The sequence below is a fragment of the Aotus nancymaae genome, unplaced genomic scaffold (assembly GCF_030222135.1).
Source record: "Aotus nancymaae isolate 86718 unplaced genomic scaffold, 86718_ANA_hifiasm-v0.15.2.pri h1tg000003l, whole genome shotgun sequence".
Classification (NCBI taxonomy): domain Eukaryota; kingdom Metazoa; phylum Chordata; class Mammalia; order Primates; family Aotidae; genus Aotus; species Aotus nancymaae.
The window spans coordinates 9653314-9777980 of NW_026988414.1; the positions used below are offsets into that span (position 1 = coordinate 9653314).

Here is a 124667-nt window from a genome sequence, read left to right on the forward strand (position 1 = left end):
AGCACCAGAGGCTCCTCAGGCCCGATCCACCTTCAGCAGAGCCACTTGGGGAGGGGACAGCAAGGGAGGGAGGACAGCCCTGGATTCTCTTCCAGACAATAAATGCTTCCAGGTTCCGAGGGAGCATTCTGTGGGTCACAGCTGCATCTGATCTCAATTACCCCAGGGTGTAGGTTTCCCCGGCTGGGCAGGGGCAGGGGTGGAGGGGAGGCTGCTTCTCCGTAATCAGAATCTCCTGGCCCAGTGGGTGAAGACACCTCAGGACACTTTCCCAAAATTTCAGGACGCTGGAAGAGGGTTCTCCCCCAAAAGAGAGGTCTGGCTGTGTGTGGGTGGAGGCTGTGTTTCACAGCCATTTTGCTGTGTGACCTGGTGCCACTCACTTAACCTCTCTGGGCCCCTGTGGGAACTGTGAAGCTTCAACCTTTTCCTTTCCTACCTTTTCCCCCAAAAGAGGCAAGAGTACAATTCAGGCCAAGAGGGCAAAGCTCAATTCTATGGGCTGGGCTGGGCTACAATGGGTGGAGTTGCTAACTCCTTACTTTTTCCTGCCTTGGTTAGATCTTAACACTTATGCAAATATGTCCCCGCCCAAGATTACGGTGCCAGCACTGTCAGTAGTAACATCTCCCAAAACAGACCAGGGCCAAGCCCTCGTTCCTCAGCCAGCTCGGGCAAGACACTTAACCTGTCTGGGCCTCAGTTTACTCATGTCCACCTCCAAAAAGGGGGTGAGGATTCAGTATCAGGTGTGACGCCGGTTCACCCAGTAAGTGACCATTCCATCAGTTTTTCAATCAACAACCACCACGAACGTGGCTATGCCTCTACACAGGGGAGAAAGCCCCTGGGCTTGTACAAATTTCGCACAATAGGGTTTTGTTCTTGATGGCCTTGAGCAAGTTTTTCCTCTTTCAGGCCTGTTTCCCATCCATAAAGGTGCCTGCAGACAGCGTTCCGCTCAGAAGAGGGTGTTTTAGGCCAGAGTTGTGGGGCGTGGCTCACGCTACAGTGGTAGGTTTCTGAGCTGGTGAAACATTCCCCCGAAATCCTGGGTTTGTTGAGGGACCGTAGCACAGGGTTGGGTTTTTAGCGGCGCAGGAAACTGGACGCGAGGAGTAGAGGGGGCGAGCACGGGGGTCTTCCCCGAGATAGGCTTCCAGCAGCCAACGTACCTTTCCCAGGCTCAGGGAGGCGGCGAGCGGGGATTGGAACCCGCGCCTGGAGGCCGAGGGGCGGAGCCGGCAGTGGACGCCGGGGTCAGCGGAGCGCGGAGCCGCGCTTCCCCCGGCCGCCCGGCCGGACCGCGGGCGCTCTTTCTCCTTTTAAGTCCGCGCGGGGCCGGGAACTCCCCGCCGGGCCGCGGCCCGCGAACAATGCGCACTTCCTGCCCGCCCGGCCGGGCCGCGGCCCACTCGCTCCCCGCCCTGCGGCCGCCGGGAAATGACCGCAGCCCGGGGCCGCCGCGCGGGTACACGGGGTCGCGCCCCGGGACACTGCCAGGGCCGCCCACCGGGGGGCCGCCGGGCGAGGGTGCGAGGTGATCCAGCGATGGCCAGGCGGCAGAGGGTCCCTTGTGACATACGGGTCTGTGCCACGCACCTAAGTCTCCACTGCACGCGGCGCGTGCCCCACACAGCCCACTGCCTGCGCCGACATCCACGTGTTGCTTCCACACGTGGTGGCTGGGTGGGTGGGCATCTGCCAGGGGCCAGGCCCTGTGCCAGGCACTGGGGGTCCAGCTTGAACAAACAGAAAAGCTGGCAGGCTGTGGTGGCACGGGCCTGTAGTCCTAGCTACTGGGAAGGTGAGGAGGAAGGATCGCTTGAGCCCATGAGTTCCACGAGCAGAGCAGTGAGCTGTGACGATGAGCTGTGATCAATGGGGGCCAATCCAATAAAATTGAGAAAAGCTTTGGACTTCTAAAGTTTATGCTCTAGTGAGGGAGGAGACAACAGAACATCCTAAATTACTGCATTAGATGGAATGTTGAAAATCCATACTTTCATAGACACAAGTAAAGAAGGGACTGTGGTGGGAAATTGGGGCTGTTTCAGGGTGGCTATGGATCTTTTAACTTAAGAAGGTGACACTGGAGCAAAGATGCACAAAATATGTATCACAAATATATACATCTCAAAAGTATATACGATGTATACACCCAAGTATATGTATTACACAAGCATACTCTGCTTACATCCACATGGCTATAAATACCCCATGCATAAGCACCTCACATACATCTGCACATGCTAGACCATATAAACGCATGGTATACAGTATGTACACAGTCCAGTATGCTACATGCATACTATATCTGCTACACGCATACCTGTATTTTTTTTTTTTTTTTTTTGAGGCAGGGTTTCACTCCAGTCACCCAGGCTAAAGTGTGGTGACATGATATTGGCTCACTGCAACCTCCACCTCCTGGGCTCAAGTGATTCTCTTGCCTTAGCCTCCTGAGTAGCTGGGACTACAAGTGCACACCACCACATCTGGCTAATTTTTCTATTTTTTGTAGAGACCGGTTTCGCCATGTTGCCCGGGCTGGTCTTGAACTCCTGAGCTCAAGTGATCCACCCGCCTCAGCCTTCTAAAGTACTGGGATTACAGACGTGAGCCACCACCTAGCCTACATCTGATCTGTATCTATGGCATCTGCATCTGTAATATGTATCGATTCTATGCACACAGGGGTCCTGCTGTGTGCCATGTGCACATTTATGCCCGTGCCTGCACCTTAGATGTATACATATGCAGACCCCAGGTAGGCCATATATGTATTACACCCCTCAAGGATGTCTTGTCTAATTTCATAAGCCACATGTCGATACAGTACATCCAAAGACATCGTAATACATAGATTTACATGGCTTGTGTTCATCATGTAAAATATATCATATATGCATATTCCCAAATACATGTGTCATAAACCTTGTGTAAATGCACGTCTACCTGCACCACACAAACACCTACATATCTCTTTCTCTCCCAAATATACGACACGCACATTTCCCACACATTCTTGTTGCTGTTTTAAATGTCCTATATGTATGTGCAAATAATAGCAATAACATTTACTGGGTGATTACTATGTGCCATATGCAGTGCTGGGAGAATGAACTCATTCAATCCTTCCGACAGGCCTATGCAGCAGGTTCTATTCATTTAGCCTGGCAGCTAAAAGTTCACGCCACAGTCAGATCACCTGAGTTTGAATCCTGGCTTCGCCAGTATCTAACCTGTGGCGAGCTTCTGTTTCCCCATCTGTAAAATGGGGCTGATAGTAGTACCTCCTTTTCTGGATTGTTGGGAGGTCAGTGCGATCATCATGCATGAGAAGCGTATAGCACAAATGCCACCATAGACTGTGTGCTCAGGAAATGCTAGCTGTGATTATTAGTATCCATGTTCTGGATGAGCAGTCAGGCTCAGAGGGGTTAAGTGATTTCCCTAAGGTCAGACAACCTGTAAGTGGAGGAGGCAGTTCAGCATTCCACAGTACTCTCTCTGGAGCTCGTGCCCCCAAATCACACAATGGGGACAAATACACACACACACACACACACACATACACACACACACCAGGCACATTCCACGTAGACTCCAGATGCTCATATCTTTAACACATGCATCACATAGTTCCCCTGTACCTATCACACAGACATAAATTCATGGAGCATCTATAGTTATATTAATTTGTTTATTTATTTATTTGACTTCCAACTTTTTTTTTTTTTTTTAGATGAAGTTTCACTCTTGTTGCCCAGGCTGGAGTGCAATGGCGAGATCTTGGCTCACTGCAACCTCCGCTTCCCAGGTTCAAGCAAATCTCTTGCCTCAGCTTTCCGAGTAGCTGGGATTACAGGCACCTGCCACCACACCTGGCTATTTTTTTGTATTTTTAGTAGAGACGAGGTTTCGCCATGTTGGCTAGGCAGGTCTCAAACTCCTGACCTCAGGTGATCCACCTGCCTCGGCCTCCCAAAGTGCTAGGATTACAGGTGTGAGCCATGTGCCCAGCCTGACTTCCAACTAATTTTAAATTCAGAGGTATATGTGCAGGATGTGCCGGTCTGTTACACAGGTAAGCGTGCCATGGCGGTTTGCTGCACAGATCATCCTGTCACCTAAGTATTAAGCCCAGCAGCCATTTGCTATTCTTCCTGCTGCTCTCCCTCCTCCCACCCCCACCCTCTGACATGCCCTAGTGTATATATGTTGTTCCTCCCCATCTGTCCACGTGTTCTCATCATGCAGCTCCCACTGTAAGTGAGAACATGCAGTATTTAGTTTTCTGTTCCTGCATTTGTTTGCTAAGGATAACAGCTTCTAGTCCTTGAGCATCTATGTAATCAACAGCTACTCACCATGTGCCAGGCTAGGTGCTGGGGTACAGCAGTCAGCAAAACAGACTTGCTCCTTGCTTTCATGGCACTTACCAGCACACACCACTGTGGACACATACCACATGTAACCTGCACACATGTGGCCCTGCTGTGTGCACATTCCCCATAGGTAGCGTCATGAACATACAGCCCATCTGCATGAACCATTCACTTGCCCCTTGATGGATCAGCCCAGCCTGGACAACATAGGAAGACATCATCTTTACAAAAATAAAAAGAATTAGCTGGGCACAGTGGTGCCCACCTGTAGTCCCAGCTACTCAGGAGGCTGAGAAGGGAGGATCACCTGAGCCCTGGAGGTTGAGGCTGCAATGAGTCATGATTGCACCACTGCACTTCAGCCTGAGCGACACAGTAAGACCCTGTCTCAGGAAAAAAAAAAAAAAAAAAAAAGGTGGATTACCTGCACATAACCCATGTAGACACATCTCCTATCATTTACACACACCCAGTATATTCATGCCACTTGTACCTGCCCCCCGCATATACACTTTAAAATAGTGTGGGCTTGGCCAAAGTTCTGCAGCAGAAGGGTAGCAGGCCAGATGCAGTGGCTCACATCTGTAGTCCCAGCACTTTGGGAGGCTAAGGTGGGTGGATCACAAGGTCAGGAGTTCAAGACCAGCCTGGCCAACATGGTGAAAACCCATCTCTACTAAAAATACAAAAATTAGCTGGGCGTGGTGGTGCGTGCCTGTAAGCCCAGCTACTCGGGAGGCTGAGGCAGGAGAATCACATGAATCTGGGAGGTAGAGGTTGCAAGTGAGCTGAGTTCGTGCCATTGCACTCCAGCCTGGGCAATGGAGTGAGACTCTGTCTCTAAATAAATAAATAAATAAATAGGCTGTGTGCAGTGGCTCACGCCTGTAATCCCAGCACTTTGGAAGGCCGTGGTGAGCAGATCACCTGAGGTCAGGAGTTCAAGACCAGCCTGACCAACATGGAGAAACCGCATCTCTACTAAAAATACAAAATTTGCTGGGTGTGGTGGCATGCGCCTGTAATCCCAGCTACTCTGGAGGCTGAAGGCAGGAGAATCGCTTGAACCCAGGAGGCAGAGGTTGTGGTGAGCCAAGATCACGCCATTGTACTCCAGCCTGGGCAACAAGAGCGAGAGTCCATATCAAGAAAATAATATTAAAAATAGAGTGTGCACACAACAAATGTACATGTATCATACATACCTGCTGTGCATGCGTCATTCGTGCTCTGCCAGCTCACACACTTTCCTTTAGCTACAACCTGTGTGCACGTATTACACATAGCCAGTATGTGCAACTAGTGTACCTGTTCCCCTGTCTACCCCACACAGGCAGCTTGGGAGGCCCAGGCGGGCTCCTCTGGGTGGGTCTGATGTGAGGGTGGGGGGTCAAAGAGGCAGAACCTGGACCCCAGTCACAGGGGAGGGAAGGTGGCCCTTGGCTTCACGGCTGGCGGCCAGGAAATTACAGTCGACACCAAACCAAAGCGGCCTCTTCGAGGGCCAGGTAATCAGGCCTCTCCCGGATTTGGTGTGACAGCTTAAATGTTCTAATTCCGCTGCCGGGGCCCCCACTCCCCAACTCCGGCCGCGGCCCAGGCCTCGGCCCTCTGTGGTAATTAGACCCACGTTTTCATTACCCTGAGATTAGACAGGTCCCCTCCGGCTGGGGGACGCCCACAGCTGCACGGGAACCATCCCCCGCACGAATGCATTTACCTGATTATGGAGTTTATTTTATATCAATTGCTCCAGAGTGTTGGAGGCCTGCTTCACCCTACCCCCTGCTCCCCAGGCCTCTGAGGCCTCTACCAACCCCAGACAAGTGGTTTCTGCCTAATGTACTGACTACCTCCTCCAGGCCCTGCAATTCTGGAGGCCCCACTGGCCCCCTGCAAGGACTGGGTCCCCGGTTTTAAAATCACTTAAGGAATCTGAAGGGGATGAGAGTTTGAAAGGGTAGGAGGAAAGCATTCCAGGAATTTTCCCCCCGGGGTGCACGTGGAGGTAGGGATGGAAGATTCCTTTAGGGATCTTTCTCCCAAAGCTGTGTTTCATTTCATCCAAAGAATGCTATTCAGTCCCTGAGCTAAACGCAACACCACTGATGGGTGAGGATGTTCATTCATTCAGCACCCACTGTGTGCCACAGAAGAATATGCCCATGGCCCTGCCTTCCTGGAGACCACAGTCTAGACGGGGAGGTAGGCAATAGTCATTGCAGGTGACTTTTGCTTAGATGAGGGAGGTGAGATATGCAGGATGACAGAGTGGAGAAAGGAAGTTTCCAGAAGGCGGGGGCATTTCAGGCAGAAAATACAGCAAGTGCAACAGCCTGCAGAGAAAGAGGGTCTGATGTGACTGAGGAATTGACAAAAGAATGAATCTAAAGTTTAGTGTGTGAGGGGCAGTGGCTACCTGAGAATCAAGCTTAGCAGGACACCAAGCATAAAGGGCCTCGAATGCCATGCTAAATTGTTGTTTGCCAGGAATGGTGGCTCATGGCTATAATCCCAGCCCTTTGGGAGGCTGAGGCGGGCAGATCACCTGAGATCGGGAGTTCAAGACCAGCCTAACCAACATGGAGAAACCCTGTCTCTACTAACAATACAAAAAATTAGCCGGTTGTAGTGGTGCATGCCTGAAGTCCCAGCTACTAGGGAGGCTGAGGCAGGAGAATCACTTGAACCTGGGAGGTGGAGGTTGCAGTGAGCCAAGATCGCACCATTGTACTCCAGCCTGGGCAACAAGAGCGAAACTCCGTCTAAAAAAAAAGCTTCAAAATTGTTTGCACTGTATCCTCAGGGCATGGAGCTGTGAGAAGGCTTTGAGCAAGGGAGGAACCCACTGTCTACCATTCATGTCTCAGGTACTCGCTGTGTGCCAGGTGTGGTTCTGAATGCCTTATGTACAGGAACTCATCTTAACCTCTCATCAGCCCCATGAACAACTACTCCAGGCTCATAATCCCTTAACCACAAGACTGAAATTCAAAAAGCTTCAGTGAGCCGGGCGCGGTGGCTCACGCCTGTAATCCCAGCACTTTGGGAGGCTGAGGCGGGTGGATCACGAGGTCAAGAGATCGAGATCATCCTGGTCAACATGGTGAAGCCCCGTCTCTACTAAAAAATACAAAAAATTAGCTGGGCAGGGTGGTGCGTGCCTGTAATCCCAGCTACTCGGGAGGCTGAGGCAAGAGAATTGCCTGAACCCAGGAGGCAGAGATTGCAGTGAGCTGAGATCGCGCCATTGCACTCCAGCCTGGGTAACAAGAGCGAAACTCCATCTAAAAAAAAAAAAAAAAGAAAAAAAGAAAGCTTAAAAAATAAAGCTTCAGTGACCAAAAAGGCTTTCCATAGGTCTGGTGCCACATCTGACCTGGACTAAGGAAGGGCTGTTTTGGGTCTTGATTTCACTACCTGATATGAATATTTATATGTTTTGGGGGGAAAATATGAGTAAGTGTAATTATAAGAAATGTCCTAGACCCCACTGGGAGGTCACAGCACACGGGATATGTTCTGCATTAGACTTTAGAATAAGAAAAACTCTGAAACTCGTCAAACTTTCCAGGTTTTAGAGAAGGGACTCTGGACTTACCATCTTTATGTTACAGATGAGGAAACTGCCATAGAGCTGGGTGACGTACCCTACTCCAGACCACACAACAATATACACCCAGGCAATACGGGTCTGGACTGCATTGGCTTCGGAGTCTGATCTCTGCAGCTAGCAGGCACCCTCTCTGTTGGCCTTTGATGCACTGGAATGGGGTCCAGGCCTGGCCCAGGGTTAAAGGGGCTCCTGGGGATAGAAGGAGCCAGCACTGCTCAGCACTGGCTCTGAATCTGGCCGTGTGTGGACGCTGCTGGCCTTTGACTGTTGGCTGCACCCAGCTGTGGGTATTTCTAGCCCCGTTTTGGAGGTGGGGAAAGTAAGCATAAGAAAAAGGCATCAGCTTGGCCAAAGTTCTGCAGGAAGAGGGTAGCAGGCCGGGCATGGTGGCTCACACCTATAATCCCAGCACTTTGAGAGGCTGAGGCAGGCAAATCACTTGAGGTCAGGAGTTCGAGACTAGCCTGGCCAACATGGTAAAACCCCCTCTCTACTAAAAATACAAAAATTAGCCAGGCATGGTGGCACATGACTGCAATCTCAGCTACTCTAGAGGCTGAGGCAGGAAAATCACTTGAACCCAGGAGGCGGAGGTTGCAGTGAGCCAAGAGCATGCCTCTGCACTCCAGCCTGGGTAGCAGAGCAAGACTCTGTCTCAAAAAAAAAAAAAAAAAGGTAGCGTAGCCTAACTGGGAATGGGGCCCAGGTCTGGAGTCACTAGAGCCCTGCTCTTCTTGCTTTTCTGGGGACCAGCAGACGAGGCACACGCTGGGCCTGGTGGGGCTAAGGAAGTAGACCCCAGTCAAAAGCAGATCTTGGTCAAGAGTCCACCTGAGGCAGCCCCAGGATGCAGGAAGCACAGCTACTGTACTCTCGGCCCTGGGTGGCAGACCCGACCCCACCTCTGCCCCCACCAGGGCTGCGTCAGCCTCACTCCTGGGCTGTCCCTCTGCATCTGTGCCTAGCTCCCTCCAGAAAGCCTGCCCTGGTTCCTCCAAGCCAAGCTTCTGTCTTCCTTATATTCGGGCGCTCTGATTATGCCTTCTGTATTCTCCTTCACTAACTCAAAGTGTTTTTAAGCTATTTCACTCAGATGACCTCACCTGCCCAGCGATGTGGGGGTCCTCCCTTTGGAACTCCAAGCGGTTCCAAAGGACTAAGCACCAGCTCTGGAGCCAGAACAGACCAGGGTTCAAATCCTGGCTGGGATCATTATTAGCTGCATGATTTGGGAAAATCACTTTACTTCTCTAGATCTCAATTTCCTGAACTGTAAAGTGAAAACAATAGTAATAGCATCTCCCTCACTGGGCTGTTGTAGAGATTAAATGAGGCAACGCTTGTCAGATGCCCCAACACGAGGCTTCTACTCGCAGCAGCTGCTGCCATAATCACTCTTAGGTGCCTGGTTCGTTGTTACTTTTCAGTAAGTTCTGATCATTCCTTTCCCTGCTACAAGGGATGCTCATGAAAGAGAAAGAAAGAAAGAGAGAAAGTGAGAGAGAAAGAGAGAGAGAAGGAAGGAAGGAGAAAGAAGAAATAGAAAAGAAAGAAGAAAGAAAAAAGAAAGAAAGAAAGAAAGAAAAAGAGCCCCTGAGCCTGGCCCGCCGCACTGCCAGCATGTGGCCCTTGCCATTTCTGCCTCATGTCCTGAGACTTTCTTTTGCGACCCCTGACTCCACATTTGTAGTTCGAATGTTGATGGTTCCCTGTTCCCTCTCCAGGCTTTCTTATCTCCTGCCTCTACCTGTACCATTTTTGACACCGGGCACTCCTTCTCCATGCCCCATTTATGCACGTCTCAATTCTATGATTCACTCATTATTTACTCATTCATTTATTCATAACAAATGCTTTACTGAATGTCTACTTTGCACCCAGCTGTGCACTAGCTACTTTCACGTAAGCTAATCTTTATGACAGCCTTGAAAGGGAAGGAGTATTGTCTGCATTTTATAGAGGAAGAAACTGGGTTCAGAGAGGTTCAGTCACTTGCCTGAGATGACACAGCCAGCAAGTGGTAGAGCTGGGATTCGGCATGGTTCTATCAGCCTCAAGAGCCAGCTGCTTCCTCTCCACCCTGCGTGTGCTAATGCACATGCTGGAAGGCAGGTAGCGGAAGGCAGCCCTCTGCGCCTGGAGGGGAGAGAGGCGAATAGGGAAAGGAGAGGTGAGGTAGGTTCATTCTGCCAGGAGAACCTGGAGGGAGGGAAGGCAGGAGGGGAGCTTCTTTGCGGGGAGTCCGCCACAGACAGCAGCGAGTTTGTCTAGGATGGACCCAGTCTGCTTGAACAGTCAATGGGAGTCCTCTTGAACCCTCCCCACCCCAACTCCAGCCCCCTCTTCCAGCCGGAGTGAGAATAGGTCTGTGATGAAAGAGAGCTGGCTGCTTCCATGCCGTCCTTTCCTCGTCCTGGGAGGAAGGACAGATGACCCAGTGCAGGTCACAGTAGGAAGGCTCCAAAGAGTTCAGAAATGAGTCCCTCCCAACCTCCTCCTTCTGGGGACACAGCTCTAAGAGGAGCAGCCTTGGGGATCTCATCTCTGCCAATCCCAGATAGAGGCCAGCTCTGGGCAACATGTGATCTGAGAGCAAAGGAGCAGACAAGGCTTGGCAACGGGAATAGACAGCCAGACCCAGGGAGATGGGGAGATGGACAGGGAGGCAAGGGAAGGAACGGGAGAGAAAGGGACAAGGAGACACACAGAGACGGAGACAGGGAGAGACAGGAGAGACATGCACACAGAGACGTAAACAGAAAGAGCCTAGGGAGGCTGAGTGGAAGCAGAAACGGAGGCAGAGGTGTGGGCAGTGAGCGGGTGAGAGGGGCATCCATTCAGCCAGGAACGAAGACACCTTCCTGACTGTACACAGAAGGACAGAATAATGAGGGAATGGTCCCTAGGGGCAGCCAGAGGAACAAGAAAGTGGCCCCCAGGCTGCATCAGGAGACTCTGGCTTCGATGCTATGTGACTCTTTGCCCAGCCCTCCCCTCTCCAGACTTCAGTAGTCCCACCAGCCACACAGGTGCTCTCTGCTTCAATTCAGATTCCTGCGTCTCTACAACCCCAAGCTAGGGAGCTGAGGGCAGCGACAGGAAAGAACCTGAGCCTGGAGCAGTGACTGCACAGGTGTGCCTCGCTCCTGCCCGTGGTTGGCTACGGCCCTAGTCACTTCCAGGTTTCATAGCATCCGTGATGGCAGTAGCTTCGGTGGCTGATTCTTTGTGCATCCACACGTCACTCTCTGGGTCCCATCAGGTCTGTGTTTATGTTTGGAGGTTTTATGAAGAAGCTGCCCAAAGGAAGTGAGGTTTGCAATGTGCAGACCCCTCTTAGCTCTAATGCTTAGCGCGTGGGACACACAGCTGTTAGCCCTGGGTCCTCTTCCTCCCCACACCTCCCTCCAGCCTTGTGCCTGGTGTTGAGTCCAGGCCTGGACTATGAATCGTGACAGACACCAGAAGCATTTGGAGAACAGACCAGGGTAGGAGGCTGGAGGCTGCCTTCTGGGAGTGGAACCTGCAGGAATTGAGAAGACCAGCCCTAGGAAGGTGACTCAGGAGAGCACAGTCACCAGCTGCTGACCTCAGGGGCTACGACGGGGTGAAGGAGCAGACGTGAGCTGTGGGGCCCAGAGCGCATGGTCAGGGCTGGGGAGGGTGGCTTCAGGAGTCACAGAAAGCCCCTTCTCACCATGGAACTGTGTGAGAAGTGTCGTAGAGGATTCAAGCATCAGATAAGGAATGGATTAGGAGCCTGCTGAGGCCCGATTCTGAGACTATCCTGGCCCTCCATCCAACAAAGCAATAGAAAAATCCAGAAAATGATGCCGGAGACAACTGCTTCAGGCTCCAAAATTTCCCACCTGCCTTGGGCTGGCTTTTGACTCTTACTGGTTGCCCGCATGGCCACAGCTCATGCCCTCCAGAGGGAGTAATGACGGTGATTATTATCATAACAACAGCAGCAAATACACAGCAGGAATGCAGTTATAGCCCCACCAGTTGTTAAAACATTGAAACATGTCCACACCAGTTGTTAAATAGCCACTGCTCCAAGCATCTTGAGCACCACCCACCCCCTCCCCGCCAGCCCAGCTGCCAGGGCCTTAGCTCCACATTCCAGTCTCTGCCCAGAGAGAAAGCCTGTCCCACTCGGAGCGTCCCTGTGCCTCAGTTCACCTGGAGGAACACCATCCTGAATGGGGTGCCCAGCCTTGGCCACAGAGGCTGCCCATTGCGGGGTGCCCCCTCCTCCAAGGCCCCTCTCCCAAAGCCTGAGCAATCAAGGCTGCTGCCTCCCTGGGCTGGTGCAAGTGCCCGCCTCCTCCCGGCCCCTCTCCTCCGCTGCAAACCCAGCTCATTTGCATGTGGATCGCGCCTGCCACCATGGGTGCTGGGGTCAATTGAAACTCAAGAAAAGAGAAGAAATTTATGCAAAACTGTTGATTGCATTTGTATGTAATGAAATCATCCAATATTCATCTGACTATAGAATCTAATCTGAGAAGAGAACTGAAGGACATGAGTGTCACTGCAAAACCGTAATGAGCCACTGTAGTGATTAAAAAAGCTCTTGAGCCTTCTGAAAATCCAGGCAGAAATAGCGTCTAATCAACTCTGAATATAGGAGGCGAGATTGGGCTGGCGCGTTGCGCACGGCCCGCCGCGGTGCTGGGGGTACGTGGTAAACCCTGGCGGCCGCGGTCTGTGGGTGCCAATCGCCCGGCACCCACCACAATCAGCCAAGTCCTCGGCGCACAAAGCAATCGCTGCCTCTCGCCATGTAGAAACAGCCCAATCACTGCTGTTGTGAGGAGCAGCTTGAAGCTTCTGCACCAGCCTCAAAAGCCTCACCTAAGGCCTCTTCTGGGTTCCTTGCTCCAACCGAGAGGCAGGAAGATTTTGGGGACCTGGGCCTGCCATACCTAGACATACCTGGACATACCTGTGGCCCAGCCAGCCCCAGGCAGTGGAGGGTCTGTGTCTCTTAGAAGCCCTGGCTCATCACTGAAATGTCACCTCCTCTGTGGGGCATTCCCTGACTGCCCCATCTAAAGTGACAACCGCCCCCTACCACCACCATCCTTCCAATTCTTTAACTCCTTGTTTTCCTTCACAGCACTCAGCTATGCCTGTCACTGTGTTATTTGTCTATGTATTTAATGCCTGCCTCTCCCAAGTAGACCATGAACTCCACAAAGGCAAGGACTTTGTTCACCTTGTGAAGTGTGAAGAACCATGCCTGGCACTTAGTAGGTGCTCAATAAGCATCTACCAAGATGCTTAAATATTTGTTGAATGGTTAAATCAGTTTCACTAGGCAGCCATATGTATTTATTTGTGCATTCACCAAAGACTTGTTGAGTGTACGGTGTTTGTCAGGCTTCATCCTGGGCACTGAGCACGCAGTGTGAATGAGACAGTCCCTGCCTTCTCAGAGCTCACAGTCAGGGCAGGAGACATGAAAGACGTTACATATAATCAGATGGGATAGTGCCATGCTGGGAGAGGACCAGAGGCTCTCAGAGCTGCTAAACCCAATCTGGGGAAGTCAGGGGAGGCTGCCCAGAGGCAGTGACGTTTGCTTGAGAGCTAAAGGATGTATAGTGACAGTCACGGGTGGGGGGTGGGGTGGGAGGTGGGGGGAGCCCAGAGAAGCCAGAGCAAGGAGAGGCTGGAGTGAGATGGGGTCAGAGAGATGATCAAACCTTGCCGTTAAGACCTTGGGTTAAGACTTTTGGATTTTTTCCTGGGGGCAAGAGAGAGCATCTGAAGGTTAGTGGCCTGATTTGCATTTGAAAAGTTTACCCTCTGGAGAAAATGGATCCAAGGGCCAGGAAGGAGGAACAGACTGGTTAGGAGGCTGTTCAGTCATCCAGGCAAGGGGAAGCACTGAAGGTTTTTGAGCAGGACAACGTCATGGCAAAGGCTGTATTTTAAGATGATTAATCTTATGGCAAGAGATAGAGGGGAGGAAGGGAAGTGAAGTAGGAGCCAGAAATCAGCTTGGCAGTTCATTCATTCATTTGTGTATTCCTCATTCAGCAGCCATCTCTGTGTGGAAGCTGCCCTTCTTCACATTCTAATTGATAGTTTCCAATCTGCCCTGGGTTTTGATACCAAGCTACCTATTATTAACACAGGTTCTAAAGCTGGAGTCGGTAGTTTCTGAGACTCCAGCGGACTCTGGATCATGAGGCTGCTAATTTTGGCACGGACTTTCTGACATCGAAGTGTTCTTGTGAGTCATTTGCCTTGTTAAGGCCTTAAATTCCTCATCACTACCAAGAGGGCGCCAAACTAGGTTATCTCTAAGACCCTTCTCTGTTCCCACAAACTCTGCAATTTTTTGCCCCATGAAGGGTTAAAGACATCTCAAAGCTCAGCAGCTTAAAAACCCAAAGTGTGGTCTGACCTGCAGTCTGTTAGACTCCACTGGGCAGCCACAGGAGCAGGAGGAATCAGGAAATCTGGGTTCAAGTCCCAGCTCTGCTGTTCACTGGCTGTGTCACCAATGGATGAGTTCTTCCCCTCTCTGTGCTTCAGTATCTCACTTGTACAACAGGGAGCTGTCTAGAAGCGAGGAGGGCTATAGCAGATCCGAGACACATCCGCGTCCTAACAGGTCAGACAGGAGTCCCAGTTCCAACACTCCCTGCCACCTGGGACTCGAGCAAGGCACTTAGCCTTTCTGAGCCCATTTTCTCATCTGTAAAAAAATCTAAGCCCAAAGGGCTGTTGTGGAAATTAAGTTAGATAATGTGGCTTAGGGGTCGAGCGCCGAGTAAATGCACCGTAAGTAGTGGCTGCCTGAATGGGTGGGCTGGGACTGAGGTCCTTTCTCCTTCCTTCGCTACCATGGCTCCATTTTAACCAGCAACTGGGATTCACTGGGGGCTGTGGAATTAGTTTTTTGTTTGTTTTGTTTGGAGATGGAGTCTCACTCTGTTGCCCAGGCTGAAGTGCATTGGTGTGATTCTGGCTCACTGCAACCTCCACCTCCTAGGTTCAAGCGATTCTCCTGCCTCAGCCTCCCAAGTAGCTGGGATTACAGACACCCGCCACCAAGCCTGGCTAACTTTTGTATTTTTAGTAGAGACAGGTTTTTGCCATGTTGGCCAGGCTGGTCTCAAACTCTTGACCTCAGGTGATCTGCCCACTCCGCCTCCCAAAGTGCTGGGATTACAGGTGTGAGTCACCATGCCTGGCCAACAATGGCTCCATTTTAACTAACGACTGGGATTCGCTGGGGGCTGGTGGAATTTGAGTGTATTTTTAAATCTGTAGCTTTGGGTGGCATGAGGTTAAATGCATCTCTAGCCCACTAGGATGTGTTGAGGACACTGCTGGCTAGAGGCCTTGTTAGCAATGTGGACACAAACCACCAGCTAACGAGCAACAAAGCGATTCCTTGGCCACAGCAAAAAAGACATCCTCCTCCCTGAACATCTTTGAATAGCAGCTCCCTACTAGAGGTACTTATTCTAGAAGCCATGCTTTGAACTTCAGGAGCCCCTCTCCCACCTCCCCACCCCCTAGTGGATTGTGGGTGTTGGATCTGAGAAATGGTCAGCACCTTCCTGGTTTGCCTCCTGCAGTGATAGGGTGGAAGATGGAGACTGAGTCTCAGACGCCTCTGTCCCATTCAACAGGGAAGACAGCCCATGAACACCACAAGGGGAAACACAAGGGGGAAGGAAAGTGTTCAGAGCCCTGAGAGTTTGGTACAAGGGAAAAAGGGAGACCATGTCTGATCTGAGGATGCATTCCTGGAGGACTTCCTATAGTCAGAGGTATTTGGGCTGGGTGTGGAGGATAGCTAGAATCTCTCTCACTCTTTTTCTTGAAAAAAAAAATCAAAAGCACAGGGGAAATAAAAAGAGAAAATGAAGTTAACAACCACACCTATTTTCACAGCTCGAGATTCACATTATGTCAAGTTTTCATGTACATACCTATACACACACACACACACACACACACACACACACGATGACTTTAGGGTACGCTTTAAGTCTTCCCCACACTCCCCAGTGTCAATCGCCACTATGAATTTAGCAAGTATCCCTCACAATTCCCCTGCCCTTTTAAACATTTTATAATGCAAAGTAGGCATCGTTTTTTTAAAGGAATTGCTTTGTGTCTATGTAATTCCAGTTCGCATAAATAGCATCCTGCTGTAATAGGACTCTGCTTGCTTCTTCCACTGCCATCATGCATTGAGGGCCCTATTCTTGTGAAACATGTGACCCCGGCTGACCACTGCACCATATGGATACACCACGTTTACTTACCCGCTGAAGGGTGGGGTTTCCATGGATGGAGTAAATCGGGGGAGGACATTCCAGGTAGAGGATGTGGCAGAAGCAAAGGCACAGGGATAGAAAAGCAGGGGTCCAGGGCGGAGGGAGCACTGGGCATATTTGGAGGAGCAGAGGAGGTGCAGCTGGCACACCGGACGTCTGGGGTTGTTGGGGGAAAGGCCCCCCCGACTCAGAGCCACCGCAAGCCCTCAATAATTCCACTTATCCACTTTCCAAGTCCTCCCCAGAGAGGCCTATGTTACTCTTTCCATTAATTGTCTCATTAATGACCCACTGAAGTCAAGTACCCATTGTTCTCTGGGCCTGGGGTGGCCTCCCTGGCTTTGCCCCTAGGGGGATTTTTAAACGTCTTTCCTTCCCCTGCTTTCCTTTGGCAGGCATCCTTATCTAGTCCCTGCAGCCCGGCCTGGGCTGATGCGACACTTCCTCCACCCACACCCTGCGCCAGAACCTGGGGCTGCCCTAAGCCACCAGGCCTGGCTCGCCCTCCCTCTCCCCTGCATCTCCAGCTGCTGCACTCAGCCTCCACCTATATCCTATAGGTGTGTCTCTCTTCTCCTCTCTGCTCCCCCCCTTTTTTTTGTTTTAAGGTTGAAAAATTTAATAGGCAAGGAAGAAGGAAAAAAGAAGAAAACAGCTCCCCCGCTTAGAGACAGAGGGAGGGGGAATTCGAACAAAGAGAAAAGCTTTTCCCCTCCATTCTTTCTAAACTGTTTCTCTTCCTGGTTTCTGTTGCCTTCTCTGTGTATACTTCTCTGTTCCCCTCTGTGTCCGTCTCTATCTCAGTCTCTGTCCTTGTGGGCGTCTCTTCCAGAGCATCTCTACAGATGATACTGTCTCTCTGTGCCTCTCATTGTCCCTGTCTGTTTTCTGTCTCTGGGACTGTCTCCATCTCTCTTCCTGGGTGTCTCTGTGTCTTTCTGCTGATCTCTGCGCTTGTACGTGTGCATGCGTGTGTGTTCCTATTTTTGTCTCTAATTCTGCCTTTGTCTCCCTCCCTCCGTCTCTGTGTATCTCTGTCTGTCTCTCTCTCCTCTCTCTGACTCACCTCTCCCCACTTGTCCCTCCTCCCTTGTGGGTCTCTGAACCCTTCTGATTGACTATTGTCCTGTTTCCAACCCCTGCTTCATTGCCACTGCTCACTCACCCACGGGTCCCCAACACCCACACAGGTCGAACCACCTCCCTCTCTTGCTTCTCTCCCTAGTTACAGCTCCAGCTTCCCCTGATGACAGCCTCGGGGACATCAGAACTAGGAGTAGGCGTGAGGTCCCACAGCTCCCAGACTTTAGGATTCATACATCTGTGAAGCTGAAAAACAGAATGAAAGGAACCCACAGAATGGGACCAATTATTTTTCCAAATAAGGATTTCTAAAGAATCATCAACTTATCATTTTATAATAGAAAGAATAGTTTAATGCCAAAAACAAAAGAGAAACCTCTAAGAATAGATAATAGTCCATTAATTTAAATAAAGACTTCAATAAAAACATTTGCTCCATTACCTTTATGCCACTTATTTTGCCTCAGATGGGTGAAGATGGCAGGATCGGCACAGGTTCCCTGGTCTCGTTGGAAACCAGAGATCTTGCCCAAGCCTTTCCCTGGTTACTAGTGAAATGGAGAGACCATTTTTTGAGGGAAGAAAGGGCAAAACTGGGACAGGACCTAGAAGCTCTCACTGGTTACTCAGCACCTCACAAGTCCCTTTCCAGCCTCACTGGTCTCTCAGTGAAAACATGTGAGGCTGCCTAGTTGGGGTCAGACACCAGGCTCCCTGATGCCAAGTGTTCCTCTGTTCCATGTGTCTTTTTTTTTTTTTGAGACAGAGTCTTGCTCTGTTGCCCAGGCTGGAGTACAGTGGTGCAATCTCAGCTTACCACAACCTCCACCTCCTGGGTAAAGTGATTCTCCTGCCTCAGCTTCCCAAGTAGCTGGGATTACAGGCACCCACCACCACACCTGGCTAAATTTTGTAATTTTATTAGAGACGGGGTTTCACCATGTTGGCCAGGCTGGTCTCAAACTCCTGACCTCAAGTGACCTGCCCACCTCAGTCTCCCAAAGTGCTGGGATTCCAGGCGTGAGCTGGCACGCCCGGCCTGCTGTGTGTCTCTGGACACGTGACTTAACCACTGTCTCTGCTTCCTTCCTCACTTGTAGAATGAGCAAAATACCAGCTAGATCCGTGGAGTTGCTATCTTGGGAGATTTCGGGGCTCTGGAGTCCAGCAAGGCTGCTTTGGAACTCAGGGATGCATGGCAGGTGTGGGATGAGGGCAGAGACCTTCTCCCTTCCTCTTCAGGGCTTCCACCCAGCATGTTCAGGTGCCCCCCACCAGGAACCAGCACTTTTGTCACAGACACTGACACTCCCAGGAGTGGAGGTAAAGCCCCCTAAGTGGCATTTGTGGCTGCAGATGCCAGCAAAGAGAAGTGCCAGTGGGAGAGGAGTACAGTAGATGCCAGTGGCCTTGATGCCATGTGGTGCCCTGAGATGTCTAGAAATGCCTGAGGTTGACATAGCAGATGAGGTTGAAGGTCCTGGGCAGGGAGGTGAGGGTAATTGGACAAACATTTCCTCAACACCTGCTCTGTGCCAAGCACTGTGATCATCAGAGAATGCACAGACTAAGAGAGCAGAGGACCTTCTTGCCAGGAACTCACACAAGGCTTATCTAGGGTTAGTCATGTTCCACCTCTGAGCCAAGTGTCCAGAGACCCGGGTGAGGCCAGCCTGGAACATTTGCCACATCTGTTCCCTGGTGAGCACCACTCAAGGGTGTGCCCAGAAAGAAAAGGAAAGGTATGTTGAAGGTAGAATCGACAGGACTTGGTGACTTATTGGATGAGGGCTGAGAGACAGGGAAGCAAAAGTGGCTCCCAGTGTCCTGGCTTGGCACCTGGGTGGATGGTGAGACTTTTCCCTGAGAGAGAGGAAACACAGGTGGGTGGCTGAACGTAAGATGCTTGAGGCAAATCCAAGTGGGGATGCTTAATAGGCATATCCAGGTCTAGGGATCAGGAGAAGCATCGGGATGGATAATGAATGAGTGAGTTAGCGAAGGAAGAACATGGGACCAAGAAGGGCTTATAAGACTAGGTAAGTTTTTCCTGCTGGTGGGAGAGGGTTAAGGGAGCACATACTAGGCAAAGAAAAGAGCCTAAGAAAAGGCTTAAAGGTGAGAGAAAGCAGCACAAAATTATTAGCTTTCAGAAAAGCTAATAATTCCATTTAGCTTAAGTACCGGTTGTATCAGGGTAGTTGTAAGAGATGCATCAGAATGAAAGGAATCCATCAGGCCCAGATTGCAGAAGTTACTGAATGCCAGGGTGAAGAGTTTACATCATTCAGCAGGCAACAGAACCGCTGAAAGTTTCTGAGAGAAGAGTGACATGATAAAAGCTATGTTTCAGGTTGTTCTAACTTAACAGTGTAGGATGGATTGAAACACAGACCAGAAGAAAGGAATGTAAGAGAAAGGGATTATCAGGCACAGCAGTGCATATCTGCAGTCTCAGGATCACCTGAGCCCAGGAGTTCAAGTCCAGCCTGCCCAACCTAGGGAGATCCCTCATCTCTAAAAAAAAGAGAGAGAGAGAGAGAGAGAGATCATCACTTCAAACGTGTAGTGCTTCTATGTGAATCAACCCTTTTCCTCATTCTAATCTCTAATCCTTAATCTGCTGAGGACTAAAACACCAAGTTACCTACATTAATACTGAATATAAAGAAAAAGTAAATGGGTTCTACTAAACATATCACTACTATCAATAACTGTAAATGAAGTGTCTGTTAAAAGGAGTTTTATATATACTTACACATATATACAATAGATTACTCAGAAAGAAAGGAAATTCTGATACATGCCACAATATGGATATACTTTAAGGACATCATGCTTGAGTGAAATAAACTAGTCACAAAAAGACAAATACCGTATGATTCCACTTACTTGATGTTCCCAGTCGAATTTATAAATTCATAAATGGTGGTTGCTGAGGGCTGAGAAGGGGGAACCAGGGTTGTTTAATGGGTAGAGAGCTTCAGTTCTGCATGGTGAAAAGTGTTCTGGAGAACTGGTTATACAACAATGTAAATGTACTAAATGCTACTGTATGGTACACTTAAAATGGTTAAGGCTGGGCACAGAAGCTCAAGCCTTTAATCCCAGCACTTTGGGAGGCCAAGGGAGGAAGATTACCCGAGCCCAGGAGTTCGAGACCAGCCTGGTCAACACAGCAAGACCTTGTCTCTATAAATAATTTTAAAAATTAGGGCTGGGCGCGGTGGCTCACGCCTATAATCCCAGCACTTTGGGAGGCCGAGGCAGATGGATCACAAGGTCAAGAGATCGAGACCATCCTGGTCAACATGGTGAAACCCCGTCTCTACTAAAAATACAAAAATTAGCTGGGCATGGTGGCACGCGCCTGTAGTCCCAGCTACTCGGGAGGCTGAGGCAGGAGAATTGCTTGAACCTGGGAGGTGGAGGTTGCGGTGAGCCAAGATCGCGCCATTGCCCTCTAGCCTGGGTAACAAGAGCGAAACTCCGTCTCAAAAAAAAAAAAAAAAAAAAATTAGCCAGGTGTGGTGATGTGCTCACCTGTAGTCCCAGCTACTTGGGAGGCTGAGGCGGGAGGATTGCTTCAGCTCAGGAGGTCAAAGCTCCAGTGAGCCGAGATCATGCCACTGAACTCCAGCCTGAGTGACAGAGCAAGACCCCATCTAAAAAAAATTGGCTAAGAGAGTAAATTTTATGTTATGTATATTTTACAATTAAAAATAAAAATAAGAAAAAAGGAGTTTCAGAATGGTTTATCGAACAAAACCCAGTTCCAACAAAAGACCTAAACAGTGATTCTGAAAGCCTAAAAATCAAGAAATGGGGAAGGCAAATGTCAACAAAAAGCAAGCAAGAGCTGTAACCCTGATAGACAACAAGACAAAATTCAGATGAAGAGCACTGAATGAAATGAAGATGTAAGTGTCTGGAGCACTATGTATAAAACAACACAGCAGTACTTTCACAAAGCAGAATTCATTTTCATAAAGCAGAAAATACAAGAAGAAGTAGGAATGTTAATAACAGGGGTTTGAAACACATCACTTTCAGTCCAAGATTCATCAAAGGGTCAAAAATAACGGAAAACCTACCAACATAATCTATAAGCTGCATTTCCTGCACACATATCAAAATTGGTACCCCAAAATAGGGAACATACCATTTCAAACACACATCATGAAAAATGACCATCTATTAGGGCAAAAGAAAGCCTCACAGTGGCTTTTGAGGGTACGAGCTTTTATGATCACTCTCTTTCTAACCGCAACGTTTCACTGAGTGGTTTCAGTGCAACAAGGGGAAGAATGTAGGAACAGTTTGAAAACTAAAAAGCACCAAGCGAGTATTAGCTACTGTCAACACTGTTATTGTTATTATCATTATTCACTGTTTGGTGAACATTTTACTTGCTCTCTGATTCTAACGTATTCTAGAGAAGTTGGCCAAACAGGTGGGGGATTAATTATGTAATCTTTACTGTCTTCATAAGAGCTACTATTTCTTTGGTGTTTACAATGTGCCAGTTACTATGCTGTTTTACACGCAGTCATTTATTAGTAACAGCTTGCTATTTGTTTTATGAAAGCAAGACTTCTGTGCCTCTCACATCACCGCCCAGGTCCAGGACAGCGCGAGGCCCCTTTTGAGTAAGTGTTCAGTGAAGACTCGGGAACATGAGCACACTGATTAAGGACCTACTTCAAAGTCAGATGTGGGTCTGAAATTTCATTCTAGTACAGGCAGTAACCCGTGTGACCTTGGGCATGTTAAATATCCTTTCTGAACCTCAATTTTTTTCACAGAAAAACACAGATAATCATTAACACCTCCATTAACAAGGATTGTTCAGAAGTTTCAATGTAGTAACACGTGTAGAGGGTCTATCATGGAACCTGGTCCACCGTAGGCATTTAATAAATGTTAGTCTGAGGTTGAGGGAGAAAGAGCAGACCTTATTAGATAATCTTAGAACAGGGGCCTTTTTTCTTAAAAAAAAAAAATCATCTTTAAATACAAACATCCTCCACTATATGTGAAATAATTTTTAAATAGTGTCATGGGGTAATAGCAAAATAAGTTATGATAGATCCATATTACGGAATATTGCATCACAATGAAAGAATAAATTGATATACACACATGGACAGATGACCATGACTGTTTTAGGGGGAAGAAAAAAGCAAATATCAGAATATGAATAGTTCTCCTCTCTCCTTTTAAAAAATTATATGGCCGGGCACAGTGGCTCATGCCATAATCCCAACACTTTGGGAGGCTGAGGCAGGCAGATCACCTGAGGTCAGGAGTTCAAGACCAGCCTGGCCAACAGGGTGAAACCATGTCTCTAGTTAAAAAAATACAAAAATTAGCCAGGCATGGTGGCAGGTGCCTGTAATCCCAGCTACTCGGGAGGCTGAAGCAGGGAAAGTTGCTTGAACCCAGGAGGCAGAGGTTGCAGTGAGCCGAGATCGCACCATTGCACTCCAGCCTCAGCAACAGAGCAAGACTCTGTGTCCAAAAAATAATAATAATAAAGTTGTAGATGGCCAGGCACAGTGGTTCACACTTGTAATCCCAGCACTTTGGGAGGCTGAGGCAGAAGGATCGCTTGAGGCCAGGTGTTTGAGACCAGCCTAGGCAACAAAGCAAAAAAAAAAAAAAAAAAAAAAAAAAGCCAGGAGTCGTGGTGCATATGGTGCATACCTGCAGTCCCAGCTGCTCAGGAGGCTGAGGTGGGAGAATTGCTTGAGCCAAGGAGTTCAAGGCTGCAGTGAGCTATGATTGTGCCGCTGCACGATGGTGAGAGTGAGACACTGTCTCAAAAGCCAAATAAAACAAAACAACACACACACACACACACAGAGAGAAAGTTCTGGAAGGATATATATATCTAATTTTAAAGGTGAGTAGGATTGGGGGACTGGTGAGAAGTTTTTTTTTTTAACTTTTTACATTCTAATTTATTTTGTAATTTCCAACACACACACGAAAAAATAAACAAGAAAAAAATTCTCCAATTTTCTTTGGCCTGAATATTTCATGGTGCTTTGAAAGCTGTTAAACTGAATAGAAAAGGTGGTTAACTCTTCTGGCAAGTGTGAGAATTTCCATACCCAGCGTTTCTTTTTGAGAGGGACTGTAGGAGAGAAGAAATGGAGAATGAATCGCTCCAGCATTACTCATTACTCAGTACATCCAAACAGGTAGTCTCATTCTTGTCCCTGTCACCACTGCAGCCCTGACACACAAAGTAACAGAGAAACTCTTTGATAAATGTCAAATGAAATTGAGTAATCAGCTGAAAGCCATTTGCTGAGCTGTCTGACTGCCCTGGGCTCGAGGTTTTCCTTTATTCATTTATCATGATACAGCTTTGGCCAACATACACACAGGAGAGAAATTGTTGACATGTGGAACCCAAGTACAGAAAATCTTTCATTTTCCTCCCTGTCTGTTCACCAAATAAGTTTTTGTTTATTTAAAGACTACAGAGGATTTGGCTGTTAAGAACCAAATGCCTTTGGAGTGGAGTTACAACATAATTTATCATTTCCTCTGTTTATTAAAAAATCCTGCATCTTTGAGAAGCACATTTGCAGTGAGTGGGGGATTTCGGCCACTCATGAAAGACTGTTGCAAAGCCCCTGTCATGTGGCTTACCCCAAAAGAGGCTCCTTAATTGCTATATCTAGCCCTGCTCTCCCCATAGCTGACTTCTGATCGTGTGATGACCACTTAGGGCTGGTGAATGGGTTTGGAGGACACCTAAGTGGTGAAGGAGACTGAGCTAGTTTAACTTTGACCCAATTCTGACCTTGAATCCTCACTGCATGTTTCACCAGTATAAGTAAAGGGGGAAGTGCAATCCTTAACTCCCTCCAAGACAGGAGAGAATCTGGAAGAAGTCAAAGAGCAAAGAGAAGTTGGATGCTGCTTTGAAAGAACTCAGCCAGGCCTTGCCACCACACAAGTAGGCTCCATTCTGAAAGCAGATCCCTTGCAGAACTGGAATGAACTTCCTTCTTTTCCACCCAAGAGATAATTATAGATAGATAGCAATTTAGTTCAGTGCACTATGTACCCTTCAAAAACAGGGGTCATATCTTACCCATTTTTGCATTGCCAGTACATAGTGCAGTACCTGACAAACAGTTGGTGCTCACTAAATGTTAATAAGGCAGCAGGATACAGTGGTTCCTTCCAGGTTGGTGAGGTGCTGGGAGTGTGAGCCCAGAGAGGGCATGGAAGCTCCACACCCTCTCCTTAAACCTTGCCCTATGTACCTCCTTCATTGGGCTGTTCATCTATATCTTTTATAATAAGCCAGTAAACGGGTTTCCCTGAGTTCTGTGAGCTGTCCTAGGAAATTAATTGAACCCAAGGAAGTCAAGGACTCTAGTTTGTAGTTGCTCAGTCAGGTGTATGGGTGGCCCAGACTCGTGACCGGCATGGAAAGTGCTGGCAGTCTTGGGAGGTGGAGCCCTGAACCTGTGGGATCTGACACTATTTCCAGGTAATCTCAGAACTGAATTGAATTACAGGATACCCAGTTGGTGTCTGCTGGAGAATTGCTTGGTGTTTGGGGAAACAACCTCACGCCCCTGGTCAGAGAAGTGTTTCATGTTGAGTGTGAGAGTAAAAAGGAAAAAAAGTTGGATTTCAAGACCAGCCTGGCCAACATAGTGAAACTCCATTTCTACTAAAAATACAAAAATTACCTGGGCATGGTAGCACATGCCTGTAATCCTAGCCACTCAGGAGGCTGAGGCAGGACAATCACTTGAACCCAGGACGGGGAGGTTGTGGTGAGCTGAGATCACGCCACTGCACTCTAGCCTGGGCAACAGAGCGAGACTCTGTCTCAAAACAAAAAACAAAACACAAAAAAACAACACTATACCTAACTCATAATGGCTACATTAGGAATGAATGAATGAATGAATAAAAAAATAATTGGAGGAAAAAAACCTCTAACAACCCAGTATCCAAAGATAAGCCACTTGTCTGTCAACAATGGGCAGGCACTGGGGGAAAGGTGTCTCACAACCAAGTAAATGTTGAGGACAATCACAAGATTGGAAAATGAAAGACAGTGTTAAGACCAGAAAGAAAAGAAGTCAGCATTTGCTGGATAGCTACTATGTGCAATTTATTCACAATTCAACATATGACTGCCTACTATGCTCCAGGCATTAAACAAAGTTCTGAGGATATGCAGGCTAATTAGCAAAAAGAATACTTAGAGTTCATATAAAGCAGTAGCTGTGCTATGAGAGCCAGTAATGAGGGTCCTAGGTTAGAGGGGAAAGCAAGACTTCCAGAGGATGTGCTATCTAAGACAAGGCCTGAAGATAAACAGGACTGGCCAGGTAAGGAGGGGAAGAGGGATGCAGGCAGAGAAAAGAGCATGTATGAAGATGACTCATAGGCAAAACTACTCTTCTGGGTGCTTCACATACAGATTCTTAGTGATCATCAATCCAGACCAACTCTATTCTTTCCTTTGTGGCTGTTATTCTTTCCAATTTATTTAGATTTTATTGTTTGGTGAAAATGGGCCTCTAGTAAGTGCCCAGTCACAGGTGACAGCCAACATCAGCCCAAACAGAGTTTTAAAATGGGAACAGAGCCTGTTTGAAAAGGAGGCTCCTAAGATGAGGAGCAGGTGGGACGAAGCCTGCCAATGGCCTCAGTCCCTTGGCGACATCAAGTCAAAGCAAATGCCTGAGTAAAGGCCCTTTGCCAGCAGCAAATATTTTCTGAGAGCCACCCATGCCAGAAGGCCCAGAGCAGAAGGAGGAAGAGAATGAACAAGTCTGAGTGTTCCACTGGAAGACTGAGCCTCACAAGGACAGCCTTCTGTCAGCATGGTCACAGCCTTCTGTGTGGATAGGGGAGGGAGACAGGTGCCAATGTGCCACCCATGGGATTCACCAGAAACTGGGCTCTGGAGTATTGCTGGCCCCCAGCAGACTTTCATCCAAGGAGTTCTTTGGTCTTCACTGCCAGATGCCTCTCCAGCTCTGCCACTGTGTCATCGGCCATTTGGCTGATCTGTAAATACACAAAATGAGACAGCCTGATTAATTGGGAAAAGGGTAGGGGGATGAATATTCCAGAAACATGAAAAGGTTACATGAGAAATAATAATAGTGACAAAGTTCACATTAAGTACTAGCCAGGCACTGTACTAAGAACTTTATTATGCATTATTTTTAACCCAAACAGCAAACCCACGAGATAGATACTATTATTATCCCCATTTTGCATATAAGAAAACTGAGGCATTTAAATCACTTATTCAGGACACATAGCTAGAAAGTGGGAATGTCAAAATTTAATCCACAAAATTTAAGTTTCAGATTCCACAGCCCAAAATTCTTAACTATTATTCTACGATATAGAGAAGCTAGTCTTATCTGTTCCTTAATGAGCCTCTAGAATTTCCTACACCTCCAACATTTTATATATAAAGCCCTCATACAAATTGATAAGAATATTAAAATCCCAATAGTCAAGCAAAAAAAAAAAAAAAAGCCTTGAACAAAAATGAGGTACATCTGGTTAACAAACATGGAAAATAGACATCAAAGAAATGCAAATTAAAACAAGATACAATTCAGCTATCATAGCAAAATTTGATGTTGTGGTTTTTAATTACAATATTCAATGCCAGTAAGCTATGATGAAATGGATAAGCTCATATATCACTGATAGAAATTCAAATTGATGCAAATGTTCTACCATTTAACCCCAAAATCTCTCAACTGGGAAATTATCACATGAACATGATCTGAAAAAATTTTCTGAAGTTCTACACACAAAGATATTTATCCCAGCCTTATATTTAATAATATAAAAATTAGAAAATCTAAAGTTACAGAATGGGGAAGTAGTTGAATATATACAGTCATTAAAAATGGTTAGATTTTCTACTTCTCAAGGATAGGGTGTTAATATGAATAACATTCCAGTACATATCATGGAAACATGTTCACATTATCCTTGAATTGAAGAAAAGCAGGACACAAAATTGTGTGTATACATAGTAGAAATGAACTCTAAAATATGTAAAGAAAAAATTGTGTATTTTTAAAAATGGAAGGAAACCTGTCAAAATATTAATAGTGGTTATATTTTAGTGATGGGAAGACAGGTAATGTATCGTTCATGTTCATCTCTGTCACATCCAGCCTGGTACCTAACACATACCAAGTTTTCAGGAAAAACGTACTAAGCGAATAATTATTAAAGTTTTCTGTGCTTTCCTATAATTTTTGCAATAAACATGTACTCCCTCTAAGAATGAAAAACAAAAAATACAGTTTAGTGGCTGCTGCAGCCTCCTCCCTATGTCTAAAAGAGACTGAAAGCAGGAAGCCTGAGGCAGAAGGCTTTGAGGGCTGCAGCGTGGTGCCAAGGATCTGCACGCTCAGCAGCATAGCGGCTGCTGGACATCTTTATTTGCAGACCACAGGCCTTGGCTAGGAATTGAGAACTAAATGCACTAAAAAGGGTAGAAACTAAAAAGGATTTAGAGCAATTGGTCCCAGGCAGGGAGGTGGCCAAGCTCTCGCCATAGCAACAGCTGTGCATTTTTTCAGCTGGAAAAGCAAAGTACCTGGGGGCTGCCAGACACTCTGGAAAAGTGGCTGGACTCAGAATGGCAGCTTGGTCCCTCCTCACTCAGCCAGCTGCAAAGTCTTGAGATGCTTTTGCCCCCTGTGGCTGCCTTGCATGGGGTGTGGCGTGGTGCCCAGCAGCACTCCAACACCTGGAGGCTGGCAGCCTGGGACAGCCAGGAATGATGGCTACCAACATCCTTTGGAAAAATGGCTTTGAGGGTAGTATGGGAACAGGGATGGAGACTCAGAAGAGGGAGAGTACTTAGGGTAACAATTTGATAACATGGGTTCTGGATGAAATTAATGGGGTGAAAATGTGTAGGTCATTTTCCCACTTTGATTCTCAGTTTCCTCATCTAGCAAATGAATATACAAGCACATTTTAAACTGGTTATTGCTATGCAAATATTGGCTGTGTTACCATAACTTTGAGTATCACTTCCTGATTTCTTTCCAGTTAATCAATTAATGAAAATAGGGAAGATGTGGTGGCTCACACCTGTAATCCCAGCACTCTGGGAGGCCGAGGTGGGAGGATCACTTGAGCCCAGGAGTTTGAGACCAGCCTGGGCAACATGGGGAAACCCCATCTCTACAAAAAACACAAAAAATTAGCCAGGCATGGTGGTGCATGCCTGTAGTTCTGGCTACTCAGGAAGCTGAGATGGGAGGACAGTTTGAGCCCAGGAAGTGGAGGATGCAGTGAGCTGAGATGGTGCCACTGCACTCCCACCTGGGCAACAGAGAATCTCTCTCAAAAAAAAAAAAATTAATGAAAATATTTACTGACATTTTACCATAGTACAAGCACAAGGTGCCCTTGGGGACAGTCAGCCTGTAAGTTCATCTTTTCCATCTTTATCAGGCATCTTAAAATAATGATTAATACCAACAAGGTCAACAACAGCTTCCACTCACCGAGCACTTACACGTCAGACCCTTGGCTAAAACTTTACATGCATTATTGCACATAAACCCTACAACATAGGAAATACTGTTATCTCTCTTTACCGTTTAATGAACATTATTTTACTTGACAGATGCATAGTAGGAATGCAAAGGTGTTTTATCTTCTGTTACTTCATTCAAATCCAACAACCTCACATAACCTCTATAAAGCAAGCAGAATAGGTATTATCCCCATTTTACAGAGGAGTAAATCAAGGCACAGAATGTTAACTGATCTGTTCAAGATCACATAAAAAGTTAGTGGTGTGGCTGAGCCAAGAACTCACCCACCTTAATGGCCAGTCTGAGGTTTTTATTCCCTTTTGGAGGGGTCCATAGCACCTGGCCTAGTCCTTCCTCATTCCAGACAAGCTGTGTTAGGAACATTAAGAGTCAATCCAAGTTCTACATTTAAAGTCACAAGACTGGGGAAAAGAGAAGGATAAAGAAATAGGGCGAACAATTACTGAGGACCAGCAACCACACTAGCCACTTTTAAGTATGTAGCATCATTTGGTGCTCATATCAATCCTGTGCTCCCACTTTGTAGATGAAGAAACAGAAGCTCAGAGAGATGACACCATTTGCTGGCGTTAACAGCTAAGACGTAAAAGAGCTAGGATTTTAATCTAGGCCTGTCTGACTCCAAAGCAAGAACCCTTTCTAATATAATATACAGCCTCATAGAGATTATAACATCATCATCATTGTTGTTATCATCATCATATTTGCTACTTACAAGTACAGGAAAATGAAAGGCAGGGACAGAGGAGGGGAATGGCAGGAGCACAGAGTACACTCCTGGGGCAGGCCTGCCTACCAGCCATCCTTCCTGAGGCTTGGCTCAAAACACCCGCTGCCTTGCCTGGACCAGCCTCCCTGCCTGCCACCCATCTGCCAGGAGCCTTCCCCTCCTTTAGCTCTGCTAGCACCCAGCTTTGCTCATTTCAGAGCAGCTCTGTTTCTCAGAGAAAGGCAGCAGTGAAAGGATCTTGGCCAGAGTTACTGGTGGTTTCTGCCAAGTGCTTTAATGTTCAGCAGGCCCATTTATAGCAAACCAAAGCAAAGGTGAAACAGCAGGCTGGCAGATGTCAGAGTCCTGAACGGGAAGACCTCGGTCCTTCTTCAGCGGGGCTTGCCTGGAATAGGGATTGGGAGGTATGTGGGGGGCAGGCAGTTGAGGAAATTTAGAAGTCAAACATGACTACATGGATAGAACCTACAAATGAATCATTTCATTCTTATAGGCCAAAAATTAAAAGAACATTTCTATAATAAAGCTTTAGAAAATCTGACCTCAAAAGATTTTTGAAAAATTAAAAAAGATAATCTCACACAAAATAAAATTTGTTTATAATCCTATCACCTGAAATGACCCCCTTTAATATTTTGACATGTATAAACTGCCAACCCCATGTACATAAGACGTTTCTTTATAAAAATAAAATCACACTGCTATATAATCTACCTTTTAGAAACAAATTCCAAAAAAATTTACCATGTCTATAAAATCATTTTATAATTCTTTTTATATAGATTCTAATGAATGTAAACAACTTACTTCCCACAGTCAGAAATTTAGACAGTTTCCAGTTTTCTACTACTATATATATCAATGAACATTCCTATAGATAAGGTTCTTGATTATTTATTTTGGGCAAATTCCTAAGTCACTAAATCAGAAATGTATAGATTTTGGTATATATTATTCTCTAGAAAGGTTGTATGGATTTATACAAAGAATAACAATCTTTCCTGTAGAATGGGAAAGTAAAAGCAACACTTCCCAGATAAGCAATATTTTAGCTCAGATAAAAAATTCTAGGTTCAAGTGTTAGGGGTTACAAAAGGCAAATTAAAAAAAAAATATATATATATATATATATACACAAACACGCACACATATATTCATATATTCTAGAAACACTGTAGTCTGTACCAAGAATCTTTTTTTTTTTTTTTTTTTTTTTGAGGCGGAGTTTCGCTCGTTACCCAGGCTGGAGTGCAATGGCGCGATCTCGGCTCACCGCAACCTCCGCCTCCTGGGTTCAGGCAATTCTCCTGCCTCAGCCTCCTGAGTAGCTGGGATTACAGGCACGCGCCACCATGCCCAGCTAATTTTTTGTATTAGTAGAGACGGGGTTTCACCATGTTGACCAGGACGGTCTCGATCTCTTGACCTCGTGATCCACCCGTCTCGGCCTCCCAAAGTGCTGGGATTACAGGCTTGAGCCACCGCGCCCGGCCTTGTACCAAGAATCTTATAAAAAAATATGCATTTCCTTTGTACAGTAATTCCACAAGGAAATCATCTCAACATAGATTTATACATAAAGATATTCACTGCAACCCATGATGACACTCACAGGGAGCCACTGTTCACTGCCACTTGGAAGAGGTCATTGCTAACATCACGGGTGTAACACTTTGAACAACAGAGAGATGCACAAACAGTTGAACTTAGAAGTAGCAGTATTGGCTTTATGTAATAAAGGAAGCGTTTTTGACTTAAAAAAAAAAAAAAAAAAACTAACTAAAATGTCCCAAAAGAGAGCTTATGAAAGTGAATACCACAACACCAACTATTTAGAAGCCATTAGTTTTACAGAGTTTTTCAAGACACAAAAAATGCTAACGCCTTTGAGGACAAACAGAAAATAAAAAGCTGAATACAAAATTGTATATATACTATATGTTCTCAATCATGCAGATTTTTTTTTTTTAAAAAAGGAAAAAAAGAAATATTCCAAAATATTAAGAATGGTTGCCTCGGGGGGAGAGAAGAGAAAAAAAAAGAATGGTTGCCTCTCCAATGTGGAATGGTAGGATGGTTTTTTCCCCATTGTTTTAAACAGTCTTCTGTACTCTACATTTTCTGCAATGAACATATATTACTTCGATAATAAGGAACAAAAGTAAACAAAATTTTAAAACGGATGAAGCAACCATCAGCCACAGCCTTCTTTTATATCTTTAAAACATACACACACCCCCCAAATATTCCAGTTTGGTGCCTTCTGACAGCAGAAAGAACACCATGAAGTGTATATAAGGCTCTCTCCTATTCCAAACTTTTAACTGTATGACAGTAAACAAAGTTATTTTTTTTTTTTTTTTTTTTTTTTTTGAGACGGAGTTTCGCTCGTTACCCAGACTGGAGTGCAATGGCGCGATCTCGGCTCACTGCAACCTCTGCCTCCTGGGTTCAGGCAATTCTCCTGCCTCAGCCTCCTGAGTAGCTGGGATTACAGGCACGCGCCACCATGCCCAGCTAATTTTTTGTATTAGTAGAGACGGGGTTTCACCATGTTGACCAGGATGGTCTCGATCTCTTTACCTCATGATCCACCCGCCTTGGCCTCCCAAAGTGCTGGGATTACAGGCTTGAGCCACCGCGCCTGGCCCAGTAAACAAAGTTATTAACAATCCTGGTTAGGAATAAACATTTAGCCGGGTGCAGTGGCTCATGCCTGTAATCCTAGAACTTTGGGAGGCTGAGGTGAGCAGCTAATCTAAGGTCAGGAATTCGAGACCAGCCTGGCCAACATGGTGAAACCCCATCTCTATTAAAAATACAAAAATTAGCTGGGCATGGTGGCACACGCCTGTAATCCCAACAGGAGAATCACTTGAACCCAGGAGGTGGAGGTTGCAGTGAGCTGAGATCACACCACTACACTCCAGCCTGGGTGACAAAAAAAAAAAAAGAATAAACATTTAAATAGTATTATCTTTAGAAATATATCTATGATATAGTGTGTCATATAAATAGTATGACACTTTTTCTTGTTTTGAGAGATAACTTGAAGTTCTACACTAAAATGTTAATAGTCATCTCTGAGTGATGAGATTTCAATTACTTATTTTTTTTTTGACAGCAAAATGAATAAGGGTATTTGTACTTAAAAAAAAAAAAACAACCAACAGTAAGAAGCACTAAAGGAAAAAAACCTAATCTGGCTGGACGCAGAGGCTCACACCTGTAATCCCAGCACTTTGGGAGGCTGAGGTGGGCAGGTCACCTGAGGTCAGGAGTTCAAGGAGAAACCCCACCTCTACTAAAAATACAAAAAATTAGCTGGCTGTGGTGGTGCATGCCTATAATCTCAGCTACTCAGGAGGCTGAGGCAAGAGAATCACTTGAACCTGGGAGGCAGAGGTTGTGGTGAGCTGAGATCACAGCATTGCACTCTAGCCCCGGCAACAAGAAGGAAACGAACGAACGAACGAACGAATGAACAAAAGAGAGAGAGAGAAAGAAAGAGAGAGAGAGAAAGGAAGGAAGGAAAGAAGGGAAAGAAGGAGGGAGGGAGGAAGGAAGGAAGGGAGGGAGGGAGGAAGGAAGGGAGGGAGGAAGGAAGATTAGAAGAAAGAAAAAGAAAGAAAGAAAATGAAAGAAAGAAAGAGAAAGAAAGAAAGAAAGAAAGAAAGAAAGAAAGAAAGAAAGAAAGAAAGAAAGAAAGAAAGAAAGAATATCTAATCTGAAGAAGATGGAGACAAGCCAGTGCTAATGAGTGAAGGCTTCCAGCAAGGTCTTTGTCAAGAGGGTTTTATGAAGAATGTTTGCTATCTGATCATTCTTCCTCTTTCAAGTAGCTATGGACTCTGGTCCCTGAGGCAGATGTCCTGGCTTGCTGAGTGAGGAGTGCCTGGCAGGCCCTGGAGGTCCATAGGCTTACCACCAAGAAGCAATGACAAGGCAAAGCAGCGAAGAAATCCCCTGGGACAAAGACAAGGAGCTGGCCCAGCTGGAGCCAGGTCCCAGACCATTAATGAGGCCTGGTAAGTGCTCAGGAAAGGCCTCCCTAATCTCTGAACCTCCTCTTTTAGCTGACATAGGGAAAGAAGAGAGCAGAGAGATGGCAAGAGGGGAGCTTTGAGGGTTTGGGTGTCAGGTACACTAATGGTGCTTTCTAGCATACCAAGGAAACCATTCAAGGTAGAAATTACCAATCTTTTTACAGAAAACAGACTCCAAAGAGTCAAGCAACTTTCCCAAGGTCACACGACATCAAGTGCAGAACAATCTTTTTCTAACTCTAGTGTCATTACACAGGTACACTATAAGGCTTCTAGGTCATTATCTTCTACATGTGCTTTTGCAGAATTACCTGAGAGCTTTTAAAAACTATATATGCCAACTGGGTGCACTTGGGAGGCTGAGACAGGAGGATTGCTTGAGCCCAGAAGTTCAAGACCCGCCTAAGCAACATAGTGAGACCCCATCTCAAGAAAAATAAATTAATTAAATAAAATAAAGTAAAATAAAAATATATGTTCCCAGGCAGAGCTACTGTATCAGAAAATGCAGAAGCAGGGACCAGGAACCCACCTAAAATTCTCCCCCAGGTGATTGTTGTGGCTGTCCTACAACTAACATTTTCACTGCTGGCGGTGGAGGAGAAGGGGAGAAGCTAGTCAATTTATGGACTTCTCCAGGGGTCCCCCTAAGGTTTCTTCTTGCTTCTCGCTTCCCTCTTCACTCCCTATCCAGCCCACATGCCTGTTCCATCTCCCTAAAATAATGCTTTATTGTGGATGAGGAGGCTTTAAGGCCTATAAAACCCTTTATATTACATTGAACATTACTAATTCTGTCTCCTACATACTGGTAAATTCTTCTTTCCACAGGTGCCACTCAGGTTCAGGCCACCATCACTTCCTGGTTGGATTTCTGCAACAGCATCCCTGGTCTCCCGGCCTCCAGTCTTGCCCCCTACAATCTGTGGCCTACTGGGCCACCACAGTCATCTTTCATAAACATAGATGTGCTCTCTGACCGTCTAAAAAAAAATCTTTTAAGCATGTCACTGTATGAGAATCACCTGAGAAGCATTTAAAATGCAGATTCCTAGATTCTATCCCAGATTCATCAACTCAATCTCTCGAAATGGGGCCCCAGATACCTGGATTTTTATGCCACCTAAGTGATTTTTCTAAGTTACCTAAGCTACCTACTGTGGTAGGTTAGATGTTGTTCAGCAAATATTCACTTCTTTCCCCAGACCTTCATAAATACATATATTTCCCTGTACCAAAGATATTGGGCTCGGCCCATGTGACTGGCTTTGGCCAATCAAATGTGATAAGAGCAGGTGTTTAAAATGTACTTGAGTGGTTGGGCTTATGATCTTGGCATCTGCTGTTACCATGAAAAGAGGCCCTAGGAAACCTGTTGGCTCCGGAAGATTGAGAGATATATAAAGCAGATTTGAACCCAATCCAAGATCTGGAGCCAAACCCACTGAGCCCAGCCTAGAATAGCTACGCCCCAGCTGGCCCATGGAAATGAGAACAAGAAATAAAGCTTTGATATTGCCAGTCACTGAGTTTTGGGGTAGTTATGTACCATTATTGTGGTCATAAATGACTAATATAGAGGCACAGCCAATGTGGGAAGGTCTGTACATGTTAACATTCAAACTCCTAAACCTGGTGTACAAGACCTTCCTTTTATGATCTAGCCACTCTGTATTCTTTATTCATTCCCTAGTCTTATCCTACATTCAAGCCCCAGTGATCTAACTGAATATTGATTTTATATTACCATACCTTTGTACATATGGTTATACCTTTCCCCCTTGTCTCTTACTATTTCACTCCAGTAGCTTAAGACTTACTCAAGTGCCACTACTCAGCACACTGAGAACATTAAGTGCTCACTTCTCAGCAACCAGAAAACCAGACAGGAGAGCACTAGTGTAGAGGCTCTGAAATCAGTCTGCCTGAATATGGCTCCTATTTCTAGCACTTACCAGCAGTGTGACTTTGGGCAAGTTATTTAACTTATATCAACCTCAGTTTCCTCACTACCTACCTCATAGTTCTGTAGTGATGAGGATAAATGAAGTAACAAAGTGTTCAGCACAGCACAGAACCTGGCACACTATACAAAGTCAAGAGTGTCTTCTCCTCCTCTATGGATCCCTCTGAATCTGGCATTAGGCTAGGCCCAGGACACTCAGTCAATGTTGACAATGTGAGTGAAAGACCAGAGGTATTCTGTTTTAATTGCCCTCACTTCAAACATGAACAAATGATTCCTTGCGTTGAATACACAGACACTACTATATCTGATGGCAATAGTACCTGTTTCTCTATTAGCCTAATGGTGTCCTCCGAGACTGTATCCTTTGACTTCTTCAGCTTGTTCACTGCATTGGTGCGAACCTTCCGTAAAGAGTCTTTGGCCTTGTTGGTGTTCTGTTTGGCCAGTTTCACCAGCATTTCTCTGTGCTCTCTGGTTACTCTGATAAAAGACAAAAGACATTCAACGAAATCATTCTATACATTAACTGCTGGCCAAGGATTTCACATCACTCTGTCAACCAGTTCAACAGTTTGTAACTTTCCTCTCTGTGGGCTAAATTCCTGGAATTTCCAGAAAGAGGAAAGGGCATGAATAAAGGCTTTAAGCTGCCCAAACATGGGCAAACTGGGTTTGACTTTGTATAAGGTATCAAACTTCCCAGTGAGAGAACTGGGATTCAAATCCCAATCTTTCTGGCCTGTATTCTTGCCGCTACTCTTTTAATCTATTTTGAGTAAATCATGCACTGCTGCCATTACTTCTGCTTCCAGGCAGAAAGCTCTTCAAAGACGGTAACATGACGCTTGGGACTGAAAAGGACAAAACCACCAAAAGCCCATGTTTGATTTAAGGAATTGGCTGAAGCACTGATAACAAAGAAAGGAGTGACAAGAAAAGAGGCTGGGAAGCCATATCACAGAGTCTTGTAAGATCACAAATCATGTTTTACAGATGAAGGAAATGAGGCCCAAAGAAGTTTGGTATCTTATACAAAGTCGAATCCAGTTATACTCAGGCAGGCCTGTCACAAAAGCCAATGGTCGTAGTATGACAACACTGCTCTGATGCCGTGGGTACTGAAGTAGACGTGCTTATGCTTCCACAGTTCTTGCTGAGGAAGGACAATCCTAAATTCTGGTACATGTTCAGTGTGGAAGAGTGCTAAGCAGCTGTTAAAGATTTAGTAGCATCGGCAGGGCATGGTGGCTCACACCTGTAATCCCGGCACTTTGGGAGGCTGAGGTGGGTGGAGCACCTGAGGTCAGGAGTTTGATACCAGCCTGACCAACATGAAGAAACCCTGTCTCTACTAAAAATACAAAATTAGCTGGGCGTGGTGGCACATGCCTGTAATCCCAGCTCCTCAGGAGGCTGAGGCAGGAGAATCACTTGAACCTTGGAGGCAGAGGTTGCAGTGAGCCAAGATGGCGCCATTGCACTCCAACCTGGGCAACAAGAGTGAAACTGTCTCAAAAAAAGATTTAGTAGCGTCTACCTGATATTTTCTCTGCTGAGAAAAAAGAATTTTGAGAAAGAATAAGCTCTTAAGTGAACAGTTATATTTATGTAAATCCTTTTGGATTCAGCTATTTGAAGGTATTCTCAAAATAACAATGAGTCTAATTACACTATTATTAAACCCCTCTATGCCACGTGAGTACTTTAAGTGTGTTACTTCATTGATCCACACAACTCGTCAAATGAGGCAACAGGCTCACAGACGTTAAGTGACTTGTCCATGAGCTTGAGTGAGAGAACTGGGATCCAAATCCCGATCTTTCTGGCCTGTATTCTTGCCGCTACTCTTGTAATCTATTTCAAGTAAATCATGCACTGCTGCCATTACTTCTGCTTCCAGGCAGAAAGCTCTTCAAAGTAAGTAATATGAAGCTTGGGACTGAAAAGGACAAAACCACCATGTCAGGAGTTTAGGGATTTGAATCAGATCTTGTTACTTTTACGGTTTTTAATTCATTGAACAAAAATCATGCTGACATGTTTAGGTCTCTTTTTTGTTCTGCCAAAGCATATGTCAGTATAAGGAAGGAACAGGAAAATTAAAACTTGATCCACTGATTCAAAAAACTTAATCCTGCTGAAATACTAAGAGAGGCAGAAAATAAATGAATCTAAGTCTTTAAGAAACCTCATAAACTTATCCAGAAAAAATGTACTGAAGTATTTCAATCTTGTATTTTCATTTTAAATTTTAAATAGGTATCCCACTGTTTAGAAAATGATTTATAAAAGAAAGAAAAAATTTATCTGATCAACTTTTCACTATACTGTTATATTTTAAATGGAGGAAAAGCATACATTTAAAAAATATAAAATGAGACAAAAAATCTTAAGAATTGATGGTTATATAAAGAAAACAAAATCATAATACGTGTAATTTCGCCTTAATAAAATGTATTATTTTATATTTATTAATGCAAATGTGACATTACCACACTATTAACAACAGACAGTGTCCAATCATTGACACTGTCAAACATATTTCCATTTCAGGATGCAAAGAGGCAATAATCAAAGATACTAGAAGGACATGGAGGAGTGCCGTGAGGAGAGGGGAAGGGAGGGAGGAAGACAAACCATGCTGGGCACAGGGAGGGCTGAGAGGAAGAAGGGCATGTGTGTGCCAGTTCTGGGTAATGAGCTGAAAAGCATCTAAAATATAAGATCAGAAGCAGTGAGGGTGATGGCAAGGCATTGGTTTTGAAGTCTGACAGACTAGGTTCATACCCATCTCAGAAACTGCTCAGAAATTGACTATCCTTAGCCAAATTACTTAATCTCTGTGAGGCTCAGTTTCCTTATCTCTAAAATGAAGATTTAAAAAGACACCTTACAGGAGGATTAAGAGAAGCAGACACAACAGATATAAAGTACCAATAAAGAGAGCAGCATATATAGTAGCCTTGAATAAATGATAGTGTTTATGAATGTTTTAATCAAACATGTTTAATTACTTCCTCATGAAACAATGAGAGCACATCTGTTTTAGAAAAGAAACATATTTTATTATGGAAATATTTTCATTCTTTTCCAAACCAGCGATTAGTACATCTGATCATCTCTACCTTGCATTCCTGGGGTCCTGTGAGTATACAGCAGAGTTTGCACTCCAGGCTTCAGGCTTCTGACTGAACTCAGCTGGTCAGTTCTGAGCACCCAGTTTAAGTAGGTGCAATTTCACTCATCAAGCACTGGCTGAACCTCCTATGCTCTGTGCCAGATCTTGGGCCAGGCCGAGGAGCTCCAGAAGAGGCAGGCCTGGCTCAACTTTTTCAGAGGCTCAGACTAGTGGTGGAGACAAACTCATCAGCCACTATTTAGAAAGAGGATGACTGCTGCTAGGTCGGAAGGATGGATCTGTTGTGGGAGGAGCATGCAGAAAACATAACACTTCTATCTTGAGATTTGGAAACTGCCTTAGGGATGCACAGTAACTTGTTAGCTGCAGAAGAAAGCAAAGTGCATTTTGGGAAGCACAGTGGGAGATGTAGTGGAGGGAGAGCATGAAGCTGAAAAGGGTACATCCCAGTCAAATATATTCTACAGGCCTGGAGTTTTCAAATTCTTCTTCAGCCACAAACCCCTGGCTTCAAAGAAAACTGAGGCAGAGGCCCCATTTGTAAAACAGATAAAAAGCAGCTACTTCAATTGATGAAGAAGAGAGGGTGGGCTCTATCCCCGGCTACAAAACTCAGCTCTGTCCCCACTTCTGGGCCTGCCACTTACAGGCTGACTGACCTTAAATAAGTTGTTTAAACTCTCTGAGCCTTGCTCTTCTCTGGAAATAGAAATCAAAAACAAACAAGTGAAACAGAACCTCCCTTTCAGAGTTATTATTGTGAGACTTAGATGAGGTAATACATGGAAAGCATCCAGTACACAGCCTGATAGAGAATAAACACTCAGGAAATGTAAGCTGTCTCTGCTGTTGTTGTTGGTTACATTTTTGGAAGCCCTGAAGCATCTTCAAATAAGGAAGACTCTATTCATGAAAGTTTTTAATTAACAAAGAAATGACAGAGCAAAGATCTATGCTCTGGCAAGATGACTGTTTGAGATCTCACTAGTAATTTAACATCTCACAGACATTTTAAAATCCAAATGCTCTCAGCATGTAGCCCTGAAATTTTCTCTTTTCAGTATTTATTCATTCATTCAATCTATACCTTAATTCAACAACTATTTACTAAGCACCTACTATAAGTTAGACATTATGACAGAAAAAAGGGAGATAGTATTAAATACAGTTTACCATCTGGCAAGGAAGGAAGTCATTATATAAACACATGCAAATTAATGAATAAATTACAGTTGTAATATGCACCATAAAGATATATAGAGTTCCGTAAAAATAATTAATGGAGCAAAGGAGTTTGACCAACCTTTCTTTGTGGGACCCCAGGAACTAAATGTGGAGATATTGAGGCTAAGTGATATTAAGTTGCTTAAGAGTTGAGGGGATAGTGGAAGATCATTCTCACCAGAGGGAATGGCATGTGTAAAGAATATAGCTCTTATAGGATGAAAAATGGTGACAGTATAGAAAGAAGAGGGCAAAGACTATCCCAAAAGAGAAGGCTGGAGAGGCTGGCAGGAGCAAAGCTTTGCAAGCCCTTCAATGTCATAGTGAGTCTTAGTAGATCCACTGACAGCTGAATAAACAAATATGGTATATACGTATAATATTATTCAGCCTTAAAAAGAAATGAGAATGTGGTATGTGCTATCACATGGATGAACCTTAGCATAAAAAACATTATGCTAAGTGAAATATGCCAGACACATGGAGACATATATTGTATGATTCCACTTACATGAAGGTCTTACGAGCTGTCAAATTCCTAGAGACAGAAAGTAGAATAGTGGTTACCAGGGGCTGGGGGAAAAGGGAAGTGGGGAGTTGTTTAATAGATATAGAGCTTTGCAGGATGAAGAGCATTCTAGAGATTGCTCATACAACAATGTGAATATACTTAATGCCACTGAACTGTACACTTAAAAAATGACTAAAACACAAGCCTGGACAACTTACCTCATCTCTACAACACACAATAAAATTAGCCAGGCCTCATGGTATGTGCCTGTAGTCTCAGCTACTTGGGAGGCTGAGGTGAAAGGATCACTTGAGCCCAGGAATCTAGAGGCTGCAGTTAGCCATGATTATGCCACTGCACTTTAGCCTGGGGGAGACAGCATGACCCCATCTTTTTTTCTTTTTTTTGAGATGAAGTCTTGCTCTGTCACCCAGGCTTGAATGCAGTGGTGCCATCTCGGCTCACTGCAATCTTCACCACCTGGGTTCAAGCGAGTCTACTGCCTCAGCCTCCTGCGTAGCTGGGATTACAGTCACAAGCCACCATGCCTGGCTAATTTTTGTATCTTCAGTAGTGATGGAATTTCGCTACTGGTCACGAACTCCTGATCTCAAGTGATCCGCCTGCCTTGGCCTCCCAAAATGCTGGGATTACAGGTGTGAGCCATCATGCCTGGCCTGACCCCCCCCAAAAAAAGACTAAAAGAGTATATTTAAAAAATGTGTATTTTACATTAAAATAAGAAAAAACTTGAACAGATTTGTAGTTTGTGTAGACAGCAATATACGAACCAGATCTATACACATGGCCTAAGTCTGACTAGGAGCCTCTAGGTAGGCACACAGGGAGCTCAGGATCCACCCTGTTGCAGTTTCTTGGCTGGATGAGGAAGCCTTTTCCACTAGGGTCAGAGAGCCTGTAGCATAAGGCAGTGGTTTTGGCTGAGCTGGCAGGGTCATACTTTGTTTGTACAAGCTCCGTCAGGCAGACCTTCCAGTAACATCCTGGATGGGGGCCTTCCTGAGAAATTCCTTAAGCATGTTTCTATGAACAATAAGCAGAGGACATGCCCCACTGCTAACTCACACAACAGAGAATCCTACTGACTGAAATAATACTTCCTATTGTTTCAATGAGAATGTGACACATGTACAAAGCTATACACCAGGTGTGTATCAGAGGAAGCAATGCTCAGCTCAGGTAATGACAGCAAAAAAGTTGTAATGCGACAGACACTCAACTTCAGAAGGCTCTTTAGACACTTAAAGGGAGCATTAAAATGTAGAAAGGACATGGTTTAGGGCCAAGCTGAAATCCCAGCTCTGCCACTTTTTAGCTTCAGAACTTTGAGCATGCTATTGAACCTCCCCAAACTCAGTTTTCTCCTATATAAAATGGGAGTAAGAATATTACAAAGAGGGTGGAAGCGAGTATTAAAAGAAATAATGGGAGGCAAGTACCTGGCATGCTATCAGTATGTATTCACTGTAAGAACTCAACAAAGGATGGCTGAGTTATTACTCTTACTACAGAATCTCCAGGACTTGGGGAGAATACGATTTGAGTGGTGAGAGAGAAAATGGTCACAAAGGATTTCGCCACTTGGAGCTTAGGTAACTGAGCAGATAGGGAGCAGAGAGAAACAGAACGGGAACAGAGAAGAGCAGTAGGCAATGGGGAAAGTGAGGAACATGAATTCTGCTCTAGCAGCTGTGGGGAGCAGGTAAAGGGAGAAGGAGGCTGCACTTTCAAGGAATGGCATATCAAAATACATTCCTGCCACTGCCACTGACAGAAACCTTGCCACCTCCTCCCTGGGCTTCCGGGACTCCCCCCTTACAGCAGCATGGGCCTGCAATCAGCAGCACCACGTGCCCTACTTCACCGTTTGCTGGTGGGAGCTGCCCCATTCCTTGGGGCTGCCAGTCCTAAAGGAAATGTTTTTGTTTGTGTAGTCCAGCCATATTTCCTACGCTTCTAGGGACACCACCCTTGCCTCATCCTACTGGCCTGTCTTACATGCATTAATGCCTCATAAAGACATTAGATCTTCTGTGGGTGTCCCAAGGAAATCAGACATTTTGGAAGGACTTCTAACACCAGTAGTAATTTTAGTTCTCTCTGGGGACACAACTGGCCACTTGCTTCAAAGGACTATTCTGTGACTGATGCCTGGTTAAACCAAACATACCATCCTTAAATACAGCTCAGCCTGACGGAATGAGAAAGGAGGTTGAAGTCAGTGGTCACAGCTCCACATTCCCAGCTGAGTGGTCTTAAGTTACTTGTCTTCTCCTTCCCTATAGCCGACAGAAGGATGGAAACCCAAGTTTTGGGGTAAGTAGACATAACTCTTTCCTTAGCTCCATCATACATGTGAAAAAGCACATGTTTGGTGGTCCAAGCCAACCTGATTTTCAATTTCAGCTCTGCCACTTACAAGTTGAGTACCTGTGGAACTTAATTTTTCCTCTCTGAATGCAAGGTTGTCAGGTGAAGCACTTAAAAGAATAATCTTGAAGCCAGACTGTTGGGGCTTGAGGTCCAGATCTATCATATTTTAGCTTTGTGGTCCTGGGGAAGTTATTTTACGTCTGTCTCAGTTTCCTCATCCGTCAAATGTGTACAATACAATTTACTTAATTGTTCTCCTCTGTTCCCATTCAGTCCCTCTTACAACAACTTAATTACTGTGAGGATTAAACAAGTTAATAAGTGTGCTGGGGTACATGGGATGCACTCAATAAGCATTACCTGTTATTTCCTCGACTGTCAAGTGCAGGGGGGTAGGGGAGGCCATGAGCAAATGAGAGAAGATGGCTAAAGAACTTTGCATATATAGGCAATAAACTATTTTAAGCTATCAGTAATATCATTAATAAAATTAATTATGATGTTTCCTACCAGGGGAGAACACAGCATAGGGGCTACAAGCCCAGGCTCTGGAGAAAGATTGCCGGTTGTTTCACTTATTAGCTGTGTGACAATGGGCACAAAAAATCCCACTCCTCTGTGACTTAGTTACTTCATTTGTAAGATAGAGATAACATACTGACCTCAAAAGGTTTTTATGAATATATTAGCTAATACATAAATGGCACCTGAAACAGCAGTTGGCACAATGTTCCAGAAACACTGATTACATTATTGCATGTTTAATACATGCTAGGCCCTGTTTGAGGGCCTAGAAATACAGCAATGAACAAAATTGACAAAGCTCTTCCTCTTTCCTCTCAAAGTACTCACATTCTAGTGAAAGAGAGACACAGTAAACAAGTAGATAAAACGACACATAGCGTATGAAGAAAATAAAGCAAGAGAAAGAGATAAGAGACCATGTAAGTAAGGCCCACTTATATTTGCCCAGTCATCTGACCCCAGTGTCATCTGCTCCCCTTCAATACTAATAATAATGGTAATTAACTGTTGCAGAGCCATTGCCATGTGTCAAGCTCTGAGCTGATGCACTCTCCATGCATTATTAGCTCAGTAAATCTTCATAACATTCCTACGGCATTAGTGGTTTTATTACCTAAATTTTACAGATTAGAAAGTGGACAGCCTGGGTAACATGACGAGATCCTATCTCTACAAAAATTTTGGATTCTTTTTGTTTTTTTGAGATGGAGTCTCACTTTGTCTCCCAGGCTGGAGTGCAGTGGCATGATCTCAGCTCACTGCAACCTCTGCCTCCCAGGTTCAAGTGATTCTCCTGCCTCAGCCTCCTGAGTAGCTGAGACAACAGGCACATGCCATCACACCAGGCTAATTTTTGTATTTTTAATAGAGATGAGGTTTCGCCGTGTTGGCCAGACTACTCTTGAACTCCTGACCTCTGGTGATCCATCTGCCTCAGCATCCCAAAGTGCTGGGATTACAGGCGTGAGTCACAGTGCCCAGCTATGAAAAATTTTTTAAAAAATTAGCTGGGCATGGTGGGACATGCCTGTATCCCCAGCTACATGTAAGGCTGAGGCCAGAAGATCCTTGAGCCCAGGAATTCAAGGTGGCAGTGAGCTATGATAATACCACCACACCCCAGCCTGGGTAACAAAACAAGATCTTGTCTGGAAAAAAAAAAAAAAACTGGGGAAGTTAGGGTTTAGATGGATCAAGTAACCTGCCCAAGGTCACACAAGTTCCTGGCAGACATGGGATTTAAGCCCAGTATAGCCTGACTCCTGAATTCCAGGCCTTCTGCTATATTTCCTCCCTTGTTGGCACTAGACAAATCTAGCAACTATTCTTACCAGTGGTGGTAATAATAGTACTACTCTTACATTAATACTGGCTTAGATATATAATTCATGTTACTCCCCTACACATCCAAGAGCAGTAGGGAGAAAGAAGAGAGGGAATTTATGGAGGAATGCAAGTGATCTGATCTATGATAGTCAACCGCTAGGTATCATAAACAGGTGCATGATACAAGGCATAGAGAAGAGAGGAGGGGCAGGGACAAGAAGATCCTGTCCTTTTGTGTGCAATTTTTGCATAAGTGTTGGTGGCAACTGTCTCTTCAGCCCATCCTCCAGTCTCAATTCTTGACTGAACGTCCTTGTGTGTTTCAATCGGTACATCAGCACTGGGAAGGAGCCCCACTCCACACACTTGGGACCTGCAATAGCAAGACGCACTCCTAAAAAGCCACAGGCCAGGTGGGAAGCAACATTGAACAAAAGATGGGTGTCCAAAAACTGCACGAAGGCTTACTCAGGCCTGGAAAGTAGAAGAAAACAATGTACTGGAACAAACCAGGGAAAATGCAGCAATGGCAAGCAGGCAGGGGGAATAAAAGGGCTAAAAAAGCAGCTGCAGTTGCTCAAATGCAGTTTGTGGCTGCCCCAGCTCAAGTCAGGTCATCAGGCATTTACCTTTGAGGGTTTTTTCCAAGATCCCTAAAGGCGGTGTCTGTGTGTGTGAGTGAAAAGGGTCTTTTGTGTTTTTTTTTTTTTTTTTTTTGTGTGTGTGTGTGTGTGTGTGTGTGTGAAAAATCCCTAAAGGAAGGGGGTGTGTGTGTGTGTGTGTGAAAATCCCTAGGGTTTTTTCCAAGATCCCTAAAGGGTGTGTGTGTGGGAGTGAAAAGGGTCTTACCAGTTTTCCTGGAGTGTGCAAACTACAGACACTACTCTGTAACAAGATAGCTAGCACACGCAGGCCACAGAACTGAAAGGAAGTAGGTTTCATGTCGGCAGCCCAAGAAACAAATGTGATAACATGGCAAGAGCCCCAGCTTTGGAAACAGACAGATTCAAGTTTGAATAACGGCTCCTTTGCTTACTAATCTGTGACCATGAGTAAGTTGCTTAAACTTTCTGATCCCCAGTTTCCTGATCTGTATTAAATCCATCTCAAAAGGGCACTTCTAGGCAGCCAAAAGGATAATGTGATCACCACGAAAATATGTTCACAACTTTCAGAGGCCGAGGTGAGGACTGCTTGAGCCCAGGAGCTCAAGAACAGCCTGCGCAACACTGTGGGACCTCATTTCTACAAAATATTTAAAAGTCAGCCAGACTTGGTGGCTTGTGCCTGTATTCCTAGCTACTCAGGAGGCTGAGTGGGAGGGTCGCTTGAGCCCAGGAGGTCAGGGGTGCAGTGATTGTGCCACTGTACTTTAGTCTGAGTGACAAAGTCTCAAAACAATAAAATTAAAAAGTACAAAAGATATTAAGTCAAAGGGGTAAAAAAAGCAAGTTGTGGTACTGTAGACATTTCATCCACTTACGTAAACTAAATATATACATATATATAATATATTTATTTAGGTTTGCATATTTATCTTTTGAAATCTGGAAGGATATACTAAAAATGGTTACTTCTGGGAAGAACAATTGGGGAACAGTAAATGAACTTTTCTTTATATTTCTATAGGATTTGAATTTTTGTGATAAACGTATGTTATTTTTGCAATAACAAAAAAAGAAAGCCATATAGCTGATAAAAGTCTAAATCCAGAATATATAAGGAAATCTTATAACACAAGAACAAACAACCCAATTAAAAAATGGGCAAAGGACTTGAATAGACATTTTTCTAAAGAAGATGTACAAATGGCCAATAAGCATATGAAAAGATGCTCAGCACCATCGGTCATCAGGAAAATGCAAATCAAAACCATAAGATACCATTCCACACCCTCTATGATGATAATCATAAGTGTTGGCAAAGGAATGGAGAAACTGAAACTGTCATATACTGCTGGTGGGAATGTAAAATGTGCAGTCCTTGTGGAAAAGTCTGGAAGTTCCTCAAAAAGTTAAACATAGAGTTACCATATGACCCAGCAATTAATTGGCAATAAACCACTCCTAGGTTTATATCCAAGAGAATTAAAAGTATGTTCACATAAAAAACTTGTACAACAACGCTGATGGCAGCGGTATTCATTTAACAGCCCCAAAGTAGAAAAAAACCCAAATGTCCATCAACTGAGGAATTGATATATAAAATGTAGTATAGCCATATAATAGAATATTATTTGGCAAATGAAATACTGACACAGGCTACAGCATGGAAGAACTTTGAAAACATTATGTAAACAGAAAGAAGCCAGTCACAAAAGACCATATATTGTGTGACTCCATTTACAGAAAATGCTCAGAACTGGAAAACCCACAGAGATAGAAAAGTGAATTAGGAGTAGCTTAGAGCAATCCCTAGGAGAAGGTTCTGGGGGGAAAGAAAGGGGTGACTGCTAGTGGGCAGTGTCTTTTTGGGATGATGATGAAAATTTCCTAAAATTGATTGAGGTTATAACTGGTTGCATACCTCTATAAATAAATAGTACTAAAAACCACTGAGCTGTACACTTTCAATGGGTGAATTATATTTCAATGAAGGTGGCAAAAACGCCATATGCCCATCTAGTTCTCAACATTGAATAATACTTGTATCCTAGGTAGAAAGCTTGATGACAAGCAGCATGCCTCATGGCAGTAGAGACAGACAATACTCCTCCGTAAGAGTTAATAATCTCCATGTAGGTCGGGCGTGATCTCATGCCTGTAATCCCAGCACTTTGGGAGGCTGAGGTGGGTGGATCACATGAGACCAGGAGTTCAAGAGCAGCCTGAGCAACATGGCGAAACTCCATCTCTAAAAATCAGCCAGTTGTGGTGATGTATGTCTGTAGTATCAGCTACTCGGGAGGCTAAGGCAAGAGAATCGCTTGAACTTGGGAGGTGGAGTTTGCAGTGAGCCAAGATCATGCCACTGCACTCCAGCCTGGGCAACAGAGAGAGACTGTGTCTCAAAAAAAAAAAAAAAAAAAAAATTACCATGCAGGAAGGTCATAGGAATACTCAGTAACAATGGCTAACCTGATATCAACAATTTAAAAAGTAATACTATCGCTTCTCGGCCTTTTGGCTAAGATCAAGTGTAGTATCTGTTCTTACCAGTTTAATATCTGATACGTCCTCTATCCAAGGACAATATATTAAGTGGATTTCTGGAGCAGGGAGATGGAATAGTAGCTTGCTCCGTCCACTCCGCGCATCGACCTGGTATTGCAGTACTTCCAGGAACGGTGCACCCCCTCCGGTAAAAATATAAAAAACAAAAAAAATAAATAAAAAGTAATATTAACTCTCATTTACTGAATTTCTTTCCTTTCTTCACTGGTGTCAGACTTACAGTGCTGTCTAAAGGTTATCCCTGTCGACTCCTGTTCCCTTCTCCCCTCTATCCTTCACAGGAGTTTCTCCCAACACATCTTCACAAAAGTAATATTCTATGATCCCATTTTTAGGTGAGGAAACCAAGAGTCAGAGAGTTGAAATAAGTAGCCTAAGGGCACAAAGCTCTTTTCCCTGGTTTTCTTTTTAGAGTTAGAATTTCTGACTGTCACCTTGGCTCCTGTCAAATGCAGCTCTCCCTAGCTACACAGCTACCCCTCTGCATTTACCTCAGCCTGGGGACCATCCTCCTGCCCTGACTTACCCAGCTTGTTCTCTCTGGAGAAACCTGGGAGAAACTGCACATCAGCATATGGGGGGAATAAACACCTGAGAAAGACAGAATCTAGGCTGAGGAACTCAGGGCTTTTTTACTGTTATTCAGGACACTCCCTGGTTTCAGTGGCATTCTCCTTCCTATCACCCTGGAACAAAGTCATCTAGGGGCAAGAGCCTAGTCTAGGCATAAGGTCTATCATCTCCAACAATGCCCAGAGGAAAATGACGATGGTGACTATCTAATGATCTTGAAGCCTCAGGAAGCAGTTCAGTGGGCTGAGAGTGCCGAAGAGAGCCAAGGCTTCTTGCCTTTATCAAGAACATAAAGAAATTCTCATGCCAGAGGAAGGACTGGTCACTAGATTTTCTTATTTGGGATGTATCTTACTTAACTCGTATTCAAAGAACAAACCATGTGCTTATTAACAAGCAAACTACAGTATGCCCGAGCAAACTAAATTCCAAGATACTTCCAACATAATGACTCAACTCTTCCCATCTGTAAAAATGGAGGAAAAGATGGGGAAAAAAAAGAACACGGGGCTTCAGGAAAGGGGTTAGTGAGGAAGAGAAGGAAGAAGGGCATTAAGGACTAAAAGAGAAATCAGCAAACAGAAATAAAATATTATTTACTGGTCTTACTCCCAAATAATCAGGAAAAAGACATTTCCAAGAACTCCTTAACCAGGAAGATTAGACAATAATAAATACTTGAAGAGATAAAGGAATTAAAAGTACCTTTGATATGCCAGGCCTCACACTATGAGCCTCACATGTCATACCCTATTACTCCTCAAAACCGTAGATACAATTTCCATTTTACAGATAAGGAGGCTGAAGCTTCAAAAAATTAGGCAACTTGTCCAAGTTCACCGTAGTAGGCATGAAGGTATGCTGCTCAGATCACCCTCCAGGAAGAACCTGCTTTGAGGGACACCAGAGGCCTGACAGCTTCCAGCCCCTACACCTTCGGATCCACTGTGACATTCATCCTAAGATCACATCAGGGCCACATCCACTGCGCTTCTCCCAATGACCATGCACGGCAGAGGTAACTTCGCTCAGGAATGCCCCATCAGCCTGGCTGCACTGCAGTGTGAGTCTCCTTCCCCACAGCCCTCTTCCTTCCCTTTTTCCACCAGTATCACATCTACACTCTGCCTACCCCTGCTCCCTCTTCCCTTTATCTTTCACAGAGATCTTCTGCACATCTAATTCCATCCTGGCATCTGCTTCTCAGAGGACCCAAGCTGACATAACCACAGTGACAGAACAGGGATTTTAACCCCAAAGCCCATCAATCTCTGTCTAGCCACAGAGACAGATTAATTGATCAATAAATTATGTGGCTAAGTCCAGTAATCTCAGATCTTACCTTCTTTGACCCCATCACTCCCTCCCCGCTTTGAGAAACTTTCTTAACTTGGTTTCCAGGACCCTACACTTTCCTAGTTCTCCTCCTACCTAACTGGCCACTTGTTCTCAGTCTCCTTTGCCGGTTCCTCTTCATCTCTCTAACCCCTAAACCTTGAAGTGAAGTGTCTAAGGCTTAGTCGCCAAACCTCTTCTCTTCATTATCTACATTTACTCTCTAAAGTAATCTCATCTAATTTCATGACCTCCTTTACAAGTTCTTCATAGCCCACATCTGACCTCTGAACTTCAGGTCCATATATCCAACAGTCTACTTTACCTCTCCACTTAGATGTCCAGTAGCACCTGAAAATAAATATGGACAAAATCTTCTCTTCTGTCGGGCACAGTAGTTCATGCCTGTAATCCCAGCACTTTGGGAGGCTGAGGTGGGTAGATCACTTGAGGTCAGGAGTTCAAGACCAGCCTGGCCAACATGGTGAAACCCTGTCTCTACTAAAAATACAAAAAAATTTAGCAAGGTGTGGTGGTAGGAGCCTGTAATCCCAGTTACTCGGGAAGCTGAGGCACAAGAATCGCTTGAACCCGGGAGGCGGAGGTTGCACTGAACTGAGATTGCACCACTGCACCCCAGCCTGGGCGACAGAGAGAGAATACATCTACAAAAAAACAAAACAAAAAACTCTTCCCTCATACCTACCCATAGTCTGCCCTATCTTAGTAATGGCGACTCTACCTTCTTAGTTGCTTAGGCCAAAAACCTTGGACTCATCCTTGAGTCCTTTCTTTCTAAATCCATATCCAATCCATCAGCAAATCTAGGCAGCTTTTCCTTTAAAATTCATCTGGAATCTAATCACTTCTCACCAACTCCACCATTACAACAGTATACAATTACAACAGTTATCCATGTCTCTTGTCTGGATTATCACAATAGCTCCCAACTGGTCCGTGGCTTTCAACCTTGCCTTTCTACAGTATAATTCTCAAAATAGCAGCCAGAATGATCCTTTCAAAACCTAAGTTATATTCCTCCCCTGCTCAAAACCTTCCAATAGCTTCTCATTGCATTTCAAGTAGAAGCCAAATTCCCTACAATGGTCTGAGTCCTTAAATGATTTGGCTTCCCCATTCCACTCTGACCTCATCTTCTATTTATTTTCTTTCTTTCTTTTTTTTTTTTTTGAGACTCGTTATGTTACCCAGGCTGGAGTACAGTGTTGCAATCTCAGCTCACTGCAACCTCCGCCTCCCGGGTTCGAGAGATTCTCCTGCCTCAGCCTTCCCAGTAGCTAGGATTACAGATGCATGCCACCACATCCGTCTAATTTTTTGTATTTTTAGTAGAGATGGGGTTTCACCATGTTGGCCAGGCTGGTCTCAAACTCCTGACCTCAAGTGATCTGCCCACCTCAGCATCCTAAAGTGCTGGGATTACAGACGTGAGCCACCATGCCTGGCACTCATCTTCTGTTTTTCTTTCCTCACTCACTCTGCTACAGCTACATGAGCCCTCTTGCTGTTCCTTAAACATCCCAGGTAGACTCCCACCTCAGGGCCTTTGCACTTTCTGCTTCCTCTGCCTCAGTGCTGGATACAGGCATGGTTTGTTCTTGCACACCCTCCAATTATCTGCTCAAGTATCACCTTCCTCTGAACACTTCATGAACATCTACTTAATACTGAATCATCCCCACCCCCAACCTCACAACATCCTTTATTTCCTTTTATTGCCTTATTTTTCTCTGTAGAGAGAAAAATATGACCATCTGACACGCTCAAACTATATGTGTGTGTTGTTAACCATCTCCCCTGTAGATGTTCCGTTAAGGGCAAAGGCTTTGTCTGGCTTATTCACTACTTTATCATCAGTGTCTAACACTATGCTTGGCATATAATAGGTACTCAATAAATGTCTGTTGAGTAAATTTATGAATGTCCTAAAACTTTTAAATTTCAGTATAAAAACTCTATATCCTCATAAAAGCAGATAAGTGGTTGTCTGCGACCAGAGAAAGAGGACTAAAGACTGACATGCAAAGGGGCAGAGGATAACTTTTTAGGGTGACTGACTGCTCTACATCTTGATTGGGGTAGTAGTTACAGGGACATATACATTTGTCAAAACCTGTCATCACATATACTTGAAATGGATTCATTTTATTTATTCAAGTTATATCTTAATAAAATTGAATAAGAATAAATAAATACCCTATATCTCAGACTGCCTCTTGAACCAAAAAGTGGCAGATAAATTCACTGTCAGATTAGGCATCCCGACTTGAGCTTTGTAAATTATGTTCCACATAGTCATTATAGAATTAAATTTAAAAATGCCAATTGCTGTCCTTTGCTACAAACACAAAGAAACAAACACAAAACAAAAGCAGAGAGTACTCTCAGAAGTCCACGGATGCAGGAACACAGACTTAAAAGTAAAACAGACCCAGGTTTGAATCCTGCTCAACTCTACCTTTACTAGCTGAATGAACCCAAGCAAGTTATCTAACAACTCAGGCTTACTTTGCTCACGTACAAAAAATAAAGAACACAGCCAGGCACGGTGGCTCATTCCTGTAATCCCAGCACTTTGGCGGGCTGGATCATGAGGTCAGGAGATCAAGACCATCCTGGCTAACAGAGTGAAACCCCGTCTGTACTATTTTTAGTAAAAAATTACCCAGGTGTGGTGGCACGTGACTGTAGTCCCAGCTACTTGAGAGTCTGAGGCAGGAGAATTGCTTGAACCTGGGAAATGGAAGTTGCAGTGAGCCAAGATTGTGCCACTACACTTCAGCCTAGGCAAAAGAGTGAGACATTTGCCTCAAAAAAAAAAAAAAAAAAAAAAAAGGGAACAGAATGAGTTCATTAAGAGTACAGAGCCTAGAATACAGTATGTACTTGGTAAACATTGTCACTTTCCTTAATATTATTATTGCCATACAGTGAGCCAGGAGAGGCATGAAAATACCAATAGGGTTTCCGAAAAGAGCCACATCAAGTTTGGGTCTAAGTATCAATGGAGGGGTCAGTTGGGTGTGTTGCAGATGGTTTTCTGGCCCTGAAATGTCCATGTCTCTAAGAAGCATAGTACTATGCAGTGATGTTGCAAACAAGCACTCAATCAAGGGCAGCAGCCATAGTATCCCCCACATTCTGCATTCACTTCTTTCCCAATTACAGTCCCCAGCCCACCACTTCCTACTCCCAGCAGAAGAAGAAGTAGGCCTTAGAAAATCATTGAGGCATGGTTAGTGAAAGACCAAAAATTTAAACTGAGATACTTGACATTTAGGAACTGGTTAATGCTAAGTATAAAATGCCAACAGTACACAACATTTAGGAAAAGAGTAAGGAAGAATTCTCACAATAGAGAGCAATGGCACACTGTTCAAGTTTTTGTTTTCTGTTCTGATGAAGTACAGAACATCATGTATATAATAATCCCATGTCATTACAAGAAAAATGAAGGAGACACCAGACATACACTTGACTTTGCACTGGAAAAAATCTAGAAAATCAAGGTACTAAAAGTTGATCCCTAAGGAACAAAGGATGGAGGTGTTTTCTCTTCTTTTGTTTTTTGAGACAGTGTCTCATTCTGTTGCCCAGACTGTAGTGCAGTGGCATGATCACTGCTCACTGCAACCTCCACCCCTCTGGCTTGAGAGATTCTCCCACCTCAGCCTCTGAGTAGCTGGGACTACTGGCACATGCCACCACATCTGGCTAATTTAAAAAAAAATTTTTTTTTTTCTTGTAGAGACAAGATCTCACTATATTGCCCAGGCTGGTCTCAAACTCCTGGGCTCAAGTGATCCTCCTGCCTTAGCCTCACAAAATGCTGGGATTACAGGTGTGAGCCACCATGTTTGGCCTCATTTAAATATTTTATGTAATTTTATTTAAAATAAAACCACAGAGACACTGATGAAAGAAGAGGAAGACAATTAAGGAAAGATACAACCTTTGTGAGTAGTGAGTCAATCATATGTACTTTTGCCTCCTCGGAGAAGTCATAGTTTCCTTATAGCATTTATTTAAAGCCAGGCATGAACTTAGAAATCTCAAACCAAAGCACCACTATTCTACTTAGTGTGGTTTTCCAATACATGTTTGGTAAAACAATGAGTAAGAGAGTGTATTTTTATTTATGGGCATAACGATGACGTGAATAAGGTGGAGGCAGAAACCTGGCCTGAACAAAATGAACCCCTGACCAAAACTTTTCAGGGCCTCTGATTAAGGAGTGAAGGACTGATATTTCAGACAGATCTTCTATCAGGAGACAGGAACAGGAAGAAAGGCAGTGACAAAGATCCCAATTCTAATCGTGCTTCTGCCACTTACTAGCTATCTGATATTGGGCATTGACTTCTGTGAGCTTCAGGACTCTCATCGGTCAAATGAACCTAAAATAGTTTCTTCACCCCACAGTTCTGTAAGAATTTGGGGAGAAATTGTCAAGTGCTCAGCTCAGCAATTCCAGGCATTATACCTCTAGTTTAGGTAGTTGATAAATGGCACCCAAAATGTAATTACATAAACTGGAAAAATAGAAAAAACTATTTCAGTGTATCTCCATTAACAGGAATGTTCCAAAATAACCCATCCAGTTGACTGACTTATCTAAATAAAAATCACTGCCAAAGAAGAAAACAAAAGCTATCCACATTGTCAGTGAGAAAAGATATAATCCAGAGTCCCTGAGACTCAATGGTTATTTACCTGAGGAGACAGTCATGATAAGAAAACTTGCACACAGCCTCAGGGGCTGTGAAAAGAGGACTTGGTGATAAGGACCACTCAGGCTCCCAGCCTGATCTGTTATTGATTTAGGATTTATCTTCTACCTTCTTCCCCAAAAGATCAGAGGCAGATTATAGTTAAGAGTCACATACTCAGGAGACTCATTTAAATAAGAAGGTAAGAATCATGTAATGTACGTAAGGACTGTAATGAAGGTGAAGTAATAGGTGAGATCTGCTTCAACTGAAAATAAAATTTAGTGCTGGGTATCTAGAGTTAAGGCAAAAAAGCAAAACTACAGACTATCACTAGGCAGTGGAAGAATCAGGGTCAATCAGAGAAGACAAATTTTCCTAGAACTAAACTCGAATTTTTAAAATCAGAAACTGATCTTAGGGGCTGGGCATGGTGGCTCACACCTGTAATCCCAGCACTTTGGGTGCCTGACTCACTTGAGGTCAGGAGTTCAAGACCAGTCTGGATAACATGGTGAAGCCCCATCTCTACTAAAAATACACAAATTAGCCGGGTGTGGTGGCAGGCACCTGTAATCCCAGCTACTAGGGAGGCTGAGGCAGGAGAATTGCTTGAACCTGGGAGGTGAAGGTTGCGGTGAGCCAGGATCACACTACTGTACTCCAGCCTGGGTGACCAAGTAAGACTCCGTCTCAAAAAAAAAGAAAAAAGAAACTGATCCTAGGAACTTATGCTTCCTATTCCCCCTACCCCTCAAAGTTCCAACCTAAGCTCTGATGTGTTATTTTCCTCCTCACAGCTTTGTCAATTACCAGCTATGTGATCTAGAACCAATGCCTCACCACTCTGAATCTCATTTTCTTCATCCCTGAAAAGAAATGGTACTCCTATTTGTGAAAGGGAATGATGGAACAGCATATTTGCTAGCATTAATTGTGTGCCTACTAAGCATCAAAAGCTTCATGTATATTATCTCACTGAAATCTCCCAATAACCATATAACCACATATGGCAAGTCCTGTAAATTATCACTCGACAGTTGAGCTATCTGAGATTGAGAAAGGCAGAGACAGGTGCCACTGTCACACAGCTAAAAATCAGGAAGCGCTGGAACTCAACTTCATGCTTATGTTACACCAAGGTAAAACTTAACCATTGTACTTTTCTGCTTTCCTGAATATGTAAGGCACCTAGCATTCCTGGCACATAGCAGATGCTCAACCAAATATTAGTTCCCTTCCTCCCTCCTTCCTTTTCTCCTAAAAGTATGTAATATGTAGAAAATTAAAAGTTTACTAAAGTAATATTATATCTTATGTTTATACAGTTTCTTTAAGGAAATCATACCACTTAATTTATTTTCTCTATTAATTTCATCACATCTCTGCTTATCATTATGCGCTATTTCACCTATTTTACAAATAAGGAACTAAAAGGCAGCAAGCAGCTAGGGCAATGTGCCCAGAGTCATATGGAAGTCACTGCTAAAACCAAATAAAAACCTTGATCCTCTTACTTATAAATCAACCTTTATCCTCTCACGTGACACAGCCTCCATAATAAAGAACAGATCATTCATTTTTTTATCTGGAAAACTACCAAACGTTATAATTCAGTAAGGGGCCTCATGACCCCACCACCTTGTCAAAGGGAAGAAAGTATATAAAAAATGAGGTTTGCAGGAGCAGATGGTTTTGGTCCATCAACTTTCTCTTGGATTACGCCCCTTAGCCAAAGTAAAATAATGTAAAAAATAATGTAACAGATCACCATTATCTTTGGAAATTTGAGTTAAACTCACTGATCTTTCAAACCTACATACAATGCACCAACAGTGATCATTTACTACTGTGGGGCTGCAGAAATGAATGTTATGTCAACCAGATCTTTGAAAGAAAAACGTGATATACGACTGGGTCACCCTAAGAAGAATCCAAATCAGCAATGAGCATTTGGTAGCACAAATTCATAGCCTCACAGAATTTTGGAGCTTCAGAAAGGACCTGGCAGGCCACTAAGAACAACCCCTTCGTCGAGTATATCAGAAAACCAAGGCTTAGGGAGGTTAAGTGGCTGTCCAAGGTTTCACAAACAGGACAGCAAAAACTAGAAAATAAACCTGCTGACTACTATTACCTTTGTAAATCTTGCTTCTAATGTCCATGCATACATTTAGCACTTTCCAGAATTATGCATCTACTACACAGAAAATGCAGGTGAAAGGTAACAGAAAAACTCAGACTTCAAATCCTGACTGCTATTTACCGGTCGTATGATCTGGGCAAGTCCCTTAATTTCTCTGAACTTCGCATTTTTCATCTATAAATGTGGGTCCTAGCAACTTGCACAAGTAAGCTGGAGGCAATACAAACAAGAAGCCTGGCATACAGCCTGTGAGCTCCATGAGGTATACATCAGACTTATACATCCCCAGCACATACACATTCTCGGAAAACTCACCGAGCAAATCAATGAACTTGCCAAACAAACAGATACTAGACTTGAACCCAGGTCTATCTGCTTCTTAAACATTAGGTTATATTCCTCCCAATTTACATGATTTCAAAGCAGAGTGTTAATTCAGCCTCACAGAGTACCGAGAACACAATGGAACAAGACAGCCATTTTCTGGCCATGAGGCAGGAAAAAGTTCAGTGTGGAAAGTTTCTGGACTCCCCATGTTGAGACTGATTCTTGTTGTCTGCATGGGTATGGGTATATCATGAGGCTTTGGAACCAACTAAACCTGGGTTTGAGCCTCAGCTTCAGCACAAGCTGTGTGGCTTCCGCACAAGCTATGTGGCCTCAAAGATAATACTTTACCTCTTTGAGCCTAAATTTCCATACCTAGGAAAAAACTTACTTTACAGGGATTAAAGACAAATGAGGCAATATATGTAAAGGAATACAGGATAATGTGTGGCCCAAAAAGACACTCAACTAGTGTTCAATTCCATTTCCCTTTTAGTTATCTGGAAGCTTCATTCATTTGGTCTTTGTTCAAATGTCACTTTCTTCCTGACCTTCCCTACCTATAATAAAAGCCTTACCCTATCCCCTTACTTTGCTTGTTTTTCTTCATTGTCCTTACCATCACTTGACACTCCGTTATGTATTTATTTTCTATTTACTGTGCCTATGCAACTCTCAGGGAGCCCTGAGGAAGACAGAGACTTTTTGTTGTTTGTTTCGTTTACTGCTATATTCCAACAACTAAAAAAGTAACTGGCATGTCATTAGTGCTTAATAAATATTTGCTGAAAGACTGAATGAGTTAATTCAACACTTATTTGGGCCCTGCTATATATGAGGCACTGTGGAGGAACAGGAATTTCAATCCTTTGGTATGGAATCTGAGAAGATGTGTCTCACCTGGACTGCTGCAGGTGCCTCCTGACTGTCCTCCTTGTGTCCACTTTGTCCCCCTACAGTCCATTTGTTAAACCAGCAGCCAGAGAGACGCTCACATTGTCAGCATCACATCAGGTCATTCCGCTTCCTAAATCCCTCCTCTGACTTCCCATCGCAATGAGAATAAAGCCCAAATGCTCACCATGACTTATAAAGCCTAAACCATCAGCCTCGACTGACTAGTCCAACCTCCTCTCCTACCACCCTCTCCCTGCATTTCACATACACTGGCTTTTTTCTTTCTCAAAAAGGCCAAGGTCTTGTATTTTCTCTCCTTTTTTAAATTTAAAAATGAACATTTTATTTTTATTCACTTAAAACTTTAAGTTCTATATATTTATATAATTAATAATATTCTGTTCTCAAGCCCAAAATTCTTCAATTATTGTCCAAATAATTCTTTCACATTAGCCTTTACATAGCAGGGGCTAAAGTAAAAAATAGCTCTTTAAAGATTCTAAGTTAGACACTACCAGTGTCAAGTTCTTTTCAGACTTGGGGCCTTTGTGCTTGCTGTTCACTCTGCCCAAAATGCTGTCCCCTAGGCTGGTTCCTCATCATTTAGCTCTCACTAAAAATGTTACCTGCATAAAGAGTCTTCCCAGGCTAAAGGTGCCCCTGCCACCATGATCCTCACCGAGTCAGTCTCTATTGGATCCCACTGCCTTTTCTTTTCTCATAGCATTTCATTATCTGGAATGACTTTATTTATTTGTCCTACCTTCCCAACAAGAATGTAAACTATGTAAGGACAACAAATTCTCAAGCTTACTGTTGCAAATCTCACATCCAGTACATAACAGGAACTCAATAAGTATTTCTGAATCAGTAAAGTGATCTCAAAAGATGTTTGCCAGGCTGAAAGGTACAGGTAAGGTATGTTAATGGCCTAACAGTATAATAGGGTGTTTGTTGGTTTCCTTCCAAGGACAACCACCCCATTTCATCAAAGTATGTGAATTTCAGCCAAACTTACTGGGGAATGGGTACCCGAATTAGTGTCCCTTCCACTTCTGGGTTCAGATTCATTCCACTTTCTCTTATAGCCTTGATAGCTGCAGCTGTACACTGAAAACCAGATCAAAAGGTAAACAGAATTAGTAAATAATTATTACCAGATGCAAGCCCTCTGTCGATAACTGGCAACCCATCTTGGCAGAACATGGAAACATTTAGTTCTGTTACCAGTAAGATCAGGAAGTTACATTGGTGTAGAGTGCTTTGATCAAGCTGAATAGCAAACTATGTCCACTCCTGGTACCAGTGTACTGCAGGAGGAAAAAAAGAAAGAAGAAAAAATAAAAAGAAAACAGCTCTGCTTCTTTGAAAAGATTTCAATGGTTTGAGGCAACCCAGATCAAAACCACAATAAATCCTCAAGGGAGGGGGGCTGGTCTCTGCTAAGATTGGTGTAAAGACAGATGAAAGATTTCATACGTAAAAAAAATCCAGTTGACATTTTACACTCAAAATATACCAGTGCCGATTTGGAATGAGTAAGTAAATTTAACTCATTCACATCTGCACTCACACCAAACTCACTCATATTTTGGAATGAGCCATGAATCTCTGCTGTTACATGCTCCCGCAAAGGTGGCGTGGTATACTAGTTTAAAGCATGGGCTTGGGGTCAGAAAGATCTCAGTTCAAATCCCAACTCTGGTAACTATGTGACCCTGGGCACATGCCTGACCTCTCTGAGCCTATACTTCATCATCTGAGACCATGTGGCACCTAAACCTCAGAGAGGTAGTGAAGTAACATGAGTGACACATCTTGCTTTGTTCCCTGCACATAGTAATACTCAGGCAAGGGCAGTCATATAAGCATTATATACATTTATTATATACATTACATACATTTATTATATAAAGGTAAGAATGCATAAAACCCCAAACAAGGTAGAGTTGATGTCCTCATGTAGCTTGATGTACTGCTATCCCGCCCAACATCCTTCAGGGGCTTCTTGGACAGTTTGGTTACTAACGTTCCAGCTGGCAAACTGGTACACTCATTTCCCAAAGTGCCTCACCTCACACTCAAGCAACATTATAGCTACACCTGGTATGCAATCCTAAAGAATAACAAGAAAGCAGTGTGGAAGAGAGATCCTTTCATTGGCATGACAATGTGGAATTCACAAAAACAAAGCCTGACATTTTCAAAAGAATTTTAGATTTGACTAGAGCCAATCCACAGCACTTGGATTCACAGGCCAATTCCTACACTTGAGCTCCTCCTAGACTTTCTAATTCAAATGAATGGGGGTTGATCCACACTATTTTACTTTTCTAGGTTCTCTGCCTATAAAACTCATTTATTTCATTTTTAAATAACCTTACTGGTACAGCTACATGAGGTGTTACTATAAGGTCACAAAGACAAAGCAGAACTTCCACATACAGATGATGAATCCTTTTGGGAGGCTGTACACAGAATCTAACACTGTGGTCACTTCCTAAAATAGTACATTCTTAAAATAGTACCTCTGGCCACAGATTATCAGACCTGGAAGGGATTTCTGACATAACCAAGTCTCTTCATTACGTGAACAGGAACTTGTAGAATAGGGTCACATCCCCAAGAGTAAGCTGGTCTTCCCTAACAGCCCAAGAGAGATGGTTTGAGGACCCCCACCCACCATACTTCCAGTTACTGGCAGAGTTAAGAGGAGACTGAATGGAGATTCAATCCAATGATGCTGCTCTGCCTTTATTTTTTTTCCCCAGATCCCCAGCTCAACATATTAAGTAATGATAACATTAAGGATTTGATTTCTCTCTCTTTTTTTTTTTTGAGACAGGGTCTCACTCTGTCACTCAGGTTGGAGTACAGTGGCATAATCATGGCTCACTGCAGCTTTGACCTCCTGGGCTCAGGTGATCCTCCCACCTCAGCCTCCCAAGTAGCCACAGGAGGAAAACTATACTGCAGGAGGAAAAACAGAAGAGCTGCGACTATAGGCGTGCACCACCACACCTGGCTAATTTTTGTATTTAAAAAGAGATGGGATCTCACCATGTTGCCCAAGCTGGTCTCAAACTTCTGGGCTCAAGCAATCCAACCACCTCAGCCTCCCAGAGTGCTGGGATTATAGGCATAAGCAACCACGCCTGGCCTGATATTTTTCTTAAATAGCCAAAAATAATTTGGAATTACGTTTGCTGTATAAAGGTTATGATCAAGGTAATAAAAGAGCTGAATAAAACAATGAAATTAATTTTTCTTTGCAAAAGAAATGCCATCTTCCTTAATAAAACACAGATTATAAAGTTAACAATAAAGAGAGAATCTTTACTATGAAGGAGTAGTCCAATCTCAAGTCTTTCAACCCCCTTCTACAGCTTCTCACGAATGACTGATAATCACTACTCTAACACCCCATCACTACTACCTCCCTTTCACAAGCTGACCAAAGTGTCTCCATAAAACTTCCCCTATTGGCACTAGAGCACCGATTACTGACACCAAGCTGGGCAGGAACTATGTCTCAATATTTACATCTTCCCAGCACAAGTTGTGTCAGGTACCTGGTAAGTGCTCAGTAAAAGCTTGCTGATTGAATATACCAGTGACCTGGTTCAGATCTATTAGAAAAACTCATCTCCTTTACCTCATGTATATAGTGGCTCAAAATCTTTAACTTTTCTGCATCTTTTCATATGCAGAAAAATCATGAATCAAGTTTCATTTTGCAAAGAAACCTACTGAAAGAGGCAGCTCTTCTAGGATATTCTAGATATATTTTCCTTTGACATGGTAGGACTCAGAACCTCAGGGAATTAGTCATTTTCCCACATGACACCTGAAAAACTACTCATGGTTCAGACTAAAGAGGTATATAATCCTATAGACTTTCCATCTCTTATGCTTCATCCCTTTGCAGAGAGGATGCTCAACAGTATCCCAGGGCAAACAGGTTGCTCTCAAATGATGACATAACTAACTGGCTGTGGCTGCTTGGAGCAGCGTGTTAAGGAAGATCACAAATCCCATCTGGGGTCAGGCAGAGAAGAGTGATGTGATCAATTAGTAGTGTCTGCTTTTGTTATTCTAAGCTAATCTGTGCTAAATAAAAAAAATGATAAGACTTTTGTAGACAGGTGAACAAGTCCTTGAGAATTTGGATTGAAGTCAACTCTGCTAGTTCCATATCAATTATTGGCCTTCCATTTTCTTCATATCCCAGAAAGTCCCTGGAATGTAAGGTCTATGAAAGTAGACACATAGTCTGTCTTAATAATCAGTGAATTCCCAGCACCTCAAAAAGAAATTAATCACTTGTAAGGACTCAAAAAATATGTGCTGAATTAATGAATGAATGATGAAATGAGCACAGGCCTTTTCATGTCAAACAGAGATATGTTCAAATCCTGGCTCTGTCACAACAGTGTGAACCTAGTGGAGATATTTTACTTCTTTGAGCTTCAGTTTCCTCATCTACAAAATGAAATAAATAATGCCTAATTTTACCGAGTACTTGTGTTGGTCATATGAAACAAAACATGAGAAAGAGACTGGCGACGAAGGAGACAATCAATACACATTCATTTTCTTCCTTCCACAAGAGCAATAATGGTGCCTGCAGAGTTGTGGTTTTGTTCGTTGTTGTTGTTTTTTTCATTTGCCTTGTTTTGTTCAAATCATGCTGTGGTTTTTATTCCCTTCCTTTCTTTCCCATCATTAACTCTAGCTGCAGGCAAGTTTATGGAAGGCAGCAACTATGTGTATCATTTATCAAGCAGGACACATGTTAAACAAATGCAACACAGTTTTCTGTCTTCAATGCATTCAAAAAGATTACGCATGTAAATCTGCATCGTGTCACTACAGCATGCCATGGAAATGCTCAGGTTTGGAAAGAAAGCCAACTGTATGTGAAACAGAAAGAAGTTATGTAAACACAGAGAGGATTAGCTCAGCATTTGAAGCTATAAACCTAGGTACTCTATGGTCAGCTTCTAAGCTGGAGGAAGGAAATATTTAGTTAGAGCTATTTGTTTAATATATACAACAGATGAGATAAAGGAATTCAAAAGACAGTGTAACTCACACTTCCTCATTCTGTCCCTATAAATGAACCTCTCTATCGAGATACTTGCAAGGATTTTTTCAAAACCCATGGAATTTCAACTTGAACAAATGGCAAAGATGTCTGGGTTGAAAAATGAAGATATACTCCAACTTCCTAAGAAAAAATTAAGCTGTTAATATCTCCTCCTGCTTCATAAGATGCTCCGGTGGCCAATCAGGTGCTTCTACTGTGAATGCCATTTGCTATTTAATAACAGAAGTGGCTGGCTCTGAAAAGCAATCTGCCTGATGAGGTCTTCAAGCTGTGTAATTAGGAGGCTATTCCCTAAATTGGCCCGCAGTGCCTATGGGATTAGATGAACAAGGCGGAGAGGCCTCAGTGGTTCAGAGGGGGCCAGAAAGAGTTGACAGTTCCCTTTTCATCCATTTCTCTGTTCCTCAGTAACACCAGGAATGAGTGCCTCCCTTTTATTAACCTAATAACCAGTATTCACCCATTCAAGGAAAATTTACTGAATGCTTCCATGTGCCAGGCACTGTGTTTGGTGCTGGACACAACGAGCAAATTAGACATTCCTACATTCCAAGCTTACACTCTAGTAAAAATGAGATGAAAAATAAATTCATAAACCAATGTATATTAGTAATAAGTGCAAGAAAGATAGAGAATTGTGCTGTATAGGAGAACTTAGTGTGGAGGAATAATTTAGATTGGAGAGATCAGGAAAGCCTTCCCTACAAAAGTGACATTTAAGCTATGATTCAAAATGTAAGTAGGAATTAGCCATGCAAGAGTGTTCCAGGCAACGGGAACAGGATATGCAAAGGCTCTAAGGATGCAAAGGGTTTGGCGTGTTTGAGGAAATGGAAGACCAGTGTGGCTAAAGCATTGTACAAGGATGACAGTGGCACAAGACTGGCAAAACTGAAAAGACAGACAGAGGCCAGATCAAGCAAAGCCATACAGGCCACAGTGAGGAGGATTTTGGACTGTTTCTTAAAGATTGCTGGAAGCCACCAATAATGTAAATCATGGGAATGAAAAATGACATAATCTTTTATATATATATATCTTATTTATTTAAGATACAAGGTCTTGCTCTATCACCCAGGCTGCAGTGCAGTGGCGTGATCATTGCTCACTGCAGCCTCAAACTCCTGGACTCAAGCCATCCCCCCACCGCAGCCTCCTGAGTAGCTAGGACTACAGGCGTGTGCCATCACACCTCGCTAATTTTTTATTTTTGAAATTTTGTAGAGTCAGGGTCTCACTATGTTGCCCAGGTTGGTCCTGAACTCCTGGCTTCAAGGCATCCTCTAACCTTAGCCTCCCAAAGTGTTTGGATTACAGGCATGAGCCACCACACCTGGCACAACATATTTTTCAAAAACTCATTCTGGTTGTAGTATGGAGAATGGGGTAAGGGAGTGGTAACATCACCCCACAGGAGTGTGCCTGGCCCATTAGCTATCAGAGCCCTTTGAATTGAAACAGTGTGTTCACAGCAAGGTCTTTTTCCTTTTCTCCTATCTCTAGCCTAGTTTGTCAAATCCAACAGGTCCAATGTTGGTCTATGACTTTGGAATACAACTACTGAAATAAACAGTAAGAACAGGAGGATTCCTTCACCTCATGTTAGCAGATGAGGAAATGGAGGCCCAGAGAGTGAAGCAACTTGCCCAAGGTCAAATAGCCAGTTGGTGGCAGAGATGGGACCCGATTCCAGGTACTCTAGGACTCCTAATCCAGGCCAATTCCTAGTGGACCAGTAACAAAAAGCCTAATTACCTTCCTCGACTACACTTAAAATTATAAAGCTTCAATGATGCAATGACCTGATACAAAAAAGCACCGTGCTCCATGCAATATTCTGCAATGGCCAGTCTAGTATGAAAGGACTTCCTGGAGGGTCTGCTCCAAATATGAATGCGGAGGTAACAAAGTGGTGGCCCTCAGGCCATATCTGGCTCATTAAAATATGGTTTTATTTGTCTCATAGTCTTTAAAAAAGTAAATTAGTCATCAACATTTAAAGAATAAATATCTCACATAAATATCTGTGTTACTAGCTTCTGGAAATAAAAATTATAATACCAGGTAACACTGATTACCAAGCCTACATTCTGCCTGGGATGATCAGCAGGAGCTGGGCAGAGGCAACCCCCTTAGACAATGTACAGGCTCCCCAGGTCACCAGAGCCTTTCCAAACTGGCCAAGCACCAATCACTGCATCTTCAGTATTGTTTTTCTTAGATGGGGCCTGTTTGGGTATTTAAACGACTTACCTAGCCTCTATAGCATTTGAGTTTAACAGAAAAGGAATTTGGAAACGGGAAGAGAGATTTTCCTTATTCTTAAATTCTCTTTATTATGTCTTCTCTCTTGTTTCACTCTAGGCTGAAGAGAACAGTTCCTCCTGTTTCTTACATCCCAAAAAAGACCATGGAGAGGGATTTTAGCAAGGCCACCTTACCTCTGGAAAGCTGGCCATATTCACCAAAATCAACTGTGGCGACTTCATGGAGATCTGGCTAATCTGGTTTAAAGCAAGCTTCCCATCAGCAGTTACCACAGCAATCTGGTCAAGGGATCCTAAAAGAAAAATCATAGAATTTTAGAATTCCAAAGAATCTTAGTAGCCCCACATCTAAGTACCTGTCTAATTCAGATTCAGGTTGGATACAGTGGCTCATGCCTGTTATCCCAGAGCTTTGGAAGACTAAAGTGGAAGGAATACTTGAGGCCAGTAGTTTGAGACCAACCTGGGCAAAATAGCAAGACCACATCTCTACAAAAACATTTTTTTAATTAGCAGGCATGGTGGCATGTGCCTGGAAACCTAGCTACTTAGCAATGAGGCTGAGGTGGGAGGATTGCTTGAACCCAGGAGGTGGAGCTGTATTGCACCACTGCACTCCATCCTGGGCAACAGAGTGAGATCCTATCTCAAAATAATAGTAATAATTCAGATTCAACAAACATTTAGGGATTCTTATCAATGTGACAAGAGTGTACAAGGGGCTTTCACAAGAACAGCAGTATCATGTGATAGAAAAAGCTTGAAATGGTGACAGAACTGGGTTGAAATTCCTCACTAGCAACTAGGGTGGCCAACCTGGTTTGCCTGGAGCTGAAGAATTTTCTGTGACAGGACTTTTAGAACTAAAACTGGAAACAGCTGATCAGCCTCACAAGCAACTCTGACATTTACTTGCTATGAAATCTGGGGTTACTTATCTTCTCTGTGCCTTGGTTTCTAACTCAGTCAAAAAATAACTACCTTCGAGGATTAGAGTGAGGACTGTAGCTAAAGGAGTCTAACTAAATATAAACGAGTATACAATAAACACCAAAAAATATGCATCAAAGTGACACCTCTTATTATCCCTTTTAGTCCTTACAACTACCCTGTAACAACTGCATTATTACCTCCATTTTACAGATGAGAAAATAAGAGTTGAGAAGAATAAACATGCCAAGGTCATAGGGGTAATAAAAGGCAAAACAAGAGTCAAGATCCAAACTCAGGTGTGCTTAATTCTGATTTCTATCAAGGTTCTTTCCCTTACAAATGGAACTCAAATCTGGGTGTGCATCAGAATCACCAGGGAGCTTTTAAAATTAGATTCCTGGGCCCCACCTCAGAGAGATCCTGATTCTGTAGAGGCTTCATAGCCTGTGATTTGGGGGAGCCTGTAATTTTTTAGGTTCAGCACATGAGTCTGACACAGCCAGATTTGGAACCATTTGCTTATATGACCCTTCATTTTGGTACTTAGATCCCCTTTAGAAACAACCCCATTAAACAAAACATAACAACAACAAAAAACTATTAACATTTTCCTATTATCCTGGATATAATCTTTATCCGCATCTAGATTCTGGAAAACCCTGGGAAAAATTTTCAAAAATTCAAGAAAGCAAGCAATAAAGCTACTGTTACAGATGGAAAAGAGGCATTATTCAAACTCCCTTATTTCCTATGCAAATGAGAACTAGAAGAAAAACCTTACCATTCACAGTAGGAACCACTCAAGGATGGCTCATTCTGAGACACAAAGAGCAAGGGGGGAAATGGAGTCTTTTAAACAAACTGGAGTTGTCCTGGCAGTATGTTGTTAGAATAATGCAGTACCCTACCATGGCCCAAAGATCTGATTTGAGGTACTCAACCAGATTCAATGCCATCATAAGACAGAAGGTTGCTGACACTAGTGGCTTCAACCTGGAAACATCCAGGAGGTATAATGGTAAAAGTCTTTGTTATTCTGAAGACCTGCATTCAAATACCAACTCTGCCACTTTCTGATTGTGTGACCGTGGGTCGATCCCTTCAGCCTTCTTGGCCTCTGTTTACTGATTTCTAAATGGGACACAAAAATTGTACTTTTATCTCATAGGGTTTTTATGAAGATTAAATGACAGTGTAGGAAAAGCACTTAAACTGTATCCCAATAAATGTTGGGTATTAGTATTTCTAGACATTCTGTGTTTTAATTTCTCTAATATACTCTGTTCTGTCTTGCTTCAGGACCCTTGTATATAATTTTCCTTCTACTGAGAACACTCTTCTCTGTTCAGCTAAATCCTGCTCATTCCTTAATAGTCAGATACAGTGGCATCTAATCTCGGTAATCTTGTCTGACCTCCTAGGCTGGATTACAAATCCCTTTTATAAGCCCCCAGCATCTGAGCATATTTCCATAATAATGATGATTGCCTATATTTACTGAACACTTCTTATGAGCAAGATATCATGATAAATGCTTTCTATAATGTATTTGCTGTCAATATCACAATAACTCTATGAGATAGTTATTATTATTTCCACCTTACAGACAAGGAAACTGAGGGATACAGAGTAACTTGCCCAAGATCACGACGGCTCTTAATGGAGTCTGAATTCAAACCCAAGTCTGACCAACTCCAAAGTCATTTGGTCTTCACCACTCAGCTTTGTTGTATGGCTTTACACATATTCGTTTACTTGTTTGACCCTTCACATTAGGCTCTAGGCTACTGGAAGGTGGGGACAATATCTTTTCTCTCTGTATCCACAGCACATATTAAAGTAATCAGCACAGAAAAAGTGCTCAATAATGCTTTGATAGTAAATGAATGTAAGCATGGATGATGAAAGGGAAGAGGACAACAATGAATAAACAAATAAACCTGTATCTAAACAACTGTTGAAAGGTGTCAGTGATCTGGGAGATAGAAATTGCTGTGAGAGAGAGCAAAATATAAGGGGAAAAGCACCTGTTGGTTCAGATAGTAATGAAAGATAAAATGGAAGCATCTGGCAAAAGAGACTAGCTAAGTTTAGTCTGTTTCAACCAGTCTCTTCATGGCCCTGAGTTCTACATAGAATGTTATACAAACATAATCCTGAAGAGAAAGGAAAGAGGAAATACCAACAGGAGGCCTTTTGAAAATGGATCTTAATTCAGTCTTCCTGATTTGCCACAAGATCCTTTGCCACAGAAGTCCCAGCACAGGCATTTCAGAATACAGTTGTGGTGGTTACCATTCCTAAATCCATATCGACATAATGCATCAAATCCTTTTCCCTCAATCTGTCCCCAGCGAGAATCTCCCTCAGCCTCATTCCTGCCCCTCATTTTCTCAGAGGTTAACATTTAACAAATTACACTCCCAACCTCTTTCCAGGCCCATCATCTTTTTAAGTTCAACAAGAGTGGAGCTTGCTGGCTAATTTTAAGTATCACATTTCTCCCTGAGCTCCTCTCAAACTGCTCTCTGGTTTCGGCTGCAGAATGTTAACAGGCCAGAAAGCACAAGGGAGACAGAGCACTTTATCAGTTTCATACCTAAAATAATAAGCAAGTTTAAAATAAACAGTTGAGAGAGATTGAATGGCACGCTCTACTGTCAGCAAAGGCAGAAATGCCCCAGTCCAAAGGTTGACAAATGACGGGAACAGACTTCTAGTTTCACACTGGATCTCATCTCTGAACTTGGTATGTTTCTGATAGTGTTTGTAAGGAGCTGTGTATTTTTCACTTGGTTTTCTTAAGAGCAAGTTCATGAAATATTTCTAGTTTTCTTACGAACTACCCTAATCAAGATGTGAGTAGGAGCAGCCCAAGCTCCCACAGATACCTTCAGAGGGGGGTCTCAGGTTTAACTTTAGGATGATGACAATTTGCAAAAGGCTAATTTAACAGCAATTGGATTTTTCCTGCCTGCTTACACCATCAGCTGACAACTCACTTCTCCATCACATCTGCAAACAGTTCGCCTAGACAGTTCTGACATTTCCCACTTAGAAAAGTCACTTTCAGGAAGTTATTAACCCAAACGGAATCTTCCTGGTCAAGCTCAGGGGTACAGAAATATCTCACTTGGGCAGGTCTGTATCCCTTTGGTTCCCAGTAAGGGATAAGAACTGCCAGATAGGACAAATTGGAAAAATCGGACCAAAGATGTCAGTTACTATGAGATTAAATACCTAGATGTGTTTATAGTATATTCATAATAAAAGCCTCATTTTTTTGAGAGTATAATTCCATGATAGCAAAGACAAAACCTATTTTTGTTCACTACTATGTACTAGTACAACGCCTAGTTCCATAGTAGACAAAAATTTGCTACATAGATAAATATAGTGCTAACTATACACCAGGCACTGTGCTAGAACCATAATATATGTTACCTCATTTATTTTAATTCCCATCCCAAAGCTGTGAGGTAAGAATCAAACAAGAAAACGGAGGACGAGGGAAGTAAAGTATCTGCCTACCACCAGTCAGTAAGTGGCAAAGCTGGGACTAAAACTCAACTCTGCCAAAGCCATGCTCTTTCCATTACATCCCTTCCCAGAACATTGGTTCAGTTACTCACCTGGTGAGGTCCTTATATTGAGAGTCTTATTGAAATTATCCTTGAGTGCTTCTATCACAGACTTCATGTCTTCATTCACCTCTTCCAAGTTAATTATATCCTCAACCAAGGCAGTGTTAATATTCACTCTGGTTTGGGATTGTCCTTTCCCTTTGGCTAAAAAGTGAACATTCAGTGAATAAAAGAACAGCAGCATAAACAGAGCCAATAAGCAAATGGTGAAGAAGTACCTACTATGCACAAGGAAAAATGTAAAGTGTTAGAAAATTATAAAACATTATCACTGCACTAAAAAAGAGCCTATATTAACTGATTGTCAACTGGATTTCCAGTACTGTGCTAAACACCTTCTCAGGTATTAGTGAAGGGACAGGCTTTATAATCAGACACCCCAGGTTAAAAGTCTAGCTATAATGCATAATAGCTTTATGACCTTAGGCAAGTTATCTGAGTATCAAGTTCCCTACTTGTAAAAGAATAATAACATCTATGTTGCAAGGTTGTTACAAGGATACAAATTAAGTCATTCAAACACCTAAAAGAATACTACCCACATGGCAGGGAATCCATAACTAAATTAATTCCTTACTTTTCAGAAAAGTAAACAGAAGATGAGAAAGGTAAAGCTACTTGCCTAATGTCACAGGTCAGGAAATGGAAAAGTCAAGATCTGGTTCCAGATCTGCCTAATTTTAAACCCATGAACTTTCCACTAGCCCATCTCCACAAAATCTAATTAGAGAGACAGAAAATACATTAATTCATTAAAAAATGAATACCAAGACAAGGATATGCACGCAATATCTGATGGCTGGTACAGACAAAAGGAACAACAGTAGTTTACAGACATTAAACACTACCAATGGTAGAGACAGTGGCGTATATTTTAGAAAATCCATAGCATTGGGAGCTGAATAATACAATTTGATTTTATGTCTAAATCATCCTAGTGATTTTTCATATACATTCTATAATATGTGTATATATAATTTCTGTGAGTGATGCAAATATTCTTGCATTTCTTTTATGGGGGGGGAAGAGAAAAAGAATGAAACTTTAATACTTACACTGTTTATTCATTAAACAGTCAACAAACATTTAGTGAGATTCATTCAATAAATTTTGCTGAACATCTACAGTGAGCTCAATCCTGTACTATTCATGTAACATATTATAATTTGCAGTGCAATATTAAGTACATTCTCCTCTTTGCTATCCAAGATAACTCTCCAAGGTAGGAAGAATAGCTATCAGTATCGTCCCTATTGTACAGATGAGAAATCTAAAGCACAAGCCATTTAAATGTTTCGTCCAAAGTAACCAACCGGTAAGCAACAGAGTGATTTTTTTTAAACATTTATTTGCCCAAGTTACCACTACGCTTTGAAACCAATGGCTTAGGTTTTCTTCATAACTGATAAAGATGTGGATCTTCAGACTGAAAAACACAAGTTTCAAATAGGACAATAAAAGTAAATCCATACCTACACACCTTGTGAACACAGAAAACAAAGGACAAAGAGATCTTTATAAAAGCCCAAGAGAAAAGACAAATTATCCATGAAGGATTAAAACTTACAATACTTTCCAAGAGCAACAACAGAAGCCAGAAACAATGGAAATAATATCCTCAACTTTAAACTTTTAAAACCAAATATGCACATTAAAAATGTAAAGATAAGCCTATCAATATTAGAATGAATAGTAGTATTTATGAATGAAATACTATGCAACCATGAGAAAGAATGAACTACACACAAAAATTTGAGTCTCACAAACATGATGTTCAACACAGAGGCCAGACACAAGAATACAAAACTGTACAGTACAAAGGCCAGATATGAAAATATAAACTGAATAGTAAAAAACCAGACAAAACTAATCCATGCTACTAGAAGTCAGAATAATAGTTAATTTTAAAGGGCTGAGGTAGTACTTACTATAAAGAAGCACAAAGGGGACTTTTGATATGCTAGGAATGTTGTTTTTTGATCTGGGTTCTGGTACATAAGTGATTTCAGCTTGTGAAATTCATGATAGCTTCACTTTCCTACAGTACTTTTTTATTTCTATAAAAAGGTTAAAAAGGCCAGGTGCGGTGGCTGATGCCTATAATCCCAGCACTTAGGGAGGCTGAGGCGGGTGGATCATGAGGTCAAGAGATCGAGACCATCCTGGTCAACATGGTGAAACCCCATCTCCACTAAAAATACAAAAATTAGCTGGGCATGGTGGCGCGCGCCTGTAGTCCCAGCTACTTGGGAGGCTGAGGCAGGAGAATTGCTTGAACCCAGGAGGCGGAGGTTGTGGTGAGCCGAGATTGCGCCATTGCACTCCAGCCTGGGTAACAAGAGCGAAACTCCGTCTCAAAAAAAAAAAAAGGTTAAAAAAATTGGTTAAGGGTAACTATCAAAACAATAAGAAATTAGATGTATATCTTCTAAATCAGCAGAATTTAAAAAAGAGAGAGGGATAAAGAAACTTAATCTAACAGAAAAAGAAGAAAAGAAAAGGTATTTTCAAAATAGCTAAAAGAGAGAACTTCAAATGTTCCCAACACAAAAAAATGATAAAAACTTCAGGTGCTAGATAACCCATATTCCCTAACTCAATCATTTCTGCATGTAACAAAATATCACATATACCCCATAAGTATATACAAACATATATCAATAAAAAATTTAAAAATAAAAATATGGACTTGAAAACAAAAGAAAAAGGAAAAAACATAATTAAGAAAGTACAAAATAAGGCTGGGCGTGGTGGCTCATGCCTGTAATCCTAGCACTTTGTGAGGCTGAGGCAGGTGGATCACCTGAGGCTAGAAGTTGGAGACCAGCCTGGCCAACAAGGTGAAATAACATCTCTACTAAAAGTACAAAAAAGAAGCTGGGCATGGTGGCGTATGCCTGTAGTCCCAGCTACTTGGGAGGCTGAGGCACAGGAATCACTTGAACCTGGGAGGTGGAGGTTGTGGTGAGCCAAGACTGTGCCGCTACACTCCAGCTTGGGCAAGAGTGAGACTCTGTCCCAAAAAAAAAGAAAAAAAAAAAAAAAGGGAAGTATAATAACACAAATACTTAGTGAGTACAATAAATATAAATGAATCAAAATGACCAGTTAAAAGTTAGAGATTCTCAGTAAGATTTTTAAAAATCTAGTCGAATATAACATGAGAGTTTTAAAAAATTATATAAGATCACAGAAAGTTTGATGTATAGAGATGGAAAAATTATAACCCTGGCAAACATTAATCAAAAGAAGGCTGGTTTAGCTACATTATCATCAAACAAAAAGATTTTAAGACAAAATTCACTATTAGAAATCATGAAGACAACTTCAAAATGATAATAGAAACAATTTACCAGAAAGATATATAACAATTCTAAGCTTAAATATATCAATAAGATAGTCTCAAAATTAAGAGAATTAAAGGAAGAAACTGGCTGGGTGCAGTGGCTCATGCTTGTAATCCCAGCACTTTGTGGGGGCTGAGGTGGGTGGACTGCTTGAACCCAGCAGTTCAAGACCAGTCTGGGAAACATTACAAAACCCACTCCCTACAAAAAATACAAAAATACCCAGCCATGGCAGCTTGTGCCTGTAGTCCCAGCTCTTCAAGAGGCTGAGGTGGGAGAATCAACTGAGCCCAGAAGATCGAGGTTGCAGTGGGTTGTGACCGCACTACTGCACTCCAGCCTGGGAAAAACCTTGTCTCAAAAAAAAAAAGAGAGAGAGAAACTGATCAATCTACAAGCATACTAGTAGAGTTTAATATACCTTCCTTGAAAACTGATAAGTGAGCAAATTAAAAAGTAAAACAGAAAAGTTGATCAACAAAATTACCCAATTTGATCAAATAGAATACACCCAGCAATAAGAGAATACATATTATTCTCAAGCACATTTGGACTTTCTGTGAAACAATCATGTTTCACACACAAATCAAATCTCAACAAACATCAAAGAATCTGTATCATTTAGAACATGTTCTCTGAACAGAGTAGAATTAAGCTAACCTCAAAACAACCATGTTTGAAAAACTTTAAACACTTCTTAATAATACAGGGCTTATGAACTACAGAGAAATGCATAATGAAAATTTTTAAATATTGAGAAATGACCGTAATAAAAATACTGAATATCAAAAACTCAAGTCAGGCACGGTGGCTCACACCTGTGATCCCAGCACTCTGGGAGGCCAAGGTGAGAGGATTACTTCAGCCCAGGAGTTCCAGTGAGCTATGAATGTGCCACTGCACTCCAGCCTATGCAACAAAGCAAGACCTTGTCTCTAAAATAAATAAATAAATAAATAACCTTATGGTAAGCATTTAAAGTTGTGGGGTTTTTTCTTTTTGTTTGTTTGTTTGTTTTGAGATGGAGTTTCACTCTGTCACCCAGGCTAGAGCACAGTGGTGCAATCTCAGCTCACTGAAACCTCCCCCTCCCAGGTTCAAGAGATTCTCCTGCCTCAGCCTCCTAAGTAGCTGGTATTGCAGGCAGGCACCACCACACCCAGCGAATCTTTGTATTTTTAATAGATCAATCCTGGGCTCAAGTGATCCACCCACCTCAGCCTCCTAAAGTGCTGTAATTACAAGCGTGAGCCACCATGTCTAACCTTTAACATGTAGAATCTACAAAAAAGTTGAATACACACAGAGAATAAAATAATACATAGCAGGGGTCAGCAGAGGTGGGTGGTGGTGGTGGTGAGGAAATGGAGAGATGTTAAGTCAAAGGATACAAAGTAGTAGATATATAGGATGAACAAATCTGGAGATCAAATGTTCAATATGAGGACTATAGTTAGTAATATTGTATTATACTCCGGATTTTTTGCTAAGACAGATTTTAAGTGCTTTTGCGAAAAAAAAAAAAAAGGGAGGAAGTAACTATGTAAGATAATAGATATGCCAATTTGCATGTAAGTAACCATTTCACTGTATGCATATCAAAGCATCATGTTTATAATGAAAAGTTTTAAAAAAAACAGCAAAGTCCAAAAATTAATGAACTAATTGTCCAACTCAGAGGATAGAGAGTAAGTACACAGGAGAAAGTAAACAATAAAGAACAGAAATCATAAAATCACAAAAAAGAGAGATAAAAAAAAAGACTCTTTTAAAAGGTTTATAAAATTGACAAATTTCTGTCAAGAACAATTAGGAAGGAAGTAGATGCAAATAAATAATATTAAGAAAGAAAAAATGGACATGATTATAAAAACAGTAGAAATCTTAATAATCTTAAGAGACTATTATGGACAACTTTATGCCAACAACTTTGAAAAGTCAGAAAAAATGAAAAATTTCCTAAAATATACAACTTACTAAAATCAAGAAGAGAAAAATCTAACCAGTCTCATAATCATTAGAGAAACCAATTCTATTATTCAAAGTCTACCTGCACACACACACCCCAGATCCATGTTACTTTACAGGCAAGTTCTATCAAACACACAAGGAACTGATAATCCTGATTTTTTACAGACCATCCCATTAAGAAAAAGAGATGCATTCCCCAACTCACACTATGAGGCTAAGCTAGTCTTAATACAAAAGCCAGAGAAGAATAACACAAGAAAACTATACTTATGAATACTAGAAAGTTACATTAAGGCTAATGTCACATACAAATATAGACTCAAAAATCTCATTAATACTAGCAAACCAAATCCAACAATGTATACACAGATTATGTATCAAAAGCAAGTAGGCTCATACCAAGAATGCAAAAGTGGTTTAACATCATAAAAAACTATTGATGTTGAGTCAATTAATAGATTACAAGAGGAAAAAAAAGATCTCAATAAATGCAGTAAGAGCATTTGATTAAAATTTAATATCCATCTGAAACAAACTGCTAGCAAAATAGGAATAAATGATACTTGCTTAAAAGAGAATATCAATAGCAAAGCAAACATATTTTTTTTTGTTTAAAAACTTAAAAAAAAATTTTGTGGGTACATAGTATATATATTTATGGGTTATATGAGTTACTTTGATATATGCATGCAATAATAATAACTACATCATGGAAAAGAGAATATTCATCCCCTCAAGCATTTATCCTTGTGTAACAGACATTTCAATTTATACTTTTAGTTAATTTTAAATGTACAATTAAATTATCACTGACTTTATTCACCCTGTTTTGCTATTAATTACTAGGTGTTATGCATTCTTTCCAACTGTATATATTTTTTGTATCCATTAACAATCCCCAACTTCTTCCCACCCCTCCACTACCGTTCCCCAGCCTCTGGTAACAATCCTTCTACTCTCTAACTCCAAGAGTTCAAATGTTTTGATTTTTAGATCCACAAAATTATTTTGATTTTTAGCTCTCACTTAGAGAACAAGCAAAGTTTTTCTTTCTGTGCCTTATTCCACTTAACAGAATGACCTCCGGTCCAACTATGTTGTTGCAAATGACAGAATCTCATTCTTTTTTATGGCTATACAGTATGCCATTATGCATATGCACTACATTTTCTTTATCCAGTCATCTGTTGATGGAAACTTGGGTTGCTTCCAAATCTTGGCTATTGTGAACAGTGCTGCAACAAACATGAGAATACAAGTATCTCTTCAATATACTGATTTCCTTTCTTTTGGGTATATACCCAGCAGTGGGATTGCTAGATCACATGGTAGCTCTATTCTTAGTTTTTTGAGGAACCTCCAAACTGTTCTCCACAGTGGTTGTGCTAATTTATAGTTCTACTAGCAGTGGACAAGGGTTTCCTTTTCTCTACATCCTCACCAGTATTTGTTATTGACTGACTTTTGGATGAAAGCCATTTTAACTGGGGTGAGATGATATCTCATTACAGTTTCGATTTGCATTTCTCTGATGATCAATGATGCCAGGCACCTTTTCATATGCGTGTTTGCCATTTATATGTCTTCTTTCAAGACATATAAATATTTTGCCCATTTTTAAATCAGATTATTAGAGTTTTTCCTACAGTTGTTTGAGCTCCTTTTATATTCTGGTTATTAATCCCTTATCAGATGGGTAATCTGTAAATATTTTCTCCCATTCTGTGGGTTGTTTCTTTACTTTGATGATTGTTTCCTTTGCTGTGCAGAAACTTTTTAACTTGATGTGATCCCACTTGTCCATTTTTGCTTTGGTTGCCTGTCTTTGCGGGGTACTACTCAAGAAATCTTTGTCCACTCCAATGTATTGGAGAGTTTCCCCAATGTTTTCTCATAGTAGTTTAATAGTTTTGAGGTCTTACATTTAAGTCTTTAATTCATTTTGATTTTTGTATATGACGAGAGACAGAAGTCAAGTTTCATTCTTGTGCATATGGATATCCAGTTTTCTTAGCACCATTTATTGAAGAGATTGTCCTTTCCCCAATGTATGTTCTTGGCACCTTTGTCAAAATATGAGTTCACTGTAGGTGTATGAATTTGTTTATGGGTTCTCTATTCAACTCCACTGGTTTATGATATGGTTTGGCTGTGTCTCCACCCACACTTCATCTTGAATTGTAGTTCCCATAATTCTATGTGTTGTAGAAGGGACCAGGTAGAGATAACCGAATCATGAGGGTGGTTCTCCCATCCTGTTCTTGTGATAGTGAGTGAGTTATCAAGAGATCTGATGGTTTTATAAGAAGTTCCCCCTTTCTTAGGTGGTGAGAGATCTGATAGTTTTATAAGGAGCTCCCCACTTCAAGGTGGTGAGAGAGAAGGGCACTCATTCTCTCTCACCACCTTGTGAAGAGGTGCCTTCCGTCATGATTGTAAGTTTCCTGAGGGCCTCCCCAGCCATGCAGAACTGTGAGTCAATCAAACCTCTTTTCTTTATAAATTACCCAGTCTCAAGTATGTTTTTATTAGCAGTATGAGAACAAACTAATACAGTAAATACTAATAGAGTTCTGGAAGAGTGGGGTGCTGCTATAAGGGTACCTGAAAATGTGGAAGCAACTTTGGACCTGGGTAACAGGCAGAGGCTGGAACAATTTAGAGGGCTCAGAAGAAGACAGGAAGATGTAGGAAAGTTTGGAACTTCCTAGAGACTTGTTGAATGGCTTTGATCAAAATGCTAAAAGTGATGCAAACAATGAAGTACAGGCTGAGGTAGTCTCACATGGAGACGAGGAACTTCTTGGGAACTGGAGCAAAGGTGACTCTTGCTGTGCTTTAGCAAAGAGACTGGCGGTTTTTTGCCTCTGTCCTACAGATCTGTGGAACTTTGAACTTAAGAGAGATGATTTAGGGTATCTGGCAGAAGAAATTTCTAAGTGACAAATCGTTCAAGAGGAAGCAGAGCATAAAAGTCTGAAAATTTGCAGCCTGCCAATGCAACAGAAAAGAAAAATCCGTTTTTTAGGGATAAATTCAATCTGGCTGCAGAAATTTGCCTAAGTAATGAGGAGCTAAATGTTAACTATCAAGATAAGGGGGAAAATGTCTGCAGGGCATGTCAGACACCTTCCAGCAGTCCCTTCCATCACAGGCCCAGTGGCCTAGGAGAAAAAAATGGTTTCCTGGGGCAAGTCAAGGGCCCACCTGATGTGTGCAGCCTTGGGACTGCATCCCAGCTGCTCCAGCCATGGCCAAAAGGGACCAAGGTACAGTTCAGGATGTTGCTTCAGACGGGGCAAGCCCCCAAGCCTTGGCAGCTTCCACATAGTGTTGGTCCTGTGAGTGTGAAGAAGATACGAATTGAGGTTTGGGAACCTCTACCTAGATTTCAGAGGATGTATGAAAAGGCAAAAGTGTGCTACAGAGGCGGGGCCCTCATGGAGAACCTCTGCTAGGGCAGTGTGGAAGGGAAATGTGCAGTCAGCGACCTGACACAGAGTCCCCAGAGGGCCACCATCTTCCATCCCAGAATGGTAGATTCACCAACAGCTTGCACTGCGTACCAGGAAAAGCCGCAGAAACTCAATGCTAGCCTGTGAAAGAAGCCAGGAGGGGAGCTATCCCCTACAAAGTCACAGGGGCAGAGCTGCCCAAGGCCGTGGGAGCCCACCTCTTGCATCAGCATGACCTGGATGTGAGACGCGGAGTCAAAGGAGATCATTTTGGGACTTTAAGGTTTAATGACTGCCCTATTGGATTTTGGAATTGCATGGAGGCTGTGGCCCCTTTGTTTTGGCCAATTTCACCCATTTATTTACCCAGTGCCTGCACACCCACTGTATCTAGGATGTAACTAACTTGCTTTTGATTTTACAGGCTAGGCAGAAGGGATTTGCCTTGTCTCATATGAACTATGAACTTGAATTTTTGAGTTAATGCTGAAATGAGTTAAGATTTTGGCGGACTATTGGAAGGGCATGACTGTGTTCTGAATTGTGAGGACATGAGATTTGGGAGAGACCAGAACAGAATGATACGATTTGGCTGTGTCCTCACCCAAATCTTATCTTGAATTGTAGTTCCCATAATCCTCACCTGTTGTGGGGGAAGTGGAGATAGCTGAATCATAAGAGTGGTTTTCCCCATCCTGTTTTTGTAATAGTGAGTTAGTTCTCAAGAGATCTGATTGTTTTATAAGGGGCTTCCCCCTTCCCTGGGCACTTATTCTCTCTTCTGCTGCCCTGTGGAGAAGCAAATTGTAAGTTTCCTGTGGCCTCCCTAGATATGCAGAACTGTGAGTCAATTAAACCTCTTTCCTTTTTACTTTATTTTATATTTTTGAGACAGAGTCTCACTCTGTCACCCAGGCTGAAGTACAGTGGCACGATCTGAGCTCACTGCAACCTCCGCCTCCTGAGTTCAAGCAATTCTCCTGCCTCAGCCTCCAGAGTAGATGGGATTACAGGCATGTGCCACCAAGCCCAGCTAACTTTTATATTTTTAGTAGAGACAGGGTTTTGCCATGTTGACCAGGCTGGTCTTGAACTCCTGACCTCAAGTGATCCACTTGCATCAGCCTCCCAATGTGCTGGGATTACAGACATAAGCCACCATGACTGGCCTAAACCTTTTCCTTTTATAAATTAACCAGTCTCAGGTATTTCTTCATAGCAGTGTGAGAATGGACTAACAGTCTATGTGTCTGTTTTTTTATGCCCATATCATGCTGTTTTGGTTACTATATAGCTCTGTGGTATAATTTGAAGTCAGGTAATATGATTTCTTCTTATATGTTGACTTCTTACACATTAACGTTAAGAATTATGGTTCACAAACATAATTCTTAACATTAACATATAAAAGTGTTTCCTATAAAGTCAGGAATAAAACAAAGATGCCTATTATCCCCAATCACATTTATTCAAATTATACTAGAGTTCCTAGCCAATCCAATGAAAGGGGGAGAAGGAGAGGAAAAGGGAGGGTAATGGGACAGGAGGGGAGAAGAAGGGAAAGGGACATATGTGTACCATAACACATGTACAAGAATGCTTATACTAGCATTATTTGTTTTAGCTCAAAACTGGAAGCAACCCAAATGTCTGTCAACTACTAAATGGATATTAAATTGTGGTATATACTTTCAATGGAATATCATTTTTAAAAAAAGCACAAACAACCATTATATGCATAACATGGACACATCTCACAAACTTCTATTACCAATAGAAGTCAGACACAAAATCCATACTGACTTCACAAAGGCCAAAACTAATCTGTGGTGTTAAAGTCAATATAGTGGGTTATCTATCCTTACAGTAGGAGCGTAACAACTCAAAGGGACATATGGTAAGTTTCCAAAATAGAAGTGACAGTCTATTTATTGACTTGGGTAATGACTACATGATTGTGTTCACTTTGTGAAAATTCACTGAAGTACAAACTTATGATTTATGTACACACTTTTCTTTATATATAACTCCAAAAACTAATATATATAAAAGTGACAAAAAAAGATAGGATTCCCCCAGAAATAAACCTGATTAAAAAACTGTACAAGATCTTTTTTTTTTGAGACAGGGTCTCACTCTGTCACCCAGGCTGGAACAGCAGTGGCATGATCACGGCTCACTGCAGCCTTGACCTCCTGGGCTCAAGTGATGCTCCCACTTCAGCTTCCTGAGTGGCTGAGACCACAGGGGTACACCATAACACCTGGCTAATTTTTGTAGAGACAGGGTTTCCCCATGTTGCCCAGGCTGGTCTTGAACTCCTGAGCTCAAGCAATCCAATAAGCTTGGGGGCCTCCCAAAGTGCTGGGATTATAGGCACGAGCCACCACTCTTGGCCTTGTGCAAGATCTGTCTGGAGAAAACTTGACAATATGAGCATAAATTTTATAAAGAAGAGGAGAAAGTCAAGAAGAAAAAGAAAAGCATATGTGTGGTGAGGGGAAAGATTTTTACCACTAAATTTAACTTTATGACAGTATATCAGGCAGTATGAAATTTAGTGCAGGGAGAGAGAAGCAGTTCAGTAAAATCAAGAGCTCAGAAACAATACCATACATATAAAGAAACTTGACAACACAACAGGGGGCACTACAAATCCAGGAGTAAAGAGTAGGCTAATCAATAAACGATTTTGAAACAACTTGTTATCCATCTGGAAAGGAAACTTTAAAAATTAGGTTACTTCACACCATATTCAGAAATAAATTACCTTGAGATAGAGGGGTATTTCTTAAAGAAGACACAAGTGATAAAGGACTGGAAAATATGATATTAAAACTCATGTTCAACAAAGACATCATAAACAAAGTAAAAAGCAAAGAAGATACTTGTAACACATATTATAGACAAAGAATAAACATCCCTAATACAATACAAAGAATCCAATAAATCTAAAAGAAAAAGTCAAACATCCAACTTCTGCAGCCTCTAACGCCTCACCTCAAGCAATCCTTCCACTCCGCCTCCTGAGTAGCTGGGACTACAGGCATAAGCCACTAGGCCCAGCATATTTTTTTTTTTTTAAGAAATAAGGTCTCCTTATGTTGCCCAAACTACTCTTGAACTCCTGGCCTCAAGCAATCCCCTTGCCTCAACGTCCTGAGTAGCTGGGATTACAGGTGTGAGCCACAGCAGTTGGCTTAACCAACTTTTAAAGAGGCAATCAAAGAAGACAAAACTCAATGGCCCACAAAATATGAAAAAATGCTGCTTACACACTGTAGTTACTGTATACTGTACTAGAAAACTGCAGTACTGTAGACACCAGGAGCTCAAGTTTCTGGTTCTGCCACTAATTAGATAGGACCATGGACAAATTTCTCACAAATGTATCTCAGTGTCTTCATTTATAAAATGGTGAGATCTGGATTCACTAGATAATTATAAGGATGTCTTCAATGGAAAATTATAATTCCTTTAATGGATAATTATAAGGATAAAATTAGTAAATGTATGGAAACTTTAAAAAATATAATGCAAAAAACAGATCAAAGGTTATTACTACTAACACTATTAACAGAATATAAGTCTTCTAAGCACTACTGTTCTTTCAGCAATTTGTTAATGTTCCTGTTATAGAATGGGGAAGGTCTGCATGAAATCAGAAAAGGAGAATCAGTGGGGAAATATTCAGCAGCATATATCTAATGTCATTCTTGGGAGAGGACTCCCTAACCGATCACTGCAAATTGCTGGTCTGACTGACAATTTTCTATCACTCATTCTTTCATTCAACAAAAGTTGTCAATACATACTATATCCAGGCCCTGTTAGGTGCTAAATCAGAACGACATAGACCCTTCCTTCATCAGGTCCAGCACAGAAGACAGATCAACAATAATTAATCTTATATTTAATTAATTAATCACTGCTGTTCTAAGTGCATCAAAGGTAAAATAACAGAATGCACGAGTGCAGGTAACAGGGGACTTGACCTAGTCTAAGAGGTCAGGGAAGGCTTCCCAGAGGAAGTAGCATTTAAGCTGAGACCTGCAGTACATCAAAGTCTCATTCTTGGATGACACAAGCCATTAAGATCATCCATCTAAATCCATGGCTCTAATACCCGCTTTACCGGACAACCTTCTGGTCTTAATTATACTTCTAACATGCATCTTCCTATAAGGAGACAATATATTGATCCCTGCTACAAGCATTCTGGCTTGCTTGGCACTTATACCTCTAATTCCCAATCTTAAAAAAAAGAAATTAGATATTATCTGAGCTACCAAGAAAACAAATGAAGCAGCATAGTAATGAGAAAGGAAGTACTGGGTTATAACACCACCTCTGCCACGGTAACCTTTTAAGGCAATCAAATGAAATAGCTGAGGCATCATTTCCTCGTGTTGGCAAGGGGTGAATTCAGTACATTTGAGATACCTGCCAGCTGTAATTCAAGGGCCACATAAAAGAAAGGGGTGAAGTAGGAGAGAACGTCGCATGTCTCTACCTTTGGCTTTCTTGGTAGCAAAATGGCGGACTGGTACAGCTGGATAGGCCACGTATTGCCTATGGCCATGTTGTCTTTCATGCACTGTCTTCAGTGTAACTTCTGAAACAGGTCTGATTGAGGCAGCAAGGTAATTGTGAAAGGCAGGGTGGACCATGCGGAAGCACTTTAATCCCAAGGCCCCCAAGGCCATGACTGAAGACGATCCTTAGAAACATCCACTAAAAAAATAAGACAAAAAGCAGATCTAAGTAAAAGAGATCGTATTGCAACTTCAGATAATTCGTACCAATTATCAAACAACTCCTATAAACTAAGCTAAGTACTAGACAATTTAAATACAGTATCTCTAATCCTTTTCCCAATAGCCCTAGAAGAAATGTCATTTGCCTCATTTTGCAGAATAAAGAAACTGAGGCTCACAGAGATTTAAGTAACTCGTCCACTTTGGACTCCAAACCCAAAGCTCTTTCCACTTCACCAAAATGCCCATTAAAAACCGTAATGACGCTAATTAAACCCTTACATGAGAAAAAGCACAAAATCTTGATAAAGTTTAAAGAGGGAGGCAGAGCACTAGAAGAGGACTTTAAAAAAGAAAACCATCTCAACAGGCATAAAATGACTGGAAAATTCACACAACAGCATTTAATTAAAATTTTCTTTGGTTCCTTATGCACTGATTACCAATTAGAATGCCCTTTAATGTGAGTCTAAAGCATGATTGAGGTTTGAGGTCTTCCATGGTATAGAAACTAGAGCTCTGGAAAATGCCACCCTCCACTGTGTTAACACAAGTTAGGCATTCTACAACTGAGGTCTTTGACCACGGAAAGATGCCATCGCCTACAACTACCTCAGGATAGAACAAACACAACCCTAGCTAAATGACAAATAGATCATTAATAGCGTCTGCCCATAATGTTGCTAGGCTCAGCTAAAAATTAAAAACAATTAGTATCAAATACCTGGAAGCTGCGCTTTTGCGTAGCAGTCCCACACCTCATTAAAAAAAAAATCCTATTCTAAAATTTTGATGCAACATAATGCAGTGAATGAGAGCGTGGGCTTTGCCGCCAGGAAGAACTGGAAGCCAATCCTAGTTGCATCACTGACTAAATACTCCAAAATATTTCTGTTCCTTGATTTCCTCAACTGTTAAATAAGAATAATTGTACTTATTTCTTAGGGTTGGGAATAATTAATGGGGTTATGCAGGTAAAGCCCTTGACACAGGCCTAGCAAACAGCAGGAGTCCCCCAAAATAATACCTGTTGATAGTTATCACCTTTTCTTTCAAAAACTTTTTTTTTTTTTTTTTGAGATGGAGTTTCATCCTTGTTACTCAGGCTGGAGTGCAATGGTGCGATCTCGGCTCACCGCAACCTCTGCCTCCTGAGTTCAAGCAATTCTCCTACCTCAGCCTCCCGAGTAGCTGGGACTACAGGCGTGCGCCACCATGCCCAGCTAATTTTTGTATTTTTAGTAGAGATGGGGTTTCACCTTGTTGACCAGGATGGTCTCGATCTCTTGACCTCGTGATCCACCCGTCTCGGCCTCCCAAAGTGCTGGGATTACAGGAGTGAGCCACCGCGCCCGGACTTTCAAAAATTTTTTTAAAAATACTATCTTTATTATCTTTTTTAAAGACTGAGTCTCATTCTGTCACCCAGGTTGGAGTGCAGTGGCACGATCTAGGCTTACAGCAACCTCTGCCTCACAGGTTCAAGAAATTCTCATGCCTCACACTCCCAAGTAGCTGCCACAGCCTCTCTAGTAGCACACGCCACCATGCCCAGCTAATTTTTTGTATTTTTAGTAGAGACAGGGTTTCGCCACATTGCCCAGGCTGGTCTCAAACTCCTGAGGTCAGGTGATCCACCTGCCTTGGCCTCCCAAAGTGCCAGGATTACAGGTGTGAGCCACCCTGCCCGGCCTCAAAAACTTTTATGCCAGGATCAGACACGATAAAGAAACTTCGTATGTTACTAATGATGTACAAGGTAGCCTACGATCAGTCAGACCTGGATGTAAATTTCAACTTGAGGCAATTAACTCTTCTTTCCTGGCATCATTTTCCTCATCAATGATAAAAATAACCTTGACTTTAAAATAAAATGAAATAATGAATACATGTAAAACAACTAACATAGTGCCAGGAATATAGTAGCTTAATAAATAGTGGCTATCATTATCATTTTTAAAGCAAATGAGTAGCACAAAGGCAAATAATTTCTCATGATGGAATTTTTAACAGTGAGGGATACTAGAAGTTAGTGATCAGTGTATGAAGTCCATAAAAACAGACGTGATTTTAAAAAAAGGAATATTTTTCTTCTTCTTTGTTAGTATCAATAGCTACTATTAATTGAGGTCAAGTTTGGACTGCTTGCTTTAATTATATTATTACACTTAATCCTCTCAATAATGCCACAAAGAATGCATAATAATCCCCATTTTAGATGTTGAAACTGAGGTTCAGAGAGATTAAGTCACTGTCCAAGGACATGGAGCTAATAGCCTAGCTCTATTTTAGCGGAACTGTTCACAGAAGTTTGGCTCAGAGTGAAGTTTCTGTATCTAGGTTTTTCCCTAATAAAACCAATGCCTAACTCGCACTTATAACCAAATATGGCTGTAGAATAATGTGTAGTTTTTTATTTTTGTCTACAGGCCTCAATCTGGCTGCACCATTTAAGACAGGTTTCCTGGTGTTCCTGTTGCAGTTCATAATACCAATTCACAAAGCAACAGGAAATCAAAATGGGTTAGAAATAAACAACCTTTGACAGAAAACGCAGCACCCAAAAGCAGACCCAGTACATGTGAACCGGAAGACAACTCTATAAATAAACCACATTGCTGAAATGCTTTAGGCATAGATTTTCATCGCACAGAAGTCAGGAAATTTCAAAGTGGAAGTTCAATAAAGGTGGTCCTTTACCTTAAGGGTATGCAAATTAACATTCAGTTCAGCACAGATAAAGAATTAAAGTTGAAGAAAAATTTATTGAGATCCCAAGCATTAGCCAACAAAATTAACCTAACACAGAAGCAATGTGGGGAAGTGTCTGAGCTTTGAACGCAGTCAGGAACTGAAATCTCAGTTCCCCCACTTACTAGCTGTGTGACCTTGGGGAGGTCATTTAGCCTCTCTGAGCAACAGCTTCCACATCATCATTATAGTGGTATTAATGAAGCTTTAAAAAGATAACAATAATAATGACAACAATACCTAACATTTATATAACTATGTGACAGAAACTATTCTAAGTGGCTTACACATATTAACTCATTTGAGCCTCATGACAACCCTGAAGTAAGTACTATGATTATTCCCCTTTTACAGATAAGAAACCAGAAGCACAAATAAGTACTCTACCCAAGATTTGAATTCAGGCAGTCTAGCTCCAAAGTCTATGGTATTAGCCACTATACTATGCATATAAAATACTCAGCATGGCTGGGAATGGTGGTGGGCACCTATAGTTCCAGTTATTTGGGATGCTAAGGAAGGAGGATCACTTGAGACCAGGAGTTCGAGGCCAGCCTTGGCAACACAGTGAGACCTTGTCTCTTTAAAACCACCACAGCAAAACACATACACACAGTACAATGCCTGGCATCCAGCAGGTACACAATAAACTGTAGCTATTATAACAGCATCTCAACTATTGAATTTTTGTTATTGTTGAGACAGACTCTCACTCTTGTCGCCCGGGCTAGAGTGCGGCGGCATGATCTTGGCTTACTGCAACCTCCGCCTTCCAGGTTCAGGCGATTCTCCGGCCTCAGCCTCCTGAGTAGCTAGGACTACAGGTGCCCGCCACCACGCCCAGTTAATTTTTGTATTTTTTAAGTAGAGATGGGGTTTCACCATGTTGGCCATCCTGGTCTCGAACTCCTGACCTCAGGTGATCCACCAGCCTCAGCTCCCCAAAGTGCTGGGATTACAGGTGTGAGCCATTGTACCCGACCTGAAATATTTTTTAAAACTACTTGAAGCACACATTATTTTTCCAAAGTTGAGGGTCTCAAAACTTGGATTTCCCTGTCAGAAGGTGCTTTGAATTTTGGTTAGATGATGAACCCAAAGTCTTGGCTTATCTACTGTCCCAGCAACTCCTTTCAATCCAACTGTATACTAGCTTATAAATAAGTACTTTTATGAGTGTGCACACACCTAGGCCCTTGTATATAAAGTACTTTCACATATATCATATTATTCCTCATAATAACTAAAGAGTGATAATCACCACCCATATTTTACAAAATAAGCAAAATCTTTCACTTCTCCAATGCTCCCCCTGCTCTGGGGTCTTCAAACATGCCATGGAATCTTCTTGATGATCTTCCCTCACCTCTTTAACTGACTATCTCCCATTTTTATTTCAGATTTCAGTTTAACCATCACTTCCTCAGAAAATGCATTCCTTGGCCATCTCCTACAGCCCAACTAGGTCAAGTGTTCCATAGCCTGCTTTTATAACACACTTTACTTCATCATAGCACTTAATTTTGAGATGAAGTCTCACTCTGTCGCCCAGGCTGGAGTGCAATGAGGGAATCTCGTCTCACTGCAACCTCTGCCTCCCAGGCTCAAGCGATTCTCCTGCCTCAGCCTCCTGAGTAGCTGGGATTACAGGCACACGCCAATGTGCACAGCTAATTTTTGTATTTTTAGTACAGATGGGGTTTCACCATGTTGCCCAGGCTGGTCTTGAACTTCTGACCTCAGGTAATTCCTCCCCCTTGACACTGCCTCAGCCTCCCAAAGTGTTGGGATTACAGGCGTGAGCCACCATGCCCAGCTCATAGCACTTAATTTTTAACAATACAAGCTAACATTTGTGTAATTATTTGATTGTTGTCTAATTCCCTCCATATGATTATAAGCACTACAAGGACTAATCTATGATTTTCTTGTTCACTGTTGTATCCCCAGTACCTGGTACACTGCCTGAACACAGAAGACACTGTAAATGTGATGAATACATAAGTGAAAGTTCAGAAAGATTAAGTCCTTGTCCAGGGTCAAGATGAGGGAACCAGAATCGGATTGGAATCTACCCTTACTATGATGGTAGGTTCTGGGCTTTCCAGCATTGCCTCCACTGTCTCTTGGTTTACCAGATTTTTGCTTAGAAATAGTAGAGCATGCTCTTCTCTAAATGCAGTGCCAGGTAAAGAAAAGTACTTGTAGTATCTGACTAAACACAGAATCCTTATGCACCTGGCACAGCCAAAGAAGCAATGAGACACTTTAACAGGTAGAGAAAGGGCTTTTGCCTAAGAGTTAAGAGATCTGGACTCCAATATTCCTTCCTTATCACTTCCTGCCATCCACCCTTTAGATTCATAATCACCTGTATTCAAAAAGCATGTGGCAGCTCTACCAGTGACTTGTGACTTGTACCAAGTGATTTCTCCTACCTAGATTTTTTTTTAACCATAAAATGAAGGCGTAGGATCAGGTTTTCATTCTTTCCAACTATAAAGCTTTCCAAGATTGGGGAAAATGCAATAGTGTGGTTTAAAAAAAAAGGCACTAAACTTAGAGAAGACTCAGGAAAGAATCTTGGTTCCAGCACTTCCTAGACACGTGACCTTAGATCGGTCTAACTCCCTGGACCTCTGTCCCATCTGTAAAACGTAAATGACAATACTATTTGTCAGTTATATAAATGGAGAAGGGCTACTAAAATGACAACTGTTTTGCCACTGGGTGGCACAGAGTAGTGGTTAAAAGTTCAGGCTTAGGAGTCAGATAGACCTAGGTTTGAATTCAAGCGGCCTCACTTTCTGACCGCGTGACCCTGGCAAAATTATCTATTTGAGCTTCCGTTTCTTCATTATTGGAGATAATAACAGCTATTCCCTCGGGACTGGTCTAAAAACCAAATGTTACCGTCGTGTGCGACTACTCTTTAGTAAGATCCCCCAGCACCGCCTAAATTCCTAGCTGGTAAAATGAGCCCCGCCCCCCACCCATGAGACTCGCTTTGATGCCACAGGCCCCGCCCCCAGCCTTAAAGGTCAAGCTGGGCTCGAATAGGTCAGGGACGGTGGTTTGGTCCCCTGAGATCCCCCAGAGGTCCCTGAGTAAGGGTCTCTGGCACCCAGACCACACGCGCGCCTCGAGGCCCTGTCAAAAACACTCACCAGCTATTGCCCAGGTTACTAGGAAAGACTCGTGCGACGGCGGCGACCGCAGCGGCGCGGGCGTCGTGACGTCACGGGGCGAGGCGGCGGCGCAGGCATAACGCGTCACGGGCGGCCTGGCAGCTGGCGGCATTGAGGCGGACGCGTGCAGAGGTCCGTCTGACTGCAGAGTGGGGACCTGGTTTCGGGGCATGAGCTGAGGGCAGCACGCCGAGGCCACGAGGTGAGTCCGGCCGCGAGGTGTCCCTGCACCTCGGCGATGGGTCTTCAAGGAGGTCTTACAGGAGGCCGCCCTCGCAGGACGGCATCTCTGGCCCCGCCCCGGATTGTCCTGCCGCTGGCCCGGAAATAACAATCGAGTAATGACCCCTCGCATGTGGGAATTCGCAGCCAGAAATCGGGAAGCCAGGGTTCCAGGCTTGACCCCACCACTAGCTTTTAGGATCAAATGTCTCCTTCTCTGGATTGTACTTTCCCCAAATGACTATTTCTGGCTTCCAGGGTTGTTGCAGCTCAGCTGGAAGGATAAATGTAACCGCGTTTTGTGAACTCTGGTAATCTAAAGGATTGTTGCTATTGCAAACGCAAAGCATTTTGATAGTCCCATGCCGTCTTGATCTTTTGTTACCCTTTACCGTTTCTCAAGAAGCCATATACTGAGCTGTCATCAAAACTGTCTTATTTAAGACTCACAACGACCTCGTGAGACAGGGATAGTTGTACCCATTCTAGGAAGGAAAAAGAAACTGAGGTTCCGAGTGGAGAAGTGGCTTGCTTCATTTAGTAAATATTGAGTACCAACTGTGAGCCAGGCAGTGTACTTAAGTGTTAGGAATAGAACCATGATCAAGATAGGCAAGATCCTGTCTTGTTCTAGCGAAGGAAACAGAAGAGAAAACATTAAGTAATACGTTGAATTCGCATTAGGTAGGAGGAAAAAGGTGGAAAGGTGGCTATGATATAGACTAACAAGGGGCTCTGTTAAGGAAAGCTTTTCTGTCGAGAGGATACAGAAGGATCGTGTGAGCCGGGCGCAGTGGTTCACGCCTGTAATCCCAGCACTTTGGGAGGTTGAGGTGGGTGGATCACGAGGTCAGGAGTTCAAGACCAGCCTGGCCAACATGGTGAAACCCCATCTCTACTAAAAATACAAAAGTTAGTTGGGTGTGGTGGCCGGTGCCTGTAATCACAGCTACTAGGGAGGCTGAGGCAGAATTGCTTGAACCTGGGAGGCAGAGGTTACAGTGAGTGGAGATCGCGCCACTGCCCTCCAGCCTGGGTGACAGAGTAAGAACCGACTGGACAGGAAAAATGTGGCACATATACACCATGGAATATTATGCAGCCATTAAAAACGAGGAGTTCACGTCCTTTGTAGGGACATGGATGAACCTGGAAACCATCATTCTCAGCAAACTGACACAAGAACACAAAATCAAATACCACATGTTCTCACTCATAGGCGGGTGTTGAACAAGGAGAACACATGGACACAGAGAGGGGAGCACTATACACGGGGGTCTGTTGTGGGGGAGATGGGGGACAGTGGAGGGGTGGGGAGTTGGGGAGGGATAGCATGGGGAGAAATGCCAGATATAGGTGAAGGGGAGGGAGGCAGCAAATCACACTGCCACGTATGCACCTATGCAACAACCTTGCATGTTTTTCACATGTACCCCAAAACCTAAAATGCAATAAAAAATAAATAAATAAATAAATAAATAAAAAGAACCTGTCTTAAAAAGAAAAAGAAAGATTGTGTGACTTGCCAAAGGCACAGTAACTAGGTGCAAAAGTCAGGATTTGAATCCAGACCCGCATATCCTGCACTCTTACCAGTAAAACATTGCACCTTTTTGTGGTAGTAAGTATTAATAGCCATTGGTATTATTGCTGATTTTAGACAGGAGAAGATCAGAATGTCCTATCATTCAAGTCTCAAATGTCATCTCCTTTAGAGAGACCTTCCCTCCACTCACTCTAAAGTCATCTAGCCCCCTTCACATCACCCTTCTTAATTGTGTTTGTGGCATGTGTCACTAATTATATCTTCTTTATTTTCCTTTTGTTTTGTTCTGCTCCCCTTCCAAATATAAGTATCCAGAGGATAGGGACCTTGCTTGTTCACTGCTCTGATTCCAGTAATTAGATAAGGCCTAGAAAATAGAAACAGTAAATTTATTTTTTGAATGACTGATTTGTTTAAAAAGTAGGGAGAAAGGAAAGCAGAGAGAAGACAAAATGCTTCTCCCCTGGGATTCTATTTCTGTCTTTCACCTTCCTCCCACGAGGTAAGAACAAGAGCTGTGGCTCATTCATTTCTGTATATCAGTACATAGCTCAGAGTTTAACAGTTCCTAGTTGCTTGACTTACATTGCTGAACGGATTAAAGATGTGAAGGGGAAAGGAAGAAAAATTCCCTCATGTGCAGGGGGTAGATAGACATATTCAATAACAATTACTTAGGGACTGCTGTGCTAGACTTTATAGGGTGTGCTGAGATGATTAAGAGGTAATGGCAGTTGTTGACTGACCCCACAGTTCCTGTAGTGCTGACCTCTGAGATACTTCTGAGTATAGGACATGTGTTTTCTAGCAGGGTCTTCTGAACTCTGGCACAGCATGCTGTCTTCCCAGCCCCTACAGCTTTATTTTACATCTGTCATCTCATTTTGGGTCCTCAAAGCCTATAAACAGAGCAAAATTTACTAAAGATGGGGAAACTGAAGCTCAGAGAGAAATAACTTCCGGTGGAAATGCCACAATTTTTGCTGGGCATGGTGGCTCACACCTGTAATCCCAGCTCTTTGGGAGGCCGATGTGGGCGGATCATTTGAGGTCAGGAGTTCAAGACCAGCCTGGCCAATGTGGTGAAACCCTGTCTCTACAAAAAATACAAAAAGCAGCCTGGCATGGTGGCATGCACCTGTAATCCCAGATTCTCAGGAGGCTGAGGCATAAGAATCACTTGAACCTGGGAAATGGAAGTTGTAGTGAGCCAAAATCATGCCACTCCCCTCCAGCCTGGGCAACAGAGTGAGACTCTTTGAGGGGGGAGGGGGGCGGAGAAGAAATGCCACAGTTTGAAACAATGTCTTCTGACACCAAGTTTTCTGTTCTTTATATTGCTGCCTCCATCATAATCATCTTTTCTCCTTGGCTGTGAGATGAGACATTTCAGGAACTAAGACTAGTAATAATTTAACATTAGTTGAATGCTTCCTAGGTGCCATGCACGGTTCTAAATGCTTTAGGTGTATTAACTCAGTGAATCTGCACCATAATTTCATGAGACACTATCCCCATTTTACAGATGAGGGAACTGAGGCCAACAGTGGTTAAATAACTTGCCCAGGGCTACACAGCTAGCAAATGTTGGAACTTGAGTAACTAAGGAGAAAATTAGTCTCTTCTTCCTGGTCTGTCTCAAAAGAGTAAGCATCATAATAGCTCGTATTTGTTGATTACATATGTTAGATACAGTATTTAGCAATTTTTTTCTGTCTTTAATCTTCACAACAACTCTATAAAATAAGCACTATTATTTCTCTAGATAATGAGGAGACTGAAACCTAGAAAGTTCATCAAGTCACACAACCTGTTTCAAACCCAGTTGTATCTATGCACAGATATCTTATATTGCCTCTTCCCTTTACTGTATTGCCTATTCCAAGAGGAAAAGGGATGGAATGCTGCTCTTCCCTGCCTGTCCCTTTTAATGCCATTGAGACTCTTCCTGGTGGTTTCCAGGACTTATTTTGGGTGACAGTTGTTGAACTGAAGTATCATGTAGTAATAGAGACTTTGGCCTCCTGCCCAGTCAGCCTCTGGCTTCAGCGGAGGAAAACTTTAGTTTCTCTACACAGAACCACGCCCCTTTCACCTTAAATGGCAGCTTGTGTGCTCTGGCTGCCAGAGGAGTTATCCCAAGGGAACTGGTTCTGGGGCCCTGGTTGTGGAATAACTGAGGCCTTTGAAGGACTGCCCAGAGGGCATGCCCTCCTTGAATAAATGTTTGTTGAGTTGAATTTGAAGTCTTGTGTTCACACATTGTTGCTCCTCTCCTGCTTGAATGTTCACATTTACTTTAGTATTTCATAGACATTGATGGAAGCAGAAACCAAAACTCTTCCCCTGGAGAATGCATCCATCCTTTCAGAGGGCTCTCTGCAGGAAGGACACCGATTATGGATTGGCAACCTGGACCCCAAAATTACCGAGTAAGTCTAAATTACCTTAGTTCCTTACCTACAATATTGGGATGTTTTGCCGTGATGATGTCAAGAAGAATTTTCAAGGGGTGTGGGATATAGTTTGACCCTGTTACTTACATTTTGTCTTTGAAGAGATAAGATGTTGTTGTTAGCCTGTTATCTTGTCATTTTTCTTACATTTGGACTCTGCTACTGCAGGGACACAGACTTGGGTATCCTTTAATCCATATACCTATTTTTTCCTATCTACTAAAGATGTTCTCCCATTTCCAACTATTTGAATCCTTGTACCTAGTGGCTCTAGGGAATTATTCTCTAGAATCAGCCTTGGGCATACATTTGTACCCAGAATTAAGGAATAAGCAGAAGTCTCGGTACCTTTGCAAACAGGCAGAGGTGTACAACTTGACTGTAATTCACGTTAAGCAGCCATAGAACTATAGAAGGTCAGAGATATAAGGAACCTTAGAAATCATCCCTGTCCCTTTGGTTTTCATTCATTCATTAAATGATTTAAGTGTCATGCTAAGCAGTTTTTGGACTTCTTAAATCTGAAGAGCCCTGTCTTTAAGTAAAAGTAATCATGAAGCTATATATAAAATAAGAGCTCCGAGTTGCTCTGACTAAAAGGGAGAAGATGGAGCCAAAATCTTTTGTCAACTACTACCCTTTCTTTGGCCATCCCTGTTGAGGCTCTATAGAACTTCCGGGGCTCCATGGAGCACACCTGACAACCTCTGATGGGACCCAGGCTTTTTATGCTACTGTAGAGGAAACCAATTCCCAAACGACAGAAGTACCTTGCCCAAGATCAGGAAATTAATTGAATTGCCCTGACTCCCTGCTCTTTTACATCACAGCCATTAAGATGAAAAGGAATTTCTTAGCTGAGAAAATTGAGAGGTTTTTCCCTTCTGCCAGTTGTTTGATAGGGGGAGAGTGGTGGTCGGTGGCAGAGTAGAATGAGTGGGTTGACCTGTAGGAGGTCAATGCTGAAAACGTTTTTTTGTTTCTTTTTGTTTTTTGAGACAGAGTCTTGCTCTGTCGCCCAGGCTGGAGTGCAGTGACGTGGTCTTGGCTCACTGCAACCTCCCCCTACTAGACTTAAGCAATTCTCGTGCCTCAGCCTCCCGAGTAGCTAGGACTACAGGCATGCACCACCATGCCAGCTAATTTTTGTATTTTTAGTATTGTATTAATACAAATTTTAGTATTTGTATTAATGGGCTTTCACCATGTTGACCAGGCTGATTTTGGCCTTCTAAAGTGCTGGGATTACAGGCTTGAGCCACTGTGCCAGGCCGAAAGCACGTTTTGAGTATATCATCAGTCATACGAGTGACTCCCTTTGGAATAGTGTTAAAGACGAGGGGAGGCCAGGAATAGTGGCTGATATCTATAATCCTAGCACTTTGGGAGGACGAAGCGGGCACATCACTTGAGGTCAGGAGTTGGAGACCAATCTGGCCAACGTACTAAAACCCCATCTCTACTAAAAATGAAAGAATTAGCCAGGCATGGTGGTGTGTTCCTATAGTCCCAGCTACTTGGGAGACTGAGGCGCAAGAATCACTTGAACCTGGGAGGCAGAGGTTGCAGTACTCGGAGATTGCGCCACTGCACTCCAGCCTGGGTGACAGAGGGAGACCCTGTCTCAAAAAAAAAAAAAGATGAAGGGAGGAGAGAAGGAAACCTGCTTCTTTGAGTGTGGGATGAGACAGGTATATATGAGAGTTAGGATTAGGAAAGAGAAAAAAAGGATCTAAACTTATAAATCAGGATTATAACAGAAAGTCCCTTAAACCTGCTCAAGCTCATAACAGCCAAATGTAAATATATTTGGGTGCCTGTAGAAATTATGACTGTATTTAAGATGTGTTGCCCACATACTATGTTATCTTGGTCACAGGGACCCTGGAGTAGATTGCATTTATTTCGGTTCTCTTTTATGATTCATGGTTTTTGAGGATGAGTATATGAATCTGTCTAACCTCTCAATTAATGTCTCTTCATCAGGGAAGTTTTTTCCATCATCCAAAACCCAAGCTATGAGGGGATGCTCATAGTGGTTTCCATTCCCACCTCTGCCTATCTAAATGGAAATCTGAAGTGTGGAAACAATGTTGGTTGTGTTGGCCGCACTTCTCTGTAATGAGACTTTTGTTCTAATTGTGTCCTGCTGCCTGACAGGAAGGTTCAAATGGGCATTTGCCACCTCAGTTTATGTCATAAGTTGGAGTGTGTGAATGTTTTTTTCAATTAGAACATCGGCAGGAATATCGAATCAGAACTTTCCCACTGATATCTCTGCTCTTTTTACATCAGGCCAGAGGTAGACATCAAGTAATAAACTGTAGATCAGAGCATGCTGGCTGGAAGTGCTGGGCTTTCCCTGTGGCTGGCTGCTCCACTTCTGTATCACCAAAGACCATTTTTATTATTTTTTTTCTATAGATTCTTTTTTTTTTTTTTTTTTTTGACAGCTCTGTCACCAGGCTGGAGTGCAGTGGCGCAGTCATAGTTCACAGCAGCCTGGAACTCCTGGGTAACTGGGACTATAGGTGCTTGCCACCATGCCTGGCTAGTTTGTTGTTTGTGTTTTTGTTGTGTAGAGACAGGGGTCTCAGTATGTTTCCCAGGCTGGTCTTGAACTCGCGGGCTTAAACGATCCTCCTGCCTCAGCCTCCCAAAGTGTTGGGATTACAGGCATGAGCCACTATGCCTGGCCATCCTATAGATTCTTTACCTTAAAACATTTCATCTGTCAAACAGATTGGTTTATTAAATTGTAATAAATTTATTCTTAAAGCTATAACTACTGCCTGGCACAGTGGCTCATGCCTGTAATCCCAACACTTTGGGAGGCTGAGATGAGTGGATCACGAGGTCAGGAGATCGAGACCATCCCAGCCAACATGGTGTAACCCCATCTCTACTAGAAAATACAAAAATTAACTGGGCGTGGTGGCATATACCTGTACTCCCAGCTACTCAGGAGGCTGAGACAGGAGAATCGCTTGAACCCAGGAGGCAGAGGTTGCAGTGAGCCAAGATCATGCCACTGCACTCCAGCCTGAGTGACAGAGCAAGACTCTGTCTGGAAAAAAAAATAAAGAGATAACTACAATCATAGCTTATGGTTAACATGAAATGTTTAGTATTACCTCATTTAATTTACTTAATTATAGCAAAGGCACCTGACATTTTAGTAAAGTAAACCTTATCTTGTAGAAATAGATTATTTCCTTCCACATTTTTGAAATACAAAAACTTCTGGATCATGTTTCTCTGGGGGCATGTAATGGTGAGTCTGGATGAACTATAAAATTACATATGTAACTTAGGTGACTATATGGTACCCGTCTTGTAGTGCAGTCTCAAAAAGGATTAGTTGAATCCAAACCTCTAAACTTCTAATGACTCTTAACAGAAATTTGCCGAGCATCCTCCAGTTTTCCTGTTTAAACCTACCTTCTATCCATAAATTGCTTCCAGTTCCTACCATTTCCCCCTTCAACAGACCCTTCTTACTTCTCTCTTTCCTGTATGTATCCCTACTTCCCACCACCCCTGCCTGATCTCTTTTCTAAACTGATTTGAATACTTCACTCATTCAAATATTCTTTTACCTCTTGTTAGAAGACATTATAAACTTACTGTCATGAATGATAGTAAATGTGAAACAGTGGCAATTTTAAAAAAATAACCACTTTTACACCCAGTGTTTTAGTTTATTCTGTAATTATTTCTAGTCATTCTATGTATGTGTGCCTGTTGGTTATTAGTCAGTCCTGTTCAAGACACCAGGATGTCTATCAGCCTCTTCCCAGCAGAATATGCGTTCCTGACTGTCTAGCACTCTAGTATTGCTCTTCTTGTTTGTTTGTGTTCACTCTGTGGTTGTAATACCATTTTAGGGCTGTGTTAGGTGCCAGAAATATTTGTATGACTAAATACATCTTTGAGATTAGGATTTGAGGGAGTGATGATGCATTCTTGTTCATGGAAGTAGCAGATTCCAAACCTATGTTCTTTCCACTATATTCTGATTCCTGTCAACTTAGGATTTGAGGGAGTGATGATGCATTCTTGTTCATGGAAGTAGCAGATTCCAAACCTATGTTCTTTCCACTATATTCTGATTCCTGTCAACTATATTATATGTAACAATTTCTTACTTACAAAATGAGAACGTTCAATTAATGATCTGAGCATTACTTCTAGCTCTAATATTGTATGAGTCTCTCTTACACAACCCCTTAAAACTCTGTGAGGTAAATGGAACAGATACTATTTTTCCTATTATATAGGAAATGAAGAGTGAAGTGAGTTGGCTCAGTATACTGAAGTAGTTAATGATAGTTTCCCACTGCCTAATTTAGTGTTCTTTGCACAAATATTCTAATTATTGAATAGTCATAGCCTAATGTATTCTATTCTAAATCTCAAAATATAAAGATTTCTTTTTCATTGTTGTGAGACCCAATCTAACTTTAAGGGTAAGCAATACCTCTGAATATCATTATTAGTGCCATCCACAAAGAAACTGAAGGTTACTGATCTAAGACATTATCTATTTTCTACACTATGGTTTTTTTTCTAAAAGGGCTAATACTGACTTTCCTTTTCAAATATTCGATGTGCTGTGTAAAATGCCAAATTTGTAGCCACTGTATTAGCATATACAAGTATGAAAGAGAACCAAGTCGGTAGGAATACTAATAGAAGGAGCATTCTGAGTGGTGGGAAAATCGTAAATAAAGGTCTGTAAGTAGGAATAAGAAAGATTGTTATGTGTAAGTAGAAAATCAAGAAGATCTTTTTGACTTAAGCAAAGGTTGAATACTGGATGGGAATGAAAATAGTGGCTGAATAGATAGACTATTCTCAGGTTAAGACAGAATCTTTAAAATTCATTCAGATAAGTCTGAATTACATGAAAAAGAGACTCATTCTGGGTGTTTAGCAGGAGACTGATATCATGAAAGTGTTGTGGGTTTGTTTGTTTTTGTTGTTGTTTTGTTTTGTTTTTGAGACAGAGTCTCACTCTGTTGCTCAGGCTGGGGTGCAGTCGCTCAATCTTAGCACTGCAACCTCCACCTCCCAGGCTCACGCAATCCTCCCACCTCAGCCTCCCAAGTCACTGGAATTATAGGCATGTGCCACCACACTCAGCTAATTTTTTTGCAAGGTCTCATTGTTTTGCCCAGGCTAGACGACGGTGTGTTAATAGAGAAATTTTACGTCAGTATGTAGGATGAATTGGAAGGGCAGAAACTGAAGATGAAGATTAGCTGAAAGAGATTGCCATGAACCAGTCTTGCCATCAGTTATCACCTAGATAGAGACAGTGAACTTGGAAACTGATGGGTGAGTCTGAGAGATGAAGAAAATGATTGAAGTGGAGTGGAAGGTTGAGGTGATCCTGATGTTTCTTGCCTAAGGAATGTAAAAAGATACGTCCCCTGACCAGAGGGACAGCTGAAAAGATCATCAGTTTGTGGTAGGGAGGAATTCCGTTTGGGGTATGTTAGATAAACTTAGAAGCATTGGAGAGCCATCCAGGTAGAAATGTCCTTCAGATAAAGACTTTCAGGGATAAACTAGGTAAGCTAGAATGCAAAGGAAAATAAATGCATGAGCATGTGAGAACAATGTGTTCACCCCTGAAGAAACCTGTTTCTCTCTTAGCCCATTCCTTATGTCTCCTTCATTGTCCATATATCTTTTTATGTTTTGGTTTGCATGAAACAGCCTTCACTGTTTGGTTACTTAATTTGGAAACACAGTAAGACCCTTTAATAATGTGTGTAGCATAAAACATAAAAGACCCATCTCATAGTAATTTCTATATATGTTTATAAAGAAAATTTTCTCTACAACAAATTGTGCACTAAAAATAATTTTAAATGTCATTTCATGGGCTTCCAATTGCTTACAACGTGAAATTAAATTTCCCTCAACCCATGACATCCTTTACAGCCTGTCCTCTTCCTACCTTTCAGCCCCGTCTCACTGGCTACCCTCACTCTAGTCCAATGGATCAGACCTTTTTTCACCTTTATGTCTTTGCACATTGGTTAGTACTCACTCACACGGACACAACCCAGTCAGATATCACTCCTTTCATGAAGCTTTCCTTCACCACCACCTTCCTTGCACCATTGGTCCTCATTCTGTGCGCTCCTATTCATACCTCTGTGTACAAGCATCACGTTGTTTTGTAAATGTTTGATTACATTTCTCTCTCTTAACTAGAATGTGAGGTCCTTGAAGGCAGGAACCTAATTTTATTCATCTGCATAGTCCATATGCCTGCTTGGCTCTAGACATATTGTAGATACCTGTTTTAACATTTGTATAGATTAATTACTTCTGTGCCATTAGGCAGAAAAGCTGTCTTAAAAACCAATTACAGAAAACACTGATTAAATTGCAGATATATGTGTGGGACTGGTGTGCTAATTTTCTAGCTCCTGAAGGCTGCAGGGCGCACATTTCATTAAGAGATGCAAGCCTCTGCTGAGTAGTGTGCTCTCCGCACTTCAGCAGCAGATAAAAGTGCTTGCAGATGTGAAAGCAAGATCCTTCAGGCTTTTTTCACTATCAGAGCTTGCAGTCCCCATCTCCAGGAAGCAAAATAGTAAACATTTCATTCCTTTTGTTTCGGTGTTCTGATAATTTTAAGAAATTATCAAACAAGAAAAGAAATCCTGGAGAAGTTGAAAGACACAGACCTAAGCAGATGTTCCTGGAATCTTAAGGTCGCACTTCTTGGGCAGATTGTGTTTGTTAGCCTTACAAAGAGTAATCTTTTGTTGGTGTGTTTTTTTTCTGAGTAAATTAAAATTCATTTCTTAGGAAATGCCAATCGTGTTACCTTCCTGCTATTAAGCAGAACGGAGCTAATGAAAGATGACCAGCCCACAGTAGGCTTAGATTTTGTTTTTTCTTTAAGTCTTGCTCTGTCACCCAGGCTAGAGTGCAGTGGCGTGATCTCGGCTCACTGTAACCTCCGCCCCCCGGGTTCAAGCGATTCTCCAGCCTCAGCCTCCCAAGTAGCTGGGACTGCAGGCATACTCCACCATGCCCAGCTAATTTTTTGTATTTTTAGTAGAGGCAGGGTTTCATCATGTTAGGTAGGCTGGTCTCGAACTCCTGACCTCAGGCAATCCGCCTGCCTTGGCCTCCCAAAGTGCTGAGATTATAGGCATGAGCCACTGCGCCTGGCCTAGATTTTTTTTTTTTTTTTTTTTGAGATGGAGTCTTGCTCTGTTGCCAAGCTGGAGTGCAGTGGCGTGATCTCAGCTCACTGCAACCTCCGCCTCCCAGGTTCAAGCGATTCCCCTGCCTCAGCCTCCCGGGGTTTCACCATGTTGGCCAGAATGGTCTTGATCTCCTGACCTCGTGATCTGCCCACCTCAGCCCCAAAAGTATTGGGATTACAGGCGTAAGCCACTGCACCCAGCCTTTTTTTTTTTTTTTTTTAAGAATAGGTTTGACTCCCCATTCCGTGGCAACTGGCACGGTGTTAAGATTTGAATGGGTTTAGTAATTGGAAGATACAGCTGTGAATTAAGGACCCTGGGGGAGACTCTTCTAGAGGGGAGTCCATCTGTATGTGTGAAAGACTCACCCTTGCAGTAAGCCTATTCAGAAAGTCAAGTAAAACCGCAAATTTGCACTTAAGGTGTCTTCCTTTCCCCTGAAGTCATTTCCTACATTCTCTCTCGTGGTTGAGGTGTCCTGATGGGAGTTGGGAAGTTAGAAAGTAGGGGATCATGGTTGTTTTACCTTTCAAAATAAACCGAGTAATATCCACAATATGCCTTGGGATCCTTGCATTTGTCCCAGTACTAAACCTGTATTATGTCTTTCTTGTTCCACTGTGTCAGACACTCGATCCAGGATAATGGACTTGCTTGTTGATGTGCATTAGTATCAAATTTAGTATAGTGTATGGTCCATTTCATATCTTTCTGCCTCCCAAAGGGGAGTCTTACTCAAGAATAAAATTTTGATGAGTTTCTCTTAGAAAACAATGTGAATAAATGTGGCTATAATGAAACTTTACTGACTCCCTGTGGGGTAGACTTCCCAGTAATAACAGATTTAGCATGTGGGCTGATACCTTTTTAGTATCACAGGGACAGCATTGTTTAGAGAAAGCCTTGACTCCATTTGAATAGCACGGAGGATGCCAGGAGGAAGGCCAAAGGGAAAGGAAACGGGAGAGCTGTTGGTTTGTCTCACCCCCACATCAGATGACAGGAAGTCGGAATTGAGATTGGCCACAGCAACCTGTTAAGGCCACATCTGTTTGAATAACTTAAAAGCTCTATGGAAACCGAGTAAGGAATTTAAGAAGAGGATGAGAGGCAGAGTGGCAAGCAATAGCTTGGAGTGAACCTCCTGTCAGGAATAAATTTCTTCCTTGACCATCTGTATTCTTTACTTCACCGTACCCTAGAGTATAAACTGTGTTAAGGCAACTGAGGTTGGTTGGTTACCCATAGCTGAATGATTTATTGGACTGGCCAGGTTCCCTTGCCCTTTGTGAAACTGGCCTCAGTCACATAGTGATTCCACATTGTCCTAATGTTCAATCACATCAGTGATTGAAACTCAACAAGTGCTATGGAAGTATCACTAGCTGTGATTTGATTAATGGCAGAGTTTCTCACAAGCGCAATGTGTGTCTAAGAATTAACTACATAATCGAATAGGAAGATCTTCCAGGACTATTTTTTGTTTGTTTGTGTGAATGCATATATGTTTGTTACTTTGTTTATTTTTGAGATAGGGTAGGCTTTGGCTTTTGAAGGGTTGATGTGTATTTCTGATGGAGTTACAGTTATTCACAAATGCCATTTCATTGCCAAGGAATTAAAAATAAATAAATAAACACTATTTTTGAGCTTTTCTCCAAAAGAAAAACAAATAGTGCTTGTAGGCCAGACAGCTGTTTGTAAGGTGTGGGGTTTTTGTTTGGTATTTTTGTGTTGGACAGATGCATAGCCATGACAATTCTAGTTCCCATTCCAAATAGAGGCAAACAACTCTGTTTGCCAAATAAACTAACATAGCAGTTTGGAGGAAGGCAGGGGGCTGGGGTGAGAGATTTTATCCCTCGGGTAAATTATCTCCTGCTTTTATCTCGCACTTCAGGCTGAGTGGCCAAAAGAATTCCCAGAGCATACTCATGGGCTGTTCTTTCTCTGCAGATACCACCTCCTCAAACTCCTCCAGAAGTTTGGCAAGGTAAAGCAGTTTGACTTCCTCTTCCACAAGTCAGGCGCTTTGGAGGGACAGCCTCGAGGCTACTGTTTCGTTAACTTCGAAACTAAACAGGTAATTGAGCTTTCTCCCCCTTTCATAGTATTTATCAAGCTCTGTCATAATTATCTGTGCATCTCTCTTGCCTACTAGAATAGAAGTTCCCTATAGGCAGGAGCCATGTCTGATTCATCTGTGTGCCTTACCCTGAGTCCTAAAAGAGGTCGTCCTCAATAAACAAATGAATTCGTGAATAACTTCCACAATTTACCCTCCCTTGGCCAAGGTTTAAGACTGACCTACATTTTTGACCAAATGCATTAGGATGCCCACATTGAGCACATGGACATCTCCGTCCCTATTCTCTTTTGTTTGTTCCTTTACTGGCTGGCCAATCGACAAAGCCTTCTTTGCTTTCAGTAGTTTTGCCCAGTGGTACAGAAACCTGTCTGTGATGAGACACCCACAGAGACTCTTTTGTTATTTCTTCTCAAGGTCTCAGAACAAATGCATATAAATTGTAATATATGTAGAAGAGAGCATTCACCTTCAACCATGGTATATACATGGACCTCCTTGTATTAAAATTTAGTCCTTGAAGTGGAAGTGCATTGATAAAGGAATTGAATTTGATTATTACTAAATGTAGAGGTGCTGCATGGTACTCTATAACTGTATTCGTCATATGTAAGAACATTGCATAGTTATCATTATGTTAATAATTTAGGCCTGGCTCACACCTGTAATCACAGCTACTCAGGAGGCTGAGATGGGGAGATTGCTTGAGCCCAGGAGTTTGAGACCAGCCTGGGCAACATAGTAAGACCTTGTCTCTAAAAAAAGATTTTTTTAATTAGGTGTGTTGGCTCGCCTGTAGTCCTAGCTACTTAGGAGGCTGAGGAAAAGAGGATTGCTTGAGCCCAGGAATTCAAGGCTGCAGTGAGCTATGATCACACCACTATACTCCATCCAGCCTGGGCGACAGAGCAAGACTCCATCTCTTAATAATAATAGTAATGATAATAATTTGTATGAGTGTTTTTCTTATTCTAAAAGTAATGTGTGAATATTATAGATGAAAATATAGATAACTGAGAAAGAAAATGTGAATCACTTGATCCAATACCCAGAAATAATCACTGTTAATATTTAGTCATATATCTTTTCAGTGTTTTTTGGTCTCTTCACATTCACACACACATAAACACATATACAGTGTTTAACACACAGATAGAATCATTATCATGTTTATCATTCAAAGTATAGTAAAATTTTTCTACCATTTAATCACATCAAGATAACATTCTGTATCCTGATATTGTGGCTTCACTGGTGTTTGTATGTACGTGTGTGTGTGTGTGTGTGTGTGTGTGTGTATAAAATCATTGATTTGTATCTGAGATTTGGGCATTTTATTGTATGTGACTTAGACTGCATTTAAAAACTAATCATTTTTGATGACTACATAATGTGAATATATGATATTTGACTAGTCCCCAGTTCCTATTTGGGTTGTTTTGCTGGTATTTGGGTTGATTCACTAGTATAAATATCACAAGAGTATTTTTACAGTTCTAATTATGTATATTTGCCACATTTGTGGAGATGGAATGGCATCATGAAAGTCCATGCGTAGTTTTTCTTAATACAAATGCAACTGCCAAATTGCCTTCAAGAAATGATGTATCAGTATGTTCTGAGATTATGATAGTGTCATTTCTCCTTGCCAGTGCTGGGTATTTTTTATTTCCTCTCATTTTTGTAAATATGATAGCCAGTAAGTAATTGTTCAAGTATTTTGAGGGAAGTGAAATAATGCACTATAGAATTAGCATTCTTTTTTCTTTTTTGAAATAAGGTCTTACTCTGTTACCCAGGCTGGAGTGCAGTGACACAGTCATGACCCACTGCAGCCTTGACCTCTAGGTTCAAGTGATCCTCCCACCTCAGCCTCCACAGTAGCTGGGACTATAGGCACATGCCAGAATGCCTGGCTAATTTTTGCATTTTTTGTAGCAACGATGTTTCACCGTGTTGCCCAGGCTGGCCTCAAACTCTTGGGCTCAAACAATCTACCTGTCTCAGCCTCCCAAAGTGCTGGGATTCCAGGTGTGAGCCACCACACCTGACCAGCATTTTTAAATACTTTATTTTTTCTTAATGATAAAGTGTGGTGAGCTTTTTTTTTTTTTTTTTTTTTTGAGACAGGGTCTCTCTCTGTCGTCTAGGCTAGAGTATAGTGGCATGATCACAGCTTAGTGCAGCTTCAGCTTCCTGGACTCAAGCAGTCCTCCCATCTCAGCCTCTCAAGTAGCTGGGACCACAAGCACACACTACCCACTGGCTAATTTTTGTATTTTTTGTAGAGGCTGGGGTTCACCGTGTTGCCAGGTTGATCAAACTCCTGGGCTCAAGCAGTTTGCCCGCTTTGGCCTCTCAAAGTGCTGAAATTACAGGCATGAGCCACTGTATCTGGCCTGGGAATTGTTGCAGACAACTAAATCCAGTGGTCATGTTGGACATAGATGTTGGTTTAAAAACACTGGATTAAAATACAGAGCCTAATTTTTATTTCTGGCTCTTTTATTTATTAACTTTGAGCAAGTCTTTTCACCTCCTTTGGCCTCGATTTTCCATCTAAGAATGGGGATTAAGAGTACATATCCTTCTTACCTTACAGGAAGTTGGGAGAATAGATGAAAGTATAAGAAAACCTAGTTGGCATTTAATAATATTTTTGAATACGTGAAATTTGAAATAATGAATACAGGTAGGAAATTATTTTAAAAAACATTTAAAAATAAGGTGCCCCTGTGAGCAATTTATTACTGCTGCTGCTTTGGAACTAATAGAGTGCCCTGTAAGTTCTTATTCACCAAGAGAAGCTTAAAAGAATAAAATGTCTTTTACCTGTCATTCTAGCTCTGTGTGCTGTAGTGGGGTGAGGATGACTGGTGAATATCCAATGCCTGACACACAGTGAGAACTCAGTAAATATTTGTTAAATGTCATACTGGTAGGTTCTGGAGGAACTAGAGAATCACCAGTAAAAACCAAACTAGAATGCCTACTGGCTTCTATAGGCTCTCCCTGCTCCCTGGGACATCCTCTTTCTCCTCTGTTCCTTAAGGGCTTCTTCACCCTCACTAAACATGGGTTACACTTGGCCAAATGCCTCATGGATACAAATGGGGCAAAGAAGGTTCGGCAGGATGGAAAGTACAGCCAGATTTCCTGGAAATGACCTAGAGTGACTGTTAGCCAGCTTCAGGAATTCCTTTCAACCTTATTACTCCCGTGTCTGATGGGGAAAGGGTCAAGGAACTTTTGATTCTGAAAACCAGGTGCGTACATTGACTCACACAGATACCTTGCTCACAATCTCTTTGACTCACTCCTGCTTTTTCCGGCCTAGTTTCCTCCCATGCCCTTTAAAGCAGTTACTCCTCACTGTGAATCCAGGGAGTACACCCTAGTCCAGGTTATGGTTCCAGGACCCTTGTGGGGAGTACAGTTTCTTGACATAGGAGGTGCTACCTAACTAACAGAAGTGTGAATATGGGTGTCACCTAATAGGAACAGCACTATTACTAATATATGTTAAGTGTATATCATATGCTCCATGCTTTACATACATTCTTTGAGTCCTCACAACCACTGAGGAATAAGTATCCATATTATCCATTAAAAAAATTATCCATTATTTATCCATATTTTACAGGCAACAAAACTAGAGACACTTAAGTGACCTGCCAAATATCATACTGCCAGCAAATGACAGACCAGGATTTGAATTTTTGTCTGACTTTAAAAAACTAACCTTGCCAGTTATTTACCAAAAACAATTTGGTTAGAAACTCAGCCATCAAAGCTAGTGAGGCCCTGTGAGAATACATATAGCTAGTCAGGCACTTCAGTTTTTAACTAACATTTGTCCCTTTCCTGGACAGGAAGCAGAACAAGCCATCCAGTGTCTCAATGGCAAGCTGGCCCTGTCCAAGAAGCTGGTGGTGCGATGGGCACATGCTCAAGTAAAGGTATGTCTGAGAGGCTAGAAAGACAGTTGTCCACTTCCCCGTTTATATCCCAACCTCCTCACGCCTGAAACAGCCGTACCTCAGTCTCCTACTTGTATTTACCGTGCGTGTTGCCAGATTTTTCTTTTGAGAAACATCTCAGGAGGGATTAAGTTCCTTGGTAATTTCTCTCCACATGCCCACAGATCCTGGTTCTCATTGAGTTTCTCATGTGGCTAATGTGTATGCTCAGACCTCTGTCATTTTTTTTGGTGGAGGGTTGTTCTTTGGAGGAAAAAAATGTATTTATTTTTAAAATCAGTTGCTGTAGGCATTATTAGACTCTTCCCAGCTTCTGACTCTGTGGAGAGTTTGAATTTGTTTATTCTAAATGCTTGAGAAATGGGTAGTTTGTATGCGTGCTTAAAGCACTGGCATCTTCTTACTCCAGAAATCTTGAGAGTTACTAGGGTGTGGGTTCGTGGGACTTTGCAGTGCCTGCATTGTGTCTAAGTCCTGAGAAGTAGCAGGCTGCCCTGTTCATTCTGTAATTAGTCTCTTGGGAGAATACACTAGAAAAGCTTCAGCCAGTTAAAAAAAACAAAAAAAAAAAAACAAATGGCATTCTGTTCCAGCTGGCACAGAGGTGGTAAAGTGTGTTGACTGGAGCAGTCCCAAGAGATGATCTGCCTCCTCCTGCAGTGGAGACTTGACAAACCTGCCTGCACAAAGATTTGTGACAGTTTTGAGTTGGAGCTGAAGTCTTTAGCTCTAAACATGGTTTTTGATAAGAAACTCTCTACAAACTTCCCAGTAAAGAGTCACAGAGACTAAACAGACATATGAGCTCAATGTCCAAGCTGAAAAACGAAGTTCAAATACTTTAGATCCTTCTGAGTATTTCAGGTAATCACAGAGCCTTCTCAATTTCTAGGACACATTGCCTTAAAAATAGAAACAACAAGGAGAATTACCAAATGCTTTTTTACTCAAGGGAAAAATCAAGTCTCATTTACTAAACCCGTTTTCTCGTTCTGCATCTCATTGAAAAGGCACGCAAGAGAAATCATCCTCCATTCCTGTCTTCCACTTGAAAATCTTTGTGCTTCACGGTTCTCTTCTCCTATAAATCTTTTTTGACCAGAAGCTCTTGATTGCTCTTCAATATTATATTTACTTTTTACAAGAAGTATGTAATTATCTGGCTAGGCATGGAGGCTCATGCCCGTAATCCCAGCACTTTGGGAGGCTGAGGCAGGAGGATCGCTTCAACCCAGGAGTTCAAGACCAGTCTGTGCAACATAGGGAAGGGCAGGGAAGCCCTGTCTTTATTTTTTCTGATAAAATTTAAAATAAAAAAAAAGAATTATATAATTATCTGACATCAAATTAAATTACTACTTTTCTGTAGAATGTTATCTGTATCAACTACTCAAAATTATTACTACTTTTATTCTCCACTCAGGACTGTTAAGAGTTAAATATCATGCTTGGTGGGTACTTTGCAAAATTTAAAGTTTTTTTGTTTTTTGTGATTGGGTCTGTCTCTGTTACCCAGGCTGGAGTGCAGTGGCAAGATCTCGGCTCACTGCAACCTCTGCCTCCTGGGCTCAAGCAATCCTCTCACCTCAGTCTCCTGAGTTGTTGGGACTACAGGCATGTGCCAGCTTGCCCGCCCAGCTAATTTTTGTTTTTTGTTTGTTTTTAAACAGACAGGGTTTTTGCGTGTTCCCCAGGCTAGTCTCGAACTCCTGAGCTCAAGCAGTCAGCCCACCTTGGCCTCCCAAAGTGCTGGGATTATAGGTGCAAGCCATCATGCTTGGCCACTTTAAAGTATTTTTAATGAAATAAATATTGTAAGAGGTGATATGTGACAGTTAAAACAAGAATATAAGAAGGCAACCCTCCTGTGTGTTTGTACCATCTGGGAAATTGAAAGTTGACATTTTTTTCCTACCAAATAAGGAGGAACTGATGGCTAGATGGAAGCTTCTTTTTCTAAACTTACAGCTTTTAGGCCAAAACTGTGTGAAGTGTTTCATTAATTCTAAATGTAAAGTGGTCCTAAAATTGTCTAGAAGTAAGCTGATGATACACTGATGGTATTAGTTTCTGAACCCATGCACTACAGTAAAGGTCTGGTTTCTGCCCACATCAAGTAATTTCTCTGTTTCTCGTTTTCAGAGATACGATCATAACAAGAATGATAAGATTCTTCCAATCAGTCTCGAGCCATCCTCAAGCACTGAGCCTACTCAATCTAACCTAAGGTAAGATGGTATACTATAGAAAGACACAGTAATTCAGGAGCTTCAGCCATTGCATCATACCATGTCTTCATAAAACAGTGAGTCTTCAGACTCTTAGAATTTATTAACTTGACCTATTGAGAGAGATGTTCAGTTAATTTCCAGAATGTATACATTTCCTGTCCTTCTGTCCACCTAAGATCATGTACTCCTCATTTACAGAGTTCATTCCCTCGTAAAAAAAACTGAGTGTAGCTACTACACACCAAGCCTTGTGCTTAGCACTGAGGATACAAAGACAGATCAGTCATTACTCTAAAAGCAAGCATTTTAATAAGGCCTTGGGTCTCTTTGGCATTTGTCATTATACACTAATTTCTCCCCAATCTTAAGTTCCCTTACACAGAATTTTAGTTTGCAGATGTTTGATTCTGTGTACCATTGCAGTGGCTGTAACAGTTTTTGTACGAATTGTTAGTTATTTCTTTGGAGTTTAAAACAGGAGAACTAAGGGTCGGGCAGAAACAGGGGAAGTTAAGTGGATGGTTGGGCAGAAGTAGAAGGTGGGTTTTTTGTTTGTTTGTTTCTTGTTTTGTTTTGCATTGTAGCCTAGGGAGAAATTTTAGCAGTAACAATAACAATAACCAGGATTTATTGAGCTTACTAGGAAGCAGGCACTATGCTAAACACTTATGTGCAGTATGTCATTTACTTATGGCTGAGATCACACAGGTGGCAAATAACAGACTCAGCATTCAAAGCCAGGTCTATTAGACTTCAAAATTCAGTCTCTTAGTTACTACATCAAAGAAGCTCCAGGCTGTAAATTCAGGACTGCAGTTCTGAAGCCTGTTCTGGGGCCGGGGAAGAAAATATGTGAAGGAGCATCAGTGATACATAAGGATCAGAAACCAACAATTCTAAAGTCGGGAAAGTGATGCTTATTAGGGCAGAGCACCAAGCAGGGGGTTAAATCCCTTTTGTGTGTATTATCTGCACCAAACAAAACAGATTTACAAGCATTTCATTCAACTGCAAGGGAAGATAGTCCTGAAAGTTTTCAGGAATGATAAATTGGTACATTTAAATTAATTTTATAGTTACTCATTTAAGTTTAATACTATTTTTTTTTTAATTTTGTGCTCCAGGGAATTAAGTGACTTGTGTAGATTCCCTGGGAGCACATATCCACTGTGTTATTTTTCTCATAAGATTTGAACTCCTTAATCATAGATTGATTTCCATGAAGGTTTTCATAAATCTAACTCCTATTGGAAAGAGATGACTGCATTTATGCTTGATGGTCTTTGTATTATAACAAGTTTCTTATGATTTGTGTATGCCACTTGTTTACAAGATAGCCTAAGGTTTTCCATCTATTTTTTTATCCAGAGGACCTCAGCTTATATCTCTCTATTAACATTATGCCTAATGAGAGAAGGTTGCTTCCCTGTGACTTGTACAGAATCAGTGACTGGCTGTGCCATTAATGGAAGAGGGGCCAGAATGCATCTCAGTAATACATAAGTGTTCTTTTTATTGTAACTTAGTTTTTAAATTTCTTGCCCATGTATACCTTTTGAGGATCTCCAAAAGGCTGTGTATACACTCCTTCGCAGTTTCTCTCACTGGCTGTGTAGACCATTAACAGCATCAAGAATGGAAAAGGAAGGCAGCCACAGGCCAAAAACTATCTGCTGCCTGAGTGCTTTGCATTCTGGTCCAGGGATAGCAATGACCTCAGTCAAAAGCAAATTCCTCACTTCTCTAGCATCTCCTAACCCTTCCTGTGTAATATAGGACTATTTTGCTCTTAACCTGGTGGAGAAGAAAAAACAAGGGCTTTGATGATGAGTTGAATCCTCACTCTGCAGTTTGTTAGCTGTGTGAACCTTGGTCATATCACTACCTCTGCATTTGTTTCTGCGTCTGTAAAACATGGATGATAACCCATGTAGAGCTATTGCAAGGAGTACAAACCTTATAAGTAGGTCGAGTGCAGTGGCTCATGCCTGTAATTCCAGCATTTGGGGAGGTTGAGGCAAGAGGATCACTTGAAACCAGGAGTTCAAGACCAGCCCGTACAACATAGCAAGATTCCATCTCTACAAAAAAAAAATTTTTTTAATCAGCTAGATGTGGTGGTGTGTGCCTATATTCCTAGCTACTCAGGAGGCTGAGGCAGTAGGGTAGCTTGAGCTCAGGAGTTAAGGCTTTAGTAAGCTATGAAGGCACCACCGCACTCCAGCCTTGGCAGAACAAGACCCTGTCTCAAAAAAATAATAATGTAATTAAAATGCTGGGCAGTGTGCCTGGCTCACTGTAAGCACTTTGTAAATCATAGCCTTTATTAACACACCTTCATCAGTAAAAAGAGACTGAATAGGATTTCAAGAATGTTTTCTTTTTTCCATTTTTATTCAGTGATTCAGGTGAAACCTGGGCTTTTTGAGTCAATTTGTATTCAAATCTCTGCTCTACCACTTTCTCTCTGTGTAACGTTGGGCAAATAAACCTTTCTATGCCTGTTATCTGCAAAATAAAGAATATAACATGTCTTATAATGTTGTTTTCAATTCTACAAGAATTATTTTTAGTGCCTACTCTCTGCCAAGTACTAAGGTGCTGAACAGTGTCTACATCTGAGGATTAAATGTAAAACTATATGAAGTACTCCTAACAAAGCCTAGGCTCGTGTTAAAAATTTAATAGATGGCTCAGACTTGATCTCTTTCTTAGAATGAGAGTATTAGTTGTTTCTGGCTTTTATATGAAATGTTTAAATGTTTGTAATTTAGTATCTTGTTGCTTCTCTAATGTTCCCAAGAGGCTCAAGGAGATGAACTCTACAGGTATTTTCTAAGTGTACCTAGGTCCACTCTGATCCTCTGCTATCGTTTTTCCAGTGTCACTGCAAAGATAAAAGCCATTGAAGCAAAACTGAAAATGATGGCAGAAAATCCTGATGCAGAGTATCCAGCAGCACCTGTTTATTCCTACTTTAAACCACCGGATAAAAAAAGGACTACTCCATATTCTAGAACAGCATGGAAATCTCGAAGATGATGGTTGTGAATTACTGTAGCAGTACAAGCAAATTGGTCTCCACACCTAAAATCGTCTGCCTTTGTACTTTGTAGATGTGAATGGTACTATTCAACAGAGCACAATCACATGTTAGCTTTTGGTAACAATGTTTTTGGATGTTCTTATGGATGTTTCTTCCCTGAACTATGTATGGAATTGAGCATCATCCAGAATAAATAGGATTGTATCCCAAATTGTGATTTGAACCCTGGGATGCTCTAATTGGCTGGTTTGTTTGGATTTGTAACTCCAGAAACATTCTGTAGTGTGCCAGAGCAAACGGCAAATACATAAAATGTTATTATTATTTAAATCAGGAAACTAAATATATTAACGTCTACTAAAAAATTGAGCATTTTTCTGTGCTCATGTGTCTTTACAACATAAAGAAAAAGTAAAAGACAGGGAGGGAAGTGAGAGACAGATTTTTAAATCATGTTCAGAACTGTTGTTCCAGAATTTGCTATGGAAATCCCTCCAACTGGACTGAAAAAGAGAAAGTTCTTGGCAAAAGGGAGCTGATTCTTTGAACGAATGTTGTAGTAATCTGTTTAAGAATTATGCTTATTGTTTCAAAATCCCAATTAGGAAAACATGGTGTATATCTTAAAATTGTTTGCGTTGACAAAACTAGAATCAAATTTAACATTTTATACCACAACAGACGTGCTATTTGGAAATTGAACTTTTATTCTATAGCAATCATTTTTTTTCAAATCTAAATAACCATGCCTTCTATAATACCAAATGTTGCTATTATGGGACTTTTAAAATTGCATTTATTGCATGGGATTGTTTTTATAGCATGAAAATGTTATGTTTGGAATTGTATCATGGTCAATCTAAATAGAAGCAAAATTTTTTTGAAAACCTAAACATTGCTATATTGGTCACTATCAAACATACAATTTTCTAATAATTGTATAGGGGTCTAAGTGGAAGAGATTGCATTATCTTGTGCAGGACAAGAAGGGGACAGGCAGCAGGCACCAAAAGTCAATGGAGCAGACACTGCTGTGGCACCAAGAGTGTAATGACTTTGTGTTATAGGTAGTTTTAAAAGACTACATGATTTGAAAATGATTCTTCACTTGGAGAACATACTTGCCTCTGGATATTTTTGTCACTCTAAGCATTCTAAATATAACAATAGAGAAAGATAAGTCAACCAACAGATTTGGGGAGGTATTTCTTCACATTTTGGTCATTTTGGTGCCAAGTGTGACATACTGTTTAATTGGGCAGCACCTTTGCTTCTTTACCAGGTATGTATCACTTAGTTACTCCAGGTGCCCCTGGTGATTACATACTGTGTATCACTATGGTTGTTAGCAAAAGGAAGCTTTCATTATAGGAACGTAACATCTTCCCATGAGTATAAATGAATTTAAGACATTTGAATCAAAACTTCAGTAGAGGGAGGTTTTAGAATTCATAAAACTGGTTCGATGAAGTGCTTATTACTTTTCCCAAGGTTACTCTTTTTAAATATCTCTAGATATCAAATACTTTATTAGCTGTGTCTGTCTATGATACAAGTAACTCTTCTCCTATTTGGGGGATAGTTCAGAGAGGTAGGAGCATTATCTCCCATTTTTCTGGTGACTTCTTGGAGTATAGAATTCACCATTTTATCCGTAAGTCTTCAAAGGGTTATGGTGGAGTAGAACTTACATAATGCAAAATAGTCTTCTATTTTTACTAGGAACTTAGAGAAAACTTAGAATTATATATAGAGTTGTTTCCTTTAGAAACCGGAGCTATTTATGTGTATTTAAAGCAATGTTTATTATTTGTACTGACTCTTATCCCTCTGTGTGAATAAATGTAAAACAGTGTATATGTGGTTATATTTTCTCTCATTCATTTACTGGCATAGACTGCAGTTCTCTGGCAGGCTCGTTTCCACTCAGGACTCGGGCCGGCATGTCCAGGTGGGGTGCTGCTTTTAAGTGCCTTCTCTGCAGAGGGCTCTGGCTAGAGAGTCAAACTCAGAGGCAACTCTCTTTACCCTTTATACCTGCCTACCTCTGTTGTTAGAGATGGAAGAGAGGCCAGCTGTTTCCATTGCAAATGTCACTATTTGAAAAGAAGTTGTTAATGGAAATCTCTGCAAGTATCGTACCATGTTTAGTCTCTCATAGAGATTTCAAAGGAATAAATATATGTATCATAAATATGCTGAAAGCAGTCTGATGAAAGGTTTTTAAATTTCAGGTGTTAACTTGTTCAACTCTTTGTTATAAGGTTCTCTGTACTTTAAGTAATATTATTCTTTGGTTTACTGGTTAATTCTTTCAGTTTGCTAAAATTATGTTACTTATAATTTTGGTTTATATACAAGAGTGAAGAATTGAAGGAAATATTGAGGAGAGAGGTATGAACTATTTTCTTTATCTCAATTCCTATTTTATCAAATGCAAAATATAATTCTAACCAGCTGATTTTCTATGATTAGTGTCTCAGCATTGGGGAGGAGTATCTCATGAGCAAAGATTTTTCAAAATGTGTCGGCTGAGACACAAGAATCACTTGAACCCGGGAGGCAGGGGTTGCATTGAGCTGAGATTGTGCCACTGCACTCCAGCCTGGGCAACAAAGTGAGACTCCATCTCAAACAAAAACAAAGCATGTCAAAACTCAGTAGCACAAGTTGTATGGAACCAGGTATTCTGCAGCTCCCTCTTTTTTATTAAGATATGTACAATTTCTAGCCGGGCGCGGTGGCTCACGCCTGTAATCCCAGCACTTTGGGAGGCCGAGGCGGGTGGATCACGAGGTCAAGAGATCGAGACCATCCTGGTCAACATGGTGAAACCCCGTCTCTACTAAAAATGCAAAAAATTAGCTGGGCACGGTGGCGCGTGCCTGTAATCCCAGCTACTCAGGAGGCTGAGGCAGGAGAATTGCCTGAACCCAGGAGGCAGAGGTTGCAGTGAGCCGAGATCGCGCCATTGCACTCCAGCCTGGGTAACAAGAGCGAAACTCCATCTCAAAAAAAAAAAAAAAAAAAGAACAGGAGTAATTCTTGCCTTATAAATTAAATGTCAAACGTTTCCTATATGTAATCATTTGTTCCTAAAATATGATTTAGTCTCAGCATGTTTATCCTTGTTTCCCCTTTTTCTCTCCAGCTCCTGTCTAGTCCTTCAACAAATCCTGTCAACTCTTACCTTCCAAATGTATCTTGATCCCAGCTATCTCACCACCTCCAACACTACCACCATTTTTATTAAAGCCACCATCATCTCTTCCCTGGACTATTATAATACCTTCCTAATTATTTCCCTGATTCTTTAGGGTCCATTTTCCACACAGTAGCCAAAGTAATTGTTTAAAAATGTCATTCTCTTCTTGGTGGCTTTTCATCACACCTAGAAAATATTCAAAGACCTGTAAGGCCCTAATGACCTGTCCTTTACTACATGTCTGACCCTATTGCCTACTGTTCTCCCCTTACTCACTGTGCTGCAGCCACACTGGCCTTCTTGCTATTCTTTGAATACAAGGGAGCTTCTACTTCAAGGCATTTACATTGGCTATTAGCTTAGCTTAGTTTGGAATGCTGATTCTCCAGATAGCCACAGAGCCCACTTCCTCACCTGACTCATGTATCTGCTCAAATGTTAATAGTCAAGAGGCAGTCCCTGGCTTCCCTTTAAAAATTACAACCCAGTCATTCTCCAATCCTTTCCTCACCATTTTCTAAAAAGCACTTAGTTCTAACCAACATTATATCTAATTTTTTTTCTCTTTTTATTGGAATGTAAGTTTCATATAAGCAGGAACTCTGTCACTGCTATACCCTCAGCATTTAAAACAATGGCTGTACATCATACATGTTCAATAAATAGTTGTTGAATGAACTACAAGAATTCTGGTATTTGAGAGTGAAGGGCCTTAAGATACCATCTCATATAGCCCCGTCATTGTCCAGATGGGAAAAACGGGAACCCAGAGGGACAAAGTGACTTGGCCAGGGTCACTTGGTTAATGAGAGAGCTTTAGGTAGAACCCAGGCCTGCAAGCATCTAGTCCAGTATTCAGCAAACTGACCTCTGCCACCTTTTTGTATAGCACACAAGCTAAGAATGGGTTTTTTTTTCATTTTCAAGTGGTTGAGAAAAAAAAGTTTTAAAAAATACTATATTCTGACATGAAAATGATAGGAAATTCAAATCTTAGTATACATAAAGTAACTTTTATTAGAACACGGCCATGCCCAGGCATTTACATGAGGCTGTTTTCCCCATATAATAGGAGACTTGAATAGCTGCAATGAAGACTGTGGCCTGCAAAACCTAAAGAATATACTATCTGTCCCTTTACAAGAAAAATTTGTCAAGCCCTAATGTAAACTATATTCCAATACTGGAAATGTCTTTTCTAAACCACTGTAGGGTCAAAATTCTGGCGTTAATGCAGAGAATAAAAGCAACAGGTGACAGAGTGATGTGCACTAAATATTGTTCCTTAGTCAGTGTCCCTGACCCCTTATACATCTTTTGGGACAGAGAACTGGCTATGCCAGCCTAGTGGCATCATTGTACTGCTTAGGGCTATCAATGTGGGCTAAATCCTCTTATTGTCCCTCTGAGGAAACTAAGGCCATAAGAACTTGGGCATCAGGTATGCCTGCCTCAGACTTGTAGCCCCAGCTATGTAAACAGACTACAGGACTCCCAGCTCAAGTGACAAAAACCCCACTCCAACTCCCTAATGGTAGAACATGTATTGGCTCATGTAACTGAAAAGTTCAGGTGTTCAATGATACAGTTAGGAATCTGTCTATCTCTTGATTGTGTTTTCCTCTGGGTTAGTTTCATTCTCAAGCAGGCTCTTCTTTGTGGTCTCTGGAGAGGTCTCTTGAATCCCAGGTTAAAAAGAAAAAAAATAAAAAAATACAGATCTGTCAGAATTTATCCCAGTACACAGGTCTGTATCTTCTTTCCTCTGCATTCAGCCTTATTGGGCTAGGATTACTGATTATACCAAATGACATTTAATTTTTACATGCCCTGTGACTTTTCTAAACTAGAAGTATAATTTTAAAATTTCACCTTAAAAAAGTAAAGCAAATTATGTTTTTCCTCTTCTGAAAACAGGCCTATCCCATTTGAGAAGCTTTCTGGTAGGCGACCTCATCAGAAGGAAGGTTACTCATTCCTGAAACAGACGGCGTTTGCCGTGTGTGAAGCGTGGAGGGTGGGAAGATGATGAGGCCGGAGCCCTGTGCAGTGTGATGTGCCATGATAAAGGGAAGACTCAGCAGTTACAAGATACCGGAGGATGGGGACCAGGCTGGAAGTGGGACATGGTGGCTTAGGTGATGTTCCCAGAGTTAATAAGCTGCGTAAAGGGTTTAAGGGGAACGTTGAACAAAGAACAAAGCCCGAGGTGAAAGAAGTTGAGATTTACTCTAAGTAGGGAGTTACGATACTTTCAAATACCCAGACCCATAGGTTAAGCCAGGTGTATGAGGCCTTCTCCAGATCAGTCCCACTAGGCGTTCTCCTAGCCAGACTAAACTATTTGTGCACCCCAAACATGATGGAATCTCCCAGATCCCCCCGTCCTTGAACAAGATGTGCCTTCTACCCGGGAAGTCCCTACTGCCCACCCCTACCCCACCACTTGTCTAACAGATATTTTCCCACCCATGCTCATTCCCCTAAGGCAGTTAATTGCCTTTCTGCGTCTTAACTACCTGGGTCTGTTTTAGCACTTATTACCACATATGATGTGCTTTTATAATTTAAGAAACAATTCTCACTAAAAATAAGATGAGTTTCCGGGGCAAATTACCTCCTAGAAAGCAAACAAGTCAACTCTCTTCTTATAGATGAGGTAAATTCCAGCTGCTGTAAAATCTTCACTCCCAAGGCTTTAGCTGCGATCCCTACACTGATATCTCTGAAATTCCTTCTCCTAGATCCAGGCTCTCCACTTGAATGTTCCCCTGGTACATTGACTCAAAACCGAGCTCCTCGATCCCTCTTGCCTTTCCTCAATTGCTCCTGTGTTCCATGTTGTTGGGAAATAATTATTTAAAATTTCGAAACCTGAGAGTTATCTTAGACATTTTCGGCTCCCCATCTCCAGTTTCCTAAATGTTATATAGCTGATAATATCATATATCATATATATGTATATATTTATACCATATATACTACATATGTATGATTCTATATAACATGTATAACCTTAGTATATAAAGTTGGCCAGGTGCGGCTGCTCACACCTGTAAAAGCAGCACTTTGGGAGGCGGAGGCAGGCAGATCACTTGAGGCCAGGAGTTCAAGACCAGCCAGGCAAAATAGTGAAACCACATCTCTACTAAAAATACAAAACATTGGCCGGGCACGGTGACTCACACCTGTAATCCCAGCACTTTGGGAGGCCCAGGCAGGTGGATCACCTGAGGTCAGGAGTTTGAGACCAGCTTGACCAACATGGAGAAACCCCATCTGTACTAAAAATACAAAATTAGCAGGGTATGGTGGCGCATGCCTGTAATCCCAGCTACTCAGGAGGCTGAGGCAGGAGAATCATTTGAATCCAGGAGGCAGAGGTTGCAGTGAGCTGAGATCCGGCCATTGCACTTCAGCTTGGGCAACAAGAGCAAAACTCCATCTCAAAAAACAAAAACAAAAAATTAGCTGAATGCAGAAGCACACGCCAGTAACCCTAGCTACTCAGGAAGCTGAGGCACGAGAATCACTTGAACCCAGGAGGTAGAGGTTGCAGTGAACCGAGATGGTGCCACTGCACTCCAGCCTGGGTGACAGAATGAGACTCTGTCTCAAAAAAAAAAAAAAAAAGTTGATTAGGAAACTAGATGTGTTGTAGATACATATATGTATATATGATCGTATATAACATAATAAAGTAAAATAATCAACTTTTAATTCTATTCTTTCTGTTCATCCTCCTTGTTCCTGCAGCTGCCTCATCCCTTCTCCCTTATTAGTTACTAAACCTTCAGTATTGTTCCAATCAATGAAGTACTTACCCCTTCTAATCTATCTTCAAATCAATTACTCAAATCATCTTTCCAAATCTCCAATTTCACCGTGTCATCTCCATGCTTACAAGCCTTTGGTGGCCCCTCATAGCTTCTGTTTTGAAGTTCAAATTCCTTAGCATTCTATAGAATACTATTTGTGAGGCTATTTGTAAGCTGTATCTACCCTCTGCTGGAAAAAGATTCATAGCGGAGATTTATTTTTAATAGTGTGGTCAGGGTAGAATTCTCTGAGGAGGGAACATCTAGCACCTTGAAGATCCCCACTTAGCTAGTCCCTTCTGTGTGCTCATTACCTCATCTTAGTGATAGCAATGGCTCTTGGTGCCAAAGACCTTAACTCATAGATGCACTGTGATCTGGTATCGTCACAGCACTTGTCAATGGGTTATCTATTAATGCCTATTTATGGTTGAGGAAACTAAGGCTCATAGAGTTTGTGACTTGCCTTCAGCACCCCCAACCAGTGTGTAACAGGGTCAGGTTATCAACGTAGGCTACCTGGCTCCAAGCCCAGAATTCTTAACCACTGTGCTGTGCAATCCCTCCAGGATGCTGCTTCCTGTGGCACTGGAGGTTTGTAGACTCCAGCTTCCAAGATGAATCTAAACTCTTGAACATGCAGCCCCCCACAATCTGGCTCCTATCTACCTTGCCAGCCTCATCTCCCTTTGTGGCCCCAGCAAAGACTAACTGGGCAGCCACTCTTCATCCTGGTCCAACTCCCTTCAGCGCTTGCCTGTCCCACACTTACTCATCCTTCAGGACTTTTATGAAACATCGCCTCCTCTAAGATGCCCTCCTGATCCACCACCTGTAAGCCAGGTTAAGTGCCCCTCCTCCTTGCTTCTGTTGCACCCTTGGTAGCTAGCGCCTGTCACACTGCACTGAGTGGCTGGCTTTCTTCTCTCTTAATAGCCTGTGGGCTCCTCAAGGGCAGGGGCAAGGACACAAGGACAGCTTCCTCTATTTCCTGGGCCTAGTATGGAACCTGGTATGGAGTAAATCCTTCACAAATGTCTGCTGACCTGAACTTACTTAGTGAACGTCAAAACTTCCTGGAAGGGGACTTTTAGTAACTGTAATTGTTCACATTTGCAATATGATTTGTGGTATGCAATATTACTTTGCAATATACTTTGAAGCTTTGATTTGTCCCCTGCCTTCACAAAGAATTTGATGTGGTGCCTAGTAGAAAAATAATCAGAAAATTCAACCAGTCCATGCTATAATGATGGCTAATGTTTACTGATTGATTACTGTGTGCCAGGAATATTTCTGAGTTCTGTTACATGGATCATTTACGTAATTTTCACAACCTCGGTAGGTGAATTCTGTTATCCCCACTTTACAGATGAGGAAACTGAGGGTGATGAGTGACTGAAGAACTTGTCCAGGGTTACCCAAGTAATAAAGGGAAGTGCCAAGTTTGGCCTCAAGGCCATCTGGCCCCAGAGTCTTTGTGCTTCTCAAAGTCCTTTCACACTGATTATCTTATTTACTCCTCTGAGATTGATATTGTCCCAGATATTGATATTGAGAAAAATGAAGTTCAGGTCAGTGACTTTTCCAAGTTCAGCCAGCCAGGAAGTGGCTGGGCTGGGATTTGTGGTCTTACTCCCAGGCCCTCTCCGTCACTTCCACGTCACTGACTCACATGCGCATTTTGCAAACAAGGGCACTGAGGCCAGAGAAGTAAATTGCTGGCCTAGGGTCAGACAATTTGTACCCCATTCTGTGTTCTTTCCTAAAACAGGAAATACCTAGGAAGGGGATGGGCCGAGTGTAGGGTCCTAGGCTTGGAAGGGGGGTGCTGCCCGTGTCTCTTCCCATTGTCCCTTTCCCATTTGTCACAACCTGAATGTTTAAATTTCATATTTAGTATTTATTCTGAAATGGCTTTCATCTGATTTCCCCCTTGCTCACCAATTTAGCTGTCAAAGTAAATAAATGTGAAGCTGGGTCTCCAGCCTCCCCCAGCTCACGTTACCTTCCTAGAATTACCCCCGGCAGGGTCGAACCATTGCTGGGGGCCTCCCACAGAATTATCCAGTTACTAATGAAGCCTCTTTCAAACTGAACCCTTGAACCCACCTAGACTCAAATGGGGGAAGATGGCAAAATTCACCTCAGAGGACCAGATGACCACATCCTGTTTAGTGACCAAGAGAAGAACTGCAAAGTGAGAAAATGCCACTATTCATGTAGGGTGCTTAATACAGCTTCAGGGACGTATAAATGAATAAAGTACAACACTTTTTAAATATTAGTTTTTGGCCAGGCGTGGTGGCTCACACCTGTAATCCAGCTAATTTTTGTATTTTTAGTAGAGACGGCTATCACCATGTTGGCCAGGCTGGTCTTGAACTCCTGACCTCGTGATCCGCCTGCCTCAGCCTCTCAAAGTGCTGAGATTACAGGCATGAGCCACCGCTCCCAGCCAATGATGGCTAATGTTTATTGATTGCTTACTCTGCCCCTGACATATTTCTGAGCCCTGTTACATGGATCATTTGTGTAATTTTCACAACCACAGGAGTTGAACTCTGTTATCCCCACTTTACAGATGGGGAAACTGAGGCTGACGAGTGACTGAAGAACTTGTCCAGGATTACCCAAGTAATAAAGGGAAGTGTCAAGATTGGCATGAAGGCCATCTGGCCCAAGTCTTTTCGCTTCACTACTGACTTTACTGCCTCTTACTTCAGTTTTTATTATCAGAGCATTTAATCAGAATTCAGGAGCATAATTGCATAGCAGGTAAGAGTTTGGGTTCTAAAATCTGAGTGCCAGAGCTTCAGATGGAGCTCCTGTAAGCTTGTTTCCTCAACCATAAAAGAAAGATAATAATACAACCTCTTTGTAGGGTTGTTGCAAGGATTAAAGAGGATAATGCATGTAAAACAAAAGGCTTAGCACATAAATGCTCAATAAATGGTAGTTATTATTATTATCAATCTAGGAGCACATGCTTCACATTCCTCTTCATTAGAGTGCAACAACTTGTTTGTCCAGCCTCCGAACCTTTATGGTCCTCTCTCTACCTGAAACACTTTCTTCTCCTCCCTGAACCCATCCAAATTTCACCTGCCCTTTAGTTTTAGCTCAAGCCCCCTCCACTGCTCATGTCTAAGAAGTTTTGCAAAGCTAGTGCAATCTTCATGATCTTGTTCTTTCCTGGAGTCTAAGAAGTTTTGCGAAGCCAGTGCAGTCTTCATGGCCTTCTTTCCTGGAGTCCTTCTGCTCTCACAAATCTAGCATATGTGCAGCATTCTGTAATGTTTATTAACCTCTCAATTCCCCCACCATCCAGAGGGGAGGGAGAGAAGGAGATAAAGCAGGTCCTATTGTTATTCCCATTTTGCAGATGAGAAAAACAAGCTGAACCCATAAGTCTGAGAGTCTGAGAGTCACATCCAGGTCTTTTAACCGATAATGTGGAGTGTATGTGTGTAGAAAATAAACATGGTCATGTCTATTTTCATAGAGTATGAGCTCTAATGTCAGATGAATCTGGTTTTAAGCCCTTGGTTCTGGCAATTAGCCATGTGCACCATTTTGGATCTATCATCACATGAACTCTCTGAACCTCAGTCTCTGTCAGTAAAACAAGCACACTGAGAGATGCTACTTCAGGGGATTATTGTGAAAGGAAAATAAGATCATGATTGTAAAATGCCTAATATCATGCCTGGCACAGATTAGTAGCTGTAGTAGCTGGGAATAATCCCATCAGTAGCTGAAATTATTATGTGCAAAGGAGATATTTGAGGGCGAGGGGTTGTTCTTCCGTGTTCATGTTTGAGAATGCATGTGTATGTGCGTACACGTGTGTATCTATGCATACACCTCACCCACTTTCACATTGCAACTTGTTCTCTTCATGTAAAAGATTAGAGTTCAAAGAGAAACTCTTTCCACTCTGAATTTCTGTGTTTGAGATCAGTGAATGACTGGGATGCAAAGGTTGGCAAATGCCATTAGCCGAGGCTGGAGCTGTTTTTGTGCAACTTGGTGCCAATAAAGGAACAGATATTTGTATCTTTGGGGGATATGGATGTGGGTCTTTAGTATCGTGTTGGTGCGCCGCCATCCTCTACTTGCATCTGTCAGAAGCTGCCTGTATGTGCAAACCGAGACTGTAAGTATTGGGAATCTATTTCTGTAGAAGTGTGTGTGTGCTGTGTCTGCCTGTAAATGCCTATCAATGGTTGTCTCACCATCTGTAAGCATGTAAGTACATATTTGAGGGTGTCTGAGTAGAGGACATAAGGTTATACATGGGTTTGGAGCTCGGTGAAAGTCTGCCCTCTCGAGTATGGGTGTGTGTACAAATACAAGAACAGTTGTGTGTGTGTGGGTTGCGTCTGTGAATTAGGGCAACTATGGAGGTGATGACATGTGTGATGTGGTGAGGGTAGGCTATCATGGTGTCTGTAGGGCTGGATCTATGTCTGGGTGTGCTTATTTGTTTTTAGAAGATGATGTAAGTTTACACGTGTCTCTTTAGGCTCAGTTTGTGTGTGGAGAAGGGGGCTGAGGCTCTAAGTGTTCACTTGTGTTTGCTGCAGGGTGTTAGTGTGTTTAAGGCTCTGTCTTTGGGTTTGAAGGTTCTGTCTGTGTGTCTGGAGGCAGTGTCTCCTGTCTAAATGCTGGGGCCTTCCTGCCTTCCCTACCATTCTCATTGTCAGTAGAACCCTAGAGAAGATGAGATGGGCATTAGACTGTGTGGTTAAGCAAATCCTGAAGGGAAGGGGGATGTGCCAAGCAATCCCTCCCAAGAGAATTCAGTGGAACTACCCTCCCATCTCACCCCACCCTATCCCACTCAGTCCCTGGGACCTGGTGCACTGTCTGGTTCTTATGGAGCGGAGGTATCTGTGCAGGTGTGTGAGAGTAAGTGTGGGGCCTCATGCCTGTGTAAATGATGTGAACAGGTAATCACTTGCATTAGTGTTTCAACAAATGTACCAGGCATGGGATTGCATCAACACAGTATAATAACGTGTGACCTCCTACTGAATCTATCTCCGCAGATGGTATGGCCATGAGTCCCTCCTGTACCTGTGAGTGGGGCAGTGTCTGAGGAAGATGGGTGCCCCTTGAGGGAGGGGCGGTAGTGAGAGCTGGGTGGATGTGTGCCCGCGGTGCCTTTGTGTGCCTGCGTGTCTCCAAGTCTCTCTGTTGGCAGCTCTGAGTTTCTGTGTGTCTCTGTGTCTGTGTGTGTGTGTGTGTGTGTGTGTGTGTGTGTGTGTCTCTCCCTGGGTCTCTGCCTCGTCGTGTGTGTCTTGCTCTCCCCTGGCGGGGAGGGGATTGGTCACGCATGACTCATCTTGAACCGAGCGGGGCTC

The 124667-nt window shown here is 42.4% G+C and overlaps 2 protein-coding genes and 1 non-coding gene across 7 annotated transcripts; 2 read left to right on the forward strand and 1 right to left on the reverse strand.

Moving 5' to 3' along the window:
- Positions 1 to 23275: 23275 nt before the first annotated feature.
- On the reverse strand, positions 23276 to 89515 carry MRRF (mitochondrial ribosome recycling factor). 3 transcript variants are annotated; one of them, XM_064378284.1, is made up of 8 exons: positions 89450 to 89515; positions 83288 to 83508; positions 69990 to 70145; positions 65599 to 65717; positions 59066 to 59157; positions 40622 to 40648; positions 36068 to 36227; positions 23276 to 26459 (listed from the first exon to the last, which is right to left on the reverse strand). In XM_064378284.1, exons 2-8 carry the CDS (start codon positions 83478 to 83480, stop codon positions 26382 to 26384), a joined length of 825 nt encoding a protein of 274 aa, XP_064234354.1. In that variant the 5' UTR covers positions 83481 to 83508; positions 89450 to 89515; the 3' UTR covers positions 23276 to 26381. The 3 variants fall into 3 exon arrangements, with proteins under 3 accessions (XP_064234354.1, XP_012313623.1, XP_021529696.1); XM_012458200.3 differs by lacking the exon at positions 40622 to 40648; XM_021674021.2 differs by lacking the exons at positions 40622 to 40648; positions 59066 to 59157 and having other exon boundaries at positions 26374 to 26459.
- Positions 47973 to 48163, forward strand: LOC135277469 (U2 spliceosomal RNA). Its single transcript, XR_010345073.1, has one exon. It is a non-coding gene; the product is annotated as a U2 spliceosomal RNA (small nuclear RNA).
- Positions 89516 to 89563: 48 nt separating the features above from the next.
- RBM18 (RNA binding motif protein 18) lies at positions 89564 to 113504 on the forward strand. 3 transcript variants are annotated; one of them, XM_012458202.3, is made up of 6 exons: positions 89564 to 89672; positions 93542 to 93670; positions 102889 to 103015; positions 106891 to 106977; positions 109141 to 109226; positions 112112 to 113504. In XM_012458202.3, exons 2-6 carry the CDS (start codon positions 93558 to 93560, stop codon positions 112269 to 112271), a joined length of 573 nt encoding a protein of 190 aa, XP_012313625.1. In that variant the 5' UTR covers positions 89564 to 89672; positions 93542 to 93557; the 3' UTR covers positions 112272 to 113504. The 3 variants fall into 3 exon arrangements, with proteins under 3 accessions (XP_012313625.1, XP_012313627.1, XP_012313626.1); XM_012458204.3 differs by having other exon boundaries at positions 93552 to 93670; XM_012458203.3 differs by lacking the exon at positions 89564 to 89672 and adding an exon at positions 91043 to 91740.
- The last annotated feature ends 11163 nt before the right edge of the window (positions 113505 to 124667 follow it).

Coding starts and splice junctions, on each gene's coding strand:
- MRRF (XM_064378284.1), bottom strand. CDS start 83,480: ATGGCCTTGGGGGCCTTGGGATTAAAGTGCTTCCGCATGGTCCACCCT. Junction 65,718..69,989: donor CAATATAAGGACCTCACCAG/GTGAGTAACTGA, acceptor TTTTTCTTTTAG/GATCCCTTGACCAGATTGCT. Junction 36,228..40,621: donor ACAGCTCGTAAGACCTTCAT/GTAAGTGGAATC, acceptor GTCTTTTATCAG/AGTAACCAGAGAGCACAGAG.
- RBM18 (XM_012458202.3), top strand. CDS start 93,558: ATGGAAGCAGAAACCAAAACTCTTCCCCTGGAGAATGCATCCATCCTT. Junction 103,016..106,890: donor TTAACTTCGAAACTAAACAG/GTAATTGAGCTT, acceptor TTTCCTGGACAG/GAAGCAGAACAAGCCATCCA. Junction 109,227..112,111: donor CCTACTCAATCTAACCTAAG/GTAAGATGGTAT, acceptor TCGTTTTTCCAG/TGTCACTGCAAAGATAAAAG.